Source organism: Scyliorhinus canicula, chromosome 26 (assembly GCF_902713615.1).
Source record: "Scyliorhinus canicula chromosome 26, sScyCan1.1, whole genome shotgun sequence".
In the NCBI taxonomy this organism is placed as follows: domain Eukaryota; kingdom Metazoa; phylum Chordata; class Chondrichthyes; order Carcharhiniformes; family Scyliorhinidae; genus Scyliorhinus; species Scyliorhinus canicula.
The window spans coordinates 11015152-11159330 of record NC_052171.1 but is presented as its reverse complement, the minus strand read 5'-3'; the positions used below and the strand labels follow the sequence as shown (position 1 = coordinate 11159330).

General features: G+C 52.3%; 1 protein-coding gene and 1 long non-coding RNA gene across 2 annotated transcripts; one reads left to right on the top strand and one right to left on the bottom strand.

Annotated features, from left to right (window-relative positions):
- Nucleotides 1-9835: 9835 nt before the first annotated feature.
- Nucleotides 9836-23788, top strand: LOC119957422. Its single transcript, XR_005458801.1, has 3 exons — nt 9836-9899; nt 11323-11403; nt 23665-23788. It is a non-coding gene; the product is annotated as an uncharacterized LOC119957422 (long non-coding RNA).
- Nucleotides 23789-54707: 30919 nt separating this feature from the next.
- On the bottom strand, nt 54708-125201 carry LOC119957432 (prosaposin-like). The gene is made up of 11 exons (XM_038785498.1): nt 125141-125201; nt 118600-118733; nt 100470-100562; nt 96901-97026; nt 89024-89179; nt 88012-88101; nt 67705-67885; nt 64001-64134; nt 61818-61895; nt 60883-60993; nt 54708-55460 (listed from the first exon to the last, which is right to left on the bottom strand). Exons 1-11 carry the CDS (start codon nt 125181-125183, stop codon nt 55425-55427), a joined length of 1182 nt encoding a protein of 393 aa, XP_038641426.1. The 5' UTR covers nt 125184-125201; the 3' UTR covers nt 54708-55424.
- Between the last annotated feature and the right edge of the window lie 18978 nt (nt 125202-144179).

The following is a 144179-nucleotide window of genomic DNA, read 5'->3' as shown; positions in this document are numbered from 1 at the left end:
TCTCTGTCTCTCTCCAGAAAGGTTGAAGAGATATAAAAAAGAGGCCCGACTGAATCTACATTAAAAACCTCGAACTGAAAGCAAAGTCTGAAGAAGAGTAAGGTGCTGGGAACACCCATTCTTTTCTTCCAACTCTGTGTTTATCTGTCTCATGTGTGTGTGTGTGTGTGTGTGTGTCTGTAGAGGGTGGGGGGAAAGTTAAAATGGGGATTAGGAATTAGATAGTTAACTAGTGTATTTGCTGCATTTTCACTTACAGGACCTGTTCTAATTAAAAAGTAATTGTCTTTACATTTACAACCTGGCCACTAATTATTGGGCAGCAACGGCCAAAGACTTTTGGGTATTTTTGTAAGAATTATTAGTTCATTCAATTGTATTGTGACCCCAGTCTCAGCATAGAGGCTGGAATGCCACTAGGCCCGGGTTGTTCTAATGTTGTCATACGTTAAAGAGCACGACAGCAGAGTATCAGGCATTGATTTGGGGTTTCTGACCCTTGCATATTGCGCATTTCAAATAATTTATCGATTAGTACAGGCTTGTTCTTGTCATCGTAAGTCAAAGAGCAATATAGCCGTCTATCAAGCCACATCAAGGGCAGCATGGTAACCTTGTGCATAGCACAACCCTTATGGGGCTGTTTAGCTCACAGGGCTAATCGCTGGCTTTGTAAAGCAGACCAAGGCAAGCCAGCAGCACGGTTCGATTCCCGTAACAGCCTCCCCGAACAGGCGCCGGAATGTGGCGACTAGGGGCTTTTCACAGTAACTTCATTGAAGCCTACTCGTGACAATAAGCGATTTTCATTTTCATTTTTTCATTTCAATTGCTTCACAGCTCCAGGGCCCCAGGTTCGATTCCTTTTTATATGCACACCCATTTATAAACACCCATTTCTTAAAGGTACTCACTACAGATATTTCGATACACACCCATTTATAAACACTCATTTCTTAAAGGTACTCTCACTACAGATATTTATATGCACACACATTTATAAACACGGATTTCTTAAAGGTACTCTCACATGACAGTATCAATAACAAGTCTTATTCCAGTAAGAATGCCATGTGTTGGGTCGCACCTTTGAAAAGGGGTGTCTGGTTTTACTTGGATTTTGTTAATGAATTGGAACAGTTAAAGGAGGAATTCATTATGGATTATACGTTGATTACTGTAGCTGTGTCGGGTGTTTCTGTTTGTTGTTAATAATAATTCTTACTGTGTGAGTTTATAAAAATGTTAACTAAATCCGTAGAATAAAGCTTCTTTGTGGATTGAATGTGCCTAAGACGTCCGTTGAATAACACCAGAAAGCAGGCTCTTATGCTGATTGTAAGCAAAATCCGAAACAGGTCAGGTGCACTCCATAATATACTGTGTTGTTCTTCAAACCCTGGCCCATAACACTATAATAGTTACTGTTCAGGTGCACATGTTTCTGGACCTCTTTCTGAGACAACTACAACAGGATGCAACTTCTGACCAGCTAGTCTGCTTCATGAGCGGAATCTGGAGTATGTTCAAATTTGGTGCATTAAATGGCTTCTGTCCAATGACCATAGAACATACAGTGCAGAAGGAGGCCATTGGGCCCATCGAGTCTGCACCGGCCCACTTAAGCCCTCACCTCCACCCTATCCCCGTAACCCAATCGCCCCTCCTGACCTTTGTGGTCACTAAGGGCAATTTAGCACGGCCAATCCTCCTAACTTGCATGTCTTTGGACTGTGGGAGGAAACCGGAGCACCCGGAGGAAACCCACGCAGATACGGGGGAGAACGTGCAGACTCCGCACAGACAGTGACCCAAGCCGGGAATCGAACCTAGGCGCTGTGAAGCCACAGCGCTAACCTCGTGTGCTGCCCGCGATGCTTTTGTTTTACCAAAGGTGACCTCAAATATCAAATGACTACAGCAAGGTACAATCCTCAGAGAGACACATTGCGCAAAGGCAGTTCTCCAAGGAGGGTAGATCACCCAGTTTCGATTCACCTCCAAGCTATCAGCTGGCTGGATCATATCTCGGTCCTGACTAGGGCGATCCACGAATGAAGTGCATGGTTTTCATGGTTAACCTGCAGTGGGACACCAATGAAGATCCTGGGGAACAATTCCCTGAGCTTCCTGGGCTGTTGCTAAGTGTGGGACAGAGGCAGAAAGAGAGAGGGAGCATCGACACAAGCAGATTGATAAAATAGATTGCAATCCTCGAGCCAATGCTGATGATACATCTCCCATTCTGGACTGTGTTTGCTGTATTTTATGCTGGGTGTGCAGTTTACGTATCGCACGTTAAATGTTCTCCAGTGTATCGTGCCCCTGGATCAGCAGGTTTCTCTCTTTTTCAGGGAGCTACGAATGATTCTTTACACACAGGCTGTCAGTCGATCCTCATTCAAGAGCTTGAAAGCCATTGTCACGCCAACGTTGATTCTCATCTGAGCACAATAATTCGCTTCCTGAAGAAAAAAGAGGTAAGTACATCACTGCGGTTGAAACTGTGTGAACGTTACTGCTCATCGTGTTAGTTATTGCCTGGATTACCTCTTTTGTAAAACACTTGTATAATTGGATTGGAAAGGGCGCAAAGGAGATTTACCTGGATGCTGCCTGGTTTGGAGGGTAGGTCTTATGAGGAAAGGTTGAGGGAGCTAGGGCTTTTCTCATTGGAGCAGAGGAGGATGAGAGGCGACTTAATAGAGGTGTATAAGATGATGAAGGGGATAGATAGAGTGGACATTCAGAGACTATTTCCTCGGGTGGATGTAGCTGTTACAAGGGGGCATAACTATAAGATTCAGGGTGGGAGATATAGGAGGGATGTCCGAGGTAGGTTCTTTACTCAGAGAGTGGTTAGGGTGTGGAATGGACTGCCTGCTGTGATAGTGGAGTCGGACACTTTAGGAACTTTCAAGCGGTTATTGGATAGGCACATGGAGCACACCAGAATGATGGTGAGTGGGATAGCTTGATCTTGGTTTCAGACAAGGCTCGGCACAACATTGAGGGCCGAAGGGCCTGTTCTGTGCTGTACTGTTCTCTGTTCTATGTTCTAATTGTAGGAGATCAATTACTTTCACTCCAGAGTATTATTTAAAACTGCAGAAAGCTTAAACACAAAGGGATTAAGCGTATGAAACATCAGAAAGCTAGCACTCCGATACAGCAGATCATTGGGCAGGCTAATAGAATGCACTTTAAGTTTTGCTACAACTGGACAAGATACTGGCGTGACTAGCTGCGGGATTGTCTATCGGTGGGGTGGTCCGCTTCGCCGGCAGCGCGCCCACGCCTGCGGGTTCGCGCGTGCCAGAAAACGGGGCTGGCGAGATGGAGAATCCCACCCCACCTCCAGGGTTCTGGGCGCAGTTTTGGTCCCCTTACTTGAGGTTCGATGTTATTTCTTCGGAGCTGGCCTCAGGGAAGCTGGTTCACCAAGGTGATCCCGGAATGGAGGGGTTGCCTTGTTAGCAAAAGGTTGGGATTCTACTCCTTGGAATTGAGACGAGTGAGAGCTGATCTCATTGCGGGGTAGAGGATTCCTCCGGGGCTTGACAGGGTAAAGGTCGAGAGTCGAGGACCAGAGGTCAAATAAAGGGGTGGCAATCTGAGACTCATGTGAGGAGAAATACTTCTCTCAGAAGGTTGTCTTTGGAACTCCTTGCCACAGAGAGCTGTGGGGGCAGAGTCCTTGTGTATATCCAGGGCAGCACGGTAGCAAAAGTGGATATCAGTGTGGCTTCACATCGCCAGGGTCCCAGGTTCGATTCCCGGCTTGGGTCACTGTCTGTGCGGAGTCTGCACCTTCTCCCCGTGTCTGCGTGGGTTTCCTCCGGGTGCTCCGGTTTCCTCCCGCAGTCCAAAGACGTGCAGGTTAGGTGGATTGGCCGTGCTAAATTGTCCCTTGGTGTCCAAAAAGGTTAGGAGGGGTTACGGCGATAGGGTGGAAGTGAGGGCTTAAGTGGGTGCAGACTCGATGGGCCGAGTGGCCTCCTACTGCACTGTATGGGCTATATTTAAGGCTGAGATAGACAGATCCTCGATCAGTTAGGGAATCAAGGTCTACGTGGAAACGGCAGGAATGAGGAATGTTGGATAATCCACGATCCCATTGAATAGTGGAGCAGGCTCGAGGGGCTGAAAGGCCTGTTCCTCATGGGGTCGGTTTAGCTCAGTTGTCTGGACAGCTGGTCGGTGATGCAGAGCGAGGCCAGCGGCGCTGGTTCAGTTCCCGTACTTGCCTGGGGTTTGGTGATCCTTAGGTTAAGCCAGCACCAGTCAACTCCGACGGTCTACTTCATGAAATGTTCAATGGAAGCTGAGTTATTATTGGGGCTGAAAGGTGGAGGCGACAGGTTGGCCGGGATTTATGCAGCATGGCAAAACCCCGTGGATTGCCATGCACTCAGAAGGTGACCGTGATGTGGAGATGCCGGCGTTGGACTGGGGTGGGCACAGTAAGAAGTCTGACAACACCAGGTTAGAGTCCGACAGGTTTGTTTCAAACACTAGCTTTCGGAGCACTGCTCCTTCCTCAGGTGAACTCAGAAGGGGCAGCAGTCAAGACCGAGTGGGATTTACTGATCTCCCCTGGCTCGCCTGAAATTGCCGCAAATTACCACAAAATTCAGCCTCCAGTAGCTTACGCAAACCTCTCCAAGCAGAATGGTTTTGTTTCTTAAAATACGCCTGCTACTCCAGTGAGCATTATGGGTAGTGTACCACTGTTGGCTTACAGTTAAGGGGTAGGATTCTCCCCTACCCGGAGGGACGGGGGGGTCCCAGCAGCGAGGGGTGGCGTGAACCACTCTGGCGTCGGGCCGCCCAGAAGGTGCGGAATCCTCCCCGCCTCCAGGGGCTAGGCCGGCCCCGGAGTGGCTTGCGGTATGTCAGCTGGCGGGGAAGGGGCTTGGCGCCGAAGGGCCTCCACCGCCCGGCACGAGTTGGCGCACGCGCGGATCGGTGGGCCCCGATCGCGGGCCAGGCCACCGTGGGGGCACCCCCCTCCCCCCCTCCGGGGCCAGATCCCCCCCCTCCCCGAGGACCTCGGAAGCCGCTCGCACAGCCAGGTCCCGCCATCAAATACCTGTGGTAACATACGCCGGCGGGACTAGCCGAGAACGGGCGGCCACTCGGCCCACTGCGGGCCGGAGAATCGCGGGGGTGGGGGCCGCTGCCAGCCCGATCTTCGCTTTGATGCTGATTAATTATGCATCCACAGCGGTCAAAGCGTTCACCCTGTTAGATCAGGGTCGCTGGGCAGGTCGCATCATACACATACCTGATATGCGACTCTACCTGGAAGATCGACATGGCAACGAGACAAGCGAGCCGCGGAGAAAGCACTTCAACGATACCCTCAAGGTCGCCTTGCAAAAGCACAACGTTCCCATTGTCACCTGGGAATCCCTGGCCCAAAGTAGAGGGGGGGGAAGGTATCTGAGAAGGAACGGAACACCTTTAGTTTCATCACTAAGAGTAAGCTGAACATCGATAGTGAAAAGCACATGTGGCAATGCGGGCACCCCACCTATTCCTCCTTACACCACCTTCCCCGCCCTGTGACAGAGACTTGCGGTCATACATTGGACTCCCCGGTCATCTGAGAACTCAATTTTCGTGTGGAATCAAGCAAACCTTGATTCTGAGGGGCTGGAGCTGTGAAGCATATATGCTAACCACCATGCTACCGTGCTGCCCCGTGTTGTTGGGGGAACCACTGCAACTCGATGAAAATGGTGAAAGCGCATGGCCCTGTAATAGAAGGCGTCTCTTTCGAGGCATAATGACCAGATCTCCCCTTTGGAAATGGAGATGCCTTCGATGGCTGAGGCGACTAAAGTGCGAACGGAAAACTTGAATGATTTGGAGAATCGTTCAAAGAGACAAAATGTCCAATTTGTGGAGTTGCCTGTGGGGGGGGGGGTGAACTCACATCCCCGTCCCGGGTGCTGGGTCAAGCCCACGGGACACGACGACAGAAGCCCTGTCCCAACGGCCCACCGCGAGCAGTAATTGTGAAGTCTCACAGCTCCCAAGAATAGGAGCGGTTCCTGAGACGGGCGAAGAAGTTGGAAGGCCGAACCCATCAAGCTTTATCAGGATGTGAGAGCGGAGCTGGCAAATGAGCTGGCAGCAATCAACAAGGCCAAAGCCGCCCTGCATAAAAGCGGAGTCTGATTTGAGGTGGTGTACCCTGCACGGTGAAGGGAAATTCGGTAATGTATTGGGTTGGCTCCCGACGGGTAAAACTCCGAGTTTCCCCAGTGAGTTTTCCAAGAATTTTGTGAAGCAATTGTTCCCTCTAATTTTAGATATGTTTAAGGACTCTTTGCCTCGGGGTTCATTACCCATTACACTTGCGCAGGCCTCTACTAGCCTGATCCTTGAGGATCCTACAGAATGTGGGCTGTATCGGCCTATTTCGCAGATCCGGATGTTGGCACTAAGGTTGGAGTCCTGCCTCCCAGAGGTGATTTTGGAAGACCCGACAGGCAACTGTCGGCAATTATCGGCCGTATCGGTGTAGATTAATTTGTTCTCAATCTAGGACAAAATCGTAGGCCGAAGTTCCTGTTCTGTGCTGGATTTTTCTATGTTCTATATATATATGTCAGTGTTGAAATCTACCGTGCGGTTTAAGTGCAGTCTCGTATACACTTTTAACTGAGTAGAAATTTAAGCTACACATCTCGGGTGCGGAATTAAACCTTTTCTTGTGCCTATTGATTATAATTGAGAGTTTGAAACCTTTTTGTAGTTACAAATCAAAAATGCACAGAAAGCCCCTGTGGCTTTTAAGAGATATAATTAACTTAGTGGTTTACAAACAAATTGAATTTTCAAAATACAGTAATTGTTTCTTGCTCGGAGCGAACAGCTTGCGCGGACTTAAGAATTAGACTCGAAATATGAAAATACGAAATTAAGAGAGGAGACAGCTAGGCAAAGTAGTATAAAGTGATTCTAGAATGAAAATGGCTGCCCGGACCTCTATCTTTAAGGAAAATGTTACCAACCTGAAACCATCTGTACCTATCCGTGTGTCAGACTGATTGGTTTGGGTGAGTTTCAAATACATTTGATTGGATGGTTAGTTGTCAACCCTCAATGTGCAACATAGCTGTGAATATGTTGCGTCCTTGGGTGTTTTTATGTGTTCGGATGAAACTCACACTTTTTATCAAGTTTAATATTCACTGACTGTTATACTATTCATATTTTGAACATATTTTAGGGGCAGTACGGTAGCACAGTGGTTAGTACAATTGCTTCACAGCTCCAGCGTCCCAGGTTCGAATTCCGGCTGCGTCACTGTCTATGCGGAGCCTGCACATCCTCCCCGTGTGTGCGCAGGTTTCCTCCGGGTGCTCCGGTTTTCTCCCACAGTCCACAGATGTGCAGGTTAGGTGGATTGGCCATGGTAAATTGCCCTTAGTGTCTAAAATTTCCCTTAGAGTTGGATGGGGTTACTGGGTTATGGGGATGGGGATGGGATGGGGGGGGGGGGCTTGGGTAGGGTGCTCTTTCAAAAAAGCCGGCGCAGACTCGATGGGCCGAATAGCCTCCTTCTGTACTGTAAAATCTAAGATTCTAATGGTAGATTCATGTTCGCTGTGGTGCTCATTTTGACCTTGATCAGATTGTGGGACTCTTTAATCCTTCAAATGAAACTAATTTGAACTTTAATAGAATTTACAGTACAGAAGGAGGCCATTCGGCCCATCAAGTCTGCACCAGCTCCTGGAAAGAGCACCCTACCCAAGCCCACACCTCTACCCGATCCCCATAACCCAGTAACCCCACTCACTCAGCACGGTAGCATGGTGGTTAGCATAAATGCTTCACAGCTCCAGGGTCCCAGGTTCGATTCCCGGCCGGGTCACTGTCTGTGTGGAGTCTGCACGTCCTCCCCGTGTGTGCGTGGGTTTCCTCCAGGTGCTCCGGTTTCCTCCCACAGTCCAAAGATGTGCGGGTTAGGTGGATTGGCCATGCTAGATTGCCCGTAGTGTCCTAAAAAGTAAGGTTAAGGGGGGGGTTGTTGGGTTAAGGGTATAGGGTGGATACGTGGGTTTGAGTAGGGTGATCATTGCTCGGCACAACATCGAGGCCGAAGGGCCTGTTCTGTGCTGTACTGTTCTATGTTCTATGTTCTATGTTCTAACACTCAGGGCAATTTTGGACACTATGGGCAATTTATCATGGCCAATCCACCCAACCTGCACATCTTTGGACTGTGGGAGGAAACCGGAGCACCCGGAGGAAACCCACGCACACACGGGGAGGATGTGCAGACTCTGCACAGACAGTGACCCAAGCCGGAATCGAACCTGGGACCCTGGAGCTGTGAAGCAGTTGTGCCAACCACTATGCTACCGTGCAATTCTGTTCATTAGAACAATGGGCGGTTTATAACAGCAATTTAACCTTTCAGTACAAATGTTGCATTGGTCTCGAGCTAGCCTGTCGATGTTTCGAAATCTGTTCTTTTGTTACTGCAAGCTGTGTGTTTCTGTAATCTAAGCTGATGTTTGCAGTCCTGTGATGAAATCCATTTTAAAATGAATTTCAAACTGGGCTTTAGTGTTTTCATTAAAATGGCTAAATCAATGACCCTTTAACCTATCAGAAATAGCTGGTTCCCTTCATGCAGGTATCTTGCCTGCTTCAGCACCCAAACTGAAGTTCATCCTCCCGTGTGTGCGTGGGTTTCCTCCGGGTGCTCCGGTTTCCTCCCACAGTCCAAAGATGGATTGGCCGTGCTAAATTGCCCCTTAGTGTCCAAAAATGCCCTTAGTGTTGGGTGGGGTTACTGGATTATGGGGATAGGGTGGAGGTGTTGACCTTGGGTGGGGTGCTCTTTCCAAGAGCCGGTGCAGACTTCGATGGGCTGAATGGCCTCCTTCTGCACTGTAAATTCTATGAAACTGGTTGTGATTGTTTCCCTGAATGGGGAAAGGGTGTTTGATCGAGTGGAGTGGGCATTTCTATTTGGGATTCTTGGAATGTTTCGATTTGGGCAAAAGTTTATATGCTGGATGTGTTTACTGTATAGGGTTCCCTAGCGTTCACACAAAAGTTTTCAACTCGGGCGACTTTCAGCTGAATAGGGGTACGAGGCAAGGATGTCCATTGTCTCCGCGCCTATTTGCTTCAGCAATAGAGCCACTTGGCCATAGTGCATAGACTTACAGCAAGTGGAGGGGACAAATCGGGAGGGGTGGGGCATGGGGTGACCCTGTACTCAGAAAATCTGCTTCTTTTTATGGGCAGCACAAGTGGATAGCACTGTGGCTTCACAGCGCCAGGGTCCCAGGTTCGATTCCCGGCTTGGGTCACTGTCTGTGCGGAGTCTGCACGTTCTCCCCCGTGTCTGCGTGGGTTTCCTCCGGGTGCTCCGGTTTCCTCCCACAGTCCAAAGACGTGCAGGTTGTGTGGATTGGCCGCGCTAAATTGCCCTTAGTGACCAAAACGTTCAGGAGTGGTTATTGGGTTACGGGGGTAGGGTGGAAGTGAGGGCTTAAGTGGGTCGGTGCAGACTCGATGGGCCGAACGGCCTCCTTAATTGCTAGCTTTGAAAGCAGACCAAGGCAGGCCAGCAGCACGGTTCAATTCCCGTACCAGCCTCGCGACTGGGGGCTTTTCACAGTAATTTCATTTGAAGCCAACTCGTGACAATGAAGCGACCGGTCCAGTTCTAAACTGCTCAGAACAAAACGTCTCCTAAATTCCTCTCTTGTTTTGGTTTCCACCAGAAGCCAGAGGTTTTGTGCGCTGCCCTTGGCCTGTGTAAGAGTCGGACGCAGACTAACGTAACTGATGCCTTCCCTGAGGATGAGCCAGATCACGTAAACGGCTCTTTCCTTGGCTCTGCAGTCAGCAGCCATCCCCAGGTAAGATTGCTATCGTCCGCAACTTAAAACTGAGGAGGGATTTGTGGGGAGCTGGGGCTGAGGGAGAAAGGGTCGCTGATATGCCTTCAATCCGAGGAAGAGAGAGCGAGTGAACTTAATCGTCATGAACCTGCCTCGCCAGTCAGTCGTACAGATGAATGCCACCCACAAGAGGCCGGCCTATATATGCCCCGGTGTGGGCGGAGCCAGAGGCGGAGCCACACCGAGGTTACAGCGCAGTACCTGGAAGCAGTTCATATCACCACTTCCAGGTCATAGGTCACAGGTTATGGTATCATGCATGCATTGTGGTGAATACATTCACCACAGTAGCATGATTGTCCCTTCTTGTTTTGCTGTTGACTGATTAGTTATTGTGAAGAAGCCAAGACTATCAAACAGGGGCAGAATTCTCTCGCCCATTGTGATTCCCACTGGTAGGCCTCGCCGGCCCGCTGGTTTCCCGGGGGGCGTATGATGGCTTCGATAGGAGATCAAATTGACACAAGTATAGAATCCCGCCGCCAGTGAATGGTCAAGAAACATGGGGCAGGGCACTGGATTTTCCAGCCCATGCTCTGCATTGGAATCCATGAAGACACCTTTCAATAAAAAAACTAGAGTTGCCTCCAATATATTGTAAATAATCATAGAATTTACAGTGCAGAAGGAGGCCATTCGGCCCATCGAGTCTGCACCGGCCCCTGGAAAGAGCACCCTATCCAAGGTCAACACCTCCACCCTACCCCCATAACCCAGTAACCCCACCCAACACTAAGGGCAATTTTGGACGCTAAGGGCAATTTATCATGGCCAATCCACCTAACCTGCACATCTTTGGACTGTGGGAGGAAACCGGAGCACCCGGAGGAAACCCACGCACACACACGGGGAGGATGTGCAGACTCCGCACAGACAGTGACCCAAGCCGGAATCGAACCGGAGACCCTGGAGCTGTGAAGCGATTGTGCTATCCACAATGCCGCCGTGCTGCCCGCACAGGATAACAGCTGCGTGGGAAATACAGAAAGATGCAACCCTGGTGTTGATGAAGAAGAATTTCCTGAGGTTTGGGTTGAGATGCACTGGTGGAAGGGAATAAACAGAGCTTTACTCTGCAGCTTATCCTGTGAGTTGGGAGTGCTGCTGACAGACAATGGAAACAAAAGTATTTCATTCCCAGGACAAAGCTGCTTCGCCATTTGAGTATCATGGGCTGGTTTAGCACACTGGGCTAAATCGCTGGCTTTTAAAGCAGGCCAGCAGCACGGTTCAATTCCCGTAGCGGCCTCCCCGAACAGGCGCCGGAATGTGGTGACTAGGGTCTTTTCACAGTAACTTCATTGAAGCCTATTCGTGACAAGAAGCGATTTTTTTTTTCATGGCTTGAAATGTACAGTGACGATTTATTTGTGTTGAACAGGATCCAAGAGATGAATTCACGTGCGAATTTTGCATCCTTCTCATGAAGAAACTGAAGAAATTATTGCCCAAAAAGAAAAAGGTGGGTTACTTGTATCTCGATGAAATAAAAGACGTCCGAAGCAGAAACTCTGGGAGTCCACGGGTCGAATTTCCCATTGCGTGGCAAAGTCCGATGACGGGGGTGGAAACTGGGATTGTTAACTGCCATAGAGGCCTGAGGGAACATGTCCTCTAGTGTGATGTCAGCCTAATGGATTGGCACTGGCCTCCTAAGCCAGGGATTGTGGGTTCGAGTCCCATCTGGGGTGGTGTGTGTGTATTTTGAAACATATTCCCTCGCTGGCTCTTCAGAGCATCTCCATTCAAATTACTTTCAGCTTCAATCCGCTCTCTTCAACAACCCCCATGGCGACACTGAGCTGAGGGAAGCAGATTCAATAAACGCATCGAGGCGTTTGGAAGATACGATTTGTCGAGGAAAGGGGAAGGGTTTGGGATTAACTGCAGAACTCCAGCAAAGAGCTAGGACAGGGACAGTGGGCTGAACGGCCTCATTCCACACTGGCAAGTTCCGAATTCCCCATTTAGGGGCTGGTTTAGCTCACAGGGCTAAATCTCTGGCTTTCAAAGCAGACCAAGCAGGCCAGCAGCACGGTTCGATTCCCGTACCATCCTCCCCGGATAGACGCGGAATGTCGCGAATAGGGGCTTTTCACAGTAACTTCATTGAAGCCTACTTGTGACAATAAGCAATTTTAAAGGGCAGCACAGTAGGATGGTGGTTAGCATAAATGCTTCACAGCTCCAGGGTCCCAGGTTCGATTCCCGGCTGGGTCACTGTCTGTGCGGAGTCTGCACGTCCTCCCCGTGTGTGCGTGGGTTTCCTCCGGGTGCTCCGGTTTCCTCCCACAGTCCAAAGATGTGCGGGTTAGGTGGATTGGCCAGGCTAAATTGCCCGTAGTGTCCTAAAAAGTAAGGTTAAGGGGGGGTTGTTGGGTTACGGGTATAGGGTGGATATGTGGGTTTGAGTAGGGTGATCATTGCTCGGCACAACATCGAGGGCCGAAGGGCCTGTTCTGTGCTGTACTGTTCTATGTTCTAATTCATCATAGAGTCGGGATTTCTTGACGTAATGTACAGCAGAGTGTAGGACCGCATGCTCAACGCTTTCATATCAAATGCACCTGGAGAATTCAGATGCTGCCTGATGGGGGAACAGGGAAAGGGGGCGAGGCATAAAAGATAAAAGGACAGCACGGTAGCATTGTGGACAGCACAATCGCTTCACAGCTCCAGGGTCCCAGGTTCGATTCCGGCTTGGGTCACTGTCTGTGCAGAGTCTGCACATCCTCCCCCGTGTGTGCGTGGGTTTCCTCCGGGTGCTCCGGTTTCCTCCCACAGTCACAAAGATGTGCAGGTTAGGTGGATTGGCCGTGATAAATTGCCCTGAGTGTTCAAAATTGCCCTTAGTATTGGGTGGGGTTACTGGGTTATGGGGATAGGGTGGAGGTGTTGACCTTGGGTAGGGTGCTCTTTCCAAGAGCCAGTGCAGACTCGATGGGCCGAATGGCCTCCTTCTGCACTGTAAATTCTATGTAATACCAGCACGTTCCGCTCAATACATCTCTGATACTTATTCTTCAATCTCCATGGACTTACTGCTGTGGAGGGTGACCCTTCTGGACAACCTCAATCATATGGTACACAATGCAGTCAGTTTTTTTTTAAATAGTTTTCATTCTATGCTCTATTCTCCTCCTTTTTCACATTCGCTCCCAAATTTACACCCACCAACAGTAAACAATAATCAGTAACAAATATGTCAATCCCCATATCAATAACAATGATCCCATCCTCCCACCAAACCCCAAACATTATCCGCATGTTCACACAAACAAATGACAAAAAGGAATCAGGGATCATCCATAGTCGCCATTAACACACACCACCCCCCCTCCCCCCAACCCTCCCACCCACCTCCCCCAACACACACCGACCCCCGACCCCCAACCCTCCCACCCACATCCCCCAACACACACAGCCCCCCTCCCCCGACCCTCCCACCCACCTCCCCCAACACACACCGACCCCCGACCCCCATCCCTCCCACCCACCTCCCCCAACACACACCGACCCCCGACCCCCAACCCTCCCACCCACCTCCCCCAACACACACCGACCCCCGACCCCCAACCCTCCCACCCACCTCCCCCAACACACACCGACCCCCGACCCCCGACCCCCAACCCTCCCACCCACATCCCCCAACACACACCGACCCCCAACCCCCAACCCTCCCACCCACCTCCCCCAACACACACCGACCCCCAACCCCCAACCCTCCCACCCACCTCCCCCAACACACACCGACCCCCAACGCCCAACCCTCCCACCCACCCCCAACACACACCGACCCCCGACCCCCAACCCTCCCACCCACCTCCCCCAACACACACCGGCCCCCGACCCCCAACCCTCCCACCCACCTCCCCCAACACACACCGACCCCCGACCCCCAACCCTCCCACCCACATCCCCCAACACACACCGACCCCCAACCCCCAACCCTCCCACCCACCTCCCCAACACACACCGCCCCCCTCCCCCAACCCTCCCACCCACCCCCAACACACACCGACCCCCGACCCTCCCACCCACCTCCCCCAACACACACCGACCCCCAACCCTCTCACCCACCTCCCCCAACACACACCGACCCCCGACCCCCAACCCTCCCACCCACCTCCCCAACACAAACCGACCCCCGACCCCCAACCCTCCCACCCAGCTCCCCCAACACACACCGACCCCCGACCCCCAACCCTCCCACCCACCTCCCCCAACACACACCGACCCCCGACCCCCAACCCTCCCACCCACCTCCCCCAACACACACCGGCCCCCGACCCCCAACCCTCCCACCCACCTCCCCCAACACACACCGGCCCCCGACCCCCAACCCTCCCACCCACCTCCCCCAACACACACCGACCCCCGACCCCCAACCCTCCCACCCACATCCCCCAACACACACCGACCCCCAACCCCCAACCCTCCCACCCACCTCCCCCAACACACACCGACCCCCGACCCCCAACCCTCCCACCCACATCCCCCAACACACACCGACCCCCGACCCCCTCCCCCCAACCCCCCCCACCCACCTCCCCCAACACACACCGACCCCCGACCCCCAACCCTCCCACCCACCTCCCCCAACACACACCGACCCCCGACCCCCCAACCCTCCCACCCACCTCCCCCAACACACACCGACCCCCGACCCCCAACCCTCCCACCCACATCCCCCAACACACACCGCCCCCCTCCCCCAACCCTCCCACCCACCTCCCCCAACACACACCGACCCCCGACCCCCAACCCTCCCACCCACCTCCCCCAACACACACCGACCCCCGACCCCCAACCCTCCCACCCACCTCCCCCAACACACACCGACACCCGATCCCCAACCCTCCCACCCACATCCCCCAACACACACCGACCCCCGACCCCCAACCCTCCCACCCACCTCCCCCAACACACACCGACCCCCGACCCCCAACCCTCCCACCCACCTCCCCCAACACACACCGACACCCGATCCCCAACCCTCCCACCCACATCCCCCAACACACACCGACCCCCGACCCCCAACCCCCCCCCCCCCCCCCCCCAACACACACCGACCCCCGACCCCCAACCCTCCCACCCACCTCCCCCAACACACACCGACACCCGATCCTCAACCCTCCCACCCACCTCCCCCAACACACACCGACCCCCGACCCCCAACCCTCCCACCTACATCCCCAACACACACCGACCCCCCTCCCCCCACATCCCCCAACACACACCGACCCCCGACCCCCAACCCTCCCACCCACCTCCCCCAACACACACCGACCCCCGACCCCCAACCCTCCCACCCACATCCCCCAACACACACCGACCCCCGACCCCCAACCCTCCCACCCACCTCTCCCAACACGCACCGACCCCCAACCCTCCCGCCCACCTCCCCCAACACACACCGACCCCCAACCCCCAACCCTCCCACCCACCTCCCCCAACACACACCGACCCCCGACCCCCAACCCTCCCACCCACATCCCCAACACACACCGACCCCCGACCCCCAACCCTCCCACCCACCTCCCCCAACACACACCGACCCCCGACCCCCAACCCTCCCCCCCACCTCCCCCAACACACACCCACCCCCGACCCCCAACCCTCCCACCCACCTCCCCCAACACACACCGACCCCCGACCCCAACCCTCCCACCCACCTCCCCCAACCCCCAACCCTCCCCACCCCAGCCCCCCAACTAATGTTCAAAGTGATCCAATTCTCGAAAGTGCAGAATGAATAACGCCCATGAATTGTAGAACCCCTCCATCCTTCTCCTCAGTTCAAACGTAACCTTCTCAAGAGTCAAGAATTCCAGCAGGTCCCCCCGCCACGCCAGGGCACAGGGTGGAGAGGTTGCCCTCCATCCCGTCAGGATCCGCCTTTGGGCGATCAACGAGGCGAAGGCTACAACATCTGCCTCCGCCCCCGTTTCCAACCCCGGCTGGTCCGACACCCCGAATATGGCCTCCCGAGGGCCCGGGTCCAGTTTCACGTGCACCACTTCAGAGATCACCCTAAAAACCTCCTTCCAGTAATCCTCCAGCTTTGGACAGGATCAAAACATATGAACGTGATTAGCGACCCCCCCCCCCCCCCCCCCCCCCCCCCCCCCCCCCAACACAACGTTCATACACATCTTCTACCCCTCAAAGAATCGGCTCATCCTCGCCCTCATGACTCATCGCTCTGTACACCACCTTCAGCTGTAGCAGCCCCAACCTCGCGAACGAGGTGGAGACATTCACTCTCCAGAGCACCTCACACCAGAACCCCTCCTCCATAGCCTCCCCCAACTCTTCCTCCCACTTTGCTTTGATCCCTTCCAGCGGTGCCTTCTCCTCTTCCAAAATAGCTCCGTAAACCGCCGACACTACCCCCTTCTCCAGTCCCTCTGTCATCAGCATCTCCTCCAGCAATGTTGAGGCCGGGAAGCTGTGTATCTCCTTTCTGGCAAAATCTCGAACCTGCATGTATCTAAATATTTCCCCCTGCTCCAGCCCACACGTCGGTCCCAGCTCCCTCAATCCTGCAAACCGACCCCTGCAAGAAACAAATCTCTTATTGTCTTGATCACAATCCAGTGATTTATTTGTTAGCCAGCAAACATGGGGAAGTCATGAAATTCAATTGCTCTCACCCTCATTTTTGGGCAGGAAATGTTGATGCACAATAGGAGAGACAGAAGGTGTGAAAGGATTGGTAGTCCGGACTGGGCAGCCCAGCTGGAACATTTGGGAAGAGGCGGAGGAAAGTGCATCCATACGGGCAGGACAGCAGTCACTTGCCCCCTCCACCAGATGGGTTATAAATGCACTCCGTGCCAATTCTCACACGCAGACAGGTGACCACAGCAGGAGGAGGCCAATTCCCCCGGCAATGGGCAAAGGCTGGGGGAAGACACATCTGCCACGTCCAAGTCGGATGCTGAGAATCTGGAATGGGCCGTCCAGATGACGCTGGGGAAGCTGCAAGAGGTGGGGACATCAGGCAGCATTGTCAGACACTTGCTGATGAAGTGGGGCATACATGTGCATGCATTAAAGGGTAGGGATTGTCATTGAGGACCTGGGCCTGCAGAACACCCAAAGGAGCCAGGCATGAGCCCTCAACGAACCAACGAAAGGAGGTGCGGCTGTTGGACAAGGCTTCCACTCAGGATGATCTGAGGCAGTTTGGCCCTTCCGAAACCCCCTTGGCTGTGACCCGTTCCATCCACATCGATTGCGGAAGGAGCAGTTTTTAGAACAGTACAGCACAGAACAGGCCCTTCGGCCCTCAATGTTGTGCCGAGCCATGATCACCCTACTCAAACCCACGTATCCACCCTATACCCGTAACCCAACAACCCCCCCCCCCCCCCTAACCTTACTTTTATTAGGACACTACGGGCAATTTAGCATGGCCAATCCACCTAACCCGCACATCTTTGGACTGTGGGAGGAAACCGGAGCACCCGGAGGAAACCCACGCACACACGGGGAGGACGTGCAGACTCCGCACAGACAGTGACCCAGCCGGGAATCGAACCTGGGACCCTGGAGCTGTGAAGCATTTATGCTAACCACCATGCTACCCTGCTGCCCCTAGTTGCCCCACAACGGGACAGTCAAAGTAAGCAAAGGCCTTTCAAACCTCAGGGGCCGGATTCTCTGCCCCACAACGCCGAAACCGCGTTTGGCGACGGGGCAGAGAATCCAGTTTCCCGCACGGAATCACGACCGGCGCCGGGACCGCGATTCTCCACACCCCGAAAAGCTCGGGGTATACACCAGCGCCGATTGTCCACCTCCTCAGGCCGTTGCCTGGGGCCCGCCCCGCTGTTCTCCGTCCCCGACCGGCCGATTTCCCAACGCCATGGTCCACTCATGGTCCCACCGTCTGTGATACTGGACCGCGTGGGGGACACAGTCCCGTAAACGGAGAATCCAACCCTATATCCCCAGAGGATAGCTGCCTTGATCGCCCTGGAACAAAGAAAAGTACAGCACAGGAACAGGCCCTTCGGCCCTCCAAGCCTGTGCCGACCATGCTGCCCGTCTGAACTAAAATCTTCTACAGTTCCGTGTATTCTATTCCCATCGTATTTGTCAAGATGCCCCTTAAACGTCTCTAACGTCAGACAACAGGTCAAACTGGTCTGCAGGCTGCATTAACCCTGTTATGGATTTTGAGGCAGCAACAGAAGAACGGTAGAGAATGCAAGGTTCAGAAGTTTTAATTTTGTGTGCGATTTGCAAGGGTGAGGTCTGGCTATTAATCTTATGGCCCTTTTGTAAATATAATCCATTTGCAATTTAATGAGTTCTGATGTGTACGGGAGCGATTCTCCCAACGGGAGACTAAGTGCCGACGGCGGATTGAAAACCGGAGTGTTTGACTCCGGCGTCGGAGGCCGCTCCTCGCCCCCTGTTCTCCCCACCCCCACAGGCCGCACACGCAGCATTCACGCACTGTTCCCGCCGGCAGTGACCAGGTGTGGTTGGCGCCGACGTGAAGCCGTCGGATTGGGCAGGCCGCTCTGCCCATCCGGGGCGGAGATTCTCCGAGATGCCTGCCGTAAAACGCCGCACGCCGTTTTGGGGGGGGGGGAGAATCCGGCGTGGGGGTTGGAGAATCGCGCCCGTGGTATTTGAGATATTGACCTTCAGCCAATGTGTTCCCCTAACCCTCCCACGTTACTATCTACTGGAAGCCGCCTCAGACTGGGTCAGTATCCCCTGGAAATATGCATGTCCTCTCATTTCCATCGAATCATCCTCACCATCGCCAGCCAGCACTATCTCCTGCAGACGTCAATCTGTCACTGGGAGATCCCCTCCTGGAAGAATTGTCCGCTTGATGGCGAGGTGACCTTTGACATCAAGGCAGCATTTGACCGATATGGCATCCAGGAGCCCCTAGCTAAACTGGAGTCGATGCGCATCAGGGGGAAAACTCTCCGCTGATTCGAGTCATACCTGACAAAACTCCAGGACATCACTGCAGGAGTTCCTCAGGGTAGGGTCCTCGGCCCAACCATCTTCAGCTGCTTCATCAATGACCGTCCCTCCATCATAAGGTCAGAAGTGGGGATGTTCGCTGATGACGGCACAATGTTCAGCACCATTCGCGACTCCTCAGATACTGAAGCAGTCCATGTCCAAATGCAGCAAGACCTGGACAATATCCAGGCTTGGGGCTGACAAGTTACATTTGCACCACACAGTGCCAGGCAATGACCATCTCCTACAAGAGAGGATCTAACCATCGCCCCTTGACATTCAACGGCATTACCATCCCAGAACCCCCCACTATCAACATCCTGGGGGTTACCATTGATCAGAAACTGAACTGGACCCAGCCATATAAATACTGTGGCTACCAGAGCAGGTCAGACGCTGGGAATCCTGCGGAGAGTAACTCACCTCCTGACTCCCCCCAAAGCCTGTCCACCATCTACAAGGCACAAGTCAGGAGTGTGAGGGAATACTCTCCACTTACCTGGATGAGTGCAGCTCCCAACAACACTCAAGAAGCTCCACACCATCCAGGACAAAGCAGCCCCATTTGTTTGCTCCTTCTTCCACATGTGCGGCATGGTATCAAAGTCGTTAGCACTGTTGCTTCGCAGCGCCAGGGTCCCGGGTTCGATTCCCGGCTTGGGTCACTGTCTGTGCGGAGTCTGCACGTTCTCCCCGTGTCTGCGTGGGTTTTCTCCGGGTGCTCCGGTTTCCTCCCACAAGTCCCGAAAGACGTGCTTGTTAGGGTGAATTGGACATTCTGAATTCTCCCTCTGTGTACCTGAACAGGCGCCGGAATGTGGCGACGAGGGGATTTTCACAGTAACTTCACTGCGGTGTTAATGTAAACCTACTTGTGACAATACTAAAGATTATTATTATAACAAGCATTCACTCCCTCCACCACCGACGCACAGTGGCAGCCGTGTGTACCATCTACAATATGCACTGCAGCAACTCACCAAGGCTCCTTAGGCAGCACCTTCCAAACCCACGTCCGCTACCATCTAGAAGGACAAGGGCAGCAGATACCTGGGAACCCCACCACCTGGAGGTTCCCCTCCAAGTCACTCACCGCCCCGACTTGGAAATATATCGGCCGTTCCTTCACTGTCGCTGGGTCAAAATCCTGGAGCTCCCTCCCTAACACCACACGGGCTGCAGCGGCTCAAGAAGGCGGCTCACCCACCACCTTCTCAAGGGGCGATTAGGGATGGGGAATAAATGGTGGCTCTGGCTGGCGACGCCCACATCCCGTAGTTTCACACCAGCCTCTAGCGGCAATGGAAACCCACAATGGTGGAAAGGTAGTGCACGTGCCGGCTGTCATTTTACGCCGCCGGGTGTAATGTTATTGTCGAATGGCCTGATTTATGGTTCAAGAACACTTGTAGCTAAAGCTATAAACAATTTATTTACATTAACTGTGGATAGCTATATACAAAACAGCAGATGACGAACAGTATGAACATGTACAAGCAACCTCTCTCTTCCAGCTCTCCAGTCAGTCTGAGGTCACCTGACTCTAACATTCACTTATATACTAATGAGACTCCTAGTGGTCAGTCGGTGAATTTGAGAATCGCCTGGGGAGGGGGGGGGGGGGGTGCGCGCATCCCGCCACGCCGCTCTGACATCGGGCCGCTGATTCTCTGGCGAATCGGAGGCAATCGCCCCGCCACGGCGCCTGTCGGGGGATGTTGAAAGCGGCCCCCGCAGCGATTCTGCGCGATCGATGGGCCGAGTGCCCACCGACGTCGTTTGCGTCTGGTCCTTCCCGGCCTGGACCTCGGCTGCTGTGGCCGTCCTGGTGAGGGGGCGGGGGGGGAGCTGACTCCGGGGGGGTGCCTCCACGGGGGGGAAGGTTGGGGGGGCGGCCCGCAATCGGGGGCACTGACATGGTTCTTCATCCATCGGTTGTGGAGAAGGCTTCCTTTAGGGGGAAACGTTCGGCGGCCACTGGTGTCGATCCGGACGTCGCCTCGCCCAAGGTACAGCAGGGGAGCGGGGAGAAACTTTTGGACGGAAGGGGTTGCGCCCCAAGGGGTGAACCTCCATTCCCTGCAGCTCCTGCACTCCCCGTTCTGCGCTCTCTTGGGACAATACTATCTGAATGGCCTGTTGAAAAGTCAACGTTGGCTCGGCTAACACCTTTCTCTGGGTGGCCGCGTTGTTAATACCACAAACCAAACGGTGGCGTAACATTTCTGATAAGGTCTCACCATAGTCACAGTACTCCGCAATCCTGCGTAGCCGGGATAGAAACTCAGCAAGGGATTCTCCTGGGGTCCTCTCAGCAGTATTAAACCAGTAACGCTATCGTGGACGGGGTTGGGTTGAAATGTTGCCCCACTAAGTTCATCAAACGCCTTGGTGTCCTGCGTAGCTGGGTATGTAAGGCTCCTAATCACCCCAAACGTATGCGGGCCGCAGGCGGTGAGCAATATGACCACCAGGCGCTCGACTTAGGTGATGTTGTTTGCCCAGAAATGGTACCACATCCGTTGTGCGTACTGGTTCCAGCTTTCCAGCGCAGCATCAAAAACATCCAAACGTTCATACAGAGGCATGGTGTAATAGAAAACAACTTCCAACCTGTGTCCAACAAAAATCCAGGGAGGTGGCGTCAGCAGCGTCGACAGCTATCCACTTACATCCTCGTCGCCAGTTTTGTGAGGGCCACGAAGAATCCAGCACGAGTTTGTAGAATAGAAAGAAAACTTTATTTACAATTACATATACATACAACGGCAGAGGCAACTCCCTTGCTGCTCACTCCTCTCTAGCTGGTTCAAAACTGGCCAGTTTTATTAATGCAGAGAATCTGCTAATGATTTCACCGCCCCCCCCCTCATTGGGGAAGCTCATACTCCCTAAGGATTGTGGGATTGCCATTAGTCTCCAGCCAATGGTAAGCAGGCAGGTTATAACACAGACGATGTACAGAACAGAAAACTGTAGCAACTGGTGTGGTGATGCAGTGGTTATGTTCCTGCGTTAGTTGCTTACAGAGCTGGACTGCTGTTTCAGAGCCAGACCCCATCACATCAGTGTGACAAATTAATTAAGCAAATCTGGAACTAAACGCTAAAATCACGAACGGTGATGGTGAAATGACTGGATTATCGTAAAATTCCACCTGCTTCATTAATGTCCTCATGGGAAGTAGATATGTGGTCTTTCCAAACCAACAGCATTGTTACAGATTCTTTTTTTTTTCAAATTTAGAGCACCCAATTATTTTTTCCAATGAAGGGGCAATTTACCGCGGCTAATCCACCTACCCTGCACATCTTTGGGTTGTGGGGGTGAGACCCACGTAGGCACGGGGAGATTGTGCGAACTCCACACAGACAGTGACCTACTGGTTAGCACGGTATTGAACCGGGAATGCTGGGCAGCACGGTAGCACGAGTGGCTAGCACTGTGGCTTCACAGCGCCAGGGTCCCAGGTTCGATTCCCCGCTGGGTCACTGTCTGTGCGGAGTCTGCACGTTCTCCCCCGTGTCTGCGTGGGTTTCCTCTGGGTGCTCCGGTTTCGCCCAAAGACGTGCAGGTTCGGTGGCCATGATCAATTGCCCTAAGTGACCAAAAAAGTTAGGAGGGGTTATTGGGTTATGGGGCTTAAGTGGGTCGGTGTAGACTCGATGGGCCGAATGACATCCTTGTGCACTGTATGTTCTCTGTTCTATGTTCGAGAACCGGGATCGAACCTGGGAATTCGGCGCTGTGAGACGTAGTGATCAATTCTTAATGCCTACTGAAGTGGGCACTCAGCTGCCTCAAAGCGATGGGCAATAAATAGAACATAGAACATAGAACATAGAACAGTACAGCACAGGACAAGCCCTTCGGCCCTCAATGTTGTGCCGAGCAATGATCACCCTACTCAAACCCACGTATCCACCCTATACCCGTAACCCAACAACCCCCCCCTTAACCTTACTTTTTAGGACACTACGGGCAATTTAGCATGGCCAATCCACCTAACCCGCACATCTTTGGACTGTGGGAGGAAACCGGAGCACCCGGAGGAAACCCACGCACACACGGGGAGGACGTGCAGACTCCGCACAGACAGTGACCCAGCCGGGAATCGAACCTGGGACCCTGGAGCTGTGAAGCATTTACGCTAACCACTATGCTACCGTGCTGCCCATCTGTCCATCCAACAAGCATGGTGGTTAGCATAAATGCTTCACAGCTCCAGGGTCCCAGGTTCGATTCCCCGCTGGGTCACTGCCTGTGCGGAGTCTGCACGTCCTCCCCGTGTGTGCGTGGGTTTCCTCCAGGTGCTCCGGTTTCCTCCCACAGTCCAAAGATGTGCGGGTTAGGTGGATTGGCCATGTTAAATTGCCCTTAGTGTCCTAAAAAGTAAGGTTAAGGCGGGGGGGGGGGTTGTTGGGTTACGGGTATAGGGTGGATACGTGGGTTTGAGTAGGGTGATCATTGCTCGGCACAACATCGAGGGCCGAATGGCCTGTTTTGTGCTGTACTGTTCTATGTTCTATGTAATGCCCATCATCGAGATTCAGGTTGGCGTGGATCAGTGGCTTGACCAGCTTATCCTGAGGGCAGGTTTCAAAGTGTAAGTGGATTTCCGTCCGCAATCGTATTGTACAAACCAACAGCAACAGAAACACAAGAGTTACAATTCTGCTGAAGAACTATGTTGTTGATTTGAATGTTTAACTTCCATTTGCAGCGAGCCATCTGCGCCCTTCTGCCCGGCAAAGACTTATCAAAGTGCAGCAGGTTTATGAAGGAGTTCAATAAACGTGTCATCGACCAGCTCCTCAAAAAGGCCACGCCCAATGTTGCGTGTGACAAGCTTCACCTCTGCCCCAACGCCAAGAAGGACTCGAAAATGTATGCAAACCACGGGAGATAAAGGACCCGAAACAGGAGACATGGCGACTAGGGGCTTTCCGCAGCAACGTCATTTGACAATAAGCGATTTTCATTTCATTAATTTAAAACTGGACAATTTTGAACGGAAGATTGTGGTTAAACGGACATCGAGGTCATGCTTCCAATTGCCCCCTACAGCCGTCTCCTCTGCAGCTGAGCTGATACCTGCATGAACAGAACTGGTGGTAAGTGGATCAGTCACCAAAAGATGTCCGCAACTCACTTGAGCTGCATCAACTCAGCTGAGCTGCAATATCAGCAGTTATATTTAACATCAAAAAGTTGTAAATACAGGAACTGTATAATAGAGAAACACTGCCAGACTTTATGCTCCAAGGGTTATATCGGTAAATAAAAATACTCCCAGCCATTATTGTTAAGGCTGATCCTCTACACGTTATGGAATAAGTTACAGGACAGGGCCACGTACAAATCCGTTCATGGGGCAATTGGATCTTTCTGGAGATAACCGAGGACAAATCAGCGTTGAAGCAGTCGGGCTGAATGATCATTTCTTCTTCCTGAAAATATTTAAGTCACAACCATTGGTAACAGGATGAATTATTGTCTCTCTTTGATATCCAATCACAGACTGGTCACAGCACAGAAGCAGTGAGCAAATTTTGAGGTGCAAGAGGTCTGCGAAAATATATTAGCAGTTTAATCACCAAATCTACCATCTATTCATCATTTGATTTCCCCATGCATCAGTAAAGTTATGCTTTTTACGTGAAAAGTATGAGTGGATTTTATTTTGAACTGTGGGATATTTTGAATCATTGGCTTTAACATATCTAAGAAGTCAATATGTAATGGTTTAATTATTTAATACAGGCCTAGAAAAATACTTTTACTTATTCCTGACTGGGTGATTGTATACAGCCCGTCGTGATTTATATTAACATCCTAGATCTGGATGTTCAGGGCACGATTTCAAAATTTGAAGATGACTTGAGACTTGGAAATATTGTGAACTGCGATGAGGATCGTGACAGGCTTCACAAGGATATAGATCATAGAATTTACAGTGCAGAAGGAGGCCATTCGGCCCATCGAGTCTGCACCGGCTCTTGGAAAGAGCACCCTACCCAAACCCACACCTCCAACTTATCCCCATAACCCAGTAACCCCGCCCAACACTAAGGGCAATTTTGGACACTGAGGGCAATTTATCATGGCCAATCCACCTAACCTGCACATCTTTGGACTGTGGGAGGAAACCGGAGCAGCCGGAGGAAACCCACCCAGACACGGGGAGGATGTGCAGACTCCGCACAGACAGTGACCCAAGCCGGAATCGAACCTGGGACCCTGGAGCTGTGAAGCGATTGTGCTAACCACTATGCCACCAGGCTGTCTGAATTATTGTGACCACTCTCAAAGAAAGGAGTCCACATCAAGTTGCTTGATAAGCGATGTGTTTATTGGAGTTTGAGACACAGGCTACAAGCGAACACCCAGTCCGGGTGAATCCGCTGCTCGGCTTTCTACCGGAACACATCTTCTCCGAGGGCCTCGGAGGAAATCCCCGACCCCGGGGATTTTCATCAGATCCCCAAGATGACTGATATAATCAGGCTGATGGAACGGGCAGACCCCGTGACAGATGAAGACAAAATGAAGATGTGGACAAGTGGTGAAGTTACAAGGAGACGTGACCGAGAATGAAGGGTAGAATTGGAAACAAAATGCAGGAGAAGATCCACTTGGATGGATGCATTGGAGGGAACAGGGCAGGCTGAGAAAGTCGCTGATAACTTACACTGATTCTTCAGTTTTACAAATCGGAAAGCCCACAACAAAAGCTAGCAAGTTATGACCCTTCATAAAACGCTCGCACATCCTCAGCGGGAATGACGTGAAGTTTTAGGAAGGGTGCAGAAAAGATTGATGTGAATTCTTCAGAGGGCGAGTGACGAATGAAGCTGGGGCTTCATTCACCCCCACAACCCAAAGGTTAGGGACAATTTAGCATGGCCAATCCATCTAACCTGCACATCTTTGGACACTAAGGGACAATTTAGCATGGCCAATCCATCTAACCTGCACATCTTTGGACAGTAAGGGACAATTTAGCATGGCCAATCCACATAACCTGCACATCTTTGGACAGTAAGGGACAATTTAGCATGGCCAATCCACATAACCTGCACATCTTTGGACAGTAAGGGACAATTTAGCATGGCCAATCCACATAACCTGCACATCTTTGGACACTAAGGGACAATTTAGCATGGCCAATCCATCTAACCTGCACATCTTTGGACACTAAGGGACAATTTAGCACGGCCAATCCACCTAACCTGCACATCTTTGGACACTAAGGGACAATTTAGCCTGGCCAATCCACCTAACCTGCACATCTTTGGACACTAAGGGACAATTTAGCATGGCTAATCCCACCTAAGCTGCACATTTTAGGACAGTCCAACTTGAAGCGAATGAAACTATTGAATGAAGGTCACAATAAGTTAACATGGATGAAATGATTCTGCCATTGTGCAAAATGTGAAAAAGTACAGCAGCCAGCAAAAAACCAGGAGAAACCAGATCTGATTAAAAGTGTACATCACATTCCAAGACACAACAAACATCTAAAGATGCAACATATTCACAACTATGTTGCACATTGATGATTGACAACCAACCATCCAATCAAATACATTTGAGACTCATCCAAGCCAATCAGCACATTACAAGGGTAGGGACAAATGGAGTCAGACTGACAACATTTTCCTTAAAGATAGATGTCCGGGCAGCCATTTTCCATTCCAGGATCACTCTATACCTTTTACCTAACTACTCGCTATCTTTATTTTGCATTTTCATATTTCTACTCTAACTCTTCAATCTGTGCAAGCTGTTTTGCTTTGAGCAAGAAACCATGACTGTATTTTAGAACATAGAACATAGAACATTACAGCGCAGTATGGGCCCTTCGGCCCTAGATGTTGCGCCGACCCGTGAAACCATCTGAAGCCTATCTGACCTACACGATTCCATTTTCATCCATATGTCTATCCAGTGACTACTTAAATGCCCTTAAATTTGGCGAGTCTACTACTGTTGCAGGCAGGGCGTTCCACACCCCTACTACTCTCTGAGTAAAGAAACTGCCTCTGACATCTGTCCTATATCTACCACCCCTCAATTTAAAGCTATGTCCCCTCGTGTTGGTCATCACCATCCGAGGAAAAAGACTCTCACTGTCCACCCTATCTAACCCTCTGACTATCTTATATGTCTCTATTAAGTCACCTCTCAGCCTTCTCCTCTCTAACAAAAACAACCTCAATTCCCTGAGCCTTTCCTTGTAAGACCTTCCCTCCATACCAGGCAACATCCTAGTAAATCTCCTCTGAACCCTTTCCAAAGCTTCCACATCCTTCCTATAATGTGGTGACCAGAACTGCACGCAGTACTCCAGGTTCGGCCTGGTCTGCTGTACCTGAGTATTCTCCTCGACAACATTGTCTTTCTCCTCTGATTCCACACACAACTTTCCACTACTATCCTTGATTGGCCCTAATCTTACTCCAGTCATTCTCTTGTTCCTGATATACCTATAGGAAGCCTTAGGGTTTTCCTTGATCCTATCCGCCAACGACCTTTCGTGTCCTCTCCTCGCTCTTCTTAACTCTCCCTTTAGGTCCTTCCTGGCTAACTTGTAACTCTCAAGTGCCCTAACTGAGCCTTCATGTCTCATCCTAACATAAGCCTTTTTGAAAGTTCAATTTGTTTGTAAACCACAAAGTTAATTATATCTCTTCAATTATTATTATTTAAACGATAAAATATTAAAGCATGCCGCTGTTCAGAGAGACTTGGGTGTGCTAGTGCATGAGTCACAGAAGGTTGGTTTACAAGTGCAACAGGTGATTAAGAAGGCAAATGGAATTTTGTCCTTCATTGCTAGAGGAATGGAGTTTAAGACTAGGGAGGTTATGTTGCAATTGTATAAGGTGTTAGTGCGGCCACACCTGGAGTATTGTGTTCAGTTTTGGTCTCCTTACTTGAGAAAGGACGTACTGGCGCTGGAGGGTGTGCAGAGGAGATTCACTAGGTTAATCCCAGAGCTGAAGGGGTTGGATTATGAGGAGAGGTTGAGTAGACTGGGACTGTACTCGTTGGAATTTAGAAGGATGAGGGGGGATCTTATAGAAACATTTAAAATTATGAAGGGAATAGATAGGATAGATGCAGGCAGGTTGTTTCCACTGGCGGGTGACAGCAGAACTAGGGGACATAGCCTCAAAATAAGGGGAAGTAAATTTAGGACTGAGTTTAGGAGGAACTTCTTCACCCAAAGGGTTGTGAATCTATGGAATTCTTTGCCCAGTGAAGCAGTTGAGGCTCCTTCATTACATGTTTTTAAGGTAAAGATAGATAGTTTTTTGAAGAATAAAGGGATTAAGGGTTATGGTGTTCGGGCCGGAAAGTGGAGCTGAGTCCACAAAAGATCAGCCATGATCTAATTGAATGGCGGAGCAGGCTCGAGGGGCCAGATGGCCTACTCCTGCTCCTAGTTCTTATGTTCTTCTGCGGCAGGGGCTTTACTGAGAGCATTTGATTTGTAGCCACAAGAAGATTTCAAACTCTCAATTATAATCAATAGACACAATAAAAGATTTCATTTTGCACCCGAGACGTGTCGCTTAAATTTCTACTGAGTTAAAAGTGTATACGAGACGACACTTAAACGATCAGCGTGAGTGGATGTCCTTCCCCATTCGCCCGTGTTGGCAGGCGCTGCAAGGTATGAAAGGCCGACATGTTGGCATTTTCAGTGCCCCCAGGCCAACGGGCTACACAGTTGCCGCAGTTGGTACTGCGGACGCTGCCCCAGCACGAATCCCCCCCCCCACCACAACCCGCAGCCATGGCCCAATCGGTGCCAAGCACTGAGGGGCCTCTGGCCCTGGTGCCCCTCCCACCTGCCCGTGGTACCACTGGCTGGCACTGACCTTGCCAGTGTTGTGGGCCAGGGTTCAGAGAACCCAAAGTGTATCATGGACGCGGCCTGGGGCTACGTACGCTCGGTTTTCCGTCAGTCCGTGTCTAGGCACCGAGTCTGGGAGGCGTTCTGCCCCCTGCGCTCGGCGTCCACACAGCCCGATTCCAGGGCCGTAGATCAAACCCATTCCAGGCCCATAGTACCGACCAGCGAGCTCCGCTGGGCGGCCTCCGAGCTCTCGAACAAACGTCCCGAGGGGGTCCCCCCGGGGGTGGGGTGGGAGGGAGAGGGGAGCCCACTCCTGTGAGAGGGGGGGGTCAGTGCCAGTCCTGTGGGACCGCTGCTCCGTCTGATCGCGGTTGACGCTCGCGCTTGGCAGCCCCCCATCCTCCGGGGGGTGGTTGGGGCCGTTGTGCCTCCTCTCTCCAGCCAGCGGCTGACTCCTGTTTTGTAAAAACAAAAGTGTATCATGAAGTTCACGACCCACAACTTTTACTAGATTGTGGTATGGGGAGCACACGGACCACTCCACAGATGTGGGACAGCAGAAATGGAAAAGTATTTTTTAAAGCAAAACAATGTTTATTCTCTGAACTCAAGTTAATCTTTTTAAAACAGTGAACATCTCAGCAACCATCAATTCAAATACACCTCCCCCCAAAGAATACAACACTAAGTAACCCGTAAGCTGTCCTTTCAACATCCATACGACTTTAAAAACCTTCAAAGCAGAAAGACATCAGGCTTAACTTCACTACTGAGAACATTTATAATTCTGAATTCACCAGATGATCAAGAGATAGTCTTTTGATGGCAGAGAGATCAGCAGTACACCTGCTCTGTCTGGCTTCAGCTCCAACACTGAAAATAAAAAAACTAAAACACACCCTGCAGCAAACAGCCTAAAACGAAAGTAAAAAGCTGACAGGCAGCCCAGCTCCACCCACTCTCTGACATCACTGCAGTAGTAAACACCCATTTCTTAAAGGTACACTCACTACAGATATTTATATACACACCCATTTATAAACACTCATTTCTTAAAGGTACTCTCACATGACACCAGCGGTACGCTCCGCGCCCCCCCCCCACCCCGGTGGAGACCTCCCCCTGTTGGTGGTCCTCTGCGCATTGTCCTTTGGTGGGCTACATGATGCCCTGCCTGCGGATGGCAGCTGGCTGGAGGGGGGGTGTGGCGGAGGGTGAGTTGTGGGTGGGGGCTGGGTTGCAGGTGCAGTGGGGTGAAGGATGTGGGCTGGGATGGGGCTGGGGGGGGGGTGCGATGTGGCATCCACGTGGCTGCTGCCACTCCGCAGAAGCAGGGGGCGAATGTGGGTGGTCAGTCGGGGCCAGTAGTAGGCACAGCCAGATGGTCACCCTGCAAGCCATGGCAATGGTGATCAGTGCCGGTACACCGCTCGAGTCCCGTGGGGGGGTTACCCCGCCCCACTGCCCGTTCCCCTGTCACCACCCACCCACCCACCCAAACTGAGCCAGCACGGGCAGTATCAGGACCAGGAGCCCATGATTACACCTCTGAGCTTCCTACCTCCTCTCTCTGTCCTCAGTCACGGCGCCTGTTTCACGATTTTCAAAAGCAGATGAACCTCAGCATTGGGAAATTTCCCCCAACCCCCTCTCCCCAGTGGAGGCAATTCTTCAAGAATCATTGACACGGAGAGTACCTTCACACGTGAGAACACCACCCACTCAGCACATACTCGTGCAACTCGACCAACGTAGTCTACCTCAGAAGCCGCAGGAAAGGAGGCGTGGTACAATGGCGAGACCATGCAGATGCTACGATAACGGATGAAAGCTAGTGATTCGAAACAAACCTGTTGGACTTTAACCTGGTGTTGTAAGACTTCTTACCGTGCTCACCCCAGTCCAACGCCGGCATTGCCACATCATTCCAAATGTTATGGGCCAGGGTTTAGAGAACCCCAATGGGTATCATGGAGTTCACCTGACCCACAACTTTAATAGATTGTGGTATGGGGAGCACACGGCCCACTCTACAGGTGTGGTACAGCAGAAATGGACAAGTATTTATTAAAGCTAAACAATGTTTATTCTATGAATTCGTTACCCTTTTTAAAACATACAGTGAACATCTTAGCAACCATCAATCCAAATACAACCCCCAAAGAATACAACGCTAAGTAATCCTTTAAACTTTCCTTTTTAACATTCATACAACTTAAAAACAAAACCTTTAACAGAAGCACATCAGGTTTACATTCACTACTAAAACCATTTATAATTCAGAATTCACCAAATGATCAGAGATAGTCTTTTGATGGCAGAGAGATCAGCAGTAAACCTGCTTTGTCTGGCTTCAGCTCCAACACTGAAAACGAAACTAAAACACACCCTACAGCCAGCTCAAAAACGAAAGTAAAAAGCTGACAGACAGCCCAGCTCCACCCACTCTCTGACATCACTGCAGTAGTAAACACCCATTTCTTAAAGGTACTCTCACTACAGATATTTATATACATACCCATTTATAAACACCCATTTCTTAAAGGTACCCTCACTACAGATATTTTGATACACTCTCATTTATAAACACTCATTTCTTAAAGGTACTCTCACTACAGATATTTATATACACACCCATTTATAAACACCCATTTCTTAAAGGTACTCTCACTACAGATATTTATATACACACCCATTTATAGACACCCATTTCTTAAAGGTACTCTCACTACAGATATTTATATACACACCCATTTATAAACACCCATTTCTTAAAGGCACTCTCACATGACACCTCCCCCCTAGAAAAACAAATGAACCATCAACTTCAAGATGGTTTCATTTTTCACCTTTTCACTGTCCTTTAAGAAATGCACACAGTAAATATACGTTTTTGTTTCAAAAAAACAACACGCAAATGGGTATAGTAATATAGTCCATTTTTTTTTTCTTCCTCCAACTGAAATTCGTATCGATTGACAGTCTCTTTGAACAAGAGGGTCTCTGCACGATCCATCCAGTTCTCTACTCCTCTGCATTTCTCTTTAAAGTCAGATACTTTAGTTCTATCTGATCACAGAGTCCCTTGTAATTCTCCAACATAGGCACATTGGTTATCACAGCTTCCAGGCAGTCAAATGCCTGTTGAAAGTCCGCTTTCCACTGAAATTTTTGACGTTTCTTCAGCAAGTCCATCAGTGGAGCAATCACGCTACAAATGTTCGACCAAATCCACTCATGCCAAGAAATCGCATTACTTCCCTTTGTCTTTGAGGACCCGTGGGCACAGCCTTAGAATTAGAGGGGGTAAATTCAGAACAGAAATGCGGAGACATTTCTTCAGCCAGAGAGTGGTGGGCCTGTGGAATTCATTGCCGCGGAGTGCAGTGGAGGCCGGGACGCTAAATGGCTTCAAGGCAGAGATAGATAAATTCTTGATGTCGCGAGGAATTAAGGGCTACGGGGAGAATGCTGGTAGGTGGAGTTGAAATGCCCATCAGCCATGATTGAATGGCGGAGTGGACTCGATGGGCTGAATGGCCTTACTTCCACTCCTATGTCTTATGGTCTTATGGTCTCGAGGGGTATTGAAAATTGCTCAATATTGTTTCACGTCCCGTGTGACCATTTGACCCTGTCCGATTGTACGGTCAAGGAAAGTGACTTGGGTTTCTCCAAATTCACTTTTGGCTAGGTTTATCACCAAACCCGCCTCCTGAAGTTGATTAAATAACTCCATGAGATGTTTTAAATGTCTGGCTGAAAATTACCAGATCGTCGATGTGTGCCACACATTGGGTATTCCTGAAACAACTTTGTTAGTTAACCATTGCAATGTGGCTGGGGCGTTTTTCATGGCAAATAACATTGAATTGGTATATACCATCTGGAGTCACAAAACTGAAATTTCCTTCGCCCTTTCGGATAAAGGTACCTGCCAGAAATCTTTAAGTAAATCCAATTTGGAAATGAAAACTGATTGTCCCACCTTCTCAATGCAATCCTCCAAACGTGGAATAGGATAAGAGTCCGTTATTGTAACTGCATTAACCTTCCTATAGCCCACACACAACCTTTGGGTACCGTCTGGTTTAGGTACCGTCACAATGGGTGAGCTCCATTGGCTGCAACCCACTTCAATTGTGCCATTTTTAAGCATACTCTCAATCTTTTTGTTAACCTGTGGCAATTTTAAAGGGTTAAGTCTGTATGGATGTTGTTTGATTGGAATAGCATTTCCCACATCTACATCATGTATAACCATTTTAGTATCTTCCGAATTTATCTCCACAATCTTGCCCATGTGATATCAATAACTCTTTCAAGGGCAGGATGGTGGCACAGTGGTTAGCATTGCTGCCTACGGCGCTGAGGACACGGGTCCGAATCCCGGCCCTGGGTCACTGGCCGTGTGGAGTTTTCACATTCTACCCGTGTCTGCATGGGTTTCGCCCCCACAACCCAAAGATGTGCAGGGTAGGTGGATTGGCCACGCTAAATTGCCCCTTAATTGGAAAAAAATAATTGGTTACTCTAAAAAAAATTTTAAAATAACTCTTTCAGGTCAGTTTGTTTTTCCTCTGGAAGGTAACCCAACAATTTATCCCAATTTTTAAGAACATCCTCATTTTCCAATTTAATTTGAGGCCTGTCAAATTGAGTCATCTGGATTTAGAACATAGAACATAGAACAGTACAGCACAGAACAGGCCCTTCGGCCCTCAATGTTGTGCCGAGCCATGATCACCCCACTCAAACCCACGTATCCACCCTATACCCGTAACCCAACAACCTCCCCCCCCTTAACCTTACTTTTATTAGGACACTACGGGCAATTTAGCATGGCCAATCCACCTAACCCGCACATCTTTGGACTGTGGGAGGAAACCGGAGCACCCGGAGGAAACCCACGCACACAGGGGGAGGACGTGCAGACTCCACACAGACAGTGACCCAGCCGGGAATCGAACCTGGGACCCTGGAGCTGTGAAGCATTTATGCTAACCACCATGCTACCCTGCTGCCCCTTTTTTTTGGTTCATCACTGTGAGTAAGAATCATTAAAACCTCCTCCTTTTTCTCTCCTTCCCTTTCAAAGTACCTTTTAAGCAAATTCACATGACACACTCGGTGAGTCTTCCTTCTATCTGGTGTTTTTACCACAAAATTCACCTCACTTAATTTCCTTTCAATCTAATAAGGTCCACAAAATCTTTCTTTTAAAGGCTCACCTACCACTGGTAACAACACTAAAACTTTATCTCCACAGGCAAAACTACGAACTTTGGATTTCTTGTCCGCTACCCGTTTTATCACATTTTGTGCAACTTTTAAATGTTGTCTAGCCAACTCACCTGCTCTATTTAATGGCTCCCTAAAATTTGACACGTAATCAAATAATGTAATTTCTGATTTCTCACTCACCAATTTTTCCTTAATCAATTTAAGTGGTCCTCTTAATTCATGAGCAAAAATTAGTTCAAAAGGATTAAATTTGGTTGACTCATTAGGAGCATCCCAAATTGCAAACAGTACGAATAGAATTAATTTATCCCAATCCTCTGGATAATCGTGACAATACGCCCTCAATGTTTTTCATGCCTGATACCATCTTTCTAACTCTCCCCACGATTCTGGATGGTTCGCAGTTGATTGAAATTGTTTTATTCCTAAGCTATCCGTAATTTCTTTGAATAACTTTGAGGTGAAATTTGATCCTTGATCCGATTGTATTTCTGTGTGTAGTCCATATCTAGTAAAGAAGTCAAGTAACTCCACAATTTTTTTAGCTGTAATATTACGTACTGGAATGGCCTCTGGAAACCTAGTAGACACGTCCATTATCGTCAAAAGATATTGATTCCCACTTTTTGTTTTCGGAAGCGGTCATACGCAGTCAATTGGGGCCCTTGTAAAAGGTTCCTCAAATGCTGGAATGGGTATTGGGGCGTTGCTTTTTTCACTGCTTGAGGTTTTCCCTATCACTTGACATGTGTGACATGATTGACAAAATGTAACTACATCTTTATGTAGTCCAGGCCAATAAAAATGTTTCTGGATTTTAGCTTGAGTTTTCCTTATTCCCAAATGACCTCCCACTGGTACCTCATGTGCAACTCGTAACACCTCCTTTCTATACCCTACCGGCAATACTACTTGCTGAACTTCTGCCCACTTTTCATCCACCTGCATATGTAAAGGTCTCCATTTTCTCATCAAGACATCACTTTTACGGTAATAACACTCTGGTATACACTCAGATTCCTCTTCCGTGTATGCTTTCTGATACATCCGTTATATTTCTACATCTTTCTGTTGTAACTCCGCCAATTTTCCTGAACTAAAAATATCCGCCTCATCTTCCACCTGTTCTTGTTCTTTTTCAACTATCTGATCAAAAATCCTTTCTGATAATTGCACTTCACCTTCATCTTCACTCTTTGATTTCTCTTCTTGTCTTAACCTGTGACTTTGCCACCTTGTGACTACACAATCCGGAAAAATCCCAGGATATTCGTCCTTCAACACTTCAGTTGTCTGATTGTCCACTGGCTTATCACCCACAGTAGGCATCACTCCCACCTGCGATCCAGCTATATCATTCCCCAAGATAAACTGTATTCCTGGACAATATAGTTTCTCTGTTACTCCTACTACCACTTCACCACTCTTCACTGGACTTTCCAACCTCACCTTATATAATGGAACACTACTCCTCTCACCCTGAATTCCACATATTACCACCTTTTCTGGCAACATTCTTCCCAAACTACATTACTCCTCATCTCTTACCATTAAAGATTGACTAGCTACCGTATCTCTTAAAATTGTTACTTCTTTACCTGCTCCTCCTGATACACATGAGTAAACTTTACCCACACAAGAAAATTCTTTAAAGATACCTGGCACCTTCTGATCAATCACCTCTTGATCAGGCTGTACAATCTTTTGCACCTCCTCCTTCGCTTCACTTGGGCTTTCCTTTACCACTTTAACAAACCCCACTGTCTTATCCTGTTTTACCACATCAGCCTTCCCAGTGCTTTTCTTCAACCACCAACACCGTGACTTTACATGGCCTAGTTTATTACAGTGAAAACATTTGAAATTTTTCATTCCTCTTCCACCCTCCTGGATTGCTTTTTTAATCTGAGGTACACTCTCCTTATTATCTCCCATCAGGTCACCTTTACCTTTACCACTTGAGTATTTCTCATGTCCCCAGTTTCTATCCCTCACAGGCTGAAACTGATGTCGGAAACCAAGCTTTGATTTATGAACTAATTCATAATCATCTGCCATTTCTGCTGCTAATCTCACAGTTTTAACCCTCTGCTCTTCCACATGAGTTCTCACTACATCATGAATTGAAATTTTAAACTCCTCCAAAAGTATAACTTCTCTGAGAGCTTCAAACATTTGATCTATTTTCAAAGCCCTTATAGAACATAGAACGATACAGCGCAGTACAGGCCCTTCGGCCCTCGATGTTGCACCGACATGAAAAAAAAAACCAAAGGTCATCTAACCTACACTATGCCCTTATCATCCATATGCTTATCCAATAAATTTTTAAATGCCCTCAATGTTGGCGAGTTCACTACTGTTGCAGGTAGGGCATTCCACGGCCTCACCACTCTTTGCGTAAAAAACCCACCTCTGACCTCTGTCCTATATCTATTACCCCTCAATTTAAGGCTATGTCCCCTCGTGCTAGCCACCTCCATCCGCGGGAGAAGGCTCTCGCTGTCCACCCTATCTAACCCTCTGATCATTTTGTATGCCTCTATTAAGTCACCTCTTAACCTTCTTCTCTCTAACGAAAACAACCTCAAGTCCATCAGCCTTTCCTCATAAGATTTTCCCTCCATACCAGGCAACATCCTGGTAAATCTCCTCTGCACCCGTTCCAAAGCTTCCACGTCCTTCCTATAATGAGGCGACCAGAACTGTACGCAATACTCCAAATGCGGCCGTACCAGAGTTTGGTACAGCTGCATCATGACCTCATGGCTCCGGAACTCAATCCCTCTACCAATAAAGGCCAACACGCCATAGGCCTTCTTCACAACCCTATCAACCTGGGTGGCAACTTTCAGGGATCTATGTACATGGACACCGAGATCCCTCTGCTCATCCACACTACCAAGAATTTTACCATTAGCCAAATATTCCGCATTCCTGTTATTCTTTCCAAAGTGAATCACCTCACACTTCTCCACATTAAACTCCATTTGCCACCTCTCAGCCCAGCTCTGCAGCTTATCTATGTCCCTCTGTAACCTGCAACATCCTTCCGCACTGTCTACAACTCCACCGACTTTAGTGTCGTCTGCAAATTTACTCACCCATCCTTCTGCGCCCTCCTCTAGGTCATTTATAAAAATGACAAACAGCAACGGCCCCAGAACAGATCCTTGTGGTACGCCGCTCGTAACTGAACTCCATTCTGAACATTTCCCATCAACTACCACTCTCTGTCTTCTTTCAACTAGCCAATTTCTGATCCACATCTCTAAATCACCCTCAATCCCCAGCCTCCGTATTTTCTGCAATAGCCGACCGTGGGGAACCTTATCAAACGCTTTACTGAAATCCATATACACCACATCAACTGCTCTACCCTCGTCTACCTGTTCAGTCACCTTCTCAAAGAACTCGATAAGGTTTGTGAGGCATGACCTACCCTTCACAAAACCATGCTGACTATCCCTAATCATATTATTCCTATCTAGATGATTATAAATCGTATCTTTTATAATCCTCTCCAAGACTTTACCCACCACAGACGTTAGGCTCACCGGCCTATAGTTACCGGGGTTATCTCTACTCCCCTTCTTGAACAAAGGGACCACATTTGCTATCCTCCAGTCCTCTGGCACTATTCCTGTAGCCAATGATGACCTAAAAATCAAAGCCAAAGGCTCAGCAATCTCTTCCCTGGCTTCCCAGAGAATCCTAGGATAAATCCCATCCGGCCCCGGGGACTTGTCTATTTTCACCTTGTCCAGAATTGCCAACACTTCTTCCCTACGCACCTCAATGCCATCTATTCTAATAGCCTGGGTCTCAGCATTCTCCTCCTCAATATTATCTTTTTCTTGAGTGAATACTGACGAAAAGTATTCATTTAGTATCTCGCTTATCTCCTCAGCCTCCACACACAACTTCCCACCACTGTCCTTGACTGGCCCTACTCTTACCCTAGTCATTCTTTTATTCCTGACATACCTATAGAAAGCTTTTGGGTTTTCCTTGATCCTACCTGCCAAAGACTTCTCATGTCCCCTCCTTGCTCGTCTCAGCTCTCTCTTTAGATCCTTCCTCGCTTCCTTGTAACTATCAAGCGCCCCAACTGAAACTTCACGCCTCATCTTCACATAGGCCTCCTTCTTCCTCTTAACAAGAGATTCCACTTCTTTGGTAAACCACGGTTCCCTCGCTCGACCCCTTCCTCCCTGCCTGACTGGTACGTACTTATCAAGAACACGCAATAGCTCTCCCTTGAACAAGCTCCACATATCCAGTGTGCCCAACCCTTGCAGCCTACTTCTCCAACCAACACATCCTAAGTCATGTCTAATGGCATCATAATTGCCCTTCCCCCAGCTATAACTCTTGCTCTGCGGGGTATACTTATCCCTTTCCATCACTAACGTAAAGGTCACCGAATTGTGGTCACTGTCTCCAAAGTGTTCACCTACCTCCAGATCTAACACCTGGCCTGGTTCATTACCCAAAACCAAATCCAAAGTGGCCTCACCTCTTGTTGGCCTGTCAACATATTGTGTCAGAAAACCCTCCTGCACACATTGTACAAAGAACGACCCATCCAATGTACTCGAACTATATCTTTTCCAGTCAATATTAGGAAAATTAAAGTCTCCCATAACAACTACCCTGTTACTTTCGCTCTTTTCCAGAATCATCTTCGCCATCCTTTCCTCTACATCTCTAGAACTATTAGGTGGCCTATAGAAAACTCCCAACAGGGTGACCTCTCCTTTCCTGTTTCTAACCTCAGCCCATACTACCTCGGAAGAAGAGTCCCCATCTTGCATCCTTTCTACCACCGTAATACTGTCCTTGACTAGCAGCGCCACACCTCCCCCTCTTTTGCCCCCTTCTCTGACCTTACTAAAGCACCTAAACCCCGGAACCTGCAACAACCATTCCTGTCCCTGCTCTATCCATGTCTCTGAAATGGCCACAACATCGAAGTCCCAGGTACCAACCCATGCTGCCAGTTCCCCTACCTTATTTCGTATACTCCTGGCATTGAAATAGACACACTTCAAACCACAGACCTGAACACTGCCGCCCTCCTGCGAAGTCAAAACTGTGCTCCTGACCTCTCTACTCTCAATCTCTCGCACCCCAAAACTACAATCCAGGTTCCCATGCCCCTGCTGAATTAGTTTAAACCCCCCCAAAGAGTACTAACAAATCTCCCCCCCAGGATATTGGTGCCCCTCAGGTTCAGATGTAGACCATCCTGTCTATAGAGGTCCCACCTTCCCCAGAAAGAGCCCCAGTTATCCAGAAATCTGAATCCCTCCCGCCTGCACCATCCCTGTAGCCACGTGTTTAATTGCTCTCTCTCCCTATTCCTCATCTCACTATCACGTGGCACGGGCAACAACCCAGAGATAACAACTCTGTTTGTTCTCGCTCTGAGCTTCCATCCTAGCTCCCTAAAGGCCTGCCTGACATCCTTGTCCCCTTTCCTACCTATGTCGTTAGTGCCAATGTGGACTACGACTTGGGGCTGCTCCCCCTCCCCCTTAAGGACCCGGAAAACACGATCCCTTATCCACCCTTATCCACCTATCAAAATTACTCTGTTTGAGCCTTTCAAACTCCATATATATTTGGCCAAATTCTTTCCTTAAATTTCTAAACCTTTGTCTGTAGGCTTCAGGCACTAGTTCATATGCACCTAAGATGGATTTTTTCACCTCATATGGCCCAGATACCTCCTCCGGTAGTGATGCAAACACTTCACTAGCCCTACCTACCAGCTTTGTTTGAATCAGTAATACCCACATGTCCTGTGGCCATTTCATTTGTTTAGCCACCTTCTCAAATGAAATAAAAAAAGCTTCTACATCCTTCTCATCAAACCTTGGCAATGCTTGGACATATTTAAATAGATCTCCACCAAGCCTTCGACTGTGACGCTCTTTCTCACTGTCCTCATCACTAATGAAATGAAAACGAAAATCGCTTATTGTCACAAGTAGGCTTCAATGAAGTTACTGTGAAAAGCCCCTAGTCGCCACATTCCGGCGCCTGTCCGGGGAGGCTGGTACGGGACTGGAACCGTGCTGCTGGCCTGCTTGAAAAGCCAGGGATTTAGCTCAGTGAGCTAAACCAGCCCCTATCATCCAACTGTACATTTCCCTTTACGCCTGCCAATTTTAACTGACTGTCTTGTTTCATGGCCATTTTCTGAAGTTCAAACTCTCTCTCTTTATCTTTTTCCCTGATCTGTATCTCCCTTTCTCTTTCTTTTTGTTCTGCTAGGGCTATTCTTTCTTTCCTTGTTTCTTCTCTCTCCTTTTCTTTTTCCTCTCTCTCTCTTTCTTTTTCCTCGCTATCACTTTCTCTCTCTCATTCTTTTTCCTCTTTCGTATTCAAGCTGCTTTAATACTTTCTCATGTTCCATTTGTTGAATTTGTAACTGAATCTCTGCCATTTCCAATGAGTCAAACTGTATCTCGGGGAACTTTAAATGCTTAGCCACCGCCATAATTACCTCACCTTTTCGCATTTTGTCAGGTAATGTTAACTGCAATGTTTGTGCCAAATCTTAACAGTCTGCTTTTAGTCTCTGTCCGTAAGGTACTGCGTGTGACCGTCTCCACCCCCAAAAACTTCTGAGCCTCTGAAAGAGCCATTGTCCACAACACACTCCCTACTTAAACTGAAATACCACACCCGAAAAGCAACCACAATATGCCCACCCCTCACTGTCTTTACTTTCACTAAGCCAATCCAATAGATAGACTTTTATCCACCTCGAGGCCCCAATTTGTTATGCACCAGGGTTTAGAGAACCCCAAAGTGTATCATGGAGTTCACCTGACCCACAACTTTGAATAGATTGTGGTATGGGGAGCACATGGCCCAGTCTACAGGTGTGGTACAGCAGAAATGGAAAAGTGTTTTTTAAAGTAAAGCAATGTTTATTCTGTGAGATCAAGTTAACCTTTTTAAAGCAGACAGTGAACATCTTAGCAACCATCAACCCCCAAAGAATATAACACTTAGTAATGCTACGCTGTCCTTTTAACATCCAGAAGACTTACAGAAACATAACCTTTAACAGAAGTACTTCAGGTTAAAGTCACTACTCAGAACATTTATAATTATTAATTCACCAAATGATCAAGAGATGGTCTTTTGATGGCAGAGAGATCAGCAGTACACCTGCTCTGTCTGGCTTCAGCTCCAACACTGAAAATAAAAATAAAATACACCCTGCAGCAAACAGTCTAAAATGAAAGTAAAAAGCTGACAGACAGCCCAGCTGCACCCACACTCTGACACCCATTTCTTAAAGGTACATTTCTTAAACACCCAGTTCTTAAAGGTACTCTCACATGACATTTCTTTCAGACTATGGAATACTGCGTGAACCACGGCTGGAGCTAAAGCAAATGTTTTAAAAAATCTCCGGTAGAGCATCGCTTAAATTGAAAGAAATTAAATTGCCGCACTATCTTTGCTCAGAAATTTAATTCAGTGTCAGCACAAAGAGATCTGTCCCATTCCATGTCGTGCGTGTGTGTTTCTCGTTTGCTGCCCATTGCTTGTTAACCCAGCCCAATCCCTACACTGTGAAATGTGCAACTGTAACTGAATCCTGGTTCTCCCTGTCGCTCCATACTTATCTTTCCCTGTGGATGGTGTCGCCTCCAGCTGAGGGTGGCTGGCCTTTTGCACTGAATGTGAATTTTATTTTGGAATCAGATCTTTTCCGTTAATTGTGTGCGTGCTTGCTCACATCGCAATTCGGGCAGTTTCAAAGTAATTTATTGACTGAGTGATGTGTCTGGCACCGTGATAAGTTACTGTTTAAGCTTGGGCCCTTCTTGTCTGTACCCTGTGCTGCCAATCACTTCAGCCAATCCTGTTCCCTGGAGGCCAAGCCAACAAGACTATTTAGTTTCAAGAACTAAAGTGATTTTGGCAGAATGTTAATGTAGATCTGAATTAACCCACTAATATTCATGATTAATGTTCCTTTCCTTACCCTCTGTTGATGATGTGTGTTGCAGTGATGGATTGTGATAGTTAAGCATGTCGGCCAAAGTGCTTTGAAACCATGATTTGCTTGTTTAATAAACTTTTACTAACTTACTGATTTGGGAATTGATGTGGTTCGTTGTCATGTATTTCAATCCTTCAACTCAACACCTCGGTCAATTAGCCTTTTGTCATGGGGGAGGCTCGATGTTGACTCAATGAAGGGTGTTTTCTTCAGCTGGGGCGACCAATCAAAGCTCAGTCTGCTTCTTGTCTGATGTACGCACCTTGTCCATCACGGAGCAGTGGAGTCAAACTCCAGGGTCACAACAGGCAGGGGGCTGAATTCTCTGCTTCCTACAAACAGCAGGGAATTGTGCGCAGTGGAAAAATCGGACTGTCTGGTGCGACCATCAATTCACACGAAACCAGGTGTAGAAGTAAACTGTGGCTTTAATCAACTAGAACAGTACCTGCCTGCGACTGGCCTGTTAGTGGGAGCCGCCTACAGGGTGACAGTTCTTTATATCTCCCCTCAAGGGGTGGAGCCAGGGGCGGAGCCCACACATGCCCCAACATGATACATTCCAGGTAATACCATACAATGTGATGCACGATCAGAGACGAGAGTTGGATGAAATTGAGGCTTTATTACACTAAGATGTGTGGCCTCCTGCAGCAGCTGGCGAAATGTCTGCTGTACGGGGAGCACACATATTTATACTCCGCCTACTGGGCGGAGCCAGCAGGCAGAGAACTACCCCCGTACCTGTAGTACAGGGCCTTACCACAAAACACCGACCCCGACATCCTCTATATACGATATATACATCAGTGGTGACTACCACACAATGGTCCATATATGGAGCCCACATGGGCACAGCGTAATACAGATATATACAGCTGGTGAATTGTTACAGCAATACATTCACCACACCGTCGATTCTGTTGCCATGCTGCCGTCCCCCGCTGCCACATTGTTAAAGTTTACGTCCCACGCGGGTGGGTCCTTGGAAAACCATCATTTGCCTGGGTTTGAATCTCAGTAGCGGGTTGAAACATTCCGCTCCATCCCTCTGCCATGCTCCGCCCCTCTGCCATGCTCCGCCCCTCTGCCATCCTCCGCCCCTCTGCCATGCTCCGCCCCTCTGCCACGCTCCGCCCCTCTGCCATGCTCTGCCCCTCTGCCATGCTCCGCCCCTCTGCCATGCCCCGCCCCTCTGCCATGCTCCGCCCCTCTGCCGTGCTCCGCCCCTCTGCCATGCTCCGCCCCTCTGCCACGCTCCGCCCCTCTGCCACGCTCCGCCCCTCTGCCACGCTCCGCCCCTCTGCCATGCTCCGCCCCTCTGCCACGTTCCGCCCCTCTGCCATGCTCCGCCCCTCTGCAAGCTCCGCCTTCTGCCACGCTCCACCCCTCTGCCACGCTCTACCCCTCTGCCATGCTCCGCCCCTCTGCCATGCTCCGCCCCTCTGCCATGCTCCGCCCCTCTCAGGTGGACGTCACATGGGCGCAAATTGGTCCAAGTATTGACCAGCGGGGCCTGGGCGTCGCTGCTGTTCAAGAGCAAGGAGGAGCTAAAATAACTCTCAGAAAATGTTGGGCTTGCTAGGGGGTGGCTGCCGGGGATGGAGGAGCGACAGGGAATGACTTGGAGCCATGTCTGTGGACGGGGTGCCCTCCTCGAGGTTGGGCTGGCCTAGCTCAGGCTGCATCGCTGCAGTATGTGTGTGTAAACGCAACCCTTTGGTGTTACTGACAGATCCCTGGCTGATCACACTGCTGGCTGCTCACTGTGCCCTGTAAATGCTCAGAGAGCGTGTGTTAATGTGGGAGCCCATCCCGACCTACCCCTCTGGAAACCCCCATACCCCAGCGGTATCATCAAGGGGCTTGGCGTGGCCAAGCTCAATCAGTGGCCGAGCAGGTGTTGGCGCTTCTCAGAAGCGTTGCCCACTGCCGAAGAGGCAGGGGATCAGCAGAGCTCACCCCCACCCAGAGGGCACCTGTTCCGTTGCTGTTGGAACCCTCCCTGGTTCTCTGCCCCTCTCAGAGCAGAGGCCCCTCCAGTGACCCCCCACCCCTCATCACCAGCTGTCTCCTCCTGGTGAGGCTGGCAGCGCTGACCGCCTCTGCCACCTCCTCCCAGGCCGTGTTCAGAAGCCTGCGGCCTACCCAGGGGGAGAGGGTGTCCCTCCCTCCTCATTGACATCGAGCAGTGGGTCCACCTCCGATTCCCAAAATCAGGGAGCAGGGTCTTCTCTGAGCCACCCTGGTGTCTGCAGCGAGTGTGGGGTGATTAGAGCATTGCGGTAAACCACTGTCGTACATGTATTAGGAGATTTACGGTAAGACTCTGTACTACAGGTACAGCGGTAGTCCCTGACTGCTGGCTCCGCCCAGTACGCGGAGTATAAATATGTGTGCTCCCCGTACAGCAGCCATTTCGCCAGCTGCTGTGGGGTGAGTACAGCATTTAAAAACAGCTCCAGTTGTCCGGCTCTTCAACGCTCATTCCGAACCCAGTGGTTACACTTCCCGCTAGGCCGGGAATTACTTCCAATTCACGCCGGCAGAGTGCTGGCCCATTTGCTTGCCCTGAGTCATGTGGTTCGCGTTCCCTCCAGCGGGTGCAATAGAATTCAGCCTGGCTTCCGCCCTTGCGCATTATTCTGTGGTCCTCACTTGAAAAGATGCCTGGAGTGGAACCAAATAGAATCGTAGAACGTACAGTGCAGAAGGAGGCCATTCGGCCCATCGAGTCTGCACCAGCCCTTGGAACGAGCGCACTACTTAACCCCACACTTCCACCCTACCCCAGTAACTCCACCCAACCTTTTTGGATACTGAGGGGAAATATATCATGGCCAATCCATCTAACCTGCACATCTTTGGACTGTGGGAGGAAACCGGAGCACCCGGAGGAAACCTACGCAAACACGGGGGAGAACGTGCAGACTCCGCACAGACAGTGACCCGAGCCGGAATCGAACCTGGGACCCTGGAGCTGTGAAGCAATTGTGCTATCCACAATGCTACCGTGCCGGCAGGTAGCCGATACAATCAGATTCAGTCTCTATGGGAACTGCAGATAACCACTTGAGTGATAGAATAGAATGCACAATGCAGGAGGCCGTTCGGCCCATCGAGTCTGCACCTTCAATTAACGTGGCGCATTTCCTATTCTCGATGCTGCTTCAAACACCTCCTCCAGTTAGTTACACGGGACTGAGCCACAAACAACACACTCAACACTAACACCGGATACCAAACACCGTTTTTCCACTGAGAATTTTATTGCCCTTGATTGACACACGCTAATCAGTGTTGAAAGTAATGGAAGTATTTTGGACATGGAGTCTTGTGTAGGGAAGGGAAAATCTTCCAGTTCTTGTTGATATCTATATTAAAAACTATCAGCAGGGGGCCGTGATCGGAGACTAGAAAGAAATGGTCCCCAGGCCCCAGTGTAAACATACAGTGTGGACCGCTCAAGAGTCCCATTGCTCAGGGTGCATGGTGTCAGATCATGGCCAATATTGTCCTACGCCTGGAATGGCTTCATTAATCCAGGTTCCAGCCACGTGACTACCCGGTGATCCCTCCAGTGAGGCTGGGGGTAGTGGTGTGTGTTTGCGCACATTTACCTTGAGGTTACACCTCAGACAGCGTGAGCTGTATCTCAGTTACTGCCATATAGAACATAGAACAGTACAAGCCTTCGGCCTACGATGTTGTGCCGACAATTTACCCTGAGCAAAGATCAACCTAACCTACGCCCCTTCAATTTACTAATATGGGTAAACTCCCACATTGAGGACAGATCCAGTAAGGCGCAAGCTTAAATATACAATGTCAAAACAAATATTTTATGAGTGACTCTAGATTCTCCGATCGGCGACGCCGAAATCGCGTTCGGCGATCGGCCGGAGAATCCCTTTTTATTGCCGGAATGTGGGGGGGGGGGGCGGCCTCCTTTTTTCCGATGCTCCGCCCCCTTCAAAAACGGAGTACCCCGTCGGCGTGGGGGCGCGCGTCCTCTCAACATTCCGGGACGTGGCGGGCCGGCGGTCGACTGTCTCCAGCGCTGCCACACAGAGCCGTTCCGTTGGCAGGGGGGGCCGTCGGCAGGGAGCTGGTGGAGGGGGGGAGGGTCCCGGGGGGGGGGGGGGGTTTGGCATGCTAGGTCGGCGCCACGTTGTTCAGCTCGGCCACCGCCGTGCGTACGCGCGGCAACGGACACGTCCACTCTGCGTCGGTATCGGCAGGTCACGTGGCGCGGCTGGTCGCCCCCTACTGGGCGGGGAATCGGCGCCGGGTCGACGCTGACTTTTTGGTGGCAGGATCAGACAGATCAGTGCGATCATAGATTAACCCAAGTTTCAACTTCACTTTCCTGCCCCTCCTCCATAACCCTTCATTTCCTGACAGACAAAAATCTCTCGCTTTCAGCCCTAAATAGATTCCAGGCCCAAACCGTCCACCAGGGTCACATGGACTGTGATGCTGAAGCCTGATGTGGAATTGCTCAGCGCAGTCAATCCGGTTGCTCACATCCACAGTGAGGCTGAACCCATCCGGACACAAGCACATGGGAATCACATGGGAATGTAAACTTCCGATAGGCAATGTGTCCGTCTCTGAGCTGGAATCGGAGGCTTAGGAGAGTCCGCAGAACCTCGCCGGGAAGCGACCCGAGAAATGTGTGCGGAGTCTGCACGTTCTCCCCGTGTCTGCGTGGGTTTCCTCCGGGTGCTCCGTTTCCTCCCACAGTCCAACGGTTAGGTGGATTGGCCGTGCCAAATTGCCCCTTAGAGTCCAGAAAGATTGGGTGGGGTTACTGGGGTAGGGGGGAAGTGAGGGCTTAAGTAGGGGGCTCTTTCCAAGGGCTGGTGCAGACTCGATGGGCCGAATGGCCTCCTTCTGCACTGTAAATTCTATGATAATCTATGATTAATCTAGGACAAAGGTTGGGCACAACATCGTGGGCCGAAGGGCCTGTTCTGTGCTGTATTGTTCTACAAGAACAATTCTATTTTCTACGATTCTATTTGTTTCTACTCCGGGCATCTTTTCGTGTGAGACCCACAGAATAACGCACAAGAGCGGAAGCCAGGCTGAATTTCATTTCTCTCGATGTGTGTGAGTGAAGGATGATGCGATTGCTATCGTTCAGTTAATTACTTTAAATCCTGACTCCTGTATTTTTCTTTTTCAATTAAAGGGAAGTCTTGTGATAGGCTATAGTTCCATGAAGGTTTGGGAGAGTGTGGTAAAGCAGGGAAGCAGTTTGTCGTGTTTGTCTGCTGCTCGTTACAAGAGGGATTCCGAGAAGACTGATAATTCCATTTTGTTAGAGGGTGGGTTGAGCCATTGCGGGGAATTTGTGCCAACAGATTGCTGGTCCGCTGCTCCCCGAATTGCAACCCCTAGTGGGAACGCGAACCACATGACTCAGGGCAAGCAAATGGGCCAGCACTCTGCCGGCGTGAATCGGAAGTAGTTCCCGGCCTAGCGGGAAGTGTAACCACTGGGTTCGGAATGAGCGCTGAAGCGCCGGACAACTGGAGCTGTTTTTAAACACTTGACGCACGATCAATTGGACAAAGACGAGAGTTAGATACAACTGAGGCTTTATTACCCTAAGATGTGTGGCCTCCCACAGCAGCTGGCGAAATGGCTGCTGCAAGGAGGACACACATATTTATACTCCGCCTACTGGGCGGAGCCAGCAGGCAGGGACTACCCCCGTACCTGTAGTACAGGGTCTTATCTTACCTTACTTGAGAAAGGACGTACTGGCACTGGAGGGTGTGCAGAGGAGATTCACTAGGTTAATCCCAGAGCTGAAGGGGTTGGATTATGAGGAGAGGTTGAGTAGACTGGGACTGTACTCGTTGGAATTTAGAAGGATGAGGGGGGATCTTATAGAAACATTTAAAATTATGAAGGGAATAGATAGGATAGATGCGGGCAGGTTGTTTCCACTGGCGGGTGACAGCAGAACTAGGGGACATAGCCTCAAAATAAGGGGAAGTAGATTTAGGACTGAGTTTAGGAGGAACTTCTTCACCCAAAGGGTTGTGAATCTATGGAATTCCTTGCCCAGTGAAGCAGTTGAGGCTCCTTCATTACATATTTTTAAGGTAAAGATAGATAGTTTTTTGAAGAATAAAGGGATTAAGGGTTATGGTGTTCGGGCCGGAAAGTGGAGCTGAGTCCACAAAAGATCAGCCATGATCTAATTGAATGGCGGAGCAGGCTCGAGGGGCCAGATGGCCTACTCCTGCTCCTAGTTCTTATGTTCTTATGTTCTTATGTTCTTATCGTGCATCTCCTAATACATGTATAACAGAAGTTTACCACATTCACCCCCTGTTAAGATTGAGTCCGGCGGGGTAGGTGGAGACCAACATACAGTAAGTTTGAGTTTAATGTACAATGTTTGTAAAAAAAAAAAAATTTTTTGAAGTCCAGTGACCCAGTTATAGGTTTAGCCGGTCCGGGGCCTTGATGTGCCGCTGGGAGCAATGCAGTGGTGGCGGCAATTCCGGTGTCAGTCTGGTCCTCGGTGACTCCGGGAGCGTGCCGAAATCCTCTTCATCCTTGGGCGTGGGCAGGGGGAGGACAGATGGTCCTTGGGGGAGGGGGGGGGTTGCTGCTGCGAGCGCCAGGGGGAGGGGGGGTGGAGTCGGGCCAGAGGTGTGTGTGTGGAACCTGATGGTGCCAGGCCCCTGAGGGAGACAGTATCTTGGCGGCCGTCGGGATACGCCACGTAGGCATACTGGGGGTTGGCATGGAGCAACTTCACCCTTTCCACCAATGGAGTCTTGTGGAGTCGGACGTGCCTACGGAGGAGAACGGGTCCTGGAGCTGCGAGCCAAGTCGGGAGCGACACCCAAGATGTGGACTTCCTGGGGAAGGCAAATAGACGTTCATGGGGTGTGTTGTTAGTGGTGGTGCACAGTAGTGACCGATTGGAGTGTAGTGCATCAGGGAGGACCTCCTGCCAGCGGGAGGCCGGGAGGTTCCTGGACCGTAGGGCCAGTTGGACGGCCCTCCAGACCGTCCCGTTCTCTCTCTCCACCTGACCGTTCCCCCAGGGGTTATAGCTGGTCATCCTGCTGGGGGCAATACCCCTGCTGAGCAGGAACTGACGCAGCTCATCGCTCATGAATGAGGATCCCCTGTCACTGTGGATGTAGGCGGGGAAACCGAACAGAGCGAAGATGGCGAAGGGGAATCTGGAGTAGTCATCGACCACACTGAGAATATATGTGTTTCGGTCGGTGGAGGGGAGGGGCCCTTTGAAATCCACGCTGAGGCGTTCAAAGGGGCGGGAGGCCTTCACCAGGCGCACGCGGTCCGGCTGGTAGAAATGCGGTTTGCACTCCGCACAGACCTGGCAGCCCCTGGTGATTGTCCGTACTTCCGTGACGGAGTAGGGCAGATTGCGGGCCTTGATGAAGTGGTACAGCCGTGTGACCCCTGGGTGACAAAGGCTGTCGTGCAGAGTCCGGAGTCAGTCCACCTGTGCACTGGCACGTACCTCGGGATAGGGCATCGGGGGCTCGTTGAGTTTGCCGGGACGATCTCATAGTTGTAGGTGGAGAGCTTGATCCTCCACCTCAAGATTTCATCATTTTTGAACTTGCCCCGCTGTGTGTTGTTAAACATGAAGGCTACCGACCGTTAGTCAGTGAGGAGAGTGAATCTCCTGCCGTCCAGGTAATGCCTCCAATGCCGCACAGCTTCACCGATGGCTTGAGCCTCTTTTTCGACAGAAGAGTGCCGAATTTCGGAGGTATGAAGGGTGCGGGAAAAGAATGCCACGGGCCTGCCTGCCTGGTTGAGGGTGGCGGCTAGGGCGACGTCTGATGCGTCGCTCTCCACTTGAAAGGGGAGCATCTCGTCTACTCGTCTTTGGCGATATCGGCTCTGATACGGTCGAAGGCCTGTTGAGCCTCGGCCGTCAGGGGAAATTGAGTGGACTGGATGAGTGGGCGGGCCTTGTCCGCATAGTTTGGGACCCACTGGGCGTAGTATGAAAAGAACCCCAGGCAGCGTTTGAGGGCCTTGGGGCAGTGGGGGAGGGGGAGTTCCATGAGGGGGCGCATACAGTCGGGGTCGGGCCCCAGAACTCCATTCTGGACCACATAGCCGAGGATGGCGAAGCAGTTCGTGCCGAATACGCACTTCTTGTTATCGGTGAGGTTGAGGAGAGTGGCGGTGTGGAGGAATTTAGCAAGGTTGGCATCGTGGTCCTGCTGATCGTGGCCGCAGATGGTGACATTGTCTAGGTACGAGAAAGTGGCCCGCAGCCCGTACCGGTCGACCATTCGGTCCATCTCCCTTTGGTGATGGTGATGCCGAAGGGAACCCTGAGGAAGTGATAGAGACGACCGTCTGCCTCGAAGGCAATGTATGGACGGTCCGATTTACGAATGGGGAGCCATTCGTAAATGGGTAGGCAGCTACAGTTGAGAAGACCCGATACTGTGCAATCTGATTGACCATATCAGATATGCGTGGGAGGGGGTACGCGTCGAGCTGTGTGTACCGATTGATGGTCTGGCTGTAGTCCACGACCATTCTGTGTTTCTCCCCAGTTTTAATGACTACCACTTGGGCTCTCCAGGGGCTGTTGCTGGCCTCGATGATGCCTTCCTGAAGCAGCCGCTGGACCTCGGACCTGATGAAGGTCCTGTCCTGGGTGCTGTACCGTCTGCTCCTGGTGGCGACGGGTTTGCAATCCGGGGTTAGGTTTGTGAATAGGGAAGGTGGGTCGACCTTTAGGGTCGCGAGGCTGCACACAGTAAGGGGTGGTAGGGGCCCGTCGAATTTCAAGGTTAGGCTCTGGAGGTTACACTGGAAGTCCAGGCCGAGTAGCAGGGCAGCACAGAGGTTGGGGAGGACGTAGAGGCGGAAGCCGCTGAATTCTATACCCTGGATCATGAGCGTGGATATACAGTACCCCCGGATCGCCACGGAATGGGATCCGGAGGCCAGGGAGATTCTCTGATTGGTGGGGTGGACCGCGAGGGAGCAACGCATTACCGTATCCGGGTGGATGAATCTTTCGGTGCTCCCGGAGTCCAGTAGGCAAGAGGTCACGGGCCCATCGATCTTAAATGTGGTCAATGCGGGGCGAGGTTGCGCGGGCGAGACTGGTCGATGGTGAACGAGGCGAGTCATGGCTGGTCATCGCTGGTGTCGGACGATGGGGTGCCTGGGGGGCACGGCTCCTGGAACGATGGTGGTGCCCATGTGCCGTGGGGAAGACAAGATGGCGGCGCCTGGAGATCCTGGGGTGGGCAAAATGGCGGTGCCCACTGGCCGCACGTGGGGTCCATGATGCATAGGAGGGGTGGGCTGCGTGGCTGGGGGTGTAGGCCTGAATGTTGCGCGAGTCGATCGTATTGGATAGCACTAGTTTCTTTGTCTCGGCGAGATCAAGCATTGCCCCCTAAAAAGTCGCTGGCGTATGAGGTCCGACCCAATCCCCATTACAAAAGCGTCCCGCATAAGGAGGTTGGAATGTTCAGTGGCTGTAACGGCCTGACAGTCACAGTCCCGGACTAGTGGGATTAGGACCCGCCAGAAGTCTTCTACGGACTCACCAGGGAGCTGACAGCGAGTGGAGAGCACGTGTCTGGTGAAGAGCGTGTTTGTCTGATGGGCGTAATTCTCTTTAAGTAGCGCCATGGCTTCATCATAGTTCAGCGCGTCCTGGATGAGAGGAAAGACGTTGGAGGTCAACCTCGAGTACAGTTACTGTATTTTCCGGAATAGGTTCTGGTGCAGATCTGATGCACGCCTCGAAACAAGCTAGCCAGTGCTGCAAGTCCTTTTTGGCGTGGCTTGATTGCGGATCCAGCTGCAGGCGATCCGGCTTGATGCGGAAGTCCATCTTCTGAAAATCTTAGTGCAATAAATTGATGCACGATCAATTGGACAAAGACGAGAGTTGAATGCAACTGAGGCTTTATTGCTCTAAGATGTGTGGCCTCCTGCAGCAGCTGGCGAAATGGCTGCTGTACGGGGAGCACTCATATTTATACTCCGCGTACTGGGCGGAGCCAGCAGGCAGGGACTACCGCTGTACCTGTAGTACAGGGTCTTACCGTAAATCTCCTAATACATGTACAACAGTGGTTTACCACAATGCTCTACTCACCCCACACTCGCTGCAGACACCAGGGTGGCTCAGAGAAGACCCTGCTCCCTGATTTTGGGAATCGGAGGTGGACCCACTGCTCGATGCCAATGAGGAGGGAGGGACACCCTCTCCCCCAGGGTAGGCCGCAGGCTTCTGAACACGGCCTGGGAGGAGGTGGCAGAGGCAGTCAGCGCTGCCGACCTCACTACGAGGAGACAGCTGGTGATGAGGGGTGGGGGGTCACTGGAGGGGCCTCTGCCCTGAGAGGGGCAGAGAACCAGGGAGGGTTCCAACAGCAATGGAACAGGTGCCCTCTGGGTGGGGGTGAGCTCTGCTGATCCCCTGCCTTCTCGGCAGTGGGCAACGCTTCTGAGGAGCGCCAACACCTGCTCGGCCACTGATTGAGCTTGGCCACGCCCAGCCCCTTGATGATACCGCTGGGGTATGAGGGTTTCCAGAGGGGTAGGCCGGGATGGGCTCCCACATTAACACACGCTCTCTGAGCATTTACAGGGCACAGTGAGCAGCCAGCAGTGTGATCAACCAGGGATCTGTCAGTAAAACCAAAGGGTTGCGTTTACACATACATACTGCAGCGATGCAGCCTGAGCTAGGCCAGCCCGACCTCGAGGAGGGCACCCCATCCACAGACATGGCTCCAAGTCGTTCCCTGTCGCTCCTCCATCCCGGGCAGCCACCGCCTAGCAAGCCCAACATTTTCTGAGAGTTATTTTAGCTTCTCCTTGCTCTTCAACAGCAGCGACGCCCAGGCCCCGCTGGTCAATACTTGGACCAATTTGCGCCCATGTGACGTCCACCTGAGAGGGGCGGAGCATGGCAGAGGTGCGGAGCGTGGCAGAGAGGCGGAGCGTGGCAGAGGGGCGGAGCATGGCAGAGGGGCGGAGCATGGCAGAGGGGCAGAGCATGGCAGAGGGGCGGAGCGTGGCAGAGAGGCGGAGCGTGGCAGAGGGGCGGAGCATGGCAGAGGGGCAGAGCATGGCAGAAGGGCGAAGTGTGGCAGAGGGGCGGAGCGTGGCAGAGGGGCGGAGCATGGCAGAGGGGCGGGGCGTGGCAAAGGGGCGGAGTGTGGCAGAGGGGCGGAGTGTGGCAGAGGGGCGGAGCGTGGCAGAGGGGCGGAGTGTGGCAGAGGGGCGGAGTGTGGCAGAGGGATGGAGCATGGCAGAGGGGCGGAGCATGGCAGAGGGGCGGAGCATGGCAGAGAGGCGGAGTGTGGCAGAGGGGCGGAGCGTGGCAGAGGGGCGGAGCGTGGCAGAGGGGCGGAGCGTGGCAGAGGGGCGGAGCGTGGCAGAGGGGCGGAGTGTGGTAGAGGGGCGGAGCGTGGCAGAGGGGCGGAGCGTGGCAGAGGGGCGGAGCATGGCAGAGGGATGGAGCATGGCAGAGGGGCGGACCATGGCAGAGGGGCGGAACGTGGCAGAGGGGCGGAGCGTGGCAGAGGGGCGGAGCGTGGCAGAGGGGCGGAGCGTGGCAGAGGGGCGGGGCGTGGCAGAGGGGCGGAGCATGGCAGAGGGATGGAGCGGAACGTTTCAACCCGCTACTGAGATTCAAACCCAGGCAAATGACGGTTTTCCAAGGACCCACCCGCGTGGGACGTAAACTTTAACAATGTGGCAGCGGGGGACGGCAGCGTGGCAACAGAATCAACGGTGTGGTGAATGTATTGCTGTAACAATTCACCAGCTGTATATATCTGTATTACGCTGTGCCCATGTGGGCTCCATGTATGGACAATTGTGTGGTAGTCACCACTGATGTATATATTGTATATAGAGGATGTCGGGGTCGGTGTTTTGTGGTAAGGCCCTGTACTACAGGTACGGGGGTAGTTCCCTGCCTGCTGGCTCCGCCCAGTAGGCGGAGTATAAATATGTGTGCTCCCCGTACAGCAGACATTTCGCCAGCTGCTGCAGGTGGCCACACATCTTAGTGTAATAAAGCCTCAATTTCATCCAACTCTCGTCTCTGATCGTGCATCACATTGTATGGTATTACCTGGAATGTATCATGTTGGGGCCTGTGTGGGCTCCGCCCCTGGCTCCACCCCTTGAGGGGAGATATAAAGAGCAGTCGCCCTGTAGGCGGCTCCCACTAACAGGCCAGTTGCAGGCAGGCACTGTTCTAGTTGATTAAAGCCTCAGTTTACTTCTACACCTGGTTTCGTGTGAATTGATGGTCGCACCAGACGGTCCGATTTTTCCACTGCGCACAATTCCCTGCTGTTGGCAGGAAGCAGAGAATTCAGCCCCCTGCCTGTTGTGACCCTGGAGTTTGCCTCCGCTGCTCCATGATGGACAAGGTGCGTACATCAGACAAGAAGCAGACTGAGCTTTGATTGGTCGCCCCAGCTGAAGAAAACACCCTCCATTGAGTCAACATCGAGCCTCCCCCATGACAAAAGGCTAATTGACCGAGGTGTTGAGTTGAAGGATTGAAAGACATGACAACGAACCACATCAATTCCCAAATCAGTAAGTTAGTAAAAGTTTATTAAACAAGCAAATCGTGGTTTCAAAGCACTTTGGCCGACATGCTTAACTATCACAATCCATCACTGCAGCACACATCATCAATAGAGGGTAAGGAAAGGAACATTAATCATGAATATTAGTGGGTTAATTCAGATCTACATCAATGTGTAACATTCTGGCAAAATCACTTCAGTTTTTGAAACTAAATAGTTTTGTTGGCTTGGCAACCATGGAATAGGAATTGGTTGAAGTAATTGACAGCACAGGGTACAGACAAGAAGGGCCCAAGCTTAAACAGTAACTTATCACGGTGCCAGACACATCGCTCAGTCAATAAATGACTTTGAAACTGCCCGAATTGCGATGTGAGCAAGCACGCACACAATTAACGGAAAAGATCTGATTCCAAAATAAAATTCACATTCAGTGCAAAAGGCCGGCCACCCTCAGCTGGAGGCGGCACCATGAATAGGGAAAGATAAGTATGGAGCGTCAGGGAGAACCAGGATTCATTTACAGTGGCACATTTCACAGTGTAGGGATTGAGCTGGGTTAACAAGCAATGGGCAGCAAACGAGAAACACACACACACAACATGGAGTGGGACAGATCTCTTTGTGCTGACGCTGAATTAAATTTCTGAGCAAAGATAGTGCGGCAATTTAATTTCTTTCAATTTAAGCGATGCTCCACCGGAGATTTTTTTTAAACATTTGCTTTAGCTCCAGCCGTGCTTCTCGCAGTATGGCATAGTCTGAAAGAAAGAACAGCCAAAGTTCAAACATGAGGGGTCTTTAGTCAAAGGCGGAGTTTGGGCGGGGGAGCCACCGTTTGCTAATCTCCGGAAAACGCGGATGTTTTTTCATGAGAGCCGGGGGGGGGGGGGGGGGGGGGGTAGGGGGCCGGATTCGCCTTTTCTGTGCCGAAGGGCGGGATTCTCCAATTACTGGGGGGTTCGAAATCCTGCTGGGCGCCGTGGAGGAGAGGCGGGACACCCTGCTCGCCGGGGTGGGCAAGGAAGCTGCCACCCACCACGGGCCTGGGCGCCGGTGAGAAATGAAAATGAAAATCGCTTATTGTCACGAGTAGGCTTCAATGAAGTTACTGTGAAAAGCCCCTAGTCGCCACATTCCGGCGCCTGTCCGGGGAGGCTGGTACGGGAATCGAACCGTGCTGCTGGCCTGCCTTGGTCTGCTTTAAAAGCCAGCGATTTAGCCCGGTGAGCTAAACCAGCCCCGGTGCCAGATGTCATAAACGCCAGGACCTGACAGCAGTGCCGGAAGACGTTGCACAGCCTTCTCATGGTGGCCAGGGGGGGAGTGGGCAGCATCGTGCCCCTGGCATCGACCCCTGTTCCGCACGCCCGTAACCTCCCCCCCCCCCCCCGCCCGCCCCCGGCCAACACGGAGGTCAGCGGAACGCACCCGTCGGCAGCCTGTTCGTACCCACCTTGTACCACATGCCAGCTCCCAATGGTATCCATCATGGCCAGGCGCCGTGGCCACAAATTCAACCAGCTGCCCACCTCCTGCACGGCACAGATCCGACTGCCTTGCGTTTTCTGACCCCGCCCCCCCCCCCCCCCCCCCACCCAGGCGAAGGTGCCGCACAACCGCAGAGAGAGACAGAAGGACCTGTGACCCCCCCCCCCCCCCCCGCACTGTTGTGGAGCTGTGGGCACTGGGCCTGGTCGGAGGGCCAGGAGAGAGGGCAGCTGCCAAGGTGACGGTCAGCATTGGGCAATCAAATTAGCACGGTGTCCCTGTGGCACGCTCCCCACCACGCCCAGACCACCACCCCCCCCCCCCGCCCACGCCATCCTCACATCACCCCACCCACCGCTCCACCCACCACCCCCACACCACCCAAACCCGCCATCCGTGCCGTGTCATGTCGTGAGTCTTGCAGGATGACCTGACGACGTAGCGGGCCTTTCTGGTGCACCCCCCCCCCCCCCCCACTATGCCCGCACACGGCCACAACCCCAAGAAGATATCAACGGCAACGGACAGCAAAGGGAGCCCCCCCACCCCCCCAGATGCCAGCCCGAGACACCCCTGGAACACCAGTCCGGGGGGGGGGGGGGGGAGTCGACCGTAATGGATAGCACCAAGGTGGAGGCCTTGGTTGTAAAGGTATCAGCCATGGGTTAGGATGTCCAAAGCCGGGGGGGGCACTCTGTACAGATGGTGCAGACGGTGGACGAGACGCCAGACAGGGTGGCCATGAGCAAGAGCTACCTGGACATTGCAACGGTGCTCCGGAGCTTGGCCCCATCATAATGGGGTACGGCTAAGGGTGGCGGCAGCATTGCCCGGGCACAAGGGCGGTGGGCAGGGAACGGTGAAGATTCAGCTGCGGGCAAGTGCGGGGGAGAGCCGGGCCTGGGGTCCTTGACTGTGGTGGTCCTGTAAGGAGGGGTGGGGGAGGTTCCAAGCAGCGATGGCCAATCGGCCTGAGGAGCGGGATTGTTGGTGGTAAGGTTTGGCCCCTTGGACATAACTGTGGTTTCTTGGGTGGCAGGGAAAACAGCCACAGTCACAGGGGGCGTTGGATTTGGCCAGTCCAGACTCAGGGGCAGACATCCGTGGGTCACGGAATGGTCATGGAAACAGGCAAAAGCATAGACGGGGATGAGGAGAAGAAGAATACACAGGGTCAGAGTGGGCATTTGGACAATCATGGCTTCATAAATAGGGAAGGAATCTCAAGGGAAATGGTGATAGGGCCCAGGGTCACAGAGGAAAGGCACAAGGCTACGTTGGATGGTCACGATATCGGAATGAGTGAGGGCCTACATGTCCAGAGGAACACTGAAATGAACTGGATTCCCGTGTCAAAGAATCATAAAATCCCCACAGTGCAGAGGAGACCATTCGGCCATTGCTCAGACTATCCCTCTGAAAGAGCCCCCTACTTATGTCACTTCCCCTGCTCCACCTCCATAACCACACACAACCTGCACATCTTTGGACACTAAGGGGTGATGTACCATCAATTCGACTCGAGACACATTTAGGATCCGAACTGTGGCTTTAATCAGCTAGTTGTTAGCCCGGTGGTCGACTACAGAGAATGGCCGACCGCCGGGAACTCTGGGTACTTATACCCCGCCTCGGAGGCGGGGCCGACTTGCCTCTCGACCAATTGGAGAGCAGTTACATGACTAGTCCCAACCAATCGGACGAGAGGCACATGACCAGCCAGAGCCAATGGGAAGCCAGTGCTCTGCACCAATGGCAGTGCTCATATCCATACCACCACAAGGGGAAAATTAGCGTGGCCAATCCACCTAACCTGCACATCTTTGGACTGTGGGAGGAAACCGGAGCACCCGGAGGAAACCCACGCAGACACGGGGGAGAACGTTCAGACTCCGCACAGACAGTGACCCAGCCGGGAATCGAACCTGGGGACCTGGCGCTGTGAAGCAACTGTGCCAACCACCGTGCTACCCTCTGCTAGTTACATCCTCAAAAATCTCCTGTCGGCTTGTCAAACATCATTTCCCCTTCGTGAATCCATGCTGACTTTGTCAAATCCTAACTAAACATTTCTAAGTGTCCGGTTATCACATCTTGAAATGAAATGAAATGAAATGAAAATGGCTTATTGTCACGAGTAGGCTTCAATGAAGTTACTGTGAAAAGCCCCCAGTCGCCACATTCCGGCGCCTGTCCGGGGAGGCTGGTACGGGAATCGAACCGTGCTGCTGGCCTGCCTTGGTCGGCTTTAAAAGCCAGCGATTTAGCCCAGTGTGCTAAATCAGCCCCTTTAGAACATAGAACATAGAACAGTACAGCACAGAACAGGCCCTTCGGCCCTCGATGTTGTGCCGAGCAATGATCACCCTACTTAAACCCACGTAACCCGTATACCCGTAACCCAACAACCCCCCCATTAACCTTACACTACGGGCAATTTAGCATGGCCAATCCACCTAACCCGCACATCTTTGGACTGTGGGAGGAAACCGGAGCACCCGGAGGAAACCCATGCACACACGGGGAGGGCACACACGGGGAGGACGTGCAGACTCCACACAGACAGTGACCCAGCCGGGAATCGAACCTGGGACCCTGGAGCTGTGAAGCCTTGATGCTAACCACCATGCTACCGTGAGGCCCCAAAGGGCCCCTTTGTAATGGACTCAAGCATTTTCCTTCAGACTGGATGCAAGACTAACCGGTGTGTCGTTCCCTGTTTTCTTCCACCCTTTTCCAAGTTAAATTCTCCTCCTACCTATATACAATAGATACATCTCTGAGTTTTGAAAACATCGCGGTAACCTGTTGGCTGGTCCAGTTCCTGTAATCGTAACCTTGACCAGAGATTTCATGAATTGAACATAAGAACTAGGAGCAGGAGTAGGCCATCTGGCCCCTCGAGCCTGCTCCGCCATTCAATTAGATCATGGCTGATCTTTTGTGGACTCAACTCCACTTTTCGGCCCGAACACCATAACCCTTAATCCCTTTATTCTTCAAAAAACTATCTATCTTTACCTTAAAAACATTTAATGAAGGAGCCTCAACTGCTTCACTGGGCAAGGAATTCCATAGATTCACAAACCTTTGTGAAGAAGTTCCTCCTAAACTCAGTCCTAAATCTACTTCCCCTTATTTTGAGGCTATGCCCCCTAGTTCTGCTTTCACCCGCCAGTGGAAACAACCTGCCCACATCTATACTAACTATTCCCTTCATAATTTTATATGTTTCTATAAGATCCCCCCTCATCCTTCTAAATTCCAACGAGTACAGTCCCAGTCTACTCAACCTCTCCTCATAATCCAACCCCTTCAGCTCTGGGATTAGCCTAGTGAACCTCCTCTGCACACCCTCCATTGTCAGTATGTCCTTTCTCAAGTAAGGAGACCAAAACTGAACACAATACTCCAGGTGTGGCCTCACTAACACCTTATACAATTGCAGCATAACCTCCCTAGTCTTAAACTCCATCCCTCTAGCAATGAAGGACAAAACTCCATTTGCCTTCTTAACCACCTGTTGCACCTGTAAACCAACTTTCTGTGACTCATGCACTAGCACACCCAGGTCTCTCTGCACAGCGGCATGCTTTAATATTTTATCGTTTCAATAATAATCCCGTTTGCTGTTATTCCTACCAAAATGGATAAGCTCACATTTGTCAACATTGTATTCCATCTGCTCATAATGATCTGTGGGATTGTCGTGTTTGAATGTTCTTCCTGTTGGCCGTTGTGATTGTCTTTGATGCAAAAGGACGACAAAGTGGGCGAGGATCAGAAGCACATCTGATATATCGTTCAAGTCCGTATCACTCTTCCTTAGAGCTCTCGCAAAGAGTGATAGGACTTGAAGCATTAACTCTGAGCGTGATCTAATGGAAAGGTTTTTAAGTGTCATTTGTGGTGGGATTTGCTAGGAGTTTTCCGTCTGTTCTGTCGATCTCCCCGCCACTTTCTAACGACACTTCGGGCCCAAATGGGAATCGAGTTCCATAGCAAGCGCGTGCAGCCATGTTTTTCTAACGGCCATGAGGGTAGATCGGTCAACGGGGAACTCCCCAACGTGGCGCCCCCCCCGTAACACCTCCCCCCCCCATGTCCAACTCACTATAAAGGGGTCCCCAGACTCCCCCCCCCCCCCCCGCCATCCTCCATAGCCACAGCCACGCAGTGCACCCCGGGCCCGATCAATGCCTCGCCAATTGGCAGGGGCATTGCCAAGCTGGCATTTTCCCTGCACTGCAGATCGGGCCTGGAAGTGCCCAGCGCGGGTGCAGGGGAGTCTCAGATTGAGACGCCATTTAAAAACGGCACCCCCCCCCCCCATCTCACTCAGGCGTTCCGGCGACTGGAACGCCTGAGTGCAGAAAACTGGACTAAGTGCGGCCTTGTTGGATGTTCGTTACTGAGGCCCTGTATCCGCCTTGATTGGAATTCAATAGTGTGGTGCGTCTCAGCGCTCCGAGCGCTGGGAAACACCCAGCTAAATGCACTCGCTACAGGGCTCTATTCCCATTGTTCCCTGGCGTCCATTGAATGAGGTGATCTGCAAATGAGGTTTCCTCCCACAGTCCAAAGATGTGCAGGTGAGGTGGATTGGCCGGGCTAATAGTGTCCAAAATAGTTAGGTGGGGTTATGGGGCGGTGGAATTGGGCCTAGGCTCTGTTGGAGCAAGGGCTACTTACGTTACACTCCCGGGCCCTCTCCGGGGCAGAACACCAGTATGCTGGTCCCCAAGTACACTTATCCGGCCCAAGTATTTCAATAATCCGTTGTCTTCTACAGATAGACAGTTCCTGTCAGTGAATACACAATGATGATAAAGATCAAGGCTGGAATGAATATCTGTTTATACAGCTGTCTGACAGATTAACAAAAGGGTACACTTTGCTGTTTTTACATCATTGAAGGAGCAGTGAAACGTTGACCCCCCCCCCCCCCTCTCCCTCATGAATCTTCCCATCAGCACAGCTCTCTGGGTCTTGGTTATTGTTTGGCCAAGTGGCTATTCGGCCAGTGAGCTGGAGCAGCAAGGACTCCGGGCCTCACTGGTGGGGGAGGGGGGGGGGGGGATCCATCACCCAGGGTGGGGGGGGGAGCGGGCTATGGGCGGCTGGGGCAGCGATCGGGCCTGTCCGATGCAGGGGCGCGAGGCCGATCGGGGTGGGGGTGGGGGGATCTTGCTTCTTGGTGCCGGCCGCCATTGGGCTCCAACAGAGCCTAGGCCCAATTCCACCGCCCCATAACCCCACCTAACTATTTTGGACAATATTAGCCCGGCCAATCCACCTCACCTGGTCCGAGTCCGCCATTGGCGCGGCTGTTGGAGGCCGCCATCGTGCGTATGCGCGGACTCAGAACCGGAGGTGCGGGGGCCCGTATCCGCGGCCTAAACTCTGTTTCACTCCCCAAGTCCCTGCTGGACCCCTGCAGGAAACTGGGGAGTGAAACGCCAGCGTTTTTACTGGGGGGGGGGGGGGGGGCGAGCCCCATTTTTGGAGAATCCAGCCCATGGTATTTTGGCTGTGATGTCTTCAGCCATCCCCATATTTCCTCTCAGCTTTGTCACGGGGAAATGCCCTCCCCTTTGGAGGACGGGAGTGTTAACTTTCAGACTTACTGAACAGACGTCGCTTTGCTCCTGGTTCTGAAGCAGAATGGTGAGCTGTGGTTCATTGGAGTGAATAAACTGTTCACACTGTAAGAATCAGATTAAATAGAAAAGAAAGTAAGCCAACCCCAATCTCGTGCACCTAATAATTTAAATTGATTCAATGCTCTTCAGACCCAAGTGGCTCCAACAAGGGTGACAAGACAGAATCAGAAAGCAAAAAGAAAATGTTTGTCACGGTTTAACCGACTGGGAACTATGTCCCTCACCCGAGAGCGATCCGCCGTGTTTCCCGGCCCTCGCAGCGCCGTGGAAGACAACGCTATCCAACGCTATTCCCTCGCCGAAACCCCTCAGTGGAGGGAGGACCCCCCGACCCAACCCCGAGCCCACCCTCAAGTCCCATCTAACTGTCAGGAGGTCCCCCCGCCTCAACCCCCCCCCATCCAAGCAGAGCAACCCCACCCCCCCCCCCACCCCCCCCCCCCACCACAACTCGATCACCGCCGAGCAAAGAACGTCAGCTTGGCACCCAATGATACTGTCAGGGTGCCAGGGTGCCCAGGGAGCACCAGCAGTGCCAGGGCACACCCGTACCCAGAGGTCCCGCACCTGTGGACCTCCAATCACCTGGCAGACCCCCACGAGTGCCGTTCCGTCTGGTCATCGACCGGTTCTGAACGGCGTCCCCCGAGCCGAAGGGGGGGTCGATCCCAAAGTCTTGGTTCCCTCCAGGAACTCCGTGTTAAAGTGAGACTAGCTGCCTCACTCTAATATGCGGATTTGCCAAATGGTGATGCGGCCCAGAATGGGCGGGGCTCACATCGCCACGTCTTGCGGGATCGCGTTAGAGCTCGTGAGGCACGGCGAGCCACATCGATCCCGGGAGTCTGCCATCATGCCCTTACTACTCTCTGAGTAAAGAACCTACCTCTGACATCTGTCCTATATCTATCTCCCCTCAATTTAAAGCTATGTCCCCTCGTGCTGGACATCACCATCCGAGGAAAAAGGCTCTCACTGTCCACCCTATCTAATCCTCTGATCATCTTGTATGCCTCAATTAAGTCACCTCTTAACCTTCTTCTCTCTAACGAAAACAGCCTCAAGTCCTTCAGCCTTTCCTCATAAGATCTTCCCTCCATACCAGGCAACATTCTTGTAAATCTCCTCTGTACCCTTTCCAATGCTTCCACACCCTTCCTATAATGTGGCGACCAGAACTGCACACAATACTCCAAATGCGGCCGCCCCAGGGATTTGTACAGCTGCAACATGACCTCATGGCTCCGAAACTCAATCCCTCTACCAATAAAAGCTGACACACCGTACGCCTTCTTAACAACCCTCTCAACCTGGGTGGCAACTTTCAGGGATCTATGGACATGGACACCGAGATCTCTCTGCTCATCCACACTACCAACAATCTTACCATTAGCCCAGTACTCTGTCTTCCTGTTATTCCTTCCAAAATGAATCACCTCACACTTTTCTGCATTAAACTCCATTTGCCACCTGTCAGCCCAGCTCTGCAGCTTATCTATGTCCCTTTGTGACCTGCAACATCCTTCCTGTCCACAACTCCACCGACTTTAGTGTCATCTGCAAATGTACTCACCCATCCTTCTACGCCCTCCTCCAGGTCATTTATAAAAATGACAAACAGCAGCGGCCCCAAAACAGATGCTTGTGGTACACCACTAGTAACTGGACACCAGTCTGAACATTTCCCATCAACCACCACCCTTTGTCTTCGATCAGCTAGCCAATTTCTGATCCAAACTGCTAAATCACCCTGAATCCCATGCCTCTGTATTTTCTGCAATAGCCTACCGTGGGGAACCTTATCAAACGCTTTCCTGAAATCCATATACACCACATCAACTGCTTTACCCTCATCCACCTGTTTGGTCACCTTCTCGAAGAACTCAATAATGTTTGTGAGGCACGACCTACCCTTCACAAAACCAGGTTGACTATCTCTAATCAAATTATTCCTTTCCAGATGATTATACATCCTGTCTCTTATAAACCTTTCCAAGACTTTTCCCACAACAGAAGTAAGGCTCACTGGTCTATAGTTACCGGGGTCTCACTGGTCTATAGTTATCGCGACATCCTGGTCCCTGTACATTACCTGATCTCAACGCGGTCTGCAGAAGCCCTTTCAACTTCCCCTCACAAGAACTCACCACCGACCTGGAGTCATCAAAATACGAGTTGCAAACTTCAGACAGAACCACATCCAGTTTTGAGCCCGGCTTTTGAGCTGACTGGAGCTGATGCATTATTTCCTCACATGTATCACAGACCATCATGGGCAGCACTGCATTGTGGGAATGGGGGAGAGATTCAGATTGAACAGTGTGAAGAATTGAACGCAATTCTTTCCTGGGAAGCAATCAATGGAACTTTAAATTTATCAGCTGGAAAATGAGGAAAAATGTTCAGCTGGCACCAATTAAGCTCCTGTTTCACTCTCCCTGGGGAAATACATACATCAAAGAAAGAGAACGAGAGACATTGTTGTGATTAATTTGGATTTGGATAGGTTAAGTGAATGGGCTCGGGTCTGGCCGATGGAATACAACGTTGACAAATGTGAGGTTATCCATTTTGGTAGGAATAATAGTAAAAGGGATTATTATTTCAATGATAAAATATTAAAGCATGCCGCTGTGCAGAGAGACCTGGGTGTGCTAGTGCATGAGTCGCAACAAGTTGGTTTACAAGTGCAGCAGGTTATTAAGAAGGCAAATGGAGTTTTGTCCTTCATTGCGAGAGGGATGGAGTTTAAGACGAGGGAGGTTATGCTGCAATTGTATAAGGTGTTAGTGAGGCCACACCTGGAGTATTGTGTTCAGTTTTGGTCTCCTTACCTGAGAAAGGACGTACTGGCGCTGGAGGGCGTGCAGAGGAGATTCACTCGGTTAATCCCAGAGTTGAGGGGGTTGGATTACGAGGAGAGGTTGAGTAGACTGGGACTGTACTCGTTGGAATTTAGAAGGATGCAGGGGGGGGGGGGAATCTTATAGAAACATATAAAATTATAAAGGGAATAGATAAGTTAGATGCAGGCAGGTTGTTTCCACTGGCGGGTGAAAGCAGAACTAGGGGGCATAGCCTCAAAATAAGGGTGTTATAACCTGCCTGCTAATCCATTGTGCTTTGCACGCGTGGGTTCGAATCCCATCCTCGTCGCCAGTTTTGTGAGGGCCACGAAGAATCTAGCACCAGTTTTCAGGATACAAAGAAATAACATTTATTTACAATAACATATATATACACAACAGCAGAGCAACTTCCCTTGATGCTCACTCTTCTCTCTCTGCTGGTTCCAAACTGGCCAGCTCTATTTATGCAGGGAGTCTGCTAATGATTTCTCCGCCCCCCCCCCTCATTGGGGAAGCTCATACTCCCAAAGGATTGTGGGATTGTCATTAGTCCCCACCAATGGTAAGCAGGCAGGTGATAACATCGGGGAAGTAGATTTAGGACTGAGTTTAGGAGGAACTTCTTCACCCAAAGGGTTGTGAATCTATGGAATTCCTTGCCCAGTGAAGCAGTTGAGGCTCCTTCATTAAATGCTTTTTAAGGTAAAGATAGAGAGTTTTTTGAAGAATAAAGGGATTAAGGGTTATGGTGTTCGGGCCGGAAAGTGGAGCCGAGTCCACAAAAGATCAGCCATGATCTCATTGAATGGCGGAGCAGGCTCGAGGGGCCAGATGGCCGACTCCTGCTCCTAGTTCTTATTAATCTTATGTTCTTATTAAACTCTGATGGGTTCATTGCCATTCCTGAACAGGACAAAACGAATTTGAAAGCTTTGTGTTGAAGCCGCAACACTGGGAAAAGTTAACATATTTTCTAATATCAGGATACGTGCTGCATGCGAAGCACACCGATTTAAACCAACAGGCAAAACGGTGACATGAGGATAAGTTTACTGAAATGTACTTGCCGAGAGTGGGGGGCAGGCAGATTCAATGTGGTTGAATGGACTTTTCTTCTTCCTAAAAATATTTACCGTTTAAGCCACGACCACTACTTCTGACTATCCACTCTGTCCATGCCCCTAATAACTTTGTCGACTTCTATCAGGTCGCCCCCTCCACCTCCATCGTTCCAGTGAAAACAATCCCAAGTTTATCCAACCTCTCCTCATAGCTAATGCCCTGCATACCGGGCAACATCCTGGTCAACCTCTTCTGTAGCCTCTACAAAGCCTCCACATCCTACTGGATGGAGTTCCCTCCAGGATTGTGGCTTTGTTGCAATTCCACGGTGGGGGGGGGGAGGGGAGGGGCGGGGTCTTAGGTCGGAGACTGCCCTTTCTCCTATTAGGGTATTTAAGTGCCCATTTAGGTACCTTTACATGCCAAGCCTCAATTGTTAGGCTGACGGGCGTGGGTGAGAGCAGGGTGGGAAAGCGAGATATGACTCAAGCTCTGGGCACGATTGAGTGAAGATATCCAGAGCCCCGTTGGAATAAGGGGGTATTTCTCAGAGCCTGCAGGAGATCCTGCTGCGAGTCGATGGAGACCGGGTCCGCGCGCGATGCGGAAAATGTAACCACGATCTCAGTTTAGGAGAGGGGAGCAAAATCTTTTGCTCTCCTCGAGATGGGTTGGAATAACGGGGTATTTCCTGGAGCAGGCACGCTCGGAGCGACACCGCTCTCAAACGGGAAATTTTTGGGGGGCCCTATGGGGGACGTGAGTGCAGGAAGAGATCGGGGAGCCCGTCCCCCCCAATATTCTAATTTACCAATTAGGGCTCCTCGAGCCCCCTCTCGCCCCACCCCATAAGGGCAGGGCACCCCAGGGCCCCATCCCTGGCATGGGCAACCTGGCACCTTGGCATTGCCAGCCTGGCACCCATTCCAGCCTGACAGTGCCATCTGGGCACAAAGGGTTGTGGGGGAGGAAGTTTGTTTTTGTCACAGATTACCAGGAGGAGATCCACAGAGTGGGTGGGGGGGTCCTGGTGAGCCCTCTGCCCTGAGATGGGCAGAGAACCAGGGGGGGTTCCAAAGGCTAGGGTGCAGGTGCCCTCTAATTGGGGTGCGCCTGCTGAATCCGGCCTCTTCTGCAGTGGGGCAGCGTTTCTGAGGAGTGGCAACACCTGTTGGGCCCCTGATTGAGCTTGGCCACACCCATTCCCCCTGACGATACAGCTGGAGGATGGGAGTGGCAGCCTGGGTAGGCTTCCAGATGACTGGAAGCTTTCTGAGCATTTCAAGGCGTCATGTGAGTGCCCCTTTCAGAAAGATTTTTGTCTTATCACATGGGCTCAATTATGTCATTTGGTGGGTGGAGTTGGGCTGTGGCTGCGAGGTGAGCGGGTCTTTCAGTTTCACTGCTGTGGACTCAGGAGAACGTTTTGCCCTGTCTTTCTATGTTTTCATTTTAGAAGCTGTTCCGGTAAAAAGCCGATCGGTTGTGGCAAACAGCCTTGGTGACGTTAAAGTTTTTTTCCTGGAAAAAGCTTGAATCTGCCGGTTGGACCTGGATCAGAATCCCAGGGAAAGGCCGAGTCCCCTTCAAGTGAGAAGGTAGAGTGCTTGGCCACACCCTTAAAAAAAGGTTTTTTATTGTTAATTGGATTTTGTTATTGAATTGGAACAGTTAAGGGGAAAGTCATTAAGTGTCATAAACAGGTTATATTCACAGCTGCCTTTATGTTTGTAATTGATAAAAATTCTTGCTGGGTTCAGATGTATAGATGTGTTAATCGGTTCTAGACACAAACTCAATTTGTGCTTGACGCCAGATTCTCCACCCGGTCGCAATTCTTGTTCCCAGTGTCACGAGGCAGAGAATCCAGCCCCATGAGGTTCAAATGAATGCTTGCCTCCTGCTTTAAGATGTTGATCTCTGGTGGTTTGGACACATACCTATGTCCCTCTTCTTTTCAGAGCAGAGGGTCATTTTTACACACATTTTCTTGGGCGTGTATTTTTCTTGGAGGTTGGCAGATGGATCTTTCTTGATATCAGTAATTATTTCTTTGCATTTTACCTCGTATTTTCTTGGCAGCTGGGAACAGATCTTCCCGATCTCTTTGGCGCTGTATTTCTGTAAATGCAAGTTGAACATTTAAAGGAACAGCATAAAACCTCCAGCACAATTGCATCTCTGCACTTCCGATCCCGTTTGTAACTGTGCTGTGCCGTCAATTCACTGCGAGACCGTGAGAACGAGTGAATATAAGGCTTTATTATCCAGGAACTTGTCTGCTGTACAAATATATCGCCCCTGTGAGGGCGGAGCCAGAGGCGGAGCCCACCGGTGTTCCAGTACAGTACCTGGAAGTAGACCGTATCATCACTTCCAGGTCATAGGTCACAGCACTATACAGACAGTTCATTGGGTGGGGTTACGGGGGATTGGGTGGAGGCTTGGGCTTAAATGGGGGTGCTCTTTCCAAGAGCTGGTGCAGACTCGATGGGCTGAATGGCCTCCTTCTGCACCGTGAATTCTATGATTCAGTAATTCTATGAGTAAAATGATCACACCCATTTTGGCATCTGGGTTACAAATATCGTCCGATAGAGACAGGAAGTGAGTCATTAATATTAAAAGCTGCGATGATATAAAACTGTGTAAATTTATGTGCACCCTATTGGCCGTCCTGCCGTGACTATTAAACAAACCAACAAGTCCAAATTTGACTCAACACTATTGTGCAATATTGTTATTTTGATGGGAAAATATTCTGTCAGTTATTTGTAACATTTTGCAGGCAATGACACTGATTTCAGTGACTGTATCAACCTCCATTACCATGTCCAGCAAAACATCATTTGAAGACTTCCGGTGGCGGCAATTTAAACGGACTTTTTTGGCTCTTTTTAGAGCCCAAAACGGAAATTTTTCGACGTCTCCCGGTGGGAGAAGGTGTGCTGATCGACTTTCCCCGCAGTCCATGACTCGAACTCGGAGTGGAAAGGGGGAAAAAACGGCAGCAGCTCCCCAGAAAAAAATGGGGGAAGGAATCCAAGATGGCGGCCGGCGGAGCTCCAGAGGAGTGGAAGCAGTGGGCCCAGGAGCAGCAAGCTGCTCTCCTGCGCTGCTTCACAGACTTCAAGGCTGAGGTACTGAGCTCTCTGCAGGAAACGAACAGAAGGCTGTCGGAGATTCAGACCACCCAGGGTGCTGCCATCAAGGAGTTGCAGACGCAGGCCGCTGAACGAGAGGAGGAGGCCGGGATCCTCGTGAGTAAGGTGGAGGGGCACGAGGCGCTCCACAAGAAGTGGCAGGAACGCTTCGAGGAGCTTGATCACCGCATGAGGCGGAAAAACCTGCGGATCTTGGGCCTTGCGGAGGGGCTGGAGGGGTCGGACCTGACAACCTATGTGGCTACAATGCTGAACTCGCTAGTGGGGGCCGGGTCTTTCCATCTGCCCTTGGAGCTGGAGGGAGCACACAGAGTACTGGCCAGGAGGCCTAAGGAGAATGAACCCCCGCGTGCGGTGCTGGTGAGGTTCCACCGGTTCAGTGATCGGGAGTGCGTGCTGCGCTGGGCCAAGAAGGTGAAGAGCAGCAAGTGGGAGAATGGGGTAGTACGGATCTACCAGGATTGGAGTGCGGAGGTGGCTAAGCGGCGGTCCGGATTTAATCGGACGAAAGAGGTGCTTTACAGGAAAAAGATAAAGTTCGGAATGTTGCAGCCCGCGCGCCTGTGGGCAACTTATTCGGACCGGCATTATTATTTCGATTCCCCGGAGGAGGCGTGGGCCTTTATGCGGACGGAGAAACTGGACTTGAACTAGGGGTTGGGGGTTGCGGGGTCGGTTGTAATGCTTTATTGCTGGTTTCTGCTGTTGCTGTGTTCTCATTTTCTTTTTTGTTTGTACTTTTGCAATTTTGATATGGTTATTTATGGGGGTGTTGTTCGGTTATGTTTTTTTTGCTGTGGGGCATTGTTTGAGTTTTGTATCTTGCGGGGAGGGTTGGGGGGGTTTGTTGTATTCTATGTTAGGTTGGGGGTATGGAGTGGGGCTGATATTTGGGAGCTGCGTCAGAAGGGTGTGGTGGGGCAGTGCGAAAGCGCGGGCTTTCCTCTGGTTTCCCGCACTGCGGGGCTGGGGGGCGGAGACGATGACGGGGGGAGGCGGGACCTTAACTTGTTCTTCCCCTGGAAGAGCGATAGATTGGGGGATGATCCCACTTTGGGAGGGGTCGGGCTATTGGCGGGAGTTTCCGGGGTCAGCAGAAGTTAACTGACCCCCGGAAGTACAATGGAGGACGGTTCGCGGCTGGGAGGGTTCCTAGCCTGGGGGGGAGGGAGGGGGGGAAAGGGGAATACCGGGTTGCTGCTGGTCGGGTCAGGAAGGAGCTGGTGGGGGTTGGGGAGACAGAGGTGAGGGGTTGTCGCTATGGGGACGGGGTCGAGCAGGGGATGCTGGCCTGGGGCGGGCAGTCGACGGGCTATGGCTAGTCAACGGGGGAGGGGGGCGGGACGCCCTCTGATCCGGTTGGTCACCTGGAATGCGAGAGGGTTGAATGGGCCGGTGAAGCGGTCGAGGGTACTGGCTCACCGAAGGGGCTAAAGGCAGATGTGGCAATGCTTCAGGAGACCCACCTGAAGGTGGCGGACCAGGTCCGCCTGAGGAAGGGATGGGTGGGGCAGGTTTTCCACTCGGGGTTGGATGTGAGGAACCGGGGAGTGGCGATTCTGGTGGGGAAAAATGTGTCGTTTGAGGCATCGGAGGTGGTGGCGGATAAGGGGGGGTAGGTATGTGATGGTTAGGGGCAAGCTACAAGGAGAGAAGGTGGTACTGGCTAGTGTGTATGCCCCAAATTGGGACGATGCGGGCTTTATGAGGCGTATGTTGGGACGGGTCCCGGATCTGGAGGTGGGAGGTCTGATCATGGGGGGACGGGACTTAAATACGGTGTTGGATCCTTCACTGGATCGGTCCAGCTCTAGGACGGGTAGGAGGCCGGCGGCGGCCAAGGTACTGAGAGGGTTTATGGACCAGATGGGTGGGGTGGATTCATGGAGGTTTGTGAGGCTGAGGGCACGGGAGTACTCTTTCTTCTCCCACGTACATAGGGTCTACTCTCGGATAGACTTCTTCGTGGTGAGTAGGGGACTGATTCCGAGAGTGGAGGAGGCCGAGTATTCGGCCATTGCAATCTCCGACCACGCTCCGCATTGGATAGAGTTGGAGATGGGGGAGGTGCGGGACCAACGTCCGTTGTGGCGGTTGGATGTGAGGTTGTTGGCGGAGGAGGAGGTGTGTAGGAGGGTCCGGGCAAGTATTGAGGGGTACCTTGAGGTGAATGATACGGGGGAGGTTCAGGTGGGAATGGTCTGGGAAGCCCTGAAGGCAGTGATTCGTGGGGAGCTGATATCCATCCGAGCACACAGGGAGAGGAGCGAGAGGAGTGAGAGGGATAGACTGGTGGGAAAGATGCTGGAGGTGGACAGGAGGTATGCAGAGGCACCAGAGGAGGGACTGTTGGGGGAGAGGCGCATCCTGCAGGCTAAATTTGATTTGCTGACCACTAGAAAGGCGGAGGCACAGTGGAGGAAGGCACAAGGGGCAGTGTACGAACATGGTGAAAAGGCGAGTAGGATGCTGGCTCATCAGCTCCGTAAGCGGGATGCGGCTAAGGAGATTGCTGGAGTGAGAGACAAGAGTGGGAATGTGGTGCGGAAGGGGGTAGAGGTGAATGAGGTCTTCAAGGACTTTTACGGGGAACTGTACCGGTCGGAGCCAACGGGGGAGAGGAGGGGAATGAAGAGGTTCCTCGACGGGCTTTCTTTCCCGAAGGTGCAGGAGGAGCAGGTGGAGGGGCTGGGTGTGCCGATTGAGCTGGAGGAGCTAGTTAAGGGGATCGGGCAGATGCAGTCAGGGAAGGCACCGGGGCCGGATTGGTTCCCGGTGGAATTTTATAAAAAGTTTGTGGACCTAGTGAGCCCCTTGCTGGTGCGGACACTCAATTAAGCGTGGGAAGGGGGGACGATGTCGCGGGCGCTGATCACGTTAATTTTAAAGAGGGACAAGGACCCCCAGCAGTGTGGTTCATACAGGCCCATATCTCTCCTCAACGTGGATGCTAAGGTGCTGGCAAAAATCCTAGCCACCAGGATAGAGGACTGTGTGCCAGGGGTTGTGCACGAGGACCAGACAGGTTTTGTGAAGGGAAGGCAGCTGAACACGAATGTGCGGAGATTGCTGAATGTCATTATGATGCCGGCGGTTGAGGGGGAGGCAGAGATAGTGGTGGCACTGGATGCGGAGAAGGCCTTCGATAGAGTGGAGTGGGGGTACCTATGGGAGGTGTTGGGGAGGTTTGGATTTGGTGAAGGGTTCATTAGATGGGTAAGGTTGCTATATGAGGCCCCAATGGCGTGCGTGGCCACGAATAGGAGGAGGTCGGAGTACTTCCGGCTTTACCGAGGGACCAGGCAGGGTTGCCCCCTGTCCCCCTTGTTGTTTGCTCTGGCAATCGAGCCGCTGGCGATGGCGTTGAGGGATTCAGAGAGGTGGAGAGGTTTGGTGCGAGGTGAGGAGGAACATAGGGTGTCGTTGTATGCCGATGACCTGTTACTGTATGTGGCGGACCCAGTGGGAGGGATGCCGGGAGTGATGGAGTTGCTAGCTGAGTTTGGGACCTTTTCAGGTTATAAATTAAATTTAGGCAAGAGTGAGGTGTTTGTGGTGCACCCTGGAGACCAGGAGGAAGGAATTGGGAGGCTCCCGCTTAGGCGGGCAGGGGAGAGCTTTAGGTACCTGGGGGTGCAGGTGGCCAGGGACTGGGGGACTCTTCACAAACATAACCACCAGACTTGTAGATCAGATGGAGGAGGAGTTCAAGAGGTGGGACATGCTGCCATTATCGTTGGCAGGGAGGGTACAGTCCGTCAAAATGACGGTGCTTCCGAGGTTCTTGTTCCTCTTTCAGTGCCTGCCCATCTTTATCCTCAGGGCCTTCTTTAGGAGAGTGACTAGCAGTATTTTGAGCTTTGTGTGGGCACATGGGACTCCGAGAGTGAAGAGGGTGTTCCTGGAGCGAGGGAGGGATAGAGGCGGGCTGGCGCTGCCCAACCTTCTGGGGTACTACTGGCGGCCAATGTGTCAATGGTGCGTAAATGGGTGATGGAGGGGGGAGGGGCGGCATGGAAAAGAATGGAGATGGCGTCATGTAGAGGTACGAGCCTGGGTGCCATGGTAACTGCAGGGGATGGGTACAATCGAAATGTGGAGCTTTTTCAAGGAACAGCTACTGCGTGTCCTTGATAAGTATGTACCTCTCAGGCAGGGAGGAAGTTGTCAAGCAAGGAAACCGTGGTTTCCTAAGGAAGTTGAAGCACTTGTCAAGAGGAAGAAGAAGGCTTATGTTAGGATGAGACATGAAGGCTCAGTTAGGGCACTTGAGAGTTACAAGTTAGCCAGGAAGGACCTAAAGGGAGAGTTAAGAAGAGCGAGGAGAGGACACGAAAAGTCGTTGGCAGATAGGATCAAGGAAAACACTAAGGCTTTCTATAGGTATATCAGGAACAAAAGAATGACTAGAGTAAGATTAGGGCCAATCAAGGATAGTAGTGGAAAGTTGTGTGTGGAATCAGAGGAGATAGGGGAAGCGTTAAATGGATATTTTTCATCAGTGTTTACACTGGAGAAAGACAATGTTGTCGAGGAGAATACTCAGGTTCAGTCGACCAGGCTAGATGGAATTGAGGTTCAAAAGGAGGAGGTGTTATCAATTTTGGAAAATTTTGGAATGTCCCCTGGGCCAGATGGGATTTATCCTAGGATTCTCTAGGAAGCCAGGGAGGAGATTGCAGAGCCTTTGTCCTTGATCTTTATGTCGTCTTTGTCGACAGGAATAGTGCCGGAAGACTGGAGGATAGCAAATGTTGTCCCCTTGTTCAAGAAGGGGAGTAGAGACAACCCTGGTAATTATAGACCTGTGAGCCTTACTTCGGTTGTGGGTAAAATGTTGGAAAAGATTATAAGAGATAGGGTTTATAATCATCTTGAAAAGAACAAGTTGATTAGCGATAGTCAACACGGTTTTGTGAAGGGTAGGTCATGCCTCACAAACCTTATTGAGTTTTTTGAGAAGGTGACCAAACAGGTGGATGAGGGTAAAGCGGTTGATGTGGTGTATATGGATTTCAGTAAGGCGTTTGATAAGGTTCCCCACGGTAGGCTATTGCAGAAAATAAGGAAGTATGGGATTGAAGGTGATTTAGCGGTTTGGATCAGTAATTGGCTAGCTGAAAGAAGACAGAGAGTGGTGGTTGATGGCAAATGTTCATCCTGGAGTTCAGTTACTAGTGGTGTACCGCAAGGATCTGTTTTGGGGCCACTGCTGTTTGTCATTTTTATAAATGACCTGGAAGAGGGTGCAGAAGGATGGGTTAGTAAATTTGCAGATGACACGAAGGTCGGTGGAGTTGTGGATAGTGCTGAAGGATATTATAGGATACAGAGGGACATAGATAAGCTGCAGAGCTGGGCTGAGAGGTGGCAGATGGAGTTTAATGTGGAAAAGTGTGAGGTGGTTCACTTTGGAAGGGGTAACAGGAATGCAGAGTACTGGGCTAATGGCAAGATTCTTGGTAGTGTAGATGAACAGAGAGATCTCGGCATCCAGGTACATAAATCCCTGAAAGTTGCCACCCAGGTTAATAGGGCTGTTAAGAAGGCATATGGTGTGCTAGCCTTTATAAGCAGGGGGATTGAGTTTCGGAGCCACGAGGTCATGCTGCAGCTGTACATAACTCTGGTGCGGCCACACCTGGAGTACTGCGTGCAGTTCTGGTCACCATATTATAGGAAGGATGTGGAAGCTTTGGAAAGGGTTCAGAGGAGATTTACTAGGATGTTGCCTGGGATGGAGGAAAGGTCTTACGAGGAAAGGCTCAGGGATTTGAAGTTGTTTTCGTTAGAGAGGAGAAGGCTGAGAGGTGACTTAATAGAGACATATAAGATAGTCAGAGGGTTAGATAGGGTGGACAGTGAGAGTCTTTTTCCTCGGATGGTGATGACCAACACGAGGGGACATAGCTTTAAATTGAGGGGTGATAGATATAGGACAGATGTCAGAGGCAGTTTCTTTACTCAGAGAGTAGTAGGGGTGTGGAACGCCTTGCCTGCAACAGTAGTAGACTCGCCAACTTTAAGGGCATTTAAGTGGTCACGATAGACATATGGATGAAAATGGAATAGTGTAGGTCAGATAGGCTTCAGATGGTTTCACAGGTCGGCGCAACATCGAGGGCCGAAGGGCCCGTACTGCGCTGTAATGTTCTATGTTCTATGTAACGGCGCCGTTGCCGCTCTCCCCTAAGAGGTTTACCACAAGCCCGGTGGTGGCGGCGACCCTAAGAATCTGGGAACAGTGGAGATGGCATAGGGGGGAAACAGGGGGCTCGATGGAGGCTCCACTGTGTGGCAATCATCGGTTCATTCCGGGGAACGAGGATGGGGGATTTAGGGGGTGGCAAAGGGCGGGCATCAGTAAATTGAGGGACCTGTTTATTGGCAGGAGGTTTGCGGGCCTGGGGGAACTGGAAGATAAATTTGGGCTTCCCCAAGGGAACATGTTCAGATACTTGCAGGTAAAGGCGTTTGCTAGGCGACAGGTAGAGGGATTCCCTTTGCTCCCCTCGCGGGGGACGATGGACAGAGTGCTTTCGGGGGTGTGGGTCGGAGAGGGGAAGGTGTCTGACATCTATAAGGTAATGCAGGAGGTGGAGGAGTCATCAGTGGAGGAGCTGAAGGCTAAATGGGAGGAGGAACTTGGGGAGCAGATAGAGGACGGGACTTGGACGGATGCCTTGGAGAGAGTCAACTCTTCCTCCTCATGTGCGAGGCTTAGTCTCATCCAACTTAAGGTGCTGCACCGGGCCCACATGTCCGGGACTAGGATGAGTAGGTTCTTTGGGGGTGAGGACAGGTGCACCAGATGTTCAGGGAGTCCAGCGAACCACGCCCATATGTTCTGGGCATGCCCAGCACTGGAAGAATTCTGGAAGGGGGTGGCGGGGACGGTGTCAGGGTGGTTGGATCCAGGGTCAAACCAGGTTGGGGACTCGCGATTTTTGGAGTTGCCGTAGAGCCGGGAGTGCAGGAGGCGAAAGAGGCCGGTGTCCTGGCCTTTGCGTCCCTAGTAGCCCGACGAAGGATTCTGCTACAGTGGAAGGATGCAAGGCCCCCAAGTGTGGAGACCTGGATCAGTGACATGGCGGGATTGTTTAAATTTAAAAAATTTCAATAAAAATTATTTCTAAAAAATAAACATCATTTGAATACAGCGACAATAATTTCATATTTTGGGAACGGGTTCAATACTTACAACTGCCATGGGAGTGTACCTTTAAGAAATGGGTGTTTATCAAATAGCGGCAGTGATGTCAGGGTGAGGGTGGAGCTGGGCTGTTTGTCTGCTTTTACTTACGCTTTGAGAAAGTGAAAGCTAGCAGATGTGCATGGATCTCTCTACAAGTTAAAGTGTGTTCATTTGGGTCATTTCAAAGTTATAACTGTTCTCAGTAGAGAATTTAAACCTGATTTCTGTGTTGAAGGGCGTATTTGTCTTATGGTTGTTGGAAGGAAAGATTAAGGGTTACTTATAGAATATTGGCCGGGATTCTCCCGCAATCGACGGGGCAGCCGGTACCGGCGGCAAGAATGGAGTGAACCACTCCAGCGTTGGGCCGCCCGGTAGGTGCGGGATCCTCCGCACTTCCGGGGGCTAGGCCGGCGCTGGAGGAGTTGGCTCTGCGCCCACCCGCGCCAAAGGGCTTCCGCCGGCCGGCGCATGCGCAGAACCGCTGGCGTGTATCCTGCGCATGCGCAAAGGGTTTCTTCTCCGCGCTGGCCATGGTGGAGCCGTACAGAGGCCGCACCCACACTCTGACATCACTGCCGCTATTTGATAAACACCCATTTCTTAAAGGTACACTCCCATGACAGTTGTAAGAGAGAATGAGTCCCCCCACGGCACAGGCCTGCCCGCAGATCGGTGGGCCCTGATCGCGGGCCAGGCCACCGTGCCCTCCCCCCCCCGGGGTCAGATCCCTCCGTGCCCTTCCCGAGGACCCCGCTAACCACCCTTCAAGCCAGGTCCAGCCGGGATGAACCTCGTCTATTTCACGCCGGCGGGACTGGCCGAAAATGGTTGGCTGCTTGGCCCTCGGGGCCCGGAGAATTGCTGGGGGGGGGGGCAATGCCAATGGCCCCCGACCAGCGCGGCGCGATCCCTGCCCACGCCCGAAAACTGGTGCCAGCGAATTCGGCAGCTGGCGTCGGAGTTGCGTAGCGGAATTCACCCCGCCCCCCGCGATTCCCCAACCTGGCGGGAGGGGGGGTCGGAGAACCCCGAGCAGTGGGGTTCGCCACTATTGCTGAGGTGCCCCGGGATCGACGGGATCCCTGTCACTCAATGAGCAGCAGCCCATGGCAGGCTAATCACCAACTGGGCAGCACGGTAGCATTGTGGCTAGCACTGTGGCTTCACAGCTCCAGGATCCCGGGTTCAATTCCCGGCTTGGGTCACTGTCTGTGCGGAGTCTGCACATCCTCCCCGGGTCTGCGTGGGTTTCCTCCGGGTGCTCCGGTTTCCTCCCACAGTCACAAAGATGTGCGGGTTAGGGTGGATTGGCCATGCTAAATTGCCCTTAGTGTCCAAATTTGCCCTTAGTGTTGGGTGGGGTTACTGGGTTATGGGGATAGGGTGGAGGTGTTGACCTTGGGTAGGGTGCTCTTTCCAGGAGCCGGTGCAGACTCGATGGGCCGAATGGCCTCCTTCTGCACTGTAAATTCTATGATTCTATGAAAGGGATTCCACTCGATGAACGTGCAGCTGGTGTGTGACCCGCATGCGTGCCAACTTCACCCGATGGTTCCTGCCCACGTCCAGTGCCCGCCTGCTGTCGGGTTGGCTCCTGGGTGACAGGGGTTATCCGCTGCAGCCGTGGCTGATGACACCATTCCGGACCCGGAGGCCCGGCGCAACGTCGCCCACCATGCCGCGACCAAGGGGGTGTGATCGAGCGACGCTTCGTCATCCAGAAGGTGCAGTTCAGGCTCCTCGACCGCTCTGGAGGGACTGATGCCGAGAGGGTCGGGCCACATCGTGGTGGTGGCCTGCTGCATCCTCCTCCTCAACACCACGCAGCAGAGGGAGCCATGTGATGGAGGAGGACGGTGAACCCCAGCCCTCGTCTGTCATGGAGGAGGCGGGGAAGCCAGGGTGTGGGCCGAGGCTGCACAAGGTGTGTGCAAGGGCCAATGCACGTTCTGATCGCTTCCATGGTCACCAACTAGGTTGGCACTGACAGCGGATACGATGCATGGGATGGAGGATAAGACAATCTGCTCTGCGATGAGCTCTGGTGCTCCACATCGTTTGCCAACGTCTGATCCTGCCCACGGTTACACGTCCCACCATTCACCTGGGTGCCAACCTAACTGGTGTCTAATTTCCTGGCCTTACAGACCCAAATGCTACACCCAGGTGGATCTCCAGCCGTCTTCCGGGCGACCGGGCCTGGCATGAGCCCGGTTGCTGCTCGGGTGTCCCAGATGGCTTGGCGCTGCCCTGCCCTGTTCTGCCCGCTGCCCATGTGATGTGCCAGAGACAGGAGAGGGGAGCACGAGGTGCTGCGGTGCTCTGGCATCTCCCCTGCGGGAGTCACCAGCACCAACCCCCATCACCTCCTCCCTCCTGATGATCCCCAGGCGACACCGTGGGACGTGGCAAACCCCCTGGCGCTGCCAGTCCTGGAGGCCAGCTGCCATCTCAAACAGGGTCTGCACGCTCACGGCAATGGAGTACAGCGAGGGGGGCCATCTCCATCTGGGATTGCGCCATATCACACTGCCACTGTGCCACCACCATCTGGGTCTGTGCCACATCAGCCAGTGACTGCGCCATCCCCCTCTGGAATTGAGCCACCTCTCTTTGGGCCGTGCCAGGGCAATGCCCCCGCCGCTCTCAGCCATGGCCCGCTGGACCTGGGCCACACTCCGGAGCACAATGCCCAAGTGGCCCAGGCCCTGTGAGAGGGCAGCCCTGTCCTGGGCCTTGGCCGCCATCTACACAGATTGCCCCAGACCTTGGGCATGTTGATCCATGGCCCAAACGTTGGTCAACAAGGTCTCCATCGCGGACGGAGCCCGTGCGAAGTTGGGCTGGGCGGCATCACCTCCCGCGCCTGCACGCAGTTCGGCTCCTCCAACTGCACCAGCTGCGTGCCCGCCCACGACCCCTCGTGTAGTCTCTGGCTCTGTGACTGCATCTCCGCAATCAACGGTATCGTCCATTCAAGAAGCTGAAACACGTCTGGGCGGCAGCTAGACCCTGGGGTCGGCCCGCCCTCCAACCGTCCGTGCCCCCCTCGGGAGTTCCTACCTGCGCCTGCTGTATCGGAGTGTGTGTGCGTGTGTGTGTGTGTGTGCGTGTGCGTGCGTGCGTGTGTATGTGTGTGCGTGCGCGCGCGCACACCGTGTCCCAGAAGCCTCTTCACTAAGTAGTCCAGCCGAGATGAGTGACTCTGCCGTTGGCACAGCTGTGACGGCAAATCAGCGTCATTCCTCAGACTCGGACTCCGGGGTGCCCCGGGAGGCGGGTCGAGGGCGCCTCGCTGGTCGACACCTGGGGTTCCGGCTGTGGCTGGGGGCAGGGGACACCGGAAGGGCCGACCCCATCGCCAGCAGCTTCAGCAAGACACAAGACAAGACGCATAAATGTATCGGGGGTTGGGAGAGAGTGGGGGTGGTGAGGGGAGGTGTTGAGGAAGGGGGGGGGGGGGGGGGTTGGTGTAGGGATAGTTGTGGAGCTGAGGGGTGTGGGGATGGTGTGGGGATGGTGTGGGGGGGGGGGGTGACACATGTGCCTTGGGGAACCGTAACTCGGCACGGTTTCACTTCCTTGCCCGGTGCTGACCTCCGCCCCGCCCTTGACCTCTGCCCCTTCTTCCGACCCGCCAACTATGACCAGTGATCCTCTCCTCTGTTACAACAAGGGGTTGCAGTCCTCCAGTCTTCTCCCACTCCAGCCGATTATGGGCTGCCTTCTTCCTGGGTAGGAGAGGGGAGAAGCAGAAGAAAGTCCGGCGCGTGCAACCCACTGGTCGGATAGCTGGTGCCTTCAGTAGCCAGGGCATCTGGCCATGGCGGCCGGTATAGCATTGCAGGGTGGGGGTTTGCCTGCCCTCTGGGTGTGGGGGGGAGGGGGTAGGGTGACGGCTGTGTGGGTAGAGGGGTTGGTGCCAGGGGTACAGTGCTGCCGACTCACCCGAGCCGTCCTGCGGAGGCTGTGATGTTTCGTTCGGTACTGCAGATCGGTCCGGACGGTATTGCCCACGGTGCTAACCATCCCTGCCACCTGTGTCCAGGCTTGGCGAACGGCCAATAAGGACGGAACCTTCCCGTGTTTATCACCCATCTTTAGTTCCCCTTGAGAGAACCGAATGGTTTGCCCAGCCATTTCACGGAGCAGTGAAGAGTCAACCACATTTCTATGGATCTGGAATCGCATGTTAGTGAAGAGGGCAGATTTCTTTCCCTCGAGGCCACTCGAGACCAATCATCCAGTTGTTTCCCGTGCTCCGAGCTTTTCATTCCAGATCTGTTTCATTGATTTTCCCCACTGATGTGGTGGGATATGAATATGGATATGCCATTGGTGCAGAACACCGGCTTACCATTGGCCCTGGTCGGTCATGTGCCTCCCGACCAGTTGGTTGAGACCAGTCATGTGACGGCTCCCCGATTGGTCGAGGGGCTGAGTCAACCCCGCCTCCAGGGCTGGGTATAAATACCCAGCACTCCCGGCGGTCGTCCTTCTCCTGTAATCGACCGCAGGGCTAACATCTAGCCGATTAAAGCCATACTTTTGTCCAGCAACTCGTCTCGCGTTCAATTGATGGTACATCACCGACGCCATTGGGAATTCGACCGGAGCATCGGGCAATCCAGCCCCCTGTCTCTGAAACATCAATCCAGCTCCTTCGCTATCGAACCCTGTAACGTAACCACGACATCACCACACCAGTTGCTACAATTTTACGTTCTGTGCGGTTTTTTTTTACAAATCGTTTTTTATTGGGTTTTTGAATAAAGTATATTTACCGTTATGTGCACAAAATAGAATATATATATATATATATATATACATAGAAGAGAAGAGAACACGCACAAAAAACAAAACAAACAGCAACAAATAAAAAAGTTTGAATAAAATAACTGGTCGGGTATTATGTGCTCGCTCAACAACAGCCGCTCAGTACAATTGGCAATATTGATTTTAGCACATAAGTAGGCATCTATTTGTGGGGGGCGGGGGGGGGGGAACTGAGGGGGTAGATATATATTTGGTCGCCGGGGAAACAATTACAGAACAATTGCCCTCTGCTCCTGTGGCTGCCAGGTTTCTTATCGTTTTCCACGCCTCCCTTCTGGCTTTCATTCCCTTGCCTCCCCCCCACCTCACTGGTTCCCCTCTATTGTTCCCTGTCTCCTCCCTCTTCCCCCCCCCCCCCCCCCCCCCCCGCCTCCTCCCCGGGCTGTCCCTCCCCCTCCCCCGCCTCAGCTACGTTCCCCTGATTCTTGGCCACCCGACTATTCTTCCTCTTGTACGTTGGCCACGAACAGGTCCCGGAACGTTCTGTGGAAGCCGTCGTCCGACCCTCGGATGGCGAATTCGATTTTCTCCATTTGGAGAGATTCCGAGAGGTCGGACAGCCAGTCTGCAGCTCTGGGTGGTGCTGCTGACCGCCAGCCAAACAGGATTCTACGGTGGGCGATCAGGGAGGCAAAGGCAAGGGCGTCCGCCCTCCTCCCCAGGAATAGATCTGGCTGGTCTGAAACCCCGAAGACCGCCACTATCGGGCATGGCTCCACCCTCACCCCCACCACTTTGGACATAGCCTCGAAGAAGGCTGTCCAGTACTCCACAAGTCTGGGGCAAGACCAGAACATGTGGGCGTGGTTGGCCGGGCCCCTTTGGCACTGCTCACATCTGTCCTCCACCTCCGGGAAGAACCTACTCATACGGGTTCTTGTTAAGTGGGCTCTATGTACCACTTTTAGTTGCGTCAGGCTGAGCCTTGCGCACGTGGAGGTGGAGTTGACTCTATGCAGTGCTTCGCTCCAGAGTCCCCACCCTATCTCAATCCCCAGGTCGTCCTCCCATTTCCTTCTTGTTGCATCCAGTACGGTGTCGTCCCTTTCTACCAGTCGGTCATACACGTCGCTACAGTTCCCTTTCTCTAGGATACTTGCGTCCAGTAGGTCTTCCAGTAGTGTCTGTCGTGGCGGTTGTGGGTACGTCCTTGTCTCCTTTCGTAGGAAGTTTTTGAGCTGCAGGTACCGTAGCTCGTTCCCCCCAGCTAGCCGAAATTTCTCTGTCAGTTCGTCCAGTGTTGCGATCCTGCCGTCCGTGTATAGGTCCCTGATTGTCAGTGTCCCCCCGTCCTGCCTCCACCTTTTGAAGGTGGCGTCGGTCAGTGCTGGTTTGAACCTATGGTTGTTGCAGGTGGGAGCCTTGTCCGACATTTTGGTCAGGCCAAGTTGCTGCCGCAGTTGGTTCCAGGATTGGAGGGTGGCTGTCACCACTGGGCTGCTGGAGTGTTTTTTGGGTGGGGATGGGAGTGCTGCCGTGGCGAGGGCCCGGAGGGAGGTTCCCATGCAGGAGGCCTCCTCCGCACGCACCCACTCAGCTTCTGGCTCCTGGATCCATCCCCTTACTCGCTCGGCTGTTGCCGCCCAGTGGTAGATTTGTAGGTTTTTGTCTTTTGTAGGACCTTCTTTGGGAGCCCAGCATTCTTCAAACCCCCACCCCCACCCCCCCCCCCCCCCCCCCCCCCCCAATACGAACGCCATGATTAGTTTGTCCAGCGCTTTGAAAAAGGCCTTGGGGATGTAGATCGGAATGGATCTAAACAGGAAGAGGAACCTGGGCAGTAAGTTCATTTTGATCGTCTGGACTCTCCCCGCGAGGGAGAGTGGGAGTGTGTTCCATCTTTGCAGGTCCTTTTTTACTTAGAACATAGAACACTACAGCGCAGTACGGGCCCTTCGGCCCTCGATGTTGCGCCGACCTGTGAAACCATCTGAAGCCTATCTGACCTACACTATTCCATTTTCATCCATATGTCTATCCAGTGACCACTTAAATGCCCTTAAAGTTGGCGAGTCTACTACTGTTGCAGGCAGGGCGTTCCACACCCCTACTACTCTCTGAGTAAAGAAACTGCCTCTGACATCTGTCCTATATTTACCACCCCTCAATTTAAAGCTATGTCCCCTCGTGTTGGTCATCACCATCCGAGGAAAAAGTCTCTCACTGTCCACCCTATCTAACCCTCTGACTATCTTATATGTCTCTATTAAGTCACCTCCGTCAGGCTGGTGAGGTTCTATTTGTGGATCCCTTTCCAGTCATGGGCTATTTGGATCCCCAGGTAGTGGATTTTGTGTTGGGCTTGTTTGAACGGCAGCCCCTTTAGTGCTGCCCTCCACCCCCGCCCCCTTTGCGGGTGTACTGGGAAGATCTCACTTTTGCTCATGTTGAGTTTGTAGCCCGAGAAGGCTCCAAACTCTTTCAGGAGCGCGATGATTCCGTCCATGCTGCTTTGTGGGTCCGAGATGTAGAGGAGCAGATCATCTGCATATTGAGACTCTGTGCTCTCTGCCTCCCTTTCGGATCACCCTCCAGCTTTTTGCTGCCCTGAGCGCGATTGCTAGCGGTACGATCGCTAGTGCGAACATCAGCGGGGACAGTGGGCATCCTTGTCTGGTGCCCCTGTGCAGCTGGAAGTATTGGGAGTTGGTATTGTTGGTCCGTACGCTTGCCATGGGAGTGTTGTATAGGAGCTTTACCCAAGCGGTGAACCCTGTTCCAAGCCCGAACCGCTCCAGTACCTCTATGAGGTATTTCCACTCGACTCTGTCAAAGGCCTTTTCTGCGTCCAGGGAGACGATCACCTCTGGTGTTCTCTCCCCGGAGGGGGTCATTATCACGTTCAGCAGGCGCCTGATGTTCGAGGTGAGCTGTCTACCTTTGACGAAGCCCGTCTGGTCCTCTGTGACCACCTCAGGTACACAGTCTTCCAGCCTTTTGGCTAGGATTTTGGCCAGTATTTTGGCGTCTGCGTTCAGCAGAGATATGGGTCTGTATGACCCACATTCCGTTGGGTCTTTGTCTTTCTTAGGTATCAGCGAGATTGAGGCCTGTGCTAACGTGGGAGGCATTGTGCCCCTAGCTAGTGAGTCTGTGAACATCTCCCGCAGGTGCGGGGCCAGCGCTGTCACGAATTTTTTGTAGAAGTCTGCCGGGAATCCGTCCGGTCCTGGCGCCTTCCCCGTCTGCATGGAGCTGATGCTGTCCATTGACTGCTGAAGTGTTCCCCGACTGGAAGGGAACATTCCTGCCTGGTGATTGTCACGCGATGCCCGTTCATTCGTTGTCGCAGTGTCTGCATGGTCTCGCCAATGCACCACGCTTCGGGACATCCTTCCCTGCAGCGTATGAGGTAGACAACGTTGGTCGAGTCTCACGAGTATGTATCAAGGAACCATTTTCTCCCAGACTCCCCCATTGGAGGCTCTGAGGTGTACAGCCCTTGGTAGAAGGCCTTGAAGGTTTTGTTAATCTTTTCTCGTTCTATTTCCAATGTGCCTCTGGTACCCCTGATTTGGGCAATTTCTCTGGTGGCTGCCTGCTTTCTCAGCTGGTGTGCCAACAGGTGGCTGGCTTTGTCTCCGTGTTCGTACAGGGCCCCACGTGCCTGGCGGAGTTGGTGCACTGCTTTCCTGGTGGAGAGCAGGTCAAAGTTCCTTTGTAATTCTTTCCTCTCTGCCAGGAGCTCTACGGTCGGGGCTTCGGAGTATTTACGGTCTACCTCCAGTATGGAGTCGACCAGCTTCTGCCTAGCCACCCTTTCCTCCCTATCTCTTTACGCTTTGAAAGCGATGATTTCCCCTCTTGGTACGACCTTCAGCGCTTCCCAGAATGTGGAGTGTGAGATCTCCCCGTCTTGGTTGTTCTCCGTGTACTCTGCTATGGCTTGTGATATTTTTTCGTTGAAGGCCTTGTCTGCTAGTAAGGCACCGTCCAACCTCCATGAGGGGCGTTGGGCCCCGCCCGTCTCCAGCCTCACATAGTTTTAATAGAATTTACCGTGCAGAAGGAGGCCATTCGGCCCATCAAATCTGCACCTGCTCTTGGAAAGAGCACCCCACCCAAGCCCACATCTCCACCCCAACACCACCCAACACTAAGGGTAATTTTGGACACTTAGGGCAATTTAGCGCGGCCAATCCACCTAACCTGCACATCTTTGGACTGTGGGAGGAAACCGGAGCACCCGGAGGAAACCCACCCAGACACGGGGAGAACGTGCAGACTCCGCACAGACAGTGACCCAAGCCGGGAATCAAACCTGGGACCCTGGAGCTGTGAAGCAATTGTGCTAACCACTGTGCTACCATGCTGCCCTCACATCCTGGGCTGGTTTAGCTCACAAGGCTAAATCGCTGGCTTATAAAGCAGACCAAGCAGGCCAGCAGCACGGTTCGATTCCCGTACCAGCCTCCCCGGACAGGCGCCGGAATGTGGCGACTAGGGGCTTTTCACAGTAACTTCATTGAAGCCTACTCGTGACAATAAGCCATTTTCATTTCATTTTTTTCATCCATGTAGTGTGGAGCGTGGTCTGATATCACAATTGCGGAGTATTCCACTTTGTCTATCCCTGGAAGCACCGTTTTCCCCACCACAAAGAAGTCAATTCTGGAGAACACGTTGTGTACTGGGGAGAAGAAGGAGAATTCTTTCTCCCCCGGGTGGGCGAACCTCCAGGGGTCCACAGCTCCCATCTGCTCCCTAAAGTGACCGAGTTCCCTTGCCAGGCTTGAGGTTTTCCCCGTTTTGGGGTTTGATCTGTCCGTCTTTGGATCCTGTACACAGTTGAAGTCCCCCTCATGATTAGTCGATGCGTTGCTATGTCCGGGATTTCTGCCATGGTCTTTTGGATGAAGCTCGTGTCGTCCCAGTTAGGCGCGTATACGTTGACTAGAACTACCGGCGCCCCATCCAGGGCCCCGCTGACCATGACATACTGACCCCCGGGTCTGTAACCGTCTTCGTCGCCCTAAACATCGTCCTCTTGCCGATCAATATCGCCACCCCTCTGGCCCTTGTCCCATAGCAGGAATGATAGGTTTGTCCCACCCAGCCCTTTCTTACCCGCAGTTGGCCCTGCTCCCTCAGGTGTGTCTGTTGGAGGAAGACTATGTCGGCCCTCATGTTTCTGAGGTGGGTGAGGACTCTGGATCTCTTCACTGGGCCATTGAGTCCCCTTACGTTCCAGGTGACCATCCTGGTGGGGGGCTTCTGCCCCCTCGCTCCTGTGGGATTAACCATACTTACCTGGTGGACACGCCCCTGCCCTCTGGGGTTTCCCTTTGTTCGGGTGTTGTCCAGCATGGCCGCCGTCACTGATTTCTCCGTGCAGCCGGGCCCCTGCATTCCGGAGTCTTCCTTTGCCCAGGGGGCACCCAACATGGCCGCCCACTGTGCGTCCACCAAGCGGGTAGCCCCCTTCACTCTGGGGTCTCCCTCCACCCAGAGACCGCACTGGGTGGATGCTTGCAGCGATTCCTTGTTCCGAGCCCTTGGTTGTGGCACTTTGTAGCCCTATTGCTGTTCCTTTCCTAGCCTTGTTTGTTCCTCCTTCCCTGTGTCGTCCCACCCCCCCCCCCCCAGTCCCTCCCTTTCCCCCCCCTTTTCCCCCCCTCTCCCGTATACCCCTCCTTTGGTGCGGCCGCATTTGGAGTATTGCGTGCAGTTCTGGTCGCCGCATTATAGGAAGGATGTGGAAGCATTGGAAAGGGTGCAGAGGAGATTTACCAGGATGTTGCCTGGTATGGAGGGAAGATCTTATGAGGGAAGGCTGAGGGACTTGAGGCTGTTTTCGTTTGAGAGAAGACGGTTAGGAGGTGACTTAATTGAGGCATACAAGATGATCAGAGGATTTGATAGGGTGGACAGTGAGAGCCTTTTTCCTCGGATGGTGATGTCCAGCACGAGGGGACATAGCTTTAAATTGAGGGGAGATAGATATAGGACTGATGTCAGAGGTAGGTTCTTTACTCAGAGAGTAGTAAGGGCGTGGAATGCCCTGCCTGCAACAGTAGTGGACTCGCCAACACTAAACGCATTCAAATGGTCATTGGATAGACAGATGGACGACAAGGGAATAGTGTAGATGGGCTTTAGAGTGGTTTCGCAGGTCGGCGCAACATTGAGGGCCGAAGGGCCTGTACTGAGCTGTAATGTTCTATGTTCTATGTTTGTCCCTCTCCCCTGCTCCTATCCCCATTTGCTCTCCTGTCTCTGTTGAGTGATTTCTGTTCTGTACGTTGTCTGTCAAACTTGGATGTATAGAACATAGAACAGTACAGCACAGAACAGGCCCTTCGGCCCCCAATGTTGTGCCGAGCAATGATCACCCTACTCAAACCCACGTATCCACCCTATACCCGTAACCCAACAACCCCCCCCCCCCCTAACCTTACCTTTTAGGACACTACGGGCAATTTAGCACGGCCAATCCACCTAACCCGCACATCTTTGGACTGTGGGAGGAAACCGGAGCACCCGGAGGAAACCCACGCACACACACGGGGAGGATGTGCAGACTCCGCACAGACAGTGACCCAGCCGCGAATCGAACCTGGGACCCTGGAGCTGTGAAGCATTTATGCTAACCACCATGCTACCGTGCTGCCCCTGGATCAGGATTGTGGTGAATTACTGTGTGCACCTGTATTAGGGGATGTAAGGTAGGACCTGCACTACAGGTTCGCCGGTAGCCCCTGCCGGCTGGCTCCGCCCACAAGGAGCCGTATAAATATGCGTGTCCTCCTTCTGATCAGCCATTTCGCCAGCTGCAGCAGGAGGCCACGTATCTGACTGTAATAAAGCCACAGTTGTGCCAATCTGTCAATCTCACACATGAAGGTCACTTTGGCATTCCAACATTTGTCAGACATTGGTGATTGAATCAAGAGATCGGGTCATCCGAAGAGGGGGGAAATTGGGTGGGAAGGCAAATCAGATCTACAGAGAGAGACAGTCGCCTGTTCACCCTTTCTCGGTACCAGACATTTGGATCCCCAGAATTTGTCCTTCCGAACTCTCTATTTTAAAGACGCACAGTAACCCACCTGAACTTTCTTGTTGACAAGAAGCTTGTGCACGTTTTTCATGACAGTCTTACACAGTTTGCACTTGGCTGTTAATCTGTGAGGTGCCACCTGTTCAACGTAAATAAAACATCAGTGGACAGTTGGAAGAATGATACTCGAATGGAGACCTGCGCTGGAGTTTAAATATTTCAATGTTTGCACTCTTTACGTCGAGCACTGACATCTCACAAGGAAATTGCAGAGGCTCCGTTTATTCTGTTTGACCGTTGCATCTCGGCCCTCCCCTCAGACAACCCTTTATAGATTCCCCATGACCTCTGAGACTGATCGCTCACTTTGTGCAAATTAGAGGCACTTTTCATCGTGTGTGCAAGCTCGTATGTGATGAGACTGGCATTGATGAAGCTCATACCATCTTCGCCCCTTTACTCCCTCTGACTGTTTACCCAATCCATCTGGACCCGATTCAAACTCCCCCCCCCCCCCCCCCCCCCCTCAGGGGCCGGGATTATACCTGGACGTTTCACATGCGAAAGATTGATTCCCCCCTGCAATTGAGAGATGGGTTCTGGTGCATTTTTTCCAATGCAGTCAGAATCGAAAGATGCCAAATTCAGCATGCATCTGTAAAGTTTGTCATTTGCAGAGATATCGAGCTACTGGGGTCCCTTAACAGACCATACCAGCTCTCAATTCCAATAGATGCTTCACCAGAAAAGAGTAATTGTTTTTAAAAAAAAGGTGCCTTAATAATAATAATAATAATAATCGCTCATTGTCACGAGTGGGCTTCAATGAAGTTACTGCGGAAAGCCCCTAGTCGCCACATTCCGGCGCCTGTTCGGGGAGGCCGGTATGGGAATCGAACCCGCGCTGCTGGCCTTGTTCTGCATTAGTAGACTTCAATGCCGCCCCTGTTGGCCATTCTTGACTTCTTCGCGAGGGCTAATTAGTCAGTAACAGAACAAATAAGAATTCTGCGTCACTAATCCTCACTAAAGCTGCAAATATAAGTCTATAGTATCCTTACCTGGTAGTACCTCATCTCTACAGTGTTCTCCGGAGAGTCATTGACCACAGCTAGCTTGTCCACATTTGGCTTGTCCTGAGCGACCTCATCAGAGCGACGATGTTCCTGCTGCTGGAGCTGGCAGAGGCCAAGAGCGACACAAAACACATCTGGTGTCTGGTGGGAACCAAAGGAGATGGAATTTGGGCGTGAGAGACGCCTTGCACTGAACAGTCCCCCCCCCCCCCCCTCCCCCCCTCCCCCCATTCCCTTTAGAACTAGATCTGTCACTTCAGCATCATCTCCAATCATTAAGATAATAGTGCTTTTCCAATTTAAGGTGCTGCACCGGGCCCACATGTCCGGGACTAGGATGAGTAGGTTCTTTGGGGGTGAGGACAGGTGCATCAGATGTTCGGGGAGTCCAGCGAACCACGCCCATATGTTCTGGGCATGTCCGGCACTGGAAGAATTCTGGAAGGGGGTAGCGGGGACGGTGTCGAGGGTGGTTGGATCCAGGGTCAAACCAGGGTGGGGACTCGCGATTTTTGGAGTTGCGGTAGAGCCGGGAGTGCAGGAGGCGAAAGAGGCCGGTGTCCTGGCCTTTGCATCCCTAGTAGCCCGACGAAGGATTCTGCTGCAGTGGAAGGATGCGAGGCCCCCAAGCGTGGAGACCTGGATCAGTGACATGGCGGGATTTATAATATTGGAAAGGGTCAAATTTGCCCTGAGAGGATCAATACAAGGGTTCTATAAACGATGGCAGCCTTTTCTGGACTTCCTGGCTCAAAGATAGGTATCTTGGTCAATAGCAGCAGCAACCCGGGGGGGGGGGGGGGGGGGGGGGGGAGGTGTTCTTTATTGTTTCTATTTTTTTCTATGGTTATTTAACTTAATATTGTGTTAATTTAAGTTGTTGTTAATATGTTTTGTTGTTCATTGAGGATGGGCGAATGTTTCTGACTGTTATCATTATTGTTATTGTTGGTATTTTATTGCGGTTCGTTGTTCTTTAAATACAACATTTTTCAATAAAATTATCTTTTAAAAAAAGATAACAGTGCTTTAAGTTATGTTTTGCTCAGGACTTTGAGGGATGGGTACACAGAAAGGAATTCTGTAGCTGTCTCTCCATAATTAGCTGGAGTTTTCAAATCTACATTTGGATCCGAATCAAGGGAAGGGGCAAGGGCCCAAATGAGGTGGGGGGAGGTACGTTGAGAGCATCAAGAGAAGGGATTGCAGTGCAGCTCCAGGCCCGGCTCAACTGGGGGAACGTTGACAAAGTTACGGCAATCTTTGCACATGAGCAGTGAGAGAGGCCATGGTTATGGGCCAGGGTTTAGAGAACCCCAAAATGTATCATGGAGTTCCCCTGACCCACAACGTTTAATAGATTGTGGTATGGGGAGCACACGGCCCACTCTACAGGTGTGGGATAGCAGAAATGAACAAGTATTTTTTTCAAGCAAAACAATGTTTATTCTCTGAACTCAAGTTAACCTTTTTTAAAACCTACAGTGAACATCTTAGCAACCATCACATCAAATACAACCCCCAAAGAATACAACACTAAGTAATCCGTTACGCTTTCCTTTCAACATCCATCAGGCTTAAAAACACCTTTTTACAGAAAGACATCAGGTTTAACTTCACTACTGAGAACAGTTACCACGTTGAAATCAGCAAATGGACACTCATGAGCTTGCAGAGATTCACACACATCCTGCTGTGATTGCAGTTTCTCCAAAACTAAACTGAAACCCAACCCACCCTGCAGCAAACAGCCTAAAACGAAAGTAAAAAGCTGACAGACAGTCCAGCTCCACCCACTCACTGGCATCACTGCAGTAGTAAACACCCATTTCTTAAAGGTACTCCCACTACAGATATTTATATACACACCCATTTATAAACACCCATTTCTTAAAGGTACACTCACTATAGATATTTACATACAGGCCCATTTATAAACACCCATTTCGAAAAGGTACTCCCACTACAGATATTTATATACACACCCATTTATAAACACCCATTTCTTAAAGGTACACTCACTACAGATATTTACATACAGGCCCATTTATAAACACTCATTTCTTAAAGGTACTCTCACATGACAGCACATCCTGCGTATCGGGAATTCGGAGCACAGTTGGAAGTCGGGGCAGAATGGAAAATATTAATTTTTGAGTTCTTTTGTTTGCTAACTTTTAAATCTTCAGAGAGTGGCTACAAGGGAGAGAGCTGATTAGTAATTAGTGGTTCCGTAAGTATTTATTCCTTTTATCGCTCATAGATTGTAAAGTCCTTTTGTGGCTTATCGTTTGTGAGTGCTACATTCTGCAGTAACCTGGATCAGGAAAGAGAGGCCCTAGATTAATTGATATTATCTGATATTTTGCATCTTCCAAAGGTTTAATTTGAAGGGGTAAGTCATGGCAGGAGAGCTCAAAGCAGTGGTGTGCTCCTCTTGCTGCATGTGGGAAGCCAGGAACAATTCTAGGCCACACCTGGAGTATTGTGGGCACTTTCGGTCTCCTTCTCTGAGGAAGGGTTCTTGCTCTCGAGGGAGTGCAGCGAAGGTTTACCAGACTGATTCCAGGGATGGTGGGACTGACGTACGAGGAGAGATTGAGTCAGTTAGGATTGTATTCGCTGGAGTTCAGAAAATTAGTGGGAAATCTCAAAGGAACCCATAAATTTCTAACAGGACTAGGCAGGGTAGATTTTTCCGATGCTGAGGGTGTTTCGGAATCAGGGGTCACAGTCTGAGGATACGGGGTAGGACTGGATGAGGAGAAATTTCTTCACCCAGAGATTGACAAGTCTCTACCACATGAAACAATTGAGGTCAAAACATAGTGGGGTGGCTTCCCCATTGCCATAATGCAAGAGGCTCAAAGCCTCAAGGAGCTAGGCCGTGGCGCATATCCTCTCCAGATTCAAGAGGGGTCGACCCCACCCCCATCAGATGTGAGGGCGTTGGGGGGTCACCGAAGCCGGCGGCAACATGAGGGGCAACGCCCAGGCCGCTCGGGACGAGATAGGCGTCAACCCCGTGCGCAGGCCCTTCATCTAGAAGTGGATGAAACCGAAATGGAGCTGAACTGTGGTGTTGCACCTCGAGTGACTCGCATCCCTGGGCGAGTCAATGGCCACTTAATTCAAGTGGAATTACAGTTCTGCCGTCACTATGGTACCCCACCACGTGTTCGCCCAGATTCGACGCGGAGTGAGTAAATTGCGGTTAGCTTATTTGGCCGCCTGCCTCGTTACAAATACAGGGAGGCGTATGTCGATTGGGGGCTCCACGCTCGCCCCAGTTGTTTTAAGGGCGCCAGTCGTTGAGTCTTCACATTATCGCGATGCAGAGCAACGGGTCCCAACCTGCTGGGTGGGGATTGACTGCACCATTAACATCTCGACCGGCAACGTCAGGGCCGAAACGGGCCTTGTTGTGCACAAATTAACCGACGTTCTCGGGCCCGGCCTTGGGGAGATAAAATGGCCCCCAGCAAAAGTTCATGTGGTTCCGCAGGCCCAGCCTCGTTTTTGCCCTGCTTGACCTGTGCCCTATGCAATTGTGGGCACGGTTGAAGCTGAGCTCTAGTCATTAGAAAGCCTCGGCATCATTCGGCCGGCTCGCATTTCTGACTGGGCAACGCCGGTGATAATCGTCATTAAATCGGACTTGACTATTCGCTTCTGCACCAATTAACCGTAAATACGGCTTCACGTCTGGACTACTACCCTTGTCTCGAAGACCTACACACCCACACCGGCAGCTGGCTCCACGTTCACACAATTGGGTATGGGCAATTCTCACTTGCAGCTCAAGCTGCACGAGGCCTCGCGAAAATATGTTACGACCAACGCCCACGGGGCTCAGGCGAGTGGAACCGACTTCCATTCGGTGTCTTTGCAACGTGAGTCGTGAGTCATAGAGGGTATCTGGTGAGATCTGGTGATGCGACACAGCTTCGCCCCCTCTTTGGCCTGTAAAATTATTAGAACCGTTTTATGCCGAATTTGGCAATAATCCAATGGGTGGAACAAACCATTACAAGGGGACATAAATTTAAGGTAAATGGTGGAAGATATAGGGGGGATGTCAGAGGTAGGTTCTTTACCCAGAGAGTAGTGGGGGCATGGAATGCACTGCCTGTGGAAGTAGTTGAGTCGGAAACCTTCAAGCGGCTATTGGATAGATACATGGATTATGCTAGAATAATGGAGTGTAGATTAATTTGTTCTTAAGGGCAGCACGGTAGCATTGTGGATAGCACAATTGCTTCACAGCTCCAGGGTCACAGGTTCGATTCCCGGCTTGGGTCACTGTCTGTGTGGAGTCTGCACATCCTCCCCGTGACTGCGTGGGTTTCCTCCGGGTGCTCCGGTTTCCTCCCACAGTCCAAAGATGGGCAGGTTGGGTGGATTGGCCGCGCTAAATTGCCCTTAGTGTCCAAAATTCTATGATAATCTATGATTAACCTAGGACAAAAGTTTGGCACATCGTGGGCCGAAGGGCCTGTTCTGTGCTGTATTTCTCTATGTTCTATGTTCTAATCCTGGCCCCTCCTCCATTTTCCTTTATAGATAATCCGATCCTGGGTTTGGTACGTCGACCAGGATACTGCGTTTCATTTGATGAAACGGACGTTGGCTCCGTCTAAAGTCCTCACTCATTTTGACGTTGCTAACCCCCTTTACTTGACGTGTGACACATCGGCGGATGAAATTGGTGACGTGCCTTCCCACCGCACGTCCAGGACCGTCCAATACCATTTGTCTCCAGGACATTAACGGCTGCGAAAGGCTATTGTGCACATATAGAAGAAGAAGATCTGGTGGGTGTCTTCGGAGTCAAACGCTTCCACCAATGCATTAACGGCGGCCATTTTTTCTTCGTATCAGATCGTAAGCTGCTGTTTGGCCTCTTCAGGCCGACAACGTGGTGCCACCAATTGTGTCAGCACGGATCCAGAGGTGGGCTGTACTATTGGCTATGTACAAATACTCATTTGAACACCATCCGGGCACGTCGAGTCCAAATGCCAACGCATTACCCGTTGCCGGCTCTCTTGGTAGATCCGCCCAAGACCGATGAGATCGAAGCAGTCCTCAATTTCACGGACGCCTTGCTAGTGATGGGTACGTGCATCCACGATTGGACATAGTATGATCCGGTTATAGCAAGAATTTACATTTTTAGGTTGGCTTTTGGCACTGGAGAGGAAGAACTGAACATTGGCATGGAATGGTTGCTGGCTGGTCATTGAATTAACCGCCTTGTTGTTGAAAATACAGAAATATGTGTCATTTGAAACATGGAAGTCTGGCAATATCTGGCCTGAGAGAAACGTGAGAGGATACAGGGAAAGATCCCACGAAGGGTTAATAGCAGCTGCAACGAGCAGGATTACAAAATGCAGATTCTTTCTCTCAAACAGGCTTAGCCAACACCGGATTCTTGTATGAAGCTGAAAACAATGGTCCACACCTTCATTGAAATTAACTATCTTAGTAAACAGCTGGAAAGGAAAGGATGAGGTTCAGTTGAATTTGCTGAAAATTCTAGGTGTGGAATTTTACTAACACCAAGGAAATTAAAGAAAACTGGAGACTATCAGTCTACGAGAAACATAATTTAAAGTCAAAATTATGAGCTGGGCACAATTGGAAAATAAAACTACAGAAATGACAGGAATTAAAAGTAACACCTCTATTGAAACCAAAGCATTTTTGAATATCACAAAGGAACTTTGAACATCACAAAGGACAATGTAATCAGAGACCTGAGAGGTGAGGTTATGTCAAAATGAATACTTAGTTGTATTAGAATGTTTAGATCAAAGGTACTTTTTAACAATCAAAGTGAAATAAGTCAATTGACAATAAGGTCATAAAAACTGAACAACTACTAGAAAGAGAATATAAACCCAGAGCAGAAGCAGAGCAGAAACACAACTCAGAGAGAGGAGAGAGGAGAGAAGCGTATTCAGCTTTCACAGCTCGGTCATGGGAAAGACAAGACAAGCAGCCGAGCTTAAACAGCTATACATCTAAGGGAGACTAGAATTTAAACAGGAGTCAGAGTCAGCTGAGAGATAGCTAGCAGAGTTAGCTCTTATAGCTCAGTACATGGGATCGACAAGACACAGCAACAGAGCTAACCAGCGAATACATCTCAAGAATGTATAGGGGCAGCAGGGTAGCATGGTGGTTAGCATAAATGCTTCACAGCTCCAGGGTCCCAGGTTCGATTCCCAGCTGGATCACTGTCTGTGCGGAGTCTGCACGTCCTCCCCGTGTCTGCGTGGGTTTCCTCCGGGTGCTCCGGTTTCCTCCCACAGTCCAAAGATGTGCGGGTTAGGTGGATTGGCCATGCTAAATTGTCCGTAGTGTCCTAAAAAGTAAGGTTAAGGTTATGGGGGGGGGGGGTTATTGGGTTACGGGTATAGGGTGGATACGTGGGTTTGAGTAGGGTGATCATGGCTCGGCACAACATCGAGGGCCGAAGGGCCTGTTCTGTGCTGTACTGTTCTATGTTCTATGTAAGACCAGACTTTAAAGAAGATTGATTGTCAAGGTGGGCCTGAAGGTCCCTTCAACCAACCAGCAGAATCCAGAAGCAAGATCTTTTCACCTTTATGTAGAGAAAGTGTTTGCAGCTTTTAAAGAAAAAAATATAATAATAAAATAACTTCATTGAACCTGAAACAGTGGTTATTCCGAAAGTCTACTTTACTTACTTAGCAACGCCGGACCCAGGATCGATGCTACTAAGTGGTAAGTAGATAAAATCTTTGGTGAAGGTATGGGTTACACCAGGGGATAACTTGAAAATATAGTTTGACCTGAATATCACCCACTGAAGCCTGCATCGGAGTCAGGGAGTGAGAATCCCTGTTCACCATTTAGAATATCGACCCTTTTTGGTATAGGGGGAATTCTAAGGGTGAGTTTTCAAAATCAGCCTTGAATAGGGTCTTGAAACCATTTGCATCGAACTGAATGACTAGTGGAGGCAGATATTCTGGTGTCGCGTCCTATCTGAAGATACTCCCCAAGGTGCTGCTGAAATAGTAGGCAGAGTTTGCGCTCAAATCTAAACGTGACCTTTGAACCATACGCATCCCCCCTTGTCAGATTTGAGTGGAGGATGGCCAATGCCAATGGCTGTAATTTACGTCTTCAGGAGAGCCAGGGAAGATCAATAAACCCCCACTCGGTCTGGACGGCTGCACCTTCTGAGCGCATGACAATGGGCGGCAGGGTGGCCCAGTGGTTAGCACTGTTGCTTCACGGCGCCAGGGACGCGGGTTCGATTCCCGGCCTTGAGTCACTGTCTGTGCGGAGTGTGCACGCTCCCCCCGTGTCTGCGTGGGTTTCCTCCGGGTGCTCCGGTTTCCTCCCACAAGTCCCGAAAGACGTGCTTGTTAGGGTGAATTGGACATTCTGAATTCTCTCTCTGTGTACCCGAACAGGCGCCGGAATGTGGCGACTAGGGGATTTTCACAGTAACTTCATTGCAGTGTTAATGTAAGCCTACTTGTGACAATAAAGATTATTCTTATTATCCACAGGGTTTTCCACATATCTATCACAGCTCCGTAAATACTACATCGGATTCTCCGCCACCCGACCCCGAAATCGCGTTCGGCAACGGAGGGGGTGGGGGGGGAGAATCCAGTTTCGCGCACGTGCTCGGGGGTACGCCGCAGCGCGTATCCACCGCCTCAGACCATTGCTTGAGGCCCGTCCCGCGATTCTCTATCCTCAACCGGCTAAATTCCCATTCCCTGCCTTCTCCCCCCCCTAACCCCCGCTCCTCTTCCAGGCAGTAACAGTGAGCAGTGAGGGTCACTCACCTTTGACCCCGGAGATGTACTTACCACCTCTTTCCCGAGCAAGTGGGTTATTGTGCGCAGATAGGAATGAACGTAGTCTTGACACTGCTTTGCGAGCTCTTGGACGGCGATGGAATGACAACCTTTGCTTAAAGCTTCTCTGACACCTATCTGCGGAAAAAGAGTGAAACTAGCTAACCCAGGGGCGTGGTACACTGCAAAGCATGTAACGTGCGATACGCAAACTACGCGCACAACACACACAGAGCTCATCATGGGAAATGTATATCAAAGACATTTGTTGGACAATAATCCATTCTATCAATCTGCACGAGTAGATCCTCCCTCGCTCTTCATGTGCAGCCACATGGAGCTGAACAGAAACTGTGGGCCTGATTTTCTTGCCACAGTGCTCGAGAATTCCGGGCGAGGCCTACCTCTCAACAGCTTCTGCGCCTCGTGGGATTCTCCCACGTCGGAATGGGAACTCCGCCCAACAAGAGAGGGACCAAACAGAGCTCGCAGAACTACCTGCCACCGGCCTCCGTCGATTCTCTGGCTTCGCCAGGGGAGGCTGCAGCTGGACGGCGAATGGCGCTGGTCCGCGCAAACAAGGGCCAGGCCGAACGGCAACGCCAAGGTACCCGGGTGGTACTGCCAAGCCAACTGGAGCACTGCCTGGGTACCAGGGTAGGAGTGCCCAGGTGGCAGGGTGATACTGCCATGGGTCAGGGGGCAAGGGGGACCATGCCCATGAAATGAGGGGGGGCGGTTTTTCATAGAATTTATCGTGCAGAAGGAGGCCATTCGGCCCATCGAGTCTGCACCGGCTCTTGGAAAGAGCACCCTATACAAGGTCAACACCTCCACCCTATCCCCGTAACCCAGTAACCCCACCCAACACTAAAAGCAATTTTGGACACTAAGGGCAATTGATCACGGCCAATCCACCTAACCTGCACATCTTTGGACTGTGGGAGGAAACCGGAGCACCCGGAGGCAACCCACGCACACACGGGGAGGACGTGCAGACTCCGCACAGACAGTGACCCAAGCCGGAATCGAACCTGGGACCCTGGAGCTGTGAAACGATTGTGCTGTCCACAACGCTACCGTGCTGCCCTTTGAAGGGGGGGGGGAGTGCAGGGCTGGTCAGTAGGGGCCTCCGGGAGGTTGGGGGGGTGTGGTGACAGGTGGGGGTGATGGGAGGGATGGGGTGCTGGAAGTGGCCTGGAGGGGAGACCAGGCTGGATTCTACCACCCCGGCCACCGCAAGGGTGAGACACGGGCAACGGAAAATCCATTGACCTTGGGCGGGATTCTCGGGAAAATACTCCCCTAAGTGTGGGCTAAATCGGTGCAAAGCTCCCCAGGGCCCCCAAAAAATGACTAAGTGTGATTAAATAGCAGTGGGCAACTCGGCGACAGTCGGCTGTCTGAAAACCCGCCAAGAATTCACATGGGGCGGGATTCTCCGGCTGGGTTTCCACGGCAACCAGAGAATCCCTCCAGCGGTCAATGGATTTTCCCATTGTCGGCGTCTCGCCCCTGGCGTCCCTGCAGAAGGCGTGGGCGGGGGAGGAATCTCGCCCTTCGAAATGTTTCCGGAGAATCGCGCCGGGTTATTAGAGAATATAACGATGTAGATATATTCAGGTAATTCGGTTTCTTCAGCCCCAGACATAGAACATAGAATTTAGAGTGCAGAAGGAGGCCATTCGGCCCATCGAGTATGCACCAGCCCTTGGAAAGAGAACCCTACTTAAGCCACACCTCCACCCTATCCCCGTAACCCCGTAACCCCACCTAACCTTTTGGACACTAAGGGCAATTTATCACGGCCAATCCCCCTAACCTGCACATCTTTGGACTGTGGGAGGAAACCGGAGCACCCGGAGGAAACCCACGCACACACGGGGAAGATGTGCAGACTCCGCACAGACAGTGACCCAACCGGGAATCAAACCTGGGACCCTGGAGCTGTGAATCATAGAATTTACAGTGCAGACGGAGGCCATTCGGCCCATCGAGTCTGCACCGGCTCTTGGAAAGAGCACCCTACCCAAGCCCACACCTCCACCCTATCCCAGTAACCCCACCCAACACTAAGGGCAATTTTGGTCACTAAGGGCAATTTATCATGGCCAATCCACCTAACCTGCACATCTTTGGACTGTGGGAGGAAACCGGAGCACCCGGAGGAAACCCACGCACACATGGGGAGAACGTGCAGACTCCGCACAGACAGTGACCCAAGCCAGAATCGAACCTGGGACCCTGGAGCTGTGAAGCAATTGTGCTAACCACTGTGCTGCCATGCTGCCCCCTATCTTCGGATCATGTGGGCAGTACAGTTTCCCCAGTCCCACATTAACCCAGTCCTAGAAACCTGATTACAGGTACGGCTGTAGTATTGTACCGGGCAATGCTATCAGTGACAAGTAAAGCCCTCTGCCAGGTTTGACACTCTTATCGCCCTGAAGTCCAGGGCCACCTCACGGCTGCTGCTGAGCAGGGAGAGCAGGGACAGACAATGACGAGACTCCTCCTTGAAATCCAGATGCTGATTCGCGGAGGATCCTCAGTGGGGGTGATCCTGTTGTGATCACAGAGCCTGTCCCCTGCAATCAGCTTTGCAGCAGCATCAGTTCAGATTGTGAGCATGGCTCCAGGCACCGAGATTCAATGGGAACGACAGGTAATATACCTTCAATTCACCGAGAGGCAGAGAGAGCGAGTGAACATTAGGCTTTATTAGTCATGAACTTGCCCAGCCAGAGTCGGTTGTGCAGATGAATGCTGCCCACAGACGGTCTATATTGTGTTCAGTTTTGGTCTCCTTACTTGAGAAAGGACGTACTGGCGCTGGAGGGTGTGCAGAGGAGATTCACTAGGTTAATCCCAGAGCTGAAGGGGTTGGATTATGAGGAGAGGTTGAGTAGACTGGGACTGTACTCGTTGGAATTTAGAAGGATGAGGGGGGGATCTTATAGAAACATTTAAAATTATGAAGGGAATAGATAGGATAGATGCGGGCAGGTTGTTTCCACTGGCGGGTGACAGCAGAACTAGGGGACATAGCCTCAAAATAAGGGGAAGTAGATTTAGGACTGAGTTTAGGAGGAACTTCTTCACCCAAAGGGTTGTGAATCTGTGGAATTCCTTGCCCAGTGAAGCAGTTGAGGCTCCTTCATTACATGTTTTTAAGGTAAAGATAGATTGTTTTTTGAAGTATAAAGGGATTAAGGGTTATGGTGTTCGGGCCCGAAAGTGGAGCTGAGTCCACAAAAGATCAGCCATGATCTAATTGAATGGCGGAGCAGGCTCGAGGGGCCAGATGGCCGACTCCTGCTCCTAGCTCTTATGTTCTTATATATGGCCCCGGTGAGGGCGGAGCCAGAGCCCACCGGGGTTACAACACAGCACCTGGAAGCACTTTGTATCACCACTTCCAGGTCATAGGTCATAGGTTACAGTATCATGCATGCATTAGGTGAATACATTCACCACAACAGGGATAACTGAATATTTAACATTGAAATGTTCAGAGACTGGTTTCCCTCTGTTACCCTCATCCTGACCCAAATGCCTTATTCCTTATTGCCGATCAGTACCTGCTGTATTTTGACCTTCTGCGAGGCAGCGGCCTTCCACTTGCTAACTGCCTCGCGCGTGAACGTTTTGCACACTTTGCAGGTGTCGTCATCCTGAAAAACAAGAATGAATCTGTTGGAATTGCGGTTCACGGCGAATATCCCTTTGTCACAATCCAGCTGTGATCAAATGAGCAAAATCATTTCTATTATTCCTCACTTCCTCCCCGTTTCCTTCACCTCCTCTCCTCACGAGGCTATGAGGACTGGGTATGTGACTCGACCGAGCTTCGTGAATATACAAGCCAGGACCGTGGGCGTTGGTGGGCTGTTTGACTGCTGTGCTGTCACGACGAACATCCACAGGCAAAAATTAACAGGAGGAAAGTGTACAGTACAATAATATGTTGGTGCTTTTTAAATGCTTTACAAACAGCGAGTTCCGTTTTGATGGCAAAGCACTGTAGTTAAGTGCATCCAGGTTGCATTTTCCAACGAGGGTAATTGAACGAGGTTGACAAATATGAGGTTATCCATTTTGGTAGGAATAACAGCAAACGGGATTATTATTTAAACGATAAAATATTAAAGCATGCCGCTGTTCAGAGAGACCTGGGTGTGCTAGTGCATGAGTCACAGAAGGTTGGTTTACAAGTGCAACAGGTGATTAAGAAGGCAAATGGAATTTTGTCCTTCATTGCTAGAGGGATGGAGTTTAAGACTAGGGAGGTTATGTTGCAATTGTATAAGGTGTTAGTGCGGCCACACCTGGAGTATTGTGTTCAGTTTTGGTCTCCTTACTTGAGAAAGGGCGTACTGGCACTGGAGGGTGTGCAGAGGAGATTCACTAGGTTAATCCCAGAGCTGAAGGGGTTGGATTATGAGGAGAGGTTGAGTAGACTGGGACTGTACTCGTTGGAATTTAGAAGGATGAGGGGGGAAACATTTAAAATTATGAAGGGAATAGATAGGATAGATGCGGGCAGGTTGTTTCCACTGGCGGGTGACAGCAGAACTAGGGGGCATAGCCTCAAAATAAGGGGAAGTAGATTTAGGACTGAGTTTAGGAGGAACTTCTTCACCCAAAGGGTTGTGAATCTATGGAATTCCTTGCCCAGTGAAGCAGTTGAGGCTCCTTCATTACATGTTTTTAAGGTAAAGATAGATAGTTTTTTGAAGAATAAAGGGATTAAGGGTTGTGGTGTTCGGGCCGGAAAGTGGAGCTGAGTCCACAAAAGATCAGCCATGATCTAATTGAATGGCGGAGCAGGCTCGAGGGGCCAGATGGCCTACTCCTGCTCCTAGTTCTTATGTTCTTATGTTCTTATGTAATAGCCTGGCTGATTTTCACTGAACCTTGTCTGTGAAGGTCTGTGGTTATCTCATATCTGCTGTTACAGCGGGGGATGGTTAGCATGAGGCAGAACTAAATCTGCGGGGCGCGATTCTCCGGAAAGGTTTTGAAGTGTGGAAGCGAGCGGGAATTGCTGTGAGCTCCCTGATGCTTAGCTAGCGAGGTCGGCAATGAAATCTAACATTAACCGGCCCACAACGAGGCCCCACTTGCTTCACACCGCAAATGAAGGGTCGCCAACCACGGCCCCAAAGTCTGGACAGGCGGAGCTGCGGAGGCTCCTGGACGCAGTCGAGGCCAGGAGGGATATCCTGTTTCGCCGAGGGTCCTGGAAAGTGAGACCCAGTGCGGCCTGGGGTGAAGCGACAGCGGCCATAAGGATCGGCCTCCAGTACTGCAAGAAGGTCCACGGCCTACACCGGGCCGCATGCGTAAGTTTACACCCTCCATCCAACAGCGCCCCGCCCCCCCCCACGTGACCAGCCCGCAAACCCTCCATTCCCCCCCCCCACCCCCCCCCCACCCCCCCCCCCACCCCCCCCCCCCCCGCCTCCCCAGCCCGTAGCACTATGAACCACCAGGTGGCTAACGATGACCTCTCTGTATCTCCACAATCGCCGGGAGAGGGCCCAGACTGTCGGAGATGTGTCGGACCATAAGAAGCCTCAACCACCTTCGAGGAAGGGGCCCGGGAGATTTTGGGATGGCTGAGAACAGAGCAGTGGCCAATGCGCGGAGGTTGGCGCACGCCGCAGAGGTCAGGGGTCACTGGACTCCACCTGGAGGACCTGTCGAACGTGAGTTGTTCATGCCATATAGACTGACCTATCCCTCACGCTGTTCATTCTCCCGCAGGTCTCCAGCCGTCTGCGGCACCCCATCCGGGATTGACCCCCCTCCCCGCACTCCCATGATGCTACCTTGGAGGAGAACCCCGAAACACTCACAATCCAGCTGTCACAATCCCCACCCTCCACCAGCGCAGATACACGCACCCCAGTGGGCAACGCTAATGGTCAGGCTTCTGGGGCACATTCTGGTGAGCAACACACGGCCGCTGACGTACATCAGCTGGTGACGGGACCAGCCAGGCCCGGCAGTAGTCGGAGGGCTGCTGGATCCCAGGTCTGAGTTGGGCCCCAGCCAGATGCTGACACCAGGCTATCCAGAGCTGATGGAGACGTTAAGGATCGGCCGAGACACTTAGAGGGAGATGTCAGCAACACTCCAGCAGGTCCATAACCGATTACTTTTTTTACAATCTTTATTGTCACAAGTATGCTTACATTAACGCCGCAATGAAGTTACTGTGAAAGGCCCCTAGTCGCCACATTCCGGCGCCTGTTCGGGTATACAGAGGGAGAATTCAGAATGTCTAATTCACCCTAACAAGCACGTCTTTCGGGAGCTTGTGGGAGGAAACCGGAGCACCCGGAGGAAACCCACGCAGACACGGGGGAGAACGTGCAGACTCCGCACAGTCACCCAAGCCGGGAAGGGAACCTGGGACCCTGGTGCTGTGAAGCGACAGTGCTAACCACTGTGCAACCATGTAACAAAGGTTACGGGCGCAGAGGTAGCGCCTGCAATGGGTGGCATCGAGACCAACACTGCCAGGGTGGCAACTGCAGTGGAGAGCCTGGTGCACGACGTCAGCAGCATCAGTGGTGTTCGAGGCGTGGCGCTGTCGGTGGCGGCCAACGGCTGAGGGTCGCGGCCGGATGTCCAACTCACTGGGTGACGTGACGCAGTACCAGCCTTACCCTGATGAGGTGCTGTGGGACATGTCGGAAAGGCCGGGACGCTGCGGAGCTTGGCCCAGTGGCAGGTGGGCATTGCCGAGTCGCTGCAAAGCGTGTCCCGATCCCTGAGGAGCATCGTCAACATCATGGCGCAGATATCGGGGAGCCACCAGGGCTGGCAGAGCCTGATGACGCAGGGGCTCAATCCGACTGCCCGTCTGTGCTGAGGGGAACCAACTGAGAGGACGGGGAAGGCGCAGGGGGGAAACCCGGATCCATCCTATTGAGTGACGACAATGGCCACCAGCTCTCCCAGGTTTCGCCCCTCTGACGAAGCCCCATTTCGCAGTCACCACTCGACTGTGCCTCTGCCGCCATCAAGTGCGACGAGTCCCTAGAGCCCGCCAGCATTCACCACCAGGGGCATCGAGGTCCACGGGATGGATAAGCAGCTGGCTGCCTCCACCTCTGATGTGGCCCCCTGGGGTTACACGTGCCCATGGCTGGGGTCCGATTGCTGGGCGATCGAAGGTCGGCTGCTGCGTCTGTGCTGCTGCCTCCCGCAGTGTTCAAGCGTGGTGCGAATGGGGCCCATTCACACCATGCCACACGGCACCCCCACCCACGGGAATCCACGTGGGATGTGTGAAATGCGCACTCAACCACGATTACCAATTCCCAATTAGCAACAGCCTTCAGCCGAACAGCCAGAGGCCTCCGCGGTCAGCGGGAGTTATAGGTGATGTCATGTGAGTGTTCCTTCAAGAAAGGTTTTTGTCTTATCAAATGGCTTCAGTGATGTCATCGTGTGGGTGGAGCTGGGCTGTGGCTGTGAGAAAGTTTTGCTTTCACTTTCATCACATTTGGTTTTTGAATTGGAACAGTTAAGGTGGAATTTATTAAGTGTTATACATAGATTGCTGTAGCTGGGGAGTGTCTTTATGTTTTGTAATCGATAAAAAAAATCTTGCTGTGTGCTTATATAAATGGTAACTAAGTTCTTGGATTGAGGCTTATTTCGATTGAAGTGTCCAGGGAGACTGTTGAATCACGCCTCAAGTGAAGGCTTGTGTGCTCATCCTAGCCAAAGTCAACAAAACATAGTACTCTTTGGAGTTTTTAAACTCAGCCCCGAAACAAAATTGGGGGCTCGTCCGGGATAAAAGTCTACCTTTCGTGATTGGGTTGGCTCAGTGAACTTAAAGGCATTGAGGGGTGAGCATATTTGTGATTGCTTTTCAGGTATTGTATTCAAGGTTCAAAAAGGAGGGTGTTCTGGACAATGGCTCTTTCAGAGGCTCAGAAGATTTTGGGGGTGGAGGAGGTCACACGCAGTACCTTACAAACGGAGACTAAAAAAGGACTTTCAGGTGTGGCAAAAACATTGCGGTTTACATTGCCTGACAAAATACGAAAAGGAGGTCATTGCGGCGGTAGCTGAGCATTTAAAATTGCCCGAGACACAGTCAGAATCATTGGAAATGACAATAATTCTATTACAGAGCAAGCAGCTTGAACACGACAAAGACTGAAAGCAGCTTTGAAATGAAAAAGAATTAAAGCCGCTTGAATTCGAAATGAGGGAAAAGAAAGACTAGCCCTAGCAGAACATAAAGCGAGAGAGAAAGGCAGGTACAGATCAGGGAAGAAGAAAAAGAGAGAGAGGAAAAGGGAAAAAGAACGAATAGCCCGAGCAGACGAAAATGCGAGAGAAAGGGAGGTGCAGATCAGGGGAGAAGAAAAGGAGAGAGAGACTTTGAACTTCAGAAACTGGCCATGAAACGTGAATGTCAGTTAAAATTGGCAGAGGTAAAGAGAAAGGTACAGTCTGAGGATAATGAGAAAGAGCAAGAGTGGTATAGTCAAAGGTTTGGTGGGGATCTATTTAAATATGTCCAAGCATTGCCAAGGTTTGATGAGAAGGATGTAGAAGCTTTTTTCATTTCATTTGAGAAGGTGGTGAAACAAATGAAATGGCCACAGGACATGTGGGTGTTACTGATTCAAACAAAGCTGGTAGGTAGGGCTAGTGAAGTTTTGCATCACTACCGGAGGAGGTATCTGGGACGTATGAGGAGGTGAAAGAATCCAACTTAGGTGCATATGAACTAGTGCCTGAAGTTTACAGACAAAGGTTTAGAAATTTAAGGAAAGAACCTGGTCAAACATACATGGAGTTTGAAAGGATCAAACAGAGTAATTTTGATAGGTGGATAAGGGCTTTGGAAATAGACCAAGCGTATGAAGCTCTCAGAGAAATTATACTTTTGGAAGAGTTTAAAAATTCAATTGCTGATGTAGTGAGAACTCATGTGGAAGAACAGAGGGTTAAAACTGTGAGATTAGCAGCAGAAATGGCAGATGATTATGAATTAATTCATAAATCAAAGTTTGGTTTCCAACATCAGTTTCAGCCTGTGAGGGATAGAAACTGGGGACATGAGAAATACTCAAGTGGCAAAGGTAACGGTCATCTGATGGGAGATAATAAGGAGAGTGTATCTTAGATTAAAAAAGAAATCCAGGAGGGTGGAAGAGGAATGAAAAGTTTCAAATGTTTTCACTGTAATAAACTAGACCATGTAAAGTCACAGTGTTGGTGGTTGAAGAAAAGCACTGGGAAGGCTGATGTGGTAAAACAGGATAAGACAGTGAGGTTTGTTAAAGTGGTAAAGGAAAGCCCAAGTGAAGCGAAGGAGGTGCAAAAGATTGTACAGCCTGATCAAGAGGTGATTGATAAGAAGGTGTCAGATATCTTTAAAGAATTTACCTGTGTGGGTAAATTTACTCATGTGTATCAGGAGGAGTAGGTAAAGAAACCAAATTTTAAGAAATACGGGAGCTGGTCCATCTTTGATGGTAAGAGATGTGGAGTTATGTAGTTTGGGAGGAATATTGCAAGAAAAGGTGGTAATATGTGGAATTCGGGGTGAGAGGAGTAGTGTTCCATTATATAAGGTAAGGTTGGAAAGTCCAGTGAAGAGTGGTGAAGTGGTAGTAGGAGTAATAGAGAAACTATATTGTCCAGGAATACAGTTTATCTTGGGGAATGATATAACTGGATCGCAGGTGGGAGTGATGCCTACTGTGGTTGATAAGCCAGTGGAAAATCAGACATCTGAAGTGTTGAAGGACAAATATCTTGGGATTTACCACCCTCCTGGATTTCTTTTTTAATCTAAGATACACTCTCCTTATTATCTCCCATCAGATGACCGTTACCTTTGCCACTTGAGTATTTCTCATGTCCCCAGTTTCTATCCCTCACAGGATTTACCAGATTGTGTAGTAACAAGATCACAAAGTTGAGATGAGAGAAGAAATCAAAGAGTGAAGATAAAGTTGAAACAATTTTTGATCAGATCGTTGGAAAAGAACAGGTGGAGGATGAGGCCGATATTTTTAGTTCAGGAAAATTGGCGGAGTTACAACAGAAAGATATAGAAATTAAACGATGTATCAGAAAGCATACATGGAAGAGGAATCTGAGTGTATACCAGAATGTTATTACCTTAAAATGATGTCTTAATGAGAAAATGGCGACATATGCAGGTGGATGAAAAGTGGGCAGAAGTTCATCAAGTAGTATTGCCGGTAGGGTATAGAAAGGAGGTGTTGCGAGTTGCACATGAGGTACCAGTAAAAGGTCATTTGGGAGTAACGAAAACTCAAGTTAAAATAAAAAACATTTTTATTAGCCTGGACTACATAAAGATGTAGTTGAATTTTGTCGATCATGTCACACATGTCAAGTGATAGGGAAACGTCAAGCGGTGATAAATACAGCTCACTTAATACCCATTCCAGCATTTGAGGAGCCTTTCGCAAGGGTCTTAATTGATTACGTAGGACCGCTTCCTAAAATGAAAAGTGGAAATCAATATCTTTTGACTATAATGAATGTGTCTCCTAGGTTTCCAGAGGCCATTCCAGTATGTAATATTACAGCTAAAAAGATTGTGGAGGAGTTACTTAAATTTCTGACTAGATATGGACTACCCACAGAAATACAATCGGATCAAGGATCACATTTTACCTCAAGGTTATTCAATGAAGTTATGGATAGCTTAGCAGTAAAACAATTTAAATCAACTGCGTACCATCCAGAATCGCAGGGAGCATTAGAAAGGTGGCATCAGACATTAAAGACAATGTTGAGGGCTTATTGTCAAGATTATCCAGAAGATTGGGATAAAGGAATTCCATTCGTACTATTTGCAATTAGGGATGCACCTAATGAGTCAATCAAATTCAGTCCTTTTAAATTAATTTTTGGTCATGAGGTAAGAGGACCATTTAAATTGATTAAGGAGAAATTGGTGCTTGAGCAGACTAAAAGGACATTATTGGATTGCATGTCAGATTTTGGGGAACGATTAAATAGAGCAGAGTAATTGGTTAGACAACATTTAGAAGTTGCACAGCATGTGATGAAACAGGTAGCCAACAAGAAAGCCAAAGTTTTGTGGACCTCATCAGATTGAAAGGAAATTGAGTGAGGTGAAGTATTTGGTAAGAACGCCAGATAGAAGGGAAACTCACCGAGTGTGTCATGTGAATATGCTTCAAAGGTACTTTGAAAGGGAAAGAGAGCAAAAGGATATTTTAGTGATTCTAACTCAAAGTGAAGAACCAAATCCAGATGTCTCTGAATTTGACATTCCCCAAATTAAATTGGATAACGAGGATGTTCTTAAAAATTGGGAAAAATCATTGAGTTACCTTCCAGAGGAAAAACAAACTGACTTGAAAGAGTTATTAATATCACATGGGCAATATTGTGGAAATAAGTTTCAAAGTACTAAATTGGTTATACATGATGTAGATGTGGGAAATGCTGTTCCAATTAAACAACATGCATATAGATTTAACCCTCTAAAATTGGCACAGGTTCAAAACGAAATTGAAAGTATGCTTAAAAATGGTATAATCGAAGTGGGTTGCAGCCAATGGAGCTCACCCATAGTGATGGTACCAAAACTAGACATTACCCAATGATTGTGTGCGAACAATATTAATGCAGTTACAAGAACGGACTCTTATCCTATCCCACGTTTGGAGGATTGCATTGAGAAGGTGGGACAATCAACTTTTATCTCCAAACTGGATTTACTTGAAGGTTACTGGCAGGTACCTTTATCCGAAAGGGCGAAGGATACGTCGGAGGTGGAGGCTGCCAGCTGCGTACCACGTCACGTGGCCTTTGATGCTTGTAGCGGGCATCCCCAGCCACGTGTGCAACCGTGCCAGGTGCTGACTTTGATACATGGCCTCAACAGAGGGGTCACCATCTCCACTCCGTAGGACGGGTCCGAGTTGCCCCCCAGCTGGGTTCGAGCCCCGGCTGCCCCGCATCATCTGGCTTTGCCAGGTCTAGCCAATCTCTGATGTCTGCACCATCGTGTCGATGCCCTGGCCGATGCCCCTCAGCGACTGGGACAAGCTCCGCGGTGCCACGGCCATTCTTCTCTGAGAGCGGGAGTCCCTCTGCACCTCATCGCGGTCAGTCTGGTACAGGGTCACCTACCCCCGGCGAGGCGTCCATTCGGCCGAGATCCTCAGCCACGGTCATCACCAACTGCGCCACGTCTTGGACATCTCCGCTGATGCTGCTGACGTCGTGCACCAGGCTCTCCACTGCAGTCGCCACCTTGGCAGTGTTGGATTCAGCGCCACACATTGTTTTAAAAGATATTTTGGCATTCCCCCCTTTGCTCACTGCCCCCTGCTCCCCCCCCCCCCCCCCCCCCTTGGCCCTTTCTTTGACCGTAGATGGTTTGTGTGGTGTTTGCTTATGGTTTTTTAGTGGGCCCTCTGGACCCCGTTGATCTCGCCCTGGGTTTCCGTTTGGCGTTTCCTTGGGTCTCTCCTCCCTGTTGCCCCCCCCCCCCCCCTCGGTCTTGTCTGCCTTCTGTGGCCCTGTGCGTCCCACCTGCCCCATCCTCCACCCCCCCCCCCCCCCCCCCCCCCTCCTTCCCACCGTTCTGTCAGTTATTATTGGCCTCCAAACAAGTCTTGGGACGGGCTGGTGAATGGTCCGCACGCTTTGCGGAGGTGAACTTGACCTTCTCCAGATGGGGAACTTTCAATCGGTGCGCCCGTCGGTCTGCAGCTGTGGGCGGCACTGCCGATCGCCAACCGAGCCGGATTCTCTCGGGATTCGGGAAGCAAAGGCTCGGGCTTCGGCCCTCTGTCCCCATCTGAAGTTCTGGCAGGTCCGATACACCGAACACTGCCTCTCTCTCGGGCACAGGCCCACCCTTACCCCACAGCCTTGGACATGGCCTCGACGAAGGCTCGCCAGGACATGTGGCCTCGCTGCCACTGTTCACACCTATCGTCCACCTCCGGGAAGAACCTGCTCATTCTTGTCAAGTGCTCTGGGCACCACTTTAAGCAGCATGAGGCCTTGAGCAGGAGGAGGTGGAGTTGGCCTGGTTCAATGCCCCACTCCAGAGTCCCCACCACATTTCTCCCTCGTTCCGTCCAGTGGGGGGTGCGTCTTTTCTGATAAGCGTCCGTGTATGTCCCCTTTTCCAGACGGTCTGCACCCAGTAACTCCTCGAACATTGTGTCTCTCGCGGCCAGAGGGCACCTCGTCCTTGCGGAGAAAGTTGCTGATCTGCAAACGTTGGAATTCTCGACCGTTCAGTGGCCCCTGTCTCTCCGTCTGCTCTTCTAGGGTCGCAGGACCCTCCCCTGTGCCTACGTCCCTCACCCCTAGTGCCCCCCCCCCCCCCCGTCCTGTCTCCACCTCTTTAAGGTGGCATCGAGCTGGTGGAAACATGGTGGACTTCTCACAAACGTCAGATGTGACTACTTTTTGGAAAAAGGCCTTGGGATGTCGATGGATATGGATCTAAACGGCAAGAGGAACCTGGGCAGTACATTCATCATATGGGGCAGCAGGGTAGCGCAGTGGTTAGCACAGTTGCTTCGCAGCTCCGGGGTCCCAGGTTCGATTCCCGGCTTGGGTCACTGTCTATGCAGAGTCTGCACGTTCTCCCCATGTCTATGTGGGTTTCCTCCGGGTGCTCCGGTTTCCTCCCACAGTCCAAAGGTGTGCAGGTTAGGTGGATTGGCCGTGATCAATTGCCCTAAAAAGGTTAAGTGGGGGTAATGGGGATAGGGTAGATACCTGGGCTTGAGGAGGGGGCTCGCAAGGGCCGGTGCCGAATGGCCTCCTTCTGCACTGTAAATTCTATGATTCTATCTTGATCGTCCTTCCCACCTGGGAAAGCGGGAGTGATTCCCATCTCAGTGGGCCCTTTTTCACTCCTTCCGACCGGCTAGTCAGATTTCATTTGTGGATCCGTGTCCAGCAGGGGGCTTTCTGGTTTTACAGGAAGAGGAATTCGTTTTGGGCTATTTTAAGTAGGGAGACCTTCCAGCTCTGCTCCTCCCCCTCTCGGGTTCACCGGGAAAACCTCACTTTTGTCCAGGTTGAGTTTGTAGCCCGAGAAGGTTCCGGACTCTCCCGGACGTTTCCTGGATTTGTTCGTGCCGTTTTGCGGGTCCGAGGTGCAGAGGAGTGTTGCGTTGTGTACTCTGGGATAACACAGGCTGCAACTCGATGCAACTTTGACCAAAAGATACTCCAGATGTTGAAGTAAGTTCAATGTGATTTATTGAACCATTAGCACAGTTCTCTATGAGTTCGACTCTCCTGCTAATCTTGCTGTCGTAACTCAGTCTAACTAACCAGTCGGCTCTAAGCCACGTGGTGGGTGTGATGCTTCTGATCTGCCCCTGTCCTACTCTCTAAGTGTCGCCTGTGGAAAGAGACAAAGCATGTCTGCCCTGTCCTAACATTTGGGTTGTGTAATGCCCCCTTGTGGTAGTGTCACCTCTGGGTGTCTTGACTGCCCATTGGTCGTGTCCTATTCTATGTGTTCATTAGCTGCATGTCTGCATGTCTCTGGTGCTCCCTCTAGTGGTTATTTAGTCGTAGTGTATGGAAGTATTCAGAGCTGATGGTTAGTACGAATCCTCGCCTCAGGGCTATTGTATAGGAGTTTCACCCATAATGTGAACCCCGTCCCTAGCCCAAACCTCTCCGGTATCTCAATGAGGTACTTTCACTCGACTCTGTCGAAGACCTTTTCTGCGTCCAGGGAGACGATCGCCTCTGGTGTTCTCTTCCCGGAGGGGGGTCATTATCACGTTCAGCAGCCGCCTGATGTTCGCAGGTAGCTGTCTACCTTTGACAAAGCCCGTCTGGTCCTCTGCGACCACCTCTGGTAAGCGTTCTCCTGGCCAGGACCGTTGCGAGTATTTTCGCGTCCACGTTGAGCAGCGAAATTGATCTTTTTTGGGGGTATCAGCGATATGGTGGCCTGCGTTAGCGTTGGAGGCAAGATGCCCTTCGCTAGCGAGTCTGAACATCTCGCAAAGTTGCGGGGCAAGAGCCGGTGCGAATTATTTGTCGATGTCCGCCAGGAGTTGGATGTTCTCCGTGACCTCTGCAAGTTCTATCGATGCTTCCAGCTCCCTCCGTCTGCCAACCCCCTACACTTGGCATGTCCAGTCCGTCGAGGAACAGTCACATCCTCGAGTCCCCGTCTGGGGGCACAGAGGGGTACAGCCGCCCCGGTAGAAGGCCCGAACACTTTGCTGACCTTTTTCGGTTCTGCTACCAGTCCACCTCTGGGCTTCACCTCTGCTTTCTCAGCTGGTGAGCCAGCAGGCGGCTAGCCTTCCCTCCGTGTTTATAAAAGATCCCCCCCCCCCCTGTCTGCCCTCTCTTCCCTCTCCTTATTGGCTAGAATTGTTCCCCAATCGCGGCCTTCAGTGCCTCCTAGAATGTGGAAGGTGAGACTACCCCCATTCTGCTTGTTAGTAACATACGCACCTATGGCCTGTGATGTTTTCAAGACCATAGAAGAACAAAGGAAAATTACAGCACAGGAACAGGCCCTTCGGCCCTCCAAGCCTGCGCCGATCCAGATCCTCTATCTAAAACTGTCGCCTACTTTCTAAGAATGGATCCCTCTGTTCCCCGCCCGTTCATATATCTGTCCGGATGCATCTTAAATGATGCTATCGTGCCCGCCTCTACCACCTCCGCTGGCAATGCGTTCCAGGCACCCACCACCCTCTGCGTAAAGAACTTTCCACGCACATCTCCCTTAAACATTCCCCCTCTCACCTTGAACTCGTGACCCCTTGTAACTGACACCCCCACTCTTGGAAAAAGCTTCTTGCTACCAACCCTGTCCGTACCTCTCATGATTTTGTAGACCTCAATGAGGTCCCCCCTCAACCTCCGTCTTTCTAATGAAAACAATCCCAATCTACTCATCCTTTCTTCATAGCTAGCACCCTCCATACCAGGCAACATCCTGGTGAACCTCCTCTGCACCCTCTCTAAAGCATCCACATCCTTCTGGTAATGTGGCGACCAGAACTGCACGCAGTATTCCAAATGTGGCCTAACCAAAGTCCTATACAACTGTAACATGAGCTACCGACTCTTGTACTCAATACCCCGGCCGATGAAGGCAAGCATGCTGTATGCCTTCTTGACCACTCTATCAACCTGCACAGCCACCTTCAGGGTACAATGGACCTGAACTCCCAGATCTCTCTGTACATCAATTTTCCCCAGGGCTTTTTCATTTACCGTATACTTCGCTCTTGAATTGGATCTTCCAAAATGCATCACCTCGCATTTGCCCGGATTGAACTGCATCTGCCATTTCTTTGCCCAACTCTCCAATCTATCTACATTCTGCTGTATTCTCTGACAGTCCCCTTCACTATCTGCTACTCCACCAATCTTTGTGTCATCTGCCAACTTGCTAATCAGACCTTCATCCAGATCATTTATGTATATCACAAACAACAGTGGTCCGAGCACGGATCCCTGTGGAACACCACTAGTCACAGTTCTGGCAGAAGACCTTGTCGGGCAAACAGGTCGTGTCCGATCTCCATGGGGAGCATTGGGCACGGCCCGTCTCCAACCTCACATCCGTAAAGTGTGGAGCGTGGTCGGAGATTACGATCGCGGAGTATTCTGTCCTGACTATTTCTGGAAGCACCTATTTCCCCGCTAGAAAGAAATCGTTCCGGGTGCAGACCTTGTGTACTGATTAGAACAAGAATATTGACAAATACATGAATAGGATGGGAATAGAGGGATACGGACCCCAGAAGTGTGGAAGATTTTAGTTTAGACGGGCAGCATGGTCGGTACAGGCTTGGAGGGCCGAAGGGCCTGTTCCTGTGCTGTGCCTTTCTTTGTTCTTAATTCCTCCTCACCGGGGTGCAGGAACCGCCATCTTCCCCATAAACATTCCCAGTTACCTAGCCACGCCTGTCGTTTTCCCCGCTCCGGGGTGTGATCTGCCCGTCAGTGGGTCCTGTACACAGTTCAAGTCCCATCCCACGATCAGTCGGTGCGTATCTACGTCTGGGATTTCCGCTGTGGTCTTTTTAACAAATTCCGCGTCGTCCCAATTGGTGCGTTTACCGGGACTACCGGTCGAGGACTCAGCTGACCGTGACGTACCGTCATCCTTGTCTCCGTATCGTGTTGGTCACTGTGAACACCATCCTCTTACTTATCAGTAGGGTGACCCACCTAGTACTCGTGCCGTAGCATGAATGGTAGGTCTGTCCCGCCCAGCCCTTCCTTACGCGGAGTCGGTCCTTCTCCCTGATGAACCATCACTCGAACGAGAGACGAGTTGCTGTACAAAAGTTAGGCCTTAATAAGCTAGAACTTAGCCCTGCGGTCGACTGCAGTAAATGGCCGACCGCCGGGCGTACTGACTATTTATACCTCGGTATGGAGGCGTGGTTAACTCAGCCTCTCGACCAATCGGAGAGCCGCCACATGACTGGTCTCAACCAATCGGTCGAGAGGCACATGACCGACCAGGGCCAATGGTAAGCCGGTGTTCTGCACCAATGGCAGACAGCTATGCAAATCACACCGCCACACTCCCCTATGTCGGCTTTCATAATTTTCAGGTGGGCGAAGACTGGATCTTTCCCTAACATTCCAGGTGCCTATCCTGGTGAGGGGCGTCTGTCCCCCCCCCCCCCCCCAGTCCTGGCACTACCTTTCCCCGCTAGTGAGGTGGACCCCCTCCATCTCCCCCCCCCCCCTGTGCTCGATCCATTGCTGTCCCTCTCCGTCTCCTCCTCACCCTCTCTTGCGCTCTGCTGCACTTGTCCCTTCCTCGCTCCGAGCTAGTGCCCCTACTCATAGCCATGCCTGTCCTGCGCAAGAGCTGCCCACGTCCGTAACGTTTTCTTTCTTCCCGCAGCGGCGCCTTCCACTCCGCCGCCTCGTCCAGGCCATTCGCGTGCACAGACACGCCTGTTCCTGTCGGGGTGGTGAAATAGTGGCCGGGATACTCCGGTCTCTGACGCCGAACCCGCGTTCGGCGATCGGCCGGTGAATCCCCATTCCTGACTAAATCGGGAGCGGCGCCGCTTTGGTGATGCGCCGCCCCTTCCAAAGCGGCATACTCCGGGCGTATGGCGCACGCCGTATCGACAGCCTCAGGAAGTGGTCTGAGGCCTACTCCCCGATGGTCCGCCCCCCCCCCCCCCCGACCAGCCGAGTTCCCGGCGGCCTGGGTCTCTCACGCTATTATTTGTCGGCGCGGTGGCCGCGGACTCAATTCAGTGCCGCCACAGCCGGGGGAGGGTCATTCCGCGGGCGGGGGGGGGGGGGGCACTGTTGGGGAGTTGTCCGGGGCCCGCGGGACAGCCGAAGAAGGGGACCGTTTCGTAGGCCGGGTCCGCGTGCGGCCGCCGCCATGTTGCACGGCACGGCCACGGGCCCCGGTTCTCCAGGCCGCATCGGCAGCTGGACCCAGGTGCTCTCCGCCGCCGTCCTGCTGGCCGACAGCCAAACGGAGGATCGGTGGCCGCTTTGCGTCAAATGTTCAGTCGTAAAACGCCATCGTTCCCACACCGGCATCAGGACGTAGCCCGGGAATCGGAGAATCCAATTCTCCAATGTTTTTTATTCTGGAATGTCATCCAGAGTCTGGCTTGGGAATAACATCCGGAATTTTACATTGTTTTTGTCCACTTGGCACGGTCAATCTCGGACCAGGCCTGCCCCAGTTTCTTTGTACACCCAACGTGTGCGTCCGTCCCAACTATTGCCCGATCTGGTATCTGTGCAACTTGATTATCACCCTGGGCTGCTCCCGGCCTTGGTCGGAGTGACCCTGTCCACCTTCGGCTTGGGGGTTGCTGTTCTTTCCAACCGAGTTGCCCAGAATCTGGGCCACGTAGTCAGCCGGGTTTCTACCCGCGATCCCTTCCAGCAGGCCCGCTATTCTGTCGCCCCCGAGCAGGTTTTCCTGGTCCTGGCCCTTCAGGCTCCCGAGGCCCACCACCACCAACCTCTTCATCTCTGTTTCCAGGGGTGACGATCCTCTCGCTCTGGCCAGTCGGTGTCTTTTTGAGCTCTTGGATTGTTCTTCCTTGAGCCCCCCCAGCTACTTCGCCATCCCATGGAGCGGTGTCGGCATGGCGACCCCCCACCCTGACCGCCACCTGGATCTCCGCTTTTGAGTTCTTCCTTCATCACGGTCAGCTCCAGCTCCTTGGTGAGGAATGTCTTCTATTCCTTTCCAGGTCAGGGAGAGCGAGGGGGGAGGGGGGGGGCGTGCGGGGCCTTGCATCGTAGGTCTGTCGACTCTCATTCGCTGTACCTGCCCTTTTCCACCACTTCTGGCTTCCCTGTCGTCTCTTGAGCCTTCTGGCCTATTGCTCTTCTTCGCTGCCTCTTGTTTTGTTTCTGAGGTGAATACGTCTGAATTTCAGGGCTAAATTCGGCCAACAGTGCCTGTCGTACTGTGTTTTTGAGGAGAGCCACATGGTTTGTGACAACTCAGCACATTCCCGTCACAGAGGTCGCCCCGGCGCCAAGCATTGCCGGTGACGTCTCCTCCACCCGTAGCCTCGAGGACTCCTCCGATCGACCTATGCACCTGGTGGAGTGTCGCTGACATCTCCCTCTGAATGTTCCGGCCGCTCTCCAACGTCTCCGTCAGCTCCGGGATAGCATGTTCCACAGGCTCAGCATCCGGCTGGGGCCTAGCTGGGTTCTGGGATCCAGCAGACTTCTGTCTCGCCTGGGGGGGGGGGGTTTCCTGCCTCCACTTGATGTGCGTCAGCGGCTGTGTGGTGCTCACCAGATTGTGCCCCCCTGAAGCCTGACCGTTGCCCACTGAGCTGGCGGAGGGGTGGGGATGACGACTGTGACGCCTCGATCGCGTCTCCTTCGGAGCTCTCCTCCGAGGAGTTCTGCTGGGAAGCGAGAGAGGGGGCCGCCTGGGATGGGCCGATGCCGTCGGCTGGAGGGCCTGCGGGAGAAGGGACATGCGGTCAGTGGGAGGGACAGGTCCTCCGGGCACCTCACCTCTGCGGCGTCCGCCAGCCTCCGCTTGGGTGACCACTCGGTCACCTCAGTCACCTCCGTGGCCCGCTCATCGAAGCAGGTGAGGAATATCATGTCCAGCACCCCCATTGCCAGTCTGGGCCCGCTCCCGACCATTGTGGGCGAGTTTCTCCTGCCAAGACACAGAAAGGGCATCGTTAGCCGCATGCATGGTTCACAGTGGTGGGGGGGCTGGGCAGTGGTGGCGAAGGAAGGGTTGGGGAGGGGCGTTGAAGGGAGGAGGGGTGAAGGGAGGGTTGGGGTGGTACCCACGCAGGGGCGGAAAGGTATCGTTGGGGATGGCGGAGTGAGCCAACTCTCTCATGCTGCCCGCCGTCGGTCGTTGACCGTCTTGCCACAATAGAGGCCGTCCGCCTGGTTGAGCATGCCAAGCTGACAGCCGCTGCCACTTTGTCCCAGGCGGCACTGGCTGCTCTGTACTTCACCTTACGTGACCCTCGGAAGAACAGGACATCCCTCCTGACCTCCACTGCATCTCGGAGCCTCCCCAGGTCCAAGTCTCCACATTTTGGCGCCGGTCGTTTCGGTCCCATAGCTGCTCAAGCTTGCTAGTGGGGTCTGGCCAAGTGGTATCTGGGCTATTCAGCTGGAGAGCCTTCATCTGAAGCCCGTGGAGCTGTGTTACACGGACCAGTTACCGTTGAATCGTATTTCCTGCCTCAGCGAGCCAGACTCAGGGAAGCTTGTCTGTTCCCGCTCGCTACCACACTTAGAAACCTTTCCGGAGAATCGCGCAGTGATGAGATATAGTGGCCATGTGAAAACCAAACCTGTTCCGTAGCACTGAAGCCAAGGAGCAATCAACAGCACACTTAAATATGTTTTAAATATATGATAAAGCACAAACTATATCTTCTGCAAGTTCTCCAAGGCCTCCACACCTTTCCTCAGGTACAGGGCCCGAAGCTGAACACAATACACCAGGTGAGAATGAACCAGTGTTTAGGGGGGCAGCAGGGTAGCATCGTGGATAGCACAATCGCTTCACAGCTCCAGGGTCCCAGGTTCGATTGCCGGCTTGGGTCACTGTCTGTGCGGAGTCTGCACGTCCTCCCCGTGTGTGCGTGGGTTTCCTCCGGGTGCTCCGGTTTCCTCCCACAGTCCAAAGATGAAATGAAATGAAAATGAAAATCGCTTATTGTCACGAGTAGGCTTCAATGAAGTTACTGTGAAAAGCCCCTAGTCGCCACATTCCGGCGCCTGTCCGGGGAGGCTGGTGCGGGAATCGAACCGTGCTGCTGGCCTGCTTGGTCTGCTTTAAAAGCCAGCGATTTAGCTGAGTGAGCTAAACCAGCCCCTGTGCAGGTTAGGTGGATTGGCCATGATCAATTGCCCTTAGTGTCCAAAATTGCCCTTAGTGTTGGGTGGGGTTACAGAGTTATGGGGATAGGGTGGAGGTGTGGGCCTTGGGTAGGGTGCTCTTTCCAGGAGCCGGTGCAGACTCGATGGGCCGAATGGCCTCCTTCTGCACTGTAAATTCTATGTAAAAAAAAAAATAAAGGTTCACCATCTTATGGGTCAGTCAGTCCATGGTGCCAAATATTAAGGGGCTTGAGTTGGTATGGGAGGGAACTCACTCACCCGTGCTCACATAGCAATAACATTGGCTTCAACACCACTTACCACTATAGGCTTTATCCATTCAGTCTTCATACAACGAGACACCGTGTTGCACTGGTTAGCTATCTTCAAGTTCTGGCACTTGTTTTCTATGTCAGAAGCGCACGTCCATATCCTTTGACCCAAATTGGCCACAACTGAGAGATATTGAAAGCAGATAGTCATTGCTCGTCTCCAAAACACAAGAGCTCACGTCTTGCTTGCCTCCAAACCCATTCCCTTCACAGGGTTAAAGTTAATAGATGGTCTGAAGATTCGCTGTACCCCGGCGCCGAAATCACGTTCGGCGACCGGGGCGGAGAATCCATTTTGGACGGCAATATCGGGGGGGGCAGCGCTGGTTTCTGGATGCCCCGCCCCCTCAATCAGGGCCGATCCGCGGGCGGGAGGGGGGGCTTTATTCGGGGCCCCTGTGGGCAGCCGGATCAGGGCGCGCGAGCGGCCGAAGGGGGGGGGGTGGGGCACTACTTTTGCGGGTCCGCGGGCTGAGCCCGCAACGAAGCGCGGTGCGGGAACTGCGGGCCGCCACCGTTCACGGGGAACTGCGAGCTCTACGCTGCCTCCCTGCTCCCCCCCCCCCCCCCCCCCCACAGCAAAACGGGGAAGCGGTCGCCATCTTGTGCCAGTTTTTCAGGCCTAAAACCCCCACCGTTTTCCAGCCAGCGTGGAGACGCCCACAAACCCAGAATGCAACACAAGGCCACTGGACTGCGATCGAAAGCAGGAGCCGGTGCAGACTCGATGGGCCGAATGGCCTCCTTCTGCACAGTAAATTCTATGAGAACATTGCCTCTGGGCAGATTGAGGATTTAACCTCCTTTGCCTGCGCGGTCCAAGCTCAATTTATATCCGTGTTCATTAAAAGTTAATGGTCCCAATCCACTGAGGATGGAACACTGCACTTCAAAAAACAGAATAGTCCGGAGGCTGGACATCCAGAATAAAACAAAGGGTGGAATTTTCTGGCCTCTGCGTCTGGCAGGATTTTCCGCCCGGAAATTCTGGAAAAGAGGGGCCGGAACGACCAGCGCCAAAGTTTGGAGACGTGGACCTGGAGAGGCTCCGAGATGCAGCGGAGGTCAGGAGGGATGTCCTGCCTCATCTGGTTCCACGTTCCCAGGGTAACTACCACCTTAACATAGAACATACAGTGCAGAAGGAGGCCATTCGGCCCATCAAGTCTGCACCGACCCACTTGAGCCCTCACTTCCACCCCATCCCCGCAGCCCACTCACCTTTTTCGTCACCAAGGGCAATTTAGCACGGCCAATCAACCTAACCTGCGCGTCTTTCGGGACTTGTGGGAGGAAACCGGAGCACCCGGAGGAAACCCGCGCAGACACGGAGGAGAACGTGCAGACTCCTCACAGACAGGGACCGAGCAGTTGCCATACCAGGCTGTGATGCAGCCCGATAGGATGCTTTCCGTGGTGCATCTGTGAAAGCTGGTAAGAGTTAATGTGGACATGTTTCCTGAGGAAGTCTAGGCGCTGTTGGCCGCAGTCACCATACTCATCATGAGGCCGAGCAACTGCGCTCTGGTATTTCGCTTTGTCCATTGGCCACCCAACATGGCCGCCAACTGTGTATATGTCATGTTAGTGAGCCTCTGCACTCCGGGGTATCCCTTTGCTTAGGGACTCTCCAAAATGGCCGCTTACGGTGCCATCTTGTTCCACATTTCCGAGATGAATCTGCTGAATCCAGTCCAAAGCCCTTCCATCCCTTGTGGTTTCGTTACCGCCTTGCTTTTGATTCCCTTTCTGCCTCCCTCATTGCCCCTCCCCCCCCCCAGACCTCACCCTCTTCTGTTTGCCTCTTGCCTTCCCCACCATCACTGTGTTCCCCCCCCCCCCCCCCCCCCCCAGCCAGACGCTCACTCCCCGGTGCGAGATGTGCCAATCCGCCCCCCCACCCCTCTCTCTCTCTCATACCTCCTACCACTTTTAAAATTAATTTAGAGTACCCAATCATTTGTTTCCAATTGAGGGGCAATTTAGCGTGGCCAATCCACCTACCCTGCACATCATTTTCATTTTCATTTTCATTCATTTTCATCTTTGGGTTGTGGGGGTGAGGCCCACGTAGACACGGGGAGAATGTGCAAACTCCATGTGGTCGTATGACTAGAGGTACTCCCAGGGCCGGCTCAAGGCACCGGCAACTCGGGCTGTCGCCCGGGGCGATATGTGCTAGGGGGCGCCAGACTCGGGTCCCGCGCATGCGCAGTTGGGCCGGCGCCAACCAGCGCATGCGCGGTGGCCGCACTCCCCCAGGGCGGCCCCCCCCCCGGTCCGTCCCCTCGGTCCGCCCCCCCGCTCGGTCCGCTCCCCCGCTCGCCCGCTCGGTCCGCTCCCCCCCCCCGCCTCGGGTCCGTCCCCCCGCCCCCCCTTGGGTCCACCCACCCCGCCCCCCCCTCGGGTCCGCCCGCCCCGCCCCCCCCCCTCGGGTCCGCCCGCCCCGCCCCCCCCTCGGGTCCGTCCGCCCCGCCCCCCCCCCCCGGGTCCGCCCGCCCCCCCCCCCCCCTCGGGTCCGCCCGCCCCGCCCCCCCCCTCGGGTCCGCCCGCCCCGCCCCCCCCCTCGGGTCCGCCCGCCCCGCCCCCCCCCTCGGGTCCGCCCGCCCCGCCCCCCCTCGCCACCGCCCCCCCCCTCGGGTCCGCCCCCCCCGCCCCCCCCCGCCCCGCCCCGCCCTCCCTCGGGTCCGCTCCCCCGCCCTCCCCTCGGGTCCGCTCCCCCCCGCCCTCCCCTCGGGTCCGCCCCCCCTCTCGGCCCCGCCCCCCCCCTCTCGGCCCCCCCCTCTCGGCCCCGCCCCCCCCAAGGGCGCCGAAGTTCAGCTTGCCCATGGCGCCAGCAACCCTAGGGCCGGCGCTGGGTACTCCGGTACCTGGGAGTGTGAGCTACCATTGGTGGAGAAGGCTCACTGCTCATTGGCCCAAGTGTTAGCCTTTTCATTGGTCAAGACGCAAGGTAGCTCCGCAAAATGAGGTGGGGTATAAGAACCCGTGTTTTCCAGCAGCCGGCCTCTTTCTGTTCTCGGGCTGGTGGGGAAACATCTTGTTGATTAAAGCCTTCAATTCGGACTACACCTTCGCTTCAGTAGTTGTTGATCGCGCATCACTCCACACGGACAGTCACCCGGGATCAGGATCAAACCCGGGTCTTCAGCGCCGTGAGGCAGCAGTGCTAACAACTGCGCCACTGTGCCACCCCTGCTCGCTTTCCCGCCTGTGTGGTGGCCCCCTCCCAGTGTCCATCCAATCCCCCTTTTACGCCCGGTCCACTGGTGTCCTTTCTATCTCCTCCTCACCCTCTCCGGCACTCTGCTGTCCACACCCCCTTCCTTCCTGTCAGCTGGCTCCCCCGTCCATAGCTAGGCGATGGCATCCCAGGCAGGATTGTCCATTTCTTCCCTTCGCCTCCTCTGAGCCGTACTCACCATTGCCTCTTTTGTCACCTGTCCAGACCGATCTTACAGACAAAGCTCTCCACCAGATGACAGTAAAGTCGGTGGACTTGTGGACAGTGCGGAAGGATGTTGCAGGTTACAGAGGGACATAGATAAGCTGCAAAGCTGGGCTGAGAGGTGGCAAATGGAGTTTAATGCAGAAAAGTGTGAGGTGATTCATTTTGGAAGGAATAACAGAAAGACCGAGTACTGGGCTAATGGTAAGATTCTTGGCAGTGTGGACGAGCAGAGAGATCTCGGTGTCCATGTACATAGATCCCTGAAAGTTGCCACCCAGGTTGAGAGGGTTGTTAAGAAGGTGTACGGTGTGTTAGCTTTTATTGGTAGAGGGATTGAGTTTCGGAGCCATGAGGTCATGTTGCAGTTGTACAAAACTCTGGTGCGGCCGCATTTGGAGTATTGCGTGCAGTTCTGGTCGCCGCATTGTAGGAAGGACGTGGAAGCATTGGAAAGGGTGCAGAGGAGATTTACCAGAATGTTGCCTGTTATGGGGGGAAGATCTTACGAGGAAAGGCTGAGGGACTTGAGGCTGTTTTCGTTAGAGAGAAGAAGGTTAAGAGGTGACTTAATTGAGGCATACAAGATGATCAGAGGATTAGAGAAGGTGGACAGTGAGAGCCTTTTCCCTCGGATGGTGATGTCCAGCACGAGAGGACATAGCTTTAAATTGAGGGGAGATAGATAGATAGGGGAGTCAGAGGTAGGTTCTTTACTCAGAGGGTAGTAAGGGCGTGGAATGCCCTGCCTGCAACAGTAGTGGACTCGCCAACACTAAACGTATTCAAATGGTCATTGGATAGGCATATGGGCGATAAGGGAATAGTGTAGATGGGCTTTAGAGGGGTTTCACAGGTCGGCGCAACGTCGAGGGCCGAAGGGCCTGTTCTGCGCTGTAATGTTCTATGTTCTATGATCTGCAGGGGCAGTAAAATAATGCTCTTTGCCCTGGTACATTACGCAAAGCAGTCTGGGAATAACATCCTAAATCTGACCTTGTTCTTATACAGTGCTCTCTTTGCATGGTTACATACGGCCCTGCACTTTGCCTGGTCAGCCCCAAAGTCTTGAGACACTCTGATTTGACGTCTCTCCCAGTTGCATGCGTTCGTCTGTCAAGCCCAGAGAAGGATCCTTTCCCAGTTCTGGTATTTGTGCAGCTTCGCTATTATCACCCTCGGCTGCTCCCCGGCCCAGGGCTTAGGTTGGAGTGATCTCTGAGCCCAGTCCATCTCCCTCTGTTTGGGGAAGTTGTTCCTCCCAACTAGGGTTGCCCAGCATTTGGGCCACCGAATCGGCCGGGTCCCTGCCCTCCATCCCCTCCATCTGCCGCCTCGACCGATTCTCCTGGTCCTCGGCCTTCCCTTTTCCAGCTCCCACCACCCTCTTGACCTCGGCCTCCAGGGCGCCAATTTGGTCACTCTGGTCCGTCGACGACTTTCTCGGCTTCTGTATCGTGCTCCCCTGGGCTTCCGGTCCGTTCCCCATGTTGTCGAGCGCCTCCACCAACTTGACTGTAGGCCTTGATCGGGGCCCACCGATCGGCGGGCGGGCCTGTGCCGTGGGGGCGCTCTTTTCCTTCTGCGTTTGCCATGGTCTTCACGATGGTGGACGCGGAAGTGACCCCCTCCCTTTGGGGCGGCCCGACGCCGGAGTGGTTGACGCCACTCCATCCCGCCGGGACCCCCCCCTGCCCCGCCGGGTAGGGGAGAAGCCCGGCCCTGATTAGTAAGTTTGCGGACGACACAAAGGTTGGTGGAATTGCGGATAGCGATGAGGATTGTCAGAGGATACAGCAGGATTTAGATCGTTTGGAGACTTGGGCGGAGAGATGGCAGATGGAGTTTAATCCAGACAAATGTGAGGTAATGCATTTTGGAAGGTCTAAGGCAGGTAGGGAATATACAGTGAATGGTAGAACCCACAAGAGTATTGAAAGTCAGAGAATCTAGGTGTACAGGTCCACAGGTCACTGAAAGGGGCAACGTAAGTGGAGAAGGTAGTCAAGAAGGCATACGACATGCTTGCCTTCATTGGTCGGGGCATTGAGTATAAAAATTGGCAAGTCATGTTGCAGCTGTATAGAACCTTAGTTAGGCCACACTTGGAGTATAGTGTTCAATTCTGGTCGCCACACTACCAGAAGGATGCGGAGGCTTTGGAGCGGGTGCAGAAGAGGTTTACCAGGATGTTGCCTGGTATGGAGGGCATTAGCTATGAGAAGCGGTTGAATAAACTCTGTTTGTTCTCACTGGAACGAGGGAGGTTGAGGGGCGACCTGATAGAGGTCTACAAAATTATGAGGGGCATAGACAGAGTGGATAGTCAGAGGCTTTTCCCCAGGGTAGAGGGGTCAATTACTAGGGGGCATAGGTTTAAGGTGCGAGGGGTAAGGTTTGGAGGAGATGTACGAGGCAAGTTTTTTACACAGAGGGTAGTGGGTGCCTGGAACTCGCTGCCGGAGGAGGTGGTGGAATCAGGGACGATAGTTTAAGGGTCATCTTGACAAATACGTGAATAGGATGGGAATAGAGGGGTACGGACCCAGGAAGTGTAGAAGATTTAGTTTAGACGGGCAGCATGGTCGGCGCAGGCTTGGAGGGCCGAAGGGCCTGTTCCTGTGCTGTACTTTTCTAAGTTCTTTGTTCACATCCACCGCACAACAGCCTCGCTGTTAAAGAAACCATCTGATCATCCACAGCATCAGCTGAGTTAAATAGAAAAGGAGAAATGAGTTGTTGAATTGCCAAGTCTGAATGTCCATCACGGGTGAAGGATGGTCAACCTCGGGCTTGAGGAGAGATTCAAGCTTTCACAGGACACAATCATTCTGCAGGAGAGTACCGGAGAGGCAGGGCAGGGTGGACACAGCCCATCGTAGCTTCTCACTGAAGGAAATCTAAACGGGGCAGGGTCACTGAACACACAGAGGAAACAGACGGCAATTTTGGGTTACATTCTGAGCTGCAACAACACAACTACTTCAAAGAAGCAACGTGGAGTGACACACACTGATAGTGGAGCCCAGCCCTCTCTCAATGTCCTGAAGAAATATATTTTACACAGCGACTAACATCTTACCTGGAGAAGCGAATAACAAAGCAAGGAACAGAAAGAGAGCCATCTCTGCTCCCTGACTTTACAAACCGCACTGACTCTCTGTTATATAGAAGGAACGACCCCTCAGCAAAGACTTTGCCGGCCAATTAGAAAATAATGAGTGTCAAACAAGAAAGTTTCCTCCAATAGAAACCATGCCAATAACCACGTCCCTCACTCAAGCCAGCAGATTTATTGCAATGTGCCAGTTCTTAAAGTGGTATCTCGTCCCCGACGCCCTGTTACAATTAAACTTTCACCTTCAAAGGTGAAACTGTTAAACGACTTGTTCTCTATAAAGCCACGAGAACTTCAGATTTTTTTCATAGGAATGTTTACTGCGTTCATTTTCTCACTCACATCCGACATCACCAGTAATAAAAACCATTGATTTATACGTGATTCAGACAGTGAGGCCGGGCTGCCCACATGTGATCCTCAAATGGAACAACAGTCAGTACTATGGTCGCATTTTCTAGAAAAGGTTTTACCTTCCATCTTGCAGGAATACATTCTCGGGATTTGGAGGCAAATGTTCTGGACTGTTCCGTCCAAACAATGCTGATATATTTGACTGCGGATCATCCTTCAATTGTGCTTCATTGGGGAGCACCCTCACATCTGGGTCAGATAGGTGGGTCGGGATTCTCCATTTCGGAGACTATTGACTATTCACGACAGTAAGACTGGAGCCGATCCTGGACCGATTCAGCGACTGCGGAAGGGCTAGCACCGGGGCCACGTGGGACACAATCCATTCCAACGGGAGACGGTGCGCGATTTGCCGGGTCCGTGATTGACACTCGGGAGGCTGACAAGCTGCAGCCGCACAAACACATTACACTCCCCACACACACTCATCCCAGCCCCACACACATTACCCTCCCCACACACACTCATCCCAGCCGCTCACACACATTACACTCCCCACACACACTCATCCCAGCCCCACACACATTACACTCCCCACACACACTCATCCCAGCCGCACACACACATTACACTCCCCACACACACTCATCCCAGCCGCACACACATTACACTCCCCCCACACACTCATCCCAGCCTCACACACACATTACACTCCCCACACACACTCATCCCAGCCACACACACATTACACTCCCCACACACACTCATCCCAGCCCAACACACACATTACACTCCCCACACACATTCATCCCAGCCTCACACACACATTACACTCCCCACACACACTCATCCCAGCCTCACACACACATTACACTCCCCACACACACTCATCCCAGCCTCACACACACATTACACTCCCCACACACACTCATCCCAGCCACACACACACATTACACTCCCCACACACACTCATCCCAGCCGCACACACACATTACACTCCCCACCAACACTCATCCCAGCCGCACACACACATTACACTCTCCACCCACACTCATCCCAGCCTCACACACACATTACCCTCCCCACACACACTCATCCCAGCCGCACACACACATTACCCTCCCCACACACACTCATCCCAGCCTCACACACACATTACACTCCCCACACACACTCATCCCAGCCGCACACACACATTACACTCCCCACCCACACTCATCCCAGCCCCACACACACATTACACTCCCCACCCACACTCATCCCAGCCGCACACACACATTACACTCCCCACACACACTCATCCTAGCCACACACACACATTACACTCCCCACACACACTCATCCTAGCCACACACACACATTACACTCCCCACACACACTCATCCCAGCCGCACACACACATTACACTCCCCACACACACTCATCCCAGCCACACACACATTACCCTCCCCACACACACTCAACCCAGCCTCACACACACATTACACTCCCCACACACACTCATCCCAGCCGCACACACACGTTACCCTCCCCACACACACTCATCCCAGCCCCACACACACATTACACTCCCCACACACACACTCATCCCAGCCGCACACCCACATTACACTCCCCACACACACTCATCCCAGCCGCACACACACATTACCCTCCCCACACACACTCATCCCAGCCCCACACACACATTACACTCCCCACACACACTCATCCCAGCCGCACACACACATTACACTCCCCCCACACACTCATCCCAGCCGCACACACACATTACACTCCCCACACACACTCATCCCAGCCGCACACACACATTACACTCCCCACACACACTCATCCCAGCCACACACACACATTACACTCCCCACACACACTCATCCCAGCCGCACACACACATTACACTCCCCCCACACACTCATCCCAGCCTCACACACACATTACACTCCCCACACACACTCATCCCAGCCTCACACACACATTACACTCCCCACACACACTCATCCCAGCCTCACACACACATTACCCTCCCCACACACACTCATCCCAGCCGCACACACACATTACCCTCCCCACACACACTCATCCCAGCCCCACACACACATTACACTCCCCACACACACTCATCCCAGCCGCACACACACATTACACTCCCCACACACACTCATCCCAGCCGCACACACACATTACACTCGCCACACACACTCATCCCAGCCGCACACACACATTACACTCCCCACACACACTCATCCCAGCCGCACACACATTACACTCCCCACACACACTCATCCCAGCCTCACACACACATTACACTCCCCACACACACTCATCCCAGCCACACACACACATTACACTCCCCACACACACTCATCCCAGCCTCACACACACATTACACTCCCACACACTCATCCCAGCCGCACACACACATTACACTCCCCACACACACTCATCCCAGCCTCACACACACATTACACTCCCACACACACTCATCCCAGCCGCACACACACATTACACTCCCCACACACTCATCCCAGCCCCACACACACATTACACTCCCCACACACACTCATCCCAGCCACACACACACATTACACTCCCCACACACACTCATCCCAGCCTCACACACACATTACACTCCCCACCCACACTCATCCCAGCCACACACACACATTACACTCCCCCACACCCACTCATCCCAGCCCCACACACACATTACACTCCCCACCCACACTCATCCCAGCCGCACACCCACATTACACTCCCCACCCACACTCATCCCAGCCGCACACACACATTACTCTCCCCACCCACACTCATCCCAGCCTCACACACACATTACCCTCCCCACACACACTCATCCCAGCCGCACACACACATTACCCTCCCCACACACACTCATCCCAGCCTCACACACACATTACACTCCCCACACACACTCATCCCAGCCGCACACACACATTACACTCCCCACCCACACTCATCCCAGCCTCACACACACATTACACTCCCCACCCACACTCATCCCAGCCGCACACACACATTACACTCCCCACACACACTCATCCTAGCCACACACACACATTACACTCCCCACCCACACTCATCCCAGCCGCACACACACATTACACTCCCCACACACACTCATCCCAGCCGCACACACACATTACACTCCCCACACACACTCATCCCAGCCACACACACATTACCCTCCCCACACACACTCAACCCAGCCTCACACACACATTACACTCCCCACACACACTCATCCCAGCCGCACACACACGTTACCCTCCCCACACACACTCATCCCAGCCCCACACACACATTACACTCCCCACACACACACTCATCCCAGCCGCACACACACGTTACCCTCCCCACACACACTCATCCCAGCCGCACACCCACATTACACTACCCACACACACTCATCACAGCCCCACACACACATTACCCTCCCCACACACACTCATCCCAGCCCCACACACACATTACACTCCCCACACACACTCATCCCAGCCGCACACACACATTACACTCCCCCCACACACTCATCCCAGCCGCACACACACGTTACCCTCCCCACACACACTCATCCCAGCCGCACACCCACATTACACTACCCACACACACTCATCACAGCCCCACACACACATTACCCTCCCCACACACACTCATCCCAGCCCCACACACACATTACACTCCCCACACACACTCATCCCAGCCGCACACACACGTTACCCTCCCCACACACACTCATCCCAGCCCCACACACACATTACACTCCCCACACACACACTCATCCCAGCCGCACACACACGTTACCCTCCCCACACACACTCATCCCAGCCGCACACACACGTTACCCTCCCCACACACACTCATCCCAGCCCCACACACACATTACACTCCCCACACACACACTCATCCCAGCCGCACACACACGTTACCCTCCCCACACACACTCATCCCAGCCGCACACCCACATTACACTACCCACACACACTCATCACAGCCCCACACACACATTACCCTCCCCACACACACTCATCCCAGCCCCACACACACATTACACTCCCCACACACACTCATCCCAGCCGCACACACACATTACACTCCCCCCACACACTCATCCCAGCCGCACACACACATTACACTCCTCCCACACACTCATCCCAGCCACACACACTCATTACACTCCCCCCACACACTCATCCCAGCCGCACACACACATTACCCTCCCCCACACACACTCATGCCAGCCGCACACACACATTACACTCCCCACACACACTCATCCCAGCCGCACACACACACATTACCCTCCCCCACACACACTCATCCCAGCCGCACACACACATTACCCTCCCCCACACACACTCATCCCAGCCGCACACAGACATTACCCTCCCCACACACACTCATCCCAGCCGCACACACACATCACCCTCCCCTCACCCACTCATCCCAGCCACACACACACATTACCCTCCCCCACACACACTCATCCCAGCCACACACACACATTACACTCCCCACACACACTCATCCCAGCCGCACACACACATTACACTCCCCACACACACTCATCCCAGCCAACAAGGTGGAACTGGTTGTGCTGGAGCCCGCCCATACAGCTGATGGGTCGGCTGGGGTCAGAGGACACTGGAGGGTTGCCTGGGAGACACCCATACGACCTGTGACCCTACGTTCACAGTGGGCCGTCAGTAGTGTGCGCAGCTACGTGGCTACCTTGCCCGCTGCAGCAATGGTGTTCCGTGCCCGTCCACCCCAACCCCACAGCCCACCTCCTGGCCTCCCCTTGCTACTCCCCCCCCCCCCCCCCCCCCGGCCCTGACAGAAGCCCCCGGTCAGCAGAACAACCGACAGCAAACTATGGCGATGTTGTACATTTTCCGTTCCCCACCTCTCACTCTCCCTAGGCAGCCACGGCGCCTGTTTCATGATTTTTAAACGCACAAGCGAACCTCGCCGTCGGGAATTGGGCCCATGGCAGAGAACCCCCCCCCCATGGGGGGGCCCATGGCAGAGAACGGCGGAGGCATCGGAGAATCAGGCCTGCGATTGATAGGCAAACGGTGCTTGCTGTGCGTACATTCCGGAACACATTGACACGACTGTCGAGGTGCCGGAGAATTGCGATTTGGCTTCAAATCGGCGACGGCCGCAATTTCGGCGTTGGAACCTATTCTCCGCCCAATCACGCTTCCCGATTTTGCCTTCAGCCAACAGAGAATCCCGTCCTGTGTGGTCAAGTCGCCCTCTCGCGGCGTGGGCACAGACATTGACACTCCAGTGTGTTATTCGTTGGACTGTTGGAAACCCTGGGCCGGATTCAGCGTTCCTGAGACGCCGCGTTGACGTGGGGGGGGGGGGGCAGGATTAGAACATAGAACAGTACAGCACAGAACAGGCCCTTCGGCCCTCAATGTTGTGCCGAGCCATGATGACCCTACTCAAACCCACATATCCACCCTATACCCGTAACCCAACAACCCCCCCCCCTCCCCCCAACCTTACATTTATTAGGACACTACGGGCAATTTATCACGGCCAATCCACCTAACCCGCACATCTTTGGACTGTGGGAGGAAACCGGAGCACCCGGAGGAAACCCACGCACACAGGGGAAGGACATGGAGTTCTATGGCAGCAAAGACGGTGCCACGCCTGAACAGATCCACCGACCGTTGAGGGGCCGGCATCCATGGGAACCGGTGTCGGGATTGGCACTGGGGACTGACAGGCTGCAGGTCGCACATTCGCACTCCACTCTTCGCAAACACACTCATACCAGCTAGCAAGGTGGCACTGATTGGGCTGGAGCAGCCTATCCCGTTGATGGGTCTGCAAGGGCCAAGGGGGAGGTGTGAGGGGGTAGGGGGTGGCACCAGGTTTACAGTGGGCAGTGAGCAGCGGGCACTGCTGCATGGATGCCCAGCAGGCAGGTGGCCCGTGTCCCTTACCCGACCCCACAGTTCATCTCCTGGCCATCCCCCCCCCCCCCCAACCCCCTGCTACTCCCTCCCAGCCCTAGCAGAACCCCCCCCCTCCTCTCCCCGGCCAGCGGCACAACTATGGCGATGTTGGACACTTCCCGTACACCCCCCCCCCCTCTCCCCCTCTCTCCCCCTTCATCAGCCGCAGCACCCGTTTCTCGATTTTTGACCAGTGAGCCTCGTTGTCGGGGGCGATGCCCATGGTGAAGGCAGAGAATAGCGGAGGCCCCGGAGAACCGCGGGTCGGGCCCGCTAACGATACGCCGTTTACTGTCCGTACGGTGTAGAACGCTGCTGCCGAGGCACGGGAGAATTGCGATTTGGCGTAAACGTGGCACCTTCCACGATTTTGGCATCAAAACCAATTCTCCTCCCGATCACGCGTCACCATCCAGGGTTGAGCAACGGAAAATCCTAAACACCCCCCCCCCCCCATCTTTCCGATGACAGACATAGTCAATGTAAATGTTCCTGTCGTGTTCCTCTGAAGAACGTGAGGGCAGTTTTTCCTGATGTCCTGGCCAATGACGTCAACATATTTGGATATTTTCATGCTGTTGTCTGTTGGATCTTGCTGTGCACAAATTGGCTGCAGCGTTCCCTACCTTCCAACAGCGATTACATTGAATCATAGGCATTTACAGCATGGGAGAGCGGTCGTGGCGTTCTCAATCACTGACCCTGTACCTCCGTGTTTTTGACACAAGATCAGGAGAGATCCCGGAAGCCCACTGGAGGGGAACTCTGACCATTTTGCTCAGGTACTCACTGTTCATGTCACTGAATGCTGAAACCTTGGCTGTCCTGTGAGAGCTGGCCCATCAGGAGAAGTTTGTGTACTCATTAGCCATCCCGTGTCCGCCGTTCAACTCCCACCTGTGACATGCTAACCCTTCCCTCATCAGGCACACGCACAGCAGTACCTTCTGATGCACAATCAATGACTACTAAAGCGAGGTTGTAGTCCAACTGACGGCTTTAATAAGCGAGATGTTCCAACCCCCCCGCAGCTCAGGTACAGAAAGGAAGCTGCTGGGGCTGCACGGGCTCTCATACCCCGCCTTGAAGGGCGGAGCTACCAGACAGGCTCGACCAATGGAAAGCATACATTATCTACCAATGGTGTTCCAGCATTACTAGGCACCGTAATACCTCGACACAGACTACCACACCTTCCCCTCACGAACATTCAATGCCATAAGGACAGGAAAGGCCATGGGTGCCACGCATCACATAAACGTATGAAGTAGGAGCAGGAGAAGCCCCATTCAGCCCGTCTGTGCTGGCCTTGGAAAGGGTCCAGAGGAGGTTCACAAGAATGAAGAGCTTGTCGTATGAGGAGTGGTTGAGGACTCTGGGTCTGTACTCGTTGGAGTTTCGAAGGATGAGGGGGGATCTTATTGAAACTTACGGGATACTGCGAGGCCTGGATAGAGTGGACATGGAGAAGATGGTTCCATCTGTACGCCTGATTGGTACCCCTTCCACGAACAGTTAAACCCTTAGCCACCGACGCACATTGGCATCCGTGCGCCCCATTTACAAGATTCACTGCAGCAACTCACTAAGGTTCCTGAGACAGCACCTTCCAAACCCACGGCCTCTACCATCGAGAAGGAATGAAGCAGCACTGCTCCCCCCTCAGTGTGAACTAGTGCGTATCCAAACTCCGTATGGCAGACAACATCTTCTTCATTAACCCTGCATCATCCCAATTCAGGGAGTCCACACTAACCAACACCACCAACCTCCACCACCCCCCCCCCTCCAAAAGTACCCGTCAGTATCACTTACCTGTGCCCCCTCATCAGGCCCATACCTTCTCCAATTGAAGCCCCGCTCTCTTACCCACCATATTGAGGACATTACCAGTGCAGTAGATAACGGGGAGCCAATGGATGTGGTATATCTGGATTTCCAGAAAGCCTTTGACAAAGTGCCACACAAAAGGTTGCTGCATAAGATAAAGATGCATGGCATTAAGGGTAAAGTAGTAGCATGGATAGAGGATTGGTTAATTAATAGAAAGCAAAGAGTGGGGATTAATGGGTGTTTCTCTGGTTGGCAATCAGTAGCTAGTGGTGTCCCTCAGGGATCCGTGTTGGGCCCACAATTGTTCACAATTTACATTGATGATTTGGAGTTGGGAACCAAGGGCAATGTGTCCAAGTTTTCAGATGACACTAAGATGAGTGGTAAAGCGAAAAGTGCAGAGGATACTGGAAGTCTGCGGAGGGATTTGGATAGGTTAAGTGAATGGGCTAAGGTCTGGCAGATGGAATACAATGTTTTTTTTTTTTTTAATTTAGATTAGCCAATTATTTTTTCTAATTAAGGGGCAATTTAGCGTGGCCAATCCACCTACTCTGCACATTTTGGGTTGTGGGGGCGAAACCCACGCAGACACAGGGAGAATGTGCAAACTCCACACGGACAGTGACCCAGAGCCGGGATCGAACCTGGGACCTCAGCGCCGTGAGGCGGTTGTGCTAACCACTAGGCCACCGTGCTGCCCCTGGAATACAATGTTGACAAATGTGAGGTTATCCATTTTGGTAGGAATAACAGCAAACGGGATTATTATTTAAACGATAAAATATTAAAGCATGCCGCTGTGCAGAGAGACCTGGGTGTGCTAGTGCATGAGTCACAGAAAGTTGGTTTACAGGTGCAACAGGTGATTAAGAAGGAAAATGGAATTTTGTCCTTCATTGCTAGAGGAATGGAGTTTAAGACGAGGGAGGTTATGTTGCAATTGTATACGGTGTTAGTGAGGCCACACCTGGAGTATTGTGTTCAGTTTTGGTCTCCTTACTTGAGAAAGGACGTACTGGCGCTGGAGGGTGTGCAGAAAAGATTCACTAGGCTAATCCCAGAGCTGAAGGGGTTGGATTATGAGGAGAGGTTGAGTAGACTGGGACTGTACTCGTTGGAATTTAGAAGGATGAGGGGGGATCTTATAGAAACATTTAAAATTATGAAGGGAATAGATAGGATAGATGCGGGCATGTTGTTTCCACTGGCGGGTGAAAGCAGAACTAGGGGACATAGTCTCAAAATAAGGGGAAGTAGATTTAGGACTGAGTTTAGGAGGAACTTCTTCACCCAAAGGGTTGTGAATCTATGGAATTCCTTGCCCAGTGAAGCAGTTGAGGCTCCTTCATTAAATGTTTTGAAGATAAAGATAGATAGTTTTTTGAAGAATAAAGGGATTAAGGGTTATGGTGTTTGGGCCGGAAAGTGGAGCTGAGTCCACAAAAGATCAGCCATGATCTCATTGAATGGCGGAGCAGGCTCGAGGGGCCAGCTGGCCGACTCCTGCTCCTAGTTCTTATGTTCTTATATCGCTAGCCCGCCAGGCCTAAATAACAAAGCCCGGGTGGAAGGCCAAGAACAAAGAAATGTACAGCACAGGAACAGGTCCTTCGGCCCTCCAAGTCCGTACCGACCAAGCTGCCCGCCTAAACTAAAATCTACAATTCCTGGGTCCGTATCTCTCTACTCCCATCCTATTCATGTATTTGTCAAGATGCCCCTTAAACGTCAAGACCTGATTCACCCAGTTCCGAAGCCTTCCTGGTCCTTCACCCTCAAATGGGTCTCTTGCAACAGCACACGTGGCCTTTCAAACTCTTCAAATGTGGGGAAACTCTCGCTTCCTTCACTGGCCGCCCACCCCTCACATGTTCCACGTTACATAGGGAGCAGGGTATCTCTCATTGCCCAGCCCCCCCACCCCTCCTGTCAGCTGTCAGTCAGAACCGCCACACGTGGCCCTGCTCGGCAGGGGTGACCCAGCCCCAGAGCCCGAGTCATTGTCAGCCAAATACCCCTCCCCTTTCCCAGAGACCCCAGCCACTGCCTCTCAAAATCGATTCTCCCTGGATCGTCCCCATCCTCCCATCGTTCGCACCTCCCATCCAAACCCTGTCCATACAGATTCCAACAGCCACGGCCCCTCCCCCACCCCCCACCTCGTTTCCACGGCAATGGGAGCAGCCCCATCCGGCAAACTTGCTTCCCATAGCCTCATGGGGCAGCGCAGTAGCATAGTGGTTAGCACAATTGCTTCACAGCTCCAGGGTCCCAGGTTCGATTCCCGGCTTGGGTCACTGCCTGTGCGGAATCTGCACGTCCTCCCCCGTGTCTGCGTGGGTTTCCTCCGGGTGCTCCGGTTTCCTCCCACAGTCCAAAGATGTGCAGGTGAGGTGGATTGGCCGTGATAAATTGTCCCTTAGTGTCCAAAATTGCCCTTAGTGTTGGGTGGGGTTACTGGGTTATGGGGAGAGGGTGGAGGTGTTGACCTTGGGTAGCGTGCTCTTTCCAAGAGCCGTCGCAGACTCGATGGGCCGAATGGCCACCTTCTGTACTGTAAATTCTATGCAATAGCGCTCCCCACTGAACTCGAGCCCGCTGGCGAACTATCGCTCACAATCTTTCTTCCCGTATTGTCCTTATTTCAACATCCTTTGGTTGCTTCACCTTTTCTAACAATCAATCAGGTAAAATTCTCCCCCAAATCTGGGTGAAGTGGGCCACAAAAACGGAAGCTCGAGTACGAGACGCCCAACGTGCGACCTCCATCGACGTGCCACGCCCGGAATCTCCTGATTTTGGTTCTGACCATGAAGTGACGCTGAACAGTTGTCACGAAACAGGCCTAGCCCTAATCTGTCGCAAACAATTGATAAGCATCTCTACCAAAGCCAGTAAAGGAGAGGGCAGCCCAGAGGAAGAAAGACTGTTCGAAAGTAAGTTGTTGTTGCCTCTTGCAGTAACTCCATTGCCACTCCCTTCATGTGAAAGGATTTCCCAGAGCAGGTAGACTTTTGTAGCCGTCTGGGACAGCCACTTCCAACCAGGAACAGGGAAGGTTGCAAAGCATGGTGGGTAAAATGGACAATGCAAGATTCTGGGCCTGAATGTACATTTATAGAATAGAACAGTACAGCACAGAACAGGCCCATCGGCCCTCGATGTTGTGCCGAGCCATGATCACCCTACTCAAACCCACATATCCACCCTATACCCGTAACCCAACAACCCCCCCCCCCCTTAACCTTACTTTTTAGGACACTACGGGCAATTTAGCATGGCCAATCCACCTAACCCGCACATCTTTGGACTGTGGGAGGAAACCGGAGCACCCGGAGGAAACCCACGCACACACGGGGAGGACGTGCAGACTCCGCACAGACAGTGACCCAGCCGGGAATCGAACCTGGGACCCTGGAGCTGTGAAGCATTTATGCTAATCACCATGCTACCGTGCAGCCCCTTTGTGAGTGAGGAATCCAGACGGTCTGGAAACCCCCAACCGATTAGCATTTAATGGCCCATCTCCGCCAAAGGACTGGTACTTGAGCGACCGGTACAGTCCCAGACATTTTGGCGCCACTCCCTGTACCCAGGATGCATCAACAACAGGGTCAATGACCGCTTAGGACACACCCAGCCATCTAGGCCCCGCACCTTTATCGGCTCAAATCGAACACAGTGATCAATAATTACCCAATTAGTGGGGTCCCAAACTGAAGGACCGCCCAAAAGAGGGTGAAACCCCCCCCAAGGATAAAGAGAGAGAGAGACCACCATGTGTTCGGCCTCTCTTGGACCTGGAGCTCCGGCAGCGTCTCCCTCCAATCGCAGCCCCACCAGAAGCAAGGTCAAGTTCAACTCCCGCTACCAGGCGGATGGGCCCAGCTGGGCAGCAGTTACTCCTACAGACCCGATAGATCCAGAACCGAACAGCGGCCACTGTTCCTCTGACCTAAGCCGGGTGACTGAAGTTAAGTACAGGTTGTCATAGTCGATAGGTGTAGTTTAATTAGTAGTGTTTACGTTGCATGATTAATTGTGTGTGTAAATAAATTCCCCTTGATCTTGAACTAACTGACTGGTGTTTGGCTCTTTGATCGATATCCGGTTGAACCTTGTGGTGGTATTTGATTCCTGCCGACTCTGAGCAATATAATATCGATACCTAAAGAAAGGAGGGCAAACTCACTGACTGCCCTATTTGCAGTAGGTAAGAAAGGCAACACTTTGAAGGAAAGGCTACATGGCAGCATGGAATCAGCTATTCAGGACAAAGACAGTAAGGATTGTGAAGTGATACCAAGCGAGTTAACCCACATCCTTTTGATGGTTTACAGTGCCTCTTCGAGGTTGCTGAAGTAGACAGCAACGGAGGTGAAGTATAGAGTTTCATAGAATTTCATAGAATTTACAGTGCAGAAGGAGGCCATTCGGCCCATCGAGTCTGCACCAGCTCTTGGAAAGAGCACCCTACCCAAGGTCAACACCTCCACCCTATCCCCATAGCCCAGTAACCCCACCCAACAATAAGGACAATTTTGGACACTAAGGGCAATTGATCACGGCCAATCCACCTAACCTGCACATCTTTGGACTGTGGGAGGAAACCGGAGCACCCGGAGGAAACCCACGCACACACGGGGAGGACGTGCAGACTCCGCACAGACAGTGACCCAGCGGGGAATCGAACCTGGGACCCTGGAGCTGTGAAGCCATTGTGCTAACCACTATGCTACCGTTGCTAAAGTAATTAGCAATCAATTCCTTTTGAGAGCTGAGAGGAAGGGGGGGATGGAGGACCCCGTAGCGCTCTGTGCCCACAGATGTTAGCAAAAACCAAAACGTTCTCAGAACTGATAAAATTCTGATTCTGAAGTAGAAAAGGCGAAATTGAAATCTGTGGAACGCACAAATCATGTCATCCTGTATTACTGACTGGCGATGAAATGAAATTTGGCAGCACGGTAGCATGGTGGATAGCACAATTGCATCACAGCTCCAGGGTCCCAGGTTCGATTCCCGGCTGGGTCACTGTCTGTGTGGAGTCTGCACATCCTCCCCGTGTCTGCGTGGGTTTCCTCCGGGTGCTCCGGTTTCCTCCCACAGTCCAAAGATGTGCGGGTTAGGTGGATTGGCCATGATAAATTGCCCTTAGTGTCCAAAAATTGCCCTCAGTGTTGGGTGGGGTTACTGGGCGATGGGGATAGGGTGGAGGTGTTGACCTTCGGTAGGGTGCTCTTTCCAAGAGTCGGTGCAGACTCGATGGGCCGAATGGCCTCCTTCTGCACTGTAAATTCTATGAAATGAACATCGCTTATTGTCACGAGTAGGCTTCAATGAAGTTACTGTGAAAAGTCCCTAGTCGCCACATTCCAGCGCCTGTCCAGGGAGGCTGGTACGGGATGTAAGTTATGTTTACGAAAACTCCAATCAGGAAGTAGAAGTTGTAACTGAAGGAACAGTGCATTTCAAGTCAACCTGCCCATATTGCGGAAGGTAGTAATATGTCGGCCAAGGGAAAATGTAAAGTTGGGGGGAAGAGGGGGCGTTACAAAGAGTCTATTGGTTAAAAGTGAACCCAATACATCTCTGTTAACAATCCTACTCGTAGATTGGTTGCAGGCTATCCCCGAAACTTGGTTAAAGATTGACTGGACAATCAGGAAAGACTAACGGTACGACACGAGGGACAGAAAGAGAGAGAAGTAGTAAAGGTACTGAAAGAGCAGAGACGGGGTTATCGGGAAACACCAGGGTTTCATGCTGTGGACATAAGAAACTACGAACCGCGATTCGAATCACAGAGACTGGCTCGGTTTGCGGAACAATGTACGTTGGGCTAGTTGGAGAATCAAATGAAACTGTGCGTTCCAGGGAACGTCAAGGAGAGTTTGGGAGATTGATGGTCACGTTGGGAGGAGGTTGGAGACCTCCCCGGGCTTTTCCAAACCGTTATCCACTTGCGTTTACGGAGGTGTTGAAAACCCGGAATGCAAGTTTATTCTGTTGGAACTTATCACTGCAACAGCTTGATGTTAAATCTGCACGTATGCCTGGAGAAGGAAATCAGCGGGATTCTCCGTCGGCAGGATCTACCGCCCCGCCGGCAGCGCACCCCCCCCCCCCCCCCCGCATTTCCCGACCGCTTTGGATGGCCCACAATGGGTAACCCCTTGGCGGGCTGTGGGAACAGGGGGGGTGCGCCGTGCCTGAAAACAGGGCTGGCGGGACGGAGAATCCTGCCCACTGTGTCTGTATATGCTGTGTCACGCATTCATGATGTAGAAAAGGGGAAAGGGACTTGTCTGATCGGGCTAGTTTTGATTGGAATCTATTGGTGTCTTACAAGTTGCATATCTCATAATGAAACGTCTATGCCCTGAAGTTTCACTTGTTTGGAGGGGCAGGTATGTAAGGATCCTCCTCTTTAATCCCTGACTGTCCCCTTTTTCTTTTTAATTTCCATTAATCTTTTTGCGATTACAACATTGGGTCCATGGATCTTTAATGCCGTTAAGACCAAGCGGCTTACCTTTAATTCAAAAACAGGAAATTCCAGCAGGAGTTGTCATTCTGGTAGAGTTGGAATCAAATAAGAATTAAATTTAGGGGCAGCACGGTAGCATGGTGGTTAGCATAAATGCTTCACAGCTCCAGGGTCCCAGGTTCGATTCCCGGCTGGGTCACTGTCTGTGCGGAGTCTGCACGTCCTCCCCGTGTGTGCGTGGGTTTCCTCCGGGTGCTCCGGTTTCCTCCCACAGTCCAAAGATGTGCGGGTTAGGTGGATTGGCCATGCTAAATTGCCCGTAGTGTCCTAAAAAAAGTAAGGTTAAAGGGGGGGGGGGTTGTTGGGTTACGGGTATAGGGTGGATACGTGGGTTTGGGTAGGGTGATCATTGCTCGGCACAACATCGAGGGCCGAAGGGTCTGTTCTGTGCTGTACTGTTCTATGTTCTAAATAGGCTTGAGGCTGTTCCCTTGAATGAAGGCCCAAGTTCATAAAAATTGAAGTGTTTCTCCAGAGGACATCCTATTGTCTGGGAGGACTGGCTGAATGTTGCTGCCAGAAGACCATCTCCAACATGACAGTTCGATCCCTAAGCATTCCGGGAGGACAGCTTCCTGCAGAGATTTTAACATCGGAAGCAAGGATTCTCTCTTTATCATAATCCCTCTTATTTTACCCCTCCCTCTGTGTTTGACTATCTTGTCTGTGTGTGGGTAGAGGGTGGAATGTTAGAAGAGAGGTAATAGGTTAGACGGCCATTATTCCTTCATAATTATTGCAGATTTCAACTTTGAATCTGTTATAAATGAACAGTTATTATGTTCAATTTACAAACCTGGTGGCTGTAACGTATTGAGCAGTCAAAGGTAAAGCGGTTCTGCAAATTTTATATGAATTATTGGTTAATTCACTTGTGTTGGGACTCCGGGGTCTATGGGGCTGAAATTGACCGTGCACTAGCCCAGGGTGCCGTGAGAACTCTTTTCGCAGAGTCTGCCCATGTCTTATCTGATTGAGGCCATTCTTTTATTTCCATGTTTAGTCCAAGATCAAACAACGGAAATGGTGACCCCCAGTCTGCGCTGAGTGACCCCCAGTCTGCGCTGTGACCCCCAGTCTGCGCTGTGATCCCCAGTCTGCGCTGTGACCCCCAGTCTGTGCTGTGACTCCCAGTCTGTGCTGTGACCCCCAGTCTGCGCTGTGACCCCCAGTCTGCGCTGTGATCCCCAGTCTGCGCTGTGACCCCCAGTCTGCGCTGTGATCCCCAGTCTGCGCTGTGACCCCCAGTCTGTGCTGTGACTCCCAGTCTGTGCTGTGACCCCCAGTCTGCGCTGTGACCCCCAGTCTGCGCTGTGACCCCCAGTCTGCACTGTGACCCCCAGTCTGTGCTGTGACCCCCAGTCTGTGCTGTGACCCCTAGTCTGCGCTGAGTGACCCCCAGTCTGTGCTGTGACCCCCAGTCTGCGCTGTGACCCCCAGTCTGCGCTGTGACCCCCAGTCTGCGTTGAGTGACCCCCAGTCTGCGCTGTGACCCCCAGTCTGCGCTGTGACCCCCAGTCTGCGCTGTGACTCCCAGTCTGCGCTGTGACCCCCAGTCTGCGCTGTGACCCCCAGTCTGTCCTGTGTGACCCCCAGTCTGTGCTGTGTGACCCCCAGTCTGCGCTGTGACCCCCAGCCTGCGCTGAATGACCCCCAGTCTGCGCTGTGACCCCAGTCTGCGCTGTGACCCCCCAGTCTGCGCTGTGACCCCCCAGTCTGCGCTGTGACCCCCAGTCTGTGCTGTGACCCCCAGTCTGCGCTGTGACCCCCAGTCTGCGCGGTGACCCCCAGTCTGCGCTGTGACCCCCAGTCTGCGCTGTGACCCCCAGTCTGCGCTGTGACCCCCAGTCTGTGCTGTGTGACCCCCAGTCTGCGCTGTGACCCCCAGTCTGCGCTGTGTGACCCCCAGTCTGTGCTGTGACCCCCAGTCTGCGCTGTGACCCCCAGTCTGCGCTGTGACCCCCAGTCTGTGCTGTGACCCCCAGTCTGCGCTGTGACCCCCAGTCTGCGCTGTGACCCCCCAGTCTGCGCTGTGACCCCCAGTCTGCGCTGAATGACCCCCAGTCTGCGCTGTGACCCCCAGTCTGTGCTGTGTGACCCCCAGTCTGCGCTGTGACCCCCAGTCTGCGCGGTGACCCCCAGTCTGCGCTGTGACCCCCAGTCTGCGCTGTGACCCCCAGTCTGCGCTGTGACCCCCAGTCTGTGCTGTGACCCCCAGTCTGCGCTGTGACCCCCAGTCTGCGCTGTGTGACCCCCAGTCTGTGCTGTGACCCCCAGTCTGCGCTGTGACCCCCAGTCTGCGCTGTGACCCCCAGTCTGTGCTGTGACCCCCAGTCTGCGCTGTGACCCCCAGTCTGCGCTGTGACCCCCCAGTCTGCGCTGTGACCCCCAGTCTGCGCTGAGTGACCCCCAGTCTGCGCTGTGACCCCCAGTCTGTGCTGTGACCCCCAGTCTGCGCTGTGACCCCCAGTCTGTGCTGTGACCCCCAGTCTGCGCTGTGACCCCCAGTCTGTGCTGTGACCCCCAGTCTGCGCTGTGACCCCCGGTCTGCGCTGTGAGCCCCAGTCTGCGCTGAATGACCCCCAGTCTGTGCTGTGACCCCCAGTCTGCGCTGTGACCCCCAGTCTGCGCTGAATGACCCCCAGTCTGCGCTGTGACCCCCTGTCTGCGCTGTGACCCCCAGTCTGTGCTGTGACCCCCAGTCTGCGCTGTGACCCCCAGTCTGCGCTGTGACCCCCAGTCTGTGCTGTGTGACCCCCAGTCTGCGCTGTGACCCCCCAGTCTGCGCTGAGTGACCCCCAGTCTGCGCTGTGACCCCCAGTCTGCGCTGAGTGACCCCCAGTCTGCGCTGTGTGACCCCCAGTCTGCGCTGTGACCCCCAGTCTGCGCTGTGACCCCCAGTCTGTGCTGAGTGACCCCCAGTCTGTGCTGAATGACCCCCAGTCTGTGCTGTGACCCCAGTCTGCGCTGTGACCCCCAGTCTGTGCTGAGTGACCCCCAGTCTGTGCTGTGACCCCCAGTCTGCGCTGTGACCCCCAGTCTGCGCTGTGACCCCCAGTCTGCGCTGTGACCCCCAGTCTGCGCTGTGACCCCCAGTCTGTGCTGTGACCCCCAGTCTGCGCTGTGACCCCCAGTCTGCGCTGTGTGACCCCCAGTCTGCGCTGTGACCCCCAGTCTGCGCTGAGTGACCCCCAGTCTGTGCTGTGACCCCCAGTCTGCGCTGTGACCCCCAGTCTGCGCTGTGACCCCCCAGTCTGCGCTGTGACCCCCAGTCTGTGCTGTGACCCCCAGTCTGCGCTGTGACCCCCAGTCTGCGCTGTGACCCCCAGTCTGCGCTGTGACCCCCAGTCTGCGCTGTGACCCCCAGTCTGCGCTGAGTGACCCCCAGTCTGCGCTGAGTGACCCCCAGTCTGCGCTGTGACCCCCAGTCTGTGCTGAGTGACCCCCAGTCTGCGCTGTGACCCCCAGTCTGCGCTGTGTGACCCCCAGTCTGTGCTGTGACCCCCAGTCTGCGCTGTGACCCCCAGTCTGCGCTGTGACCCCCAGTCTGTGCTGTGTGACCCCCAGTCTGTGCTGAGTGACCCCCAGTCTGCGCTGTGACCCCCAGTCTGCGCTGTGACCCCCAGTCTGCGCTGTGACCCCCAGTCTGCGCTGAGTGACCCCCAGTCTGCGCTGTGACCCCCAGTCTGAGCTGTGACCCCCAGTCTGCACTGTGACCCCCAGTCTGCGCTGTGACCCCCAGTCTGTGCTGTGACCCCCAGTCTGCGCTGTGACCCCCAGTCTGTGCTGAGTGACCCCCCAGTCTGCGCTGTGACCCCCAGTCTGCGCTGAGTGACCCCCAGTCTGCGCTGTGACCCCCAGTCTGCGCTGTGACCCCCAGTCTGCGCTGAGTGACCCCCAGTCTGCGCTGTGACCCCCAGTCTGCGCTGAGTGACCCCCAGTCTGTGCTGTGACCCCCAGTCTGTGCTGTGACCCCCAGTCTGCGCTGTGACCCCCAGTCTGCGCTGTGACCCCCAGTCTGCGCTGTGACCCCCAGTCTGGCTGTGACCCCAGTCTGGCTGTGACCCCCAGTCTGCGCTGTGACCCCCAGTCTGCGCTGTGACCCCAGTCTGTGCTGAGTGACCCCCAGTCTGCGCTGGTGACCCCCAGTCTGCGCTGTGACCCCCAGTCTGCGCTGTGACCCCCAGTCTGCGCTGTGACCCCAGTCTGCGCTGAGTGACCCCCAGTCTGTGCTGTGACCCCCAGTCTGCGCTGTGACCCTCAGTCTGCG

What these genes read in the sequence shown, in the direction of transcription:
- LOC119957432 (XM_038785498.1), bottom strand. Translation starts at nt 125,183, where the DNA reads ATGGCTCTCTTTCTGTTCCTTGCTTTGTTATTCGCTTCTCCAG. An exon ending in TTTGTTATTCGCTTCTCCAG is followed by an intron (nt 118,734 to 125,140) that starts GTAAGATGTTAG and finishes AATATCTCTCAG; the next exon opens with TTGTGGCCAATTTGGGTCAA. An exon ending in TTGATGACTCCAGGTCGGTG is followed by an intron (nt 61,896 to 64,000) that starts GTGAGTTCTTGT and finishes TGATTCTTACAG; the next exon opens with TGTGAACAGTTTATTCACTC.